The sequence below is a fragment of the Ctenopharyngodon idella genome, chromosome 7, assembly GCF_019924925.1.
Source record: "Ctenopharyngodon idella isolate HZGC_01 chromosome 7, HZGC01, whole genome shotgun sequence".
In the NCBI taxonomy this organism is placed as follows: domain Eukaryota; kingdom Metazoa; phylum Chordata; class Actinopteri; order Cypriniformes; family Xenocyprididae; genus Ctenopharyngodon; species Ctenopharyngodon idella.
In genome coordinates, this window is record NC_067226.1 from 38530330 (window position 1) to 38654159 (window position 123830).

A 123830-nucleotide genomic window follows, 5' to 3' on the forward strand; every position below is an offset into this window, starting at 1 on the left:
GCTCTATACTGGATCCTATCTAATCTTCTTAGCAATGTTTCTGATGCTGAACCATAGATCATGCATCCATAATCAATTATAGATCTTATCAAGGCTTGATATATTGTTAACACTGATTCTCTTTCAGCTCCCCATTCTTTTCCAGCTATTGCCCTCATCACATTTAAAATCCTCCTGCATTTTTTATCCATTTCCTTAACATGTTTCTTCCAGGTATATCTCCCATCTAACCACATTCCAAGACTTAAAAATCCTTACTTGTTCTAGTGATTTTCCATACAATAATAGTTCAATATCTTTAGAAACTTTGTTTTTCTTACTGAATAACATAAAACATGACTTACTGGTTGACATTTTAAAACTCCATTCTATACTCCATTTTTCCACCTTTTTAATAGCTATTTGCATAATTGAAATAACTTGAGGTACATTTCAACCTCTCTTCCAAATAGCCCCATCATCAGCAAATAAAGCACATCCCACACCATATCCTAAATTGTCAAAAATATCATTAATCATAATGTTAAAAAGAATTGGGCTTATAACACTCCCTTGCAGAATACCATTTTCTGCTTTAAAAACTGATGACTGACATGCTCCTACTTGTACTACAAATGTTCGTTAAAATAAAAACTGAGATAACCAATTATACATTTTACCATCTATTCCTATCCTTGATGCTTTAATTAACAACCCTTCTCGCCATACTGTGTCATACACTTTTTCTATATCAAAATATACTACTGCCATAATTTCTTTCATTTCAATTGCCTTCTCTATTTCATTACTGACCTTAATTAATGCATCCATTGTTGATCTTTTACCTCTGAATCCACACTGATATTTACATAATTGTGATCTATATTTTTACTCCCCCACAGCCAATTATGAGCATTAAAATCACCACACCATAATTCCTTATTTCTTTTTTCATTTTTTTCAAACAAATTTATGGAAATCTTCTTACATGGATATAAAAGTTATAAATTACAATTGATTCTTCTCTTAAATACACTTCAACCACGACACATTCAATATCCTTAATCTCATTTAATTCTCTATATATAGTTCCTTCTTTTATAAATGTTACTACCCCTCCCCCTTGTTTCCCCACTTTATCCTTCCGAATAGACGTATACCCTGGTAATACAAACTGCAAATTTGGCTTGAGCCATGACTCTTGTACACAAATAACATTTGGCTTATATTCTAAATCTAATATTTTTTTTTTTAATTTTTGAATGACCGATTGACCATTGAATTACACTTATCACCATTAAGCTACTCAGATATCTGGGAAGCTTCTACTGTTACTGATCGAGTAAGAATCTCATGTATCGTGTTTGCTGAGATCCCAGAGATTCCAAGAAATTTTGATATAGCTTCTAGAATTGTTTTGATCTTGGCTGATCTACTTGGCAACATAGTGGTGACATTAATTACCTTTACAATAAAGGCTAGAAAGTTCTCTTTTGTCATTATTAGTGCATTCTCTTTAGTAGCACACTGATGTTTACATTCCATCTCCTTTGTTTTCCTATTTCTATATTCCTTGAATCTTGTTTTTGTCCCTTTACCTCTTCTCTCCTGTCTTCTTTACTTCCACAAATCTTCACTACTTCAGCATAAGTGACATTGTGCTCAGCCTTATATTTTTGGACTTCTCTTGCTTTAATTTGTACCTCACATCCTCCATATGCAGCACTATGAGGACCACCACAGTTACAGCATTTTAGTCCATTCACCTCTGTACATTTGTCAAATTCGTGTTCTCCTCCACATTTTACACATCTAATTTTTCCCCTACACACTGCAGCCACATGTCCAATTCGCTGACATTTAAAACATCTTAATGGCATTTTTAATCGTATCTTGTATAGTTACCACCATATCCCCACTATCTTCCTGGTCCTTAGAAGATTTCTTGCGTTTTGAATTTTTCTTTCTTGAGTATACCTCCGTAAATTCTGCCCTGTCCTCCATTATTGATTCTTCATCCATGACTGCACAACAGCAAACTTTTGTTCTCTGCTCTGCCTGTCAGAACTTTTCCATTTTTTTCCTCGTGTCTAGTGGCGGTGTGTTGCCGTGCTGTGTGTGGTCGACAAACAACATGTGTCTTAATGGCTGTAATAGAATGATGATTAGTTATGTCTGCAGGTACGACGTAACAGGATGACGTATATAGAGGGGGACAATGTTTGGAGTGATATGTGTGTGTGGCGCTGCTGTTAAACAGTTGTTAAAATAAGTTCACTAAAGATTCAGTAAAAAGTTCAAAGAACACAATCAGGGCTGGACATTGCATTCTTCTAAACCATACAAGAGTTTATTACATGGCGTCAGAGTGCCGATCGTCGGGATGGCAAAGTTTAACCCACCAGAAAGCTTTTGCTTCGAGAGACCAGCAGAATGGACCGACTGGAAAAAGCGGTTTACACGTTACAGAACAGCGACAAAACTGGATAAAGAGGACGGCAGTGTACAAGTAAGCACCCTTATCTATGTCTTGGGGGGCGAAGCGGAGAATATTTTCAGTTCATTCACTTTCGACGTGGAGAGGAGAGAGATGACAAGAACTACAAACTGGTCCTCAAAAAGTTTGATTCGTACTTCATACCAAAGCGTAACGTAATTCTCGAAAGAGCATGCTTCTATCAGCGCGTTCAACGTCCAGGGGAGAGAGCGGATTGAGTCTTTCATCCGCTCCCTTTAAGAACTGTCCGAGCACTGCGAGTTCGGGTCCGCCCGTGAGGAACACATTAGAGACCAAATCGTGGTGGGAATCCAAGACAAGGAACTGTCACGCAAGTTACAGCTCATCCCAAACCTCACGCTCGAAATGACGGTGCAAGAAACCCGCCAGTCGGAGGAGGTGAAAGCTCAAGTTAGCATGCAAGGAGAGGCTGCATGTGCTATTCAAGAGGTAGCACACAAACAACACACACAATGGAGGCAACACGCTCCAGGGCCAAAGTTCAAACACCGTTCCAGAGACAACGAAAGAGAGAAAATATGCGGCAGATGTGGAAAGGAAATGCACAAAAAATCAGACTGTCCAGCACTGAAATCCACATGCAACAGATTTAGGAAATCAGGACACTGGGAAAAGATGTGCAAGAGCAAATTGGTGAGTGAAGTAAGAGACTGTGAACAGTATGATTATCACTTTCTAAGCTCAGTCATTAGCACAACTTCACATAATGAATGGACTGTGCAACTAGAGATTGGTAGCACACCGGTTAGCTTTAAAATTAACACCGGTGCAGATGTGTGCATTATGACTGAAGCAGCGTTTAAAATGCTCAAGCCTGAGAAAAGACTGCTCACTGCTAAGACTGTACTTAATAGCCCAGGTGGACGTCCGAACTGCATTGGCCAGTTTACAGCACACATAGAATTCAAAAATAACCAGTACTCATTCAAAGTGTTTGTTATCAGAGGAGAGACCACTAACAACCTACTTAGCCGATCAGTTGCTGAGCAGATGGGACTGGTGAAAAGAATTCAAGAGGTGCGCAGTGCTGTAATGGAGATTGGCTTACTTAAAACACAGCCAGTGAAGATTTCTTTACAAGAGAATGCACAGCCCTATGCAGTGTATGCCGCACGCAGGATCCCAATTCCCCTCATGAAGCCGGTGGAGGAACTTCATAGGATGGAAGCTGAGGGCGTTATAGAGAAAGTAACAGAGCCCACAGAATGGTGTGCACCGATAGTGCCAGCTCCCAAAAAGTCCGGGCATGTGCGCATATGTGTCGACCTCAGGAAGCTAAACAAATCTGTGAGGAGAGAAAGGTTTGTCTTACCCACCGCAGAGGAAATTACAGCAAAGCTGAATGGCACAACAGTGTTTTCCACACTCGACGCAGCTGCAGGGTTCTGGCTAATACCGCTGGATAAAGTCAGTCAAAAATTAACAACCTTCATCACTCCTTTCACCAGGTACTGTTTTAAATGCCTACCTTTTGGAATTTTCAGCACTCCTGAAATTGTCCAAATGACAATGATGGAAACTCTGGAAGGCCTAGAAGGGGTGGACGTCTATATGGATGATATTATCGTCCATGGAAAGGACATGGCGGAGCATGACCAGAGACTACAGTCGGTGATGGAATGACTACAATCAGCAGGCCTGAGGTTGAACACAGCAAAGTGTAGGATGAGGCAAGAGAACCTACACTTCCTGGGCCATGAAATCAGCGCGGACAGAGTTTGGCCGGACCCGGCCAAAGTATCGGCTATTAACAAACTGCCTCCTCCTGACAACACCCATGGGTTAAAAAGAGTTCTCGGGATGGTTAATTACCTGGGAAAGTACATCCCTAATTTAGCAGATGTGGGAAAGCCACTCTATGATCTGCTGAAAGTCAAATCGACATGGACATGGGGTCCAGCCTAACAAGCAGCTTATCAGGAGATAAAAAGGTTCCTTGTGTCCTCACCCACATTGGCATTTTATAATGCAAGAAAACCAACCATGGTGTCGGCAGACGCAAGCAGCTATGGAATTGGTGGCGTACTGATGCAGCAACGTGACAAGGACTGGAGACCAGTGGCTTATTGCTCCAGACGACTGAGCGAAGCTGAAATCAGGTACGCTCAAATAGAAAAAGAGTGTTTGGCCGCTGTCTGGTCATGCGAACAATTTGAAAAGTACTTGTATGGTCTAAGTGAGTTCAAGCTGATCAGTGACCGCAAACCATTGGTACCACTAATAAACGCCAAAGACCTGGATGTGGTTCCGCTTCGTAGCCAAAGGCTGCTGATGAGATTGATGCGATTCAACCCCACTGCAGAATACGCACCCGGGAAAACTCTCATAGTAGCTGATGCTCTGTCCCGGAGCCCCTCAGACGATGTACAGGACTGTAACGACACCCACTCAGACGTGGAGTGCTATGTGGCGTCCATTATTGACAGCATGCCAGCGTCAAAGCAAAAGATGGCCATCATCAGGTCTAGCACTGTCGAAGATGAAAGCCTGCAAAGGGTAATCACATACATTCAGTCTGGCTGGCCTGAACACATAGTCAGGGTTCACCCAGTGGCCAGAGACTTTTTCCCCATGAGAAATGAACTGTCAATTCAAGAAGGGATTGTCACCAGGGGCAACAGAATGGTTATACCCAAAAAACTTGAGGGCTGAGATCATAGATCGCATACACGACGGGCACCATGGTCTGAGCAAATGTGTTATATGTGTTACAGATCCACTCCGTGCAGCAGTACAGGTGCCAGTCCAGCAGAACTCTTGATGGGTCGCAAGATTTGAATGACCTTACCCACCCTTGACAGAAATCTGTTACCCAAATGGCCGAACACAAAAGTCATCAGAGAAAATGATGCAGCCAAGAAAAGGTAACAAGCTCATTACTACAACCAGCGTCATGGTGTGAAAAACCTACCGCTTCTGTACCCAGGTGATCAGGTCCTTACCAAACTGGACACTCAAAAATCCTGGTTAACAAAGGCAACTGTGATGAAGGGGAATGTCAAACCACAGTCATATCTGCTGGAGACAGAGCAGGGGGGTATGTTACGCCACAACAGATGCCACCTCCAAGAAGTGCCAGTGGGGAAATCACCAATGACAACATCTCTAAATACCCCACAGCACGATACTGCACTACCAACAACACAGAGTGCTGATAAATCACTGGACAAAAGACAAGAAGCTCCAGAACAAAATGAAACAAAACCAAAGTCTTCTGATGGACTGATACAAACCAGGTCTGGCAGGATTAGCAGACCACCACAAATCCTGGACCTATAAATGGTAAAGGAAAGATAAGAGACAGAAATGCATAGTAGGGTTACTTTGAGAAACGTTAAGAGATCGTGAATGTAGTTTACAGCACTGCAAGAGTTCTGGTAACAAAATGTAATTATTCTTAGTTAGAATGGGTTTATTCGTGGTTGTGTATGTTCTACATATGGAAGGGAAATGTTGTGCTTTACATGCATGCGAGTTACATGCATATTTGAAGCAACACAGTTGTTACAATATTCAAACGAATTTGTAAAAGGGGGAGATGTAATAGAATGATGATTAGTTATGTCTGCAGGTACGACGTAACAGGATGACGTATATAGAGGGGGACAATGTTTGAAGTGATATGTGTGTGTGGCGCTGCTTTTAAACAGTTGTTAAAATGAGTTCACTAAAGATTCAGTAAAAAGTTCAAAGAACACAATCAGGGCTGGACATTGCTAATACATCCCATTTTTTACCTTTTCAGGCATTTTCAGGCTGTTATCACTAAAATAGCGCACGGCTATCAGCCAATAAAATTCGAGAACCAGAAAGAACTGTTGTATAAATAAATGAATATATATATATATATATATATATATATCAGGGGCGTTTCCCTGGGAGGCATCGCGCTATGATTGAATGTAATTGGTTATGATTGGATATGATTGGTTTGTGCGATAAATCCCGCCTCTTGTTGACGTGCACGTTCCGCGCGTCAGTTTTAATGAACAAATGATGCCGTCAATGGGAAGACTAATTGAAAAGTAAGTAAACAGATCACCCAGTTAGAAATCACCGCTTTATGTCATGTCAAAATCAAACTTGAAATGGACTGAAAGCATGATGACTGTGTTTTTTTTTTTTTTTTTTTTGTTTTAAGTGCAATCAGCTTGGTGAAATTAAAAATACAATTCGTGTCTGTGACAGACGGTGTTTACGGAGCATGACTGATGATCCAAAATAGCCTAAGTTGACAATTAAAAAGAAAAACATCAATACACAAATAAAATATATTGTTTAAATTATTATTGCCTTTAGTTATTATTTTGGAATGAATGTAGAAATGCTTAAAACACTAACTTGATGAGATTGACTTGGTTTTGATAAACAGAACATTTATTACAATACATTGTTAGCCTAATGTGAAATTACAAAATAGAATAGTATTTTGGTTTCTTTTTTTCTTTTATGATGTAATGTAAAGTAATGTTCATTTAACAAGGAAGATGTATCAACGTTAAGAGTAATGCACATGAATTTACATTGATTCATAAATAAATTAAAAATGTGCCTCCATATATATATATATATGTAACATACAGTAAAGTTTAGTTTAACTTCACTTACCTTTCTTGGCAACACTTTACAATAAGGTTTCATTTGTTAACATTTTTAGTTAATGATAAACAATACTTCTAAGGCATTTATTATTTTTAGTTGGCTAATTTCTGACTAATACATTTTTAAAATTAAAAGTTGTATCTGTTAACGTTAGTTAATGCACTTGAACAAACAATAAACAATTGTATTTTCATTAACTAACTTTAACAAAGATTAATAAATGCTGTAAAACTTACATTGCTCATAGTTAGTTCATGTTAGTTAATATATTAACTAATATTAATTTTGTAGAGTGTTTAAACATTATGATTTAAGTAAAGCTTATTCTTGCTTATAACTGAAACCACAGTCAGAGCTCAGATATGACAGCTGAGATCAAACCACCAGTTAAACCAACAACCAGAAACCAGCAGTAGAATAAAAGAAAGGGAGAGCAAGGAACAGCCAGAACGTGAGAAGAAATCAAGCAAGACAGGAAACGCTCTTATGCCATGAGCACAGCGCAATATAAATCATGAATGTACCTAGGTAAGAGATGGCTGTTGTTTTTTCGCTTGAAGTCATTACATATAAACTAATATTTAATACAGTCTAGAATGCATGAATGTTTTCAGCCTGATGATTCTGAGTTGTTGTATTAGCATTATGAGCTTTGTGACTTCTGGAAGTTGCTCAGCATTTATTTAGCATAGATATTTTTCACTTATTTATATACTTACATTTTTTCAGCTGGATGTCGGAATATTATCCATTTCACTGGAAGTGGGAAGCTCACAGACTGGAGTATATTGTCAGATCGTCCATCTTCATCATCAGTAGTGCATGTGCATGTCTTCCAGCTCTTGTTTGGTCTATCAGCGAACTAATTCATCACAGAAAGAATGGACACCGTATTTCAGCCTTCATCATCCTCCTCCTCCTCACTGACTTTGTAGAGCTTTTCTTGAGTCCCTACATACTGATAAAATACCTCTTAGGTGAGAGCACGTATAGAAGTTGGACATGTAGGGTTTTGTTTTCTTTATGGTTTTTGTCAAGAAACTATGGTCTCCTCTTAAACCAGCTGGTGGCGCTAGAGGGAATTCTCTCAGTGAGATTTCCACTGTATACTGCTTCTGTTTTCTCTTCACCTTATTTCATAATTTTCTACATACTCATGTTTCTCTGTATCAGTTTTGTTGACATTTTGATCATGCAGGAATATAATTTCTTTATTGTTCTTTCTATGTTCATTGTGTTATTGATCACATGGATAATATCCTGTGGAGCTTCATGTTCTGCTGATCGTCACTCTCGCACAACCAGGAAACCAGATCATCATATTTTGTTTTTTTTCATTTTCAATCTGCTGGTGATTTATCTGCCCTTAAATCTTTTCAATTTATTTTTATACTCTACTCCATATTTAGTAAAGCTTCTTTCAGTTTGGCGTATTCCTTGGTTCTTAGCGCATGTGAGATTGATTTCAGACCCTCTCCTGTGTGTGCTGGTCTGCAGGCAGAATCTCAGCATTCAGACATCACAAACACCTGAAGGGACTAGTTTAGTCTGAGGAGTTCTGATAAGATGGGCTGTTTGTAATGATATTTTGACTATAAAATTAGATATGTTGAAATTACTGCTGTCAATCAATTAAACAAATTAACTAATTAATCACACATTTTTCTGTAATTAATTGTGATTAATCACACCAACATTAACTTCTACAATTTTATTAAAATCTCCAAATGAATGCAGTCAAAGACATTGACATATTAATTATGTTTAAAATATTTGTAATATATAAGTACTATGATTGAAGGCCAGTTTGACCAATACAGGTACTGACGCCTCTATTAAATGGATTTTTATTTTTCAATTTCTGGAGGTGAAATTGGTCATTATAGCCATTCAACATTTAAGTAAAATCGAAAGCCATATTATTTTATCATTTAATAATTTTAGGCCTATCAGATTTTTATGTTTGTCATTTATTAACAATTACAGAACATTCAAAATATTATAACAACTTTTAATTTAACCCTTTCATGTATGAATTATTAATTCACAAAGTAATAATTTTAATGTTTGTTTTTACTTTTAAACAAGTGAAAAATCATGCCAATAACTTTATTTTATTTATTTTGATGGAGTTACATATCTGTCCACTGTAGTGGACACCATGCACCAACGGTATAAAAAGTGATTCAATAGAACTAATGCTTGGTCTGAAAAAAAAAAAAAAAAAAAAAAAACACATTTTAAAACATGCATGTTTTTAAAACATTTACTAAGAGCAAGAAGACTTCAGATAAAAGCCTCTAAGTCGTCTCACATTTTTCTTTGAAATTAAAATTTTAGGTTTCTATTATAAGTACCAGTACTTCTGAATGGGATGAGGCTGGGATTTAGCAGGTTTGAAGTGAAAGTATTTGATGAACGTATAGTATGTGAGGAGAGCATTCACTCAGTATCGTCATCTCATTTTTGACAGATGTGGCTTTTAGAGGCTTTTGCATCAGCACTCTTGGAATATTAAATAACAACAATAGAGAGGACATTTGAAAAACATAACATTCTATGTCTCAAAACTCATTTTATTACTTTAAAAATGGCCAGTTTTTATTTAAAACTATTAAAGCCAGTATCATACGTGAGCACAAATGCATACACACACACCCTCAAATGTAATCATACACATATCCTTGTCCTCGTGTATGCCAACATTGTTATGTCACCTAATAAATAAATATAGACTGCAGGCCTAAGCATTGAAATAAATTATAAAATCTGAAGAATATTTAATATTGCAGTTTAATAAAACTATTCAAGTGTAAATTTTATCATAAATTTTAACTAAAACATACAAATAAGGAGAAACCCGTATATAGGCTCAATAGGCATTATATACCCTTTGGTGCATGACATCCACTGGAGTGGACAGATGTACTTTCTGTCACAGAAAAAATGTACAAGACTTTTTCAAATGAAGTCATTGGAATATTTCCATTACGTTGGAAGAGCTGATACTTGTCTTGTGACTTCCAGGGATCGTGGATGGCGGGCAGACGAGGAGCAGACCAGACACTGAGACACTCACGGGAGACGAGGAGAACGCTGGAGACAGGTGAGTAGTCTTCAAAGGAGTCCTAAAGATAAGCATAGCAGGTGAGTATGCATTAACGAGACCGGACAGTGACTGTGTGTGCTGCTGTGTCTTTTGTAGTGCTGCTGGTAATGATGCTGATGCGTGGCAGGTGTGGGTGATTAGTATTCTGGTGAGGGAGTGCGCTGTGATTGGGTGACTGTGGAGCCTGGTGTGACGGTCTTGCCTGGGTGGTCTTACTGCTGAGCTGCACAATGGAGAACACGTAGAAATAAGGAAACTGCACGGAGAATTAAAATCACTTCCACAGCATGTCTCATTATCTCTGCTGTTTATTTAAAACAGTTCTTTCTTTTTTTAGTCTTTTCAAATCAATTAGATCTTTATGCGTTGTGATCGTATAGTGTTAACAATTTTTCAATTTGACAACTTCAATAGATATTTCAATGAATTGATCACAAATAAATGAAAAACTGAACATTTCAATTCAATTAAGTTCAATTCAAAGGGTAAACATCCCCACCTAGCGGTGAACATATACAATTCCATTTGAACAATTAATTAATACATTAAACATGAAAACAACACATCTTACAACATACCTGCACAATGGAGAACACGTAGAAATAAGGAAACTGCACGGAGAATTAAAATCACTTCTACATAAAACAAAGACAATGCACAAATTAATTACGACTAGGCCTCGTAATACAAACTAAAAATAACAACATAAAACACCTCATTCGACGCCAAACACATATCAACAGTTCTACAAGAAGTTCATTGCAGGATAAATCAGCAATAAAGCAGTTAGTTATGTGTTTTTAATCATTTTAACTTATAATTCTCCGGCTGCTGAAAATGTGCGACTTACCCACAGCATGTCTCATTATCTCTGCTGTGGGCGGTCCCTATTTCACGTGCTATATGCCATCACGCAGCAGACAGATGGCGCTGTCCCCATTTATGCATCAATTTAACACTTTTACACACCGTTACATGCACCCCCCTTAAATTATGCTAAACTGGGGAAGCGCCTATACAATAGAAAACTTAACACAAGAACTAGAAAAGGGAGAGAGAGAGGAAAAAAAACAAAAAAACAAAGATGACAGTGTGAATGTCCTTGACACATTTCAGCATAAATGTCAATTACAAAATTCCTCCATAGGAAGTATGCAAGAATGGACCGGTACCAAAATCCAGACTTGACACAGACTTAAAGAGATGCCCTAAACACCTCTCTTTACATACACAATTCAAGGATGAAAATGACTTCTTAAAAGACAATCTCGACTCAAAATGTCAAAAGCCAACTTATAAGTTAACCATGAAAAAGGCTTTTCACCACATCAAGAAGAGAAATCACTGAAGGTGATGAATCATGCACAATCTGACTATTCATCTCACAGATCAATCTTTGTGGAGGTTTAATGGTCCTACCAGCCCTAGTACTAATTGTGTCTGTATGAATGAGTTTTGGTTGATTGCAAATTACAGGGTCAACTGTATCCGGAACAGGGTTATTGACTACATGTGAAAGTGGAAAAACTGGCAGGGTCAAGGAGTGCTGAGAGGAACTCTGATCTAACTCATCATCAAGAGGTAGTCCTTCATCCAACAAATGCGGGACATCACTTCCCTGTTCAGTGCATACAGGGCTACTATGGGTCTCAGAGTCAGCTTTTGAATTGGAATTGTGTACATCCAAAGAACACTGAATTTCAGACAAATTAACTGAATCATTGACACTATCAGTGCAGCTGTGCTGATCAGACTGCATAACCCAGTGAGCTGTTCTCTTATCACTCTCGGGATGATCAGGCAAGTCCATAGTCGAATCACTTGAATGGGACTTGGATGGTAAATCGACTCCATCTTTGTACAGAAAGTTAACAGGGAGTAAGAGATTCCTGTGCACAGTCTTTTCTCTGCCTGTTTCAGTGTCTCTTATCCGATAGACATTAATGGGTGATCTCACTGACATCACTTCGTAAAGGCTGGACTCCCACTTGTCTGCAATTTTCCGTTTGCCACGCTCACCACGGTTTGCCAGAAGGACTCTGTCACCAACGGTCAAAGGTGATCCTTTCACTTTACGATTGTAGATCCTTGCATGCCGAGCTTGCTCAGTAGAACTGTGCTTCTGTGCAATTTTCGCAGCTTCGCCGAGATCACATTTGAGCCTGGATACGAAATCTGAATATTTCACAACAGCATCATCCTTGAGAACATGTTGAAACATCACATCGATTGGAAGACGTGGAACTCTCCCGAACATAAGATAGAAAGGCGCAAAGCCTGTGGTCTCGTGAACGGTGCAGTTATAACAGAATGTCAGCATCTGCAAAGACTGTGGCCACTTGGCTTTGGACTGAGGAGGTAAGGCTCTTATCATGTTCCCTAAGGTTCTGTTAAAGCGTTCTGTGATCCCGTTTCCCATCGGGTGATAAGGAGTGGTGTGCGATTTCTTGACACCTGACATATTCAACAACTCCTTCATTAATTTGCTCTCAAAACTTGGACCTTGGTCCGAATGCACTCGCCGAGGGAATCCGTAAACACAGAAGAGACCATTCCATAGATGATGAGCAACCTGTTTTGCAGACTGGTTCTTGCAGGGAAAAGCGTAGGCTAATTTAGTGAAATGGTCTGTAGCTACCAAAACATCCACACTCTTGTCACCCCGCTCTGCTGTCCAGAAATCGATACAGATGAGTTCCATTGGCTCAGAGGTACGTATGTTCTCAAGAGGAGCACAAACTTTCGGTTCAGGAGTCTTTCCTACAATACATCGCATGCAGTTCCTTACATAATTTGCTATGTCAATGTCCATGCCTATCCAGAAGAACCGTTGTCTGGCCAATGAAAGAGTCCTGGAGCGCCCTTGATGACCAGCTGCATCATGCAGACCATGAAGCACTTGTTGTTTCAGAGCATCTGGGACAATGAATTGATGCAACTTTTTGTTCATTTGATTGTCTCTTTTGACTTTGAAAAGCATGCCGTCTCTGATGGTAAGTTTATTCCAATGCTTCAGAAGCTTTAACACAGAACGAGGCTCACTAGCACGTTCACGCTTGTCAGGACGTCGATGTCTCTGAACATAAAAGAGTGCTCTACTCACAGCGGTGTCCTGTTCTTGTGCAGCTGAAAGTGTGCTCACATTGAGTGCGGCAGTCTGGTCCACATCAAGGAAGTGTGGAATGGAATCCACACCCATGAATTGTCCTACACCACCAGAACAATGCGCGTCCAATACAGCAGCAACATCCTGTGAACTCAAAGCACCTGCTGTTGTCTGACATTGACTGCCAACTCCAGTCGATCCAGGAGAATTGTCAGCAGGACTCAATACTTGACAGTTCGTGGTAAGTCGAAAAGAATCCTGGACGACTTGATCTACAACTCCATCAACCTGACTGAGCAAAGACTGGTAAGGTTCAGTTACGATCCGATGGCTTACACTGGACTGGACAAAAGGTTCCCTGCTCAACGCGTCTGCGACTATGTTCTTAGAACCAGGAACATATTTCAAATCAAAGCTGAAGGAAGCTAGCTTAGCAACCCAGCGTTGCTCGCAAGCATCGAGTCTTGGCTTGGTGAGTATGTAGGTAAGGGGATTATTATCCGTCCAAGCTATAAAATGACGCCCCTTCAACCAATAATGGAACTTGTCACATATCGCCCACTTAAGTGCGAGGAATTCTAGCCTGTGAGCTGGGTAATTCATCTGAGAACGTGATAACGTCTTGCTAGCAAATGCAACTGGCCTGGCCAAAGTGCCACCCTCTGGGATCTGGGAAAGAACAGCACCCAATCCATCAAATGAGGCATCTACAGCTAGTATGAAGTCACATTCGAAGTTTGGGTGAGCCAGTGTCACACTTGAAAGAAGATCCTCTTTCAAAGTTTCAAATGCTTCCTGACATTTGTCCGTCCAGTCTGTTGGTGAGAGTTTTACGCACACAGCTTTCGAGTTAAGCTTCCTCCTCCTGCCTCTAGAGCGTTTTGTGTCAGTTTTGGAGATAAGCTCGAACAAAGGCTTGGCTTTGGCAGAACATCTCTCTATAAAATGTTGATAGTATAGTACCATACCTAAGAATGATCTGATTTTTCTATGGCATGGAGTGATTCCATCAGAGTCCATCAAGTCAACTGCTTTAACATCCGTAATGGCCTTTATTTTCCCAGGGTCTGTTTTAACACCATCTTCGCAAATTACATGGCCAAGAAACTTGACTGACTTTCTTAAGAAATGGCATTTTTTAGGGGAAAGCTTGAGATTGTGGGCCTTGAGTCTTGAGAACACCATCTCCAGCCTTTCAAGTGCAACCTGTTCGTTGGGAGCAAAGACCATGAGATCATCAAGGTAGCACAATAAACTGGTGAAATTCTTGTCACCAAAGATTGACATCATCATACGCATGAATGTAGCTGGGCTATTGCAGAGGCCCTGCGGCATCCTGTTATATTCATGTAATCCAAAAGGAGATGAAAAAGCGGTGTATTTCCTATCGTCTTTGTGCAAAGGAACATTATAGAAACCTGAGGTAAGGTCCATAGTCGAGAAGAAAGCATTCCCCCCAAGAGCAGCTAAGGCGTCTGACTGGTGTGGTAGAGGATGGGCGTCTTTTACTGTTCTGGCGTTCAACCATCGAAAGTCTGTACAGATCCTCAGATCACCATTCTTTTTCCACACCAGGACAAGAGGAGAAGCATACTCACTATTTGATTTTCTGATAATACCCTTCTCTTCCATTTCATCCAATGCTACTCTCAGTTTCTCATAATGGCCTGGAGGTACACGACGGTAGGGGAGACGAAAGGGTTTGTCATCCACTAAGCGGATCCGATGTACAAAATCTTTGGCTTCACCACAATCCATCTTGTTCCTTGAAAATATGGACTCATATTTCTTGATGAGATGGAGTAATTTCATTTTCCAAGAGGAAGACACTTCACACGCCGTCAGATCTAGGTCTCTCAATCCCAAGTCATTCAAGGTTCGCACCATCTCATCCTCAGATTCCTGGGGACCATACTCATGTTGAAAGTGTTGAACTTGAGACTTAATGTACTCACTTTCTGGGAGATCTTCTACAGCAACGCATGGAGAAACGTCTGCGATCTTTGCATTTCTTCTCAATGTCAACACACTGTTAGTGGGATTTATAACTTTCACAGGTATCCAACCATCGCCCCATAAAGGTGTAATGACTCGGCCTACCATGATCTGCTTAGGGCCGCATTTGGATTGGGTAGGTTCCACAAGCACTGTACTACCCACAGACATTGCAGTGTCGACAGGAAGCTTGCCCCATACAAGATGTTCACTCTGCGGTTGAAGCATCACACTGTGCTTGAGCTTAACAGTACCTACTTTCTCAGGTACATGATCGCCTCTCCATCTCTGTGTGTTGGATAGTAAGGAAATGAACTCCAAACTCTCACTTTCTCCATTACCACTTGGTAGTGAGACCAATTTCCAATAGTCATCTGTGTTCTTTAGGAGAGTCAGCAGGCTTTTGATGGCGTTACTGCCCAAGATCATCTCATCTGCCTGGCCTGGAACGATCAGCACTGGTATTATCATTTTACATCCATAAACACAGACAGACAGATCATACATTGCTGTTGGTGTGACTCGATGACCACCGCATCCAATAATCACAACATCATCAGCTGGACACTTTGGCAACTTAGAAAGGCTCTCCAACAATCTTGCTTCAGCTGCCTCACTGAGAGTGCAGGCCATTGAACCGCTGTCAAGTAATGCAGTGAAAGATGGGCCATTTTCTACAGATACAGTAGTGTAAAATAATGAATTAGCTCTGGGGACTCTTTGTATTCCTTGAAAGACAGCAGTTTTATCAGGTGAGACACTGGGTTTGTACTGCTCATATACGGACTCATAATCTTGTGTGTCAAAGATGGGAGGGTTATCGATCTGGTCTGTACTGACCTCCCTTACGCACAGACCTATTAGTTTTCCTGTGTGGGCTGAGGCGGTCGTTGTTTACTCCTAGGGCAGAAACGTCTGGAGTGACCTGGAGACTGACACTGAAAACACAGTCTGTGCTCACGACAATGTGTTAAGGCAGAGTGAGCAGCATCATTGCAAATAGCACACGGCAAAGCATCCAAACCTTCAATCCTAGGGAGTCTGTTAAAAGGCTGGTATCTAGGATGAGACTGAAGTCGGTTAGTATTGGTCAGCAGGACTTTCTCAAGCATGTCAATGACCTTTTCAAGAGCAGAGAAATCTGTGCTTTTTTGTTGTTGTTCGCACACCGTGGGAGCGGGCACCGGAACTGTGTTAACATCGATCTTGTTGACTGAAACTCTTTCACTTTGGATGTGATGCACTGTACTTGTGGCTTTGAAAGATAAATCAGATTGGTAGTCATTAAGTACAGCCTGTACTTCATGTGCTGACCACTTGTCAATCGGTTTGGATCTGAAGGTTAAGGCTAAGTCTTTACTCGGGCAGTGTCTGATAAACATGTGCACTATTTCCACACTGGGCTTGTCAAGTGTTTTACCTTGCTCTCGCAGACATTCTGAAGCGACATCTGCTGCCTTGTTGAGTCTCAGCCAGTAGTCGTATGGATTCTCATCCTCCTCCGGCAAGGTGGTGTAAAAATCAGCAAGAGGAACAGGTGAGTAGTGATTACAGCTGAAATGTTTACGCAGCAGGCTGTAGACAGAATTTGGACAGACAGTAGTGGTGGAGTCACAGTTCCTGATCCAGAATTTGACTACATCTTTTGCTTTACCACGCAGGTGTACAAGGACTTCTTCCACATGTTCATCGGCACTCATGTTGCTCTTTTTGACAAATGTCCTCATCAGATCTTCCCATTCTTCAATTTCAATTGTGTCAGAACCATCCCCTCTGAATGAAGGTGGATCCTTGACTTTTCTGTGCTGAATTACTTGGTTTTGTGACAAATTTGCCATGCTTGAAGAGCTAGTAGCCTTATTATCATCAGGGTGTTGTCTATTTGGGGTGTCAGTGTCCAAGCTATAAGGACTAAGATGAGATATAATGTTGTCTGCTAACTGCTGACCAATCTGATGGACAATTGAACTCATTTGCCCTAACATATCATGTACACCATGTTCAACATTAGGTGTTGAAGTGATCACTTCGCTAGGCTTATGATTGACATTTGACTGCATGTCTGCTGCATCACACTCTGCGCACGCAGTGCACACCCTTCTGGTAATGCCAGGTCTACTATCACTATTGCCAGTATTGGGACTGTCCATTGAAAAGGGAATTGGTACACCTAAAACCCCTCTGCCTCTGCCCACTGGACTAGGAGTGAATTGGTCAGGCAAATATCTATTGCTGTTACTCATTACGGGCATTAAAATGTGCTACAAGTGTACATACACAAACTCAATATTAATGATCAGAGTGAAAAGTCCAATAAACTGAAAAAGGATAAAGCAAGGAGTCCCTTATAGAAAGGCTGTGAACCGATGATGAGCTGTTCAACCAATGATGGATCCTTCCAGAATGCAGCAACACAGCGATCTTTAACAACTTGCTTGTAGACGTGACCCAAAGCAACACAGCGGCATCACAACTTCACGGCACCAATGTGACGGTCTTGCCTGGGTGGTCTTACTGCTGAGCTGCACAATGGAGAACACGTAGAAATAAGGAAACTGCACGGAGAATTAAAATCACTTCCACAGCATGTCTCATTATCTCTGCTGTTTATTTAAAACAGTTCTTTCTTTTTTTAGTCTTTTCAAATCAATTAGATCTTTATGCGTTGTGATCGTATAGTGTTAACAATTTTTCAATTTGACAACTTCAATAGATATTTCAATGAATTGATCACAAATAAATGAAAAACTGAACATTTCAATTCAATTAAGTTCAATTCAAAGGGTAAACATCCCCACCTAGCGGTGAACATATACAATTCCATTTGAACAATTAATTAATACATTAAACATGAAAACAACACATCTTACAACATACCTGCACAATGGAGAACACGTAGAAATAAGGAAACTGCACGGAGAATTAAAATCACTTCTACATAAAACAAAGACAATGCACAAATTAATTACGACTAGGCCTCGTAATACAAACTAAAAATAACAACATAAAACACCTCATTCGACGCCAAACACATATCAACAGTTCTACAAGAAGTTCATTGCAGGATAAATCAGCAATAAAGCAGTTAGTTATGTGTTTTTAATCATTTTAACTTATAATTCTCCGGCTGCTGAAAATGTGCGACTTACCCACAGCATGTCTCATTATCTCTGCTGTGGGCGGTCCCTATTTCACGTGCTATATGCCATCACGCAGCAGACAGATGGCGCTGTCCCCATTTATGCATCAATTTAACACTTTTACACACCGTTACACTGGCGTGTCTGTAACAATAGCCTTGTGAAAAGTTAAGCTGGCTGAAAGAGCAATACTGGCAATTAGCACAAAACTCTATGGTATGGAAGCCCTAAACGGCCATGGATTATTATTTTTTTCTATCTTGTTTTGTCGTGATCACGACTTAATTTTCTCGTGATCTCGAGATAACAAAAGTTGTTTTGTCGTGATCACGACTTATTTTCTCGTGATCTCGTGATAACAAAAGTTGTTTTCTCGATATAAAAGTTCTTTTTACAGTGATTGATTCTGAAACACACTGTACCCGGATTCTACTGTTGCTATAGTAACGAACACAACTTTCACGCGCATCTGATCGACGGATAAATCATGCGCTCTTATATCTTGTGGATATTTCAGCAAAATGTTTACTTCACTTAATAATAAAGTTTACAATAAATAAATACATATAGGCTAATCAATCACTGTTCAATAAATGTACGCTAAACATTTTATTTGTGTAATTAACATGTTTAATGATCAACAGAGCATTCAAGTACCTTCAGAAAGATGCCAGATTATTCTATAATTCTATAAATTATTCGATTAAACTCACTTTTTCCTCATTCGTTTGAAATAAAATTATATTACATAATGTGTTTGTTATTTTTATTCGTCATGTAGGATAGGCTGTGATATCATGAAACTGTCTTCCTCCAGTTTCCATTAAAAAGAGGTGCAATACTCCAGATTTCCAAAAAAACAAAACTTTAATCCAGTTGATATAGGCTAAAACAATCTTGGGATGCTGTTTGAGAAGAGTGTTTATGTATGTGTGTTGTTTCCAACAAAGAAATGTAGAAAATACACACTATCACTGAATTAAATGACATAGGCTATAAATCATATTTCTTATCAATATACACTGAGTGAGTGAAACGAATACTGAAACTGCGATGATTAAAATGGCGTCTTAAAGATACACAATAAGGTGCAAACAGAATACTATACAGTGACATCAAAATTAGTTTTAATAAGCAATAAGTTTAGTAGGCCTATCACACCGAACTACGGTCGTGAAACTGTGGTGAGTCATGCACTAGTCAGAACGATAACAGATACACTTTCAAGCAAAATAATCATATTCAACCATTTAACAGTTAAGTTAATTACTTAACGCACACAATACTGCACAAAATAAAGCGATCACGAAGACTCTCTCTGTCCGAAACTCGTACAGTCTGGGCCAATATGAACTAATACAGTAAAGTGGAAATTTACCGCACATCATCAGTTATATTTGGTAATATACTGACACCTGTTGGCACATTTGTGTAATTTACAGCAGAGATTAAGTCGTGATCACGAGAAAACAACTTTTGTTATCTCGAGATCACGAGAAAATTAAGTCGTGATCACGACAAAACAAGATAGAAAAAAATAATAATCCATGGCCGTTTAGGGCTTCCGTACTATGGCTATGTAATTGCTAAGTAAATTAATTAGGCCACGTATTAGAAGTATGGTTTAGTAGAATATTCAGTGTTATGAAAACTACATAGAATAAACGCCTATAGGGTATTTATGAGAATTTATGGGCTACATAAATTTAACCTCAATAAAGGTCAGCCTGGAATGAATGCAAATGCCTATAATAAACCTCTGGGATTTTGGAGCACCAACTTGTAACAGTAGGTCAACATAACTATTGCGTTCTTTAATTGATTCCCTGTCTTATTCTGCCCTCTAGTGGCTAATATCGAAAGAGAACATGCTGCTAACCCTGCCCAATAAATACTTTTAATGTTATTAAACACTCGTTAGGCAGGTTATTTCCACTTTTAGAACATTATTTTCATTAGTATTGAAAGTAAATGCCTTTCTGATATGTGATGGTAAAATAGAGAAGAGCGAACTCGGCAAAAGGCGGATTCCAAACCACGGCGATTGCAGTAAAAGCTGGAATTGCGAGCCAGCAAGAAATAACAAGATATTATGTAGTAATAACGACTTAATATCTCGAAATAACGACTTAATATCTCGAAATAACTACTTAATATCTTGAAATAACGAGATATTATGTAGTAATAACGACTTGAAATAACGACTTAATATATGAAATAACGAGATATGTCGTAATAACGACTTATTATGTTGAAAAAATGACTTAATATCTTGAAATAACGACTTAATATGTCGAAATAACGAGATAAGTTTTCGTTTTTTTTTTTCCCTCCCCACCAAGTTTTTTTTTTTTTTTTTTTTTTTTTTTCACCATGTAGTTCAGGGCTTCCGTACTGAACATAAATTAGACTGTTTCATTGACAAAGTGACTTTTTTTTTTTTAATGTATATCGACAAATTTTAATGTAGCCTACCCATTTTTTGCACTATTTTCTTGTCTTGAGAAAACTGAAAAAAAGCAGCCTTTGAGGTGCGATTGCGTCACCGCGGCGCGAGGAGGGCTGACGTGTTTGAAAGCGACTTCAAATGCACCCTCTCCGTTTCCCCATTCATTGCGCGCTGGTGACGACAGGAGTTGTGTGTGAATTCACATATAAATGTAAGTTATCCCCCAGTTTAACCAATATGTAATATCTAAATCAAACTGCAATATCCATGATGTCCAAAATGTCAGTTTTTCATAAATTCAATATTTGTCTCTGAGATGGAGTTGAAAAAAACCCTAAAGTACTGTACTTTAAATTTAGACTTAAATACAGAGTATATGTATAAATGTGAAAATATATTTTCATAGTTAACGTTACATTTAACATAAAAGATAAACAAGGTTAACTAATAGTTGCTATCAATATAAAAGTGACATTACACAGTTTACCATACATATTTTACCTGGTCCAGACGGGTCTGGTGTCCCGTCGTCACCGGCATTGAAGCATGTCAAAATCCAATAGAAAGTCATAAAACTTTTCTGCATCCATTTCCCTTTTTAAAATCCTCTCACACAGCTGCTAGGCCATGTAACGATGCTCGGCTCATTGTTGCCAAGTCTGAAATTGGGCTACTTTTACACTTGTGCCGTGATTACGCTACTTTTGGGATGGTTTTGTTGCGCAGACCTGGCAACCCTGCACCTCAGTTAGCTTCCTTCACTTCAAAGGCCCCACCCTTTTCATGCACTTCGAAGTGCGCAGCCTCTGAATCACTATATGACTTTCTTCCTTCTGATGAATACGATCGGAGATATTTTAATATCCTGACGCATCCGAGCTTTATAATGGCAGTGAACAGGGGTCACGAGTATTAGCTGAAGAAAGTGCTTCCACATTCATATACTGCCTTCCGTATTCAACGTACGAAGAAAGTGTAAAACTCTTGCAGTTCAAAAGCTTCCCTAATTAACGCCTTCCCTAATTAACTCATGGAAACTTGAGGTCTGGCGGAAGCTAGATATTTTACTTCATAACTTGTTAAAATATGGGTATTGTTTTTACACAAACGCATCTCTTCGCTTCAGAAGGCCTTTATTAACCCCCCGGAGCCGTGTGGAGTATGTTTATGATGGATGGAAGCACTTTCTTCAGCTCATACTCATGACCCCTGTTCACTGCATTATAAAGCTTGGATGCGTCAGGATATTTATTAATATAACTCCGACTGTGTTCATCAGAAAGAAGAAACACCTAGGATGGCTTGAGGGTGAGCAAAGCTTGGGATAATTTTCATTTGAAAGTGAACTAATCCTTTAACAGCCGCTGCTTAATAGTCCCATTAAAATTAATGTCAAAAATATCAACGGAAACATAGTTATTTCTAACCTAATTAAGGTGTGAAAACAAATTAAGGTAAATTTGAATGTTCCAGATATATATCTGGATACTCCTATTTGTAATAATCATGCTTTTCTTCCGGGGTTGCATGACAAGCTCTTTTTTCAGTGGAAACATGGGTATTGTAACAATTCAGGATCTTTAGGGAAGGTACTTTTTGTTCTTTTGAACAGCTAAAACAATATTATGCTCGTTTCGGCACATTTTTTACGTTATTTGCAAGTTAGAGACTTTGTTAGAAAGCATATTCCAGACTTTTAAGTTTTGAATTTGAATCCCACTTTGGAGAGAATTGTCATAGTACACCCTGGTATGAATGGTAATGTATCAAACTTTTACAAATTATTGCTAGAAAAAGTGCACAACAACACTCAGAAAATAAAACATGATTGGGAAAAGGAAATGGGTTTTGATATTCATGAAAACATGTGGGATGAGTGCTTGAGAAATGTACATATATGTTCTGTAAATGCTAGACATAACTTGATTCAGTTCAAGATAATTCATAAGCTTCATTATTCTAAATCAAAACTTCATAAAATGTATCCCATGATACCACTCTGTACGCCTACCACTCTCCACTCTGTAATAAGTGTAAAATGACAGAAGGCACCCTGTTTCATTCTTTAAAGTCATGTAGTAAAATTCAGCTTTTTTGGAAACATATTTAAATTTCTTTCGGAAGTATATTCTATCAATTTGGAGCCTGAGCCTTGTATTGGACTTTTAGGAGCAGAGAATGCTTTTTGTAGCAGTTATCAAACACAGGCCATTTCACTCTGTATGATGCTCGCAAAAAGGCTTATTTTACAGATGTGGAAAGCCAATTCTGCCCCTACTTTTGAGATGTGGGCTAGGGAACTGGGAAATATGTTGCATTTGGAGGAACTGAGATTTATATTAAAAGATAAACTACCCATTTTCATTAAGATTTGGAAGCCAATAAGGCTGTTCCTACAGGTGGACTGAATATATTGGTAAATATCTCCTTTAATCAAACTGTCTGATTATACATTATTTTAATTTCTGTTGTTGCCATTCACCAGGATAAAAGATTGTGTATTTTCGCTCTGTTGCTCATGTACAAAAGGTTTTTGTTTGTAAAGCATGTGAAGTAACCTTCTACAATTATTGCAATGTGTGTATGGGGGGTGGGGGTGTTCTAATTTCAAGCTGTAAATATTTAGCTCAAGTAGTGTCACAGACACGCCAGGCTCTACACTATCACAGACACAGCACACGTCATCACCAGAGTTTTAATCACTCACACCTGCAGCCCATCAGCACTCTCATCACCAGCAGAAAAGGCTCACGCTCTCACTCAGTCACTGTCCGGTCTCGTTTGCACATGGTTCTCACCACTTTGCTTACCTTAAGGACTCCTCCGAAGATACTTACCCGTCTCCAGTGTGTTCCCTCATCTCCTTGTGTTCTCCTTGTCAACCGTGAGTTCATCAGTGTCTGCTCAAGCTCCAAGTCTGTCATCTGTCTGCCATTCCTGCAAAACAAGACAAGTATCAGTTCCTCATGTACATCTGCCAACGTATCAACCTGCATTCACTTACCTGCACTCTGTTTACTCTTCTGGTTGTTCAATAAACATCATTACCATTATTCCTGTGTCGCTGTCCCCTTCTGTACTTGTAACAAGTACCATGTACAGTGGTACTGCTTAAAAAGTTTGATGAGTTATTTATCCTGTACACTAACTCTTTAGCTGGCATTGTGTGTGTGTGTGTGTGTGTGTGTGTGTTGTCTTCAAGAAAATTAAAATAAAGAGGGGAAAAAAAATCCTTTAACAGTGATGGGAATGTCTGTGTGTGTTCACCTAGAACACTCTATCAACCAAATTGTCACACACACCATGTCAACCACATACTCTAGCAAAACCCCAGCAACTGCATGCCAAGAGCCAAGCAACCATCCAGAATCTCCTAACAACACTTTAGCAAACACCCAGAACATCTATCTATTCTGGCCTAACTGACCAAACTATATAAAACAAGACTTTAAATTGGCTTTATGACAAGCCAGCATAAATTTGTCTTTTAAACTAGTTGTTTTTCTTGATTGCTAACACACAATTCCTAACACCATTCAACATTTTCTCACAACTATAAACACAGTCTCGAAACTATACATCAACTTGACAAACCTCAAATTTCTAGGTCAAAATAAAATGTTCTAGTCAAAAATGTATTCTCTTCTGACAAAATCAAATGCACCACAATACAATAGCCTTTACTGCCATTTACAGTACAGTAAAAAAAAAAAAAAGAAAAAAGAAAAAAAGTAAATTCAGCATCCTCTGCACATTTGGCCAAATTTCATTACAGTATACAGTACTATAACAGTATATTGGTCTTCTGACACAAGACTATATCCCTAGGCAGTCATTTCTTAGTTCTGCAAAAATACAGTACACATAAAAAATGGCTACAAAGAAAGTTGACAATCACAAGTTTGAGGGTTTTACAACATGTGCTCCAGTTTACTGTAGAATAGTGAAATTTCCCTCATCTAAAGTACTGGTACTGTGTACAGTAATTATACTGTATGTGTAAGTTTAAAACACTCGTAAATGATTCTTTAAGCTCTCTCTCAGATTTTGACTGGTGTGTCATCAGTTTTGCTATCTAAGGTTGTCATTTTAAACGTTTTGAGAAATGTGTCTTTGTTTTGAGAAATGAACGAATGGTTTGGGAAACTGGGCCAACTGAATCACTAAACGTGTTAGCAATTGAGAAAAACTAAAATACGTTTAGATTCGTACCTAACTCTGCTATTAGTTTCTGTGATCGGGATCTTCTTATTGATTTCATGTTATTGTTTCGTCACATTGCAAAAAGACCTTTATCCATGATGAAAGTGGAGCGGGCGGTCGGAGAATCAGCTCGCCAAAAAATTACGAAATTAATCTCAGACATATTCGGATGGGACTACATTTCACAGAGGATTTCTGAGTTAGCCAAGAAGCAGTAATTTTCCGTTTCATGAACAAATGGAAAAACAATTCGTAAGTGAACTTGGTTGCGCTGTGTTTTGACTCACAAAGAACCGGTTCATAAGAGTCATTTGTTAATGAAGCTGACTACACTGGGCGCGCTGCGTGCGCGTGCAACCGTCATGCAGTGTATTGAAAGACGTGTTTTCTTGCCATTATTTTGTGTTACGCTGTGTTTTTTTAGGTCACACTGAAGCGCCGCTGCAGTACTTGAAACACTGCTTACATTTATATTTTATTCTGTGATAATTCTGGGGTGGCAAAGCTTTTTCTTAGGGTGCCAGTTGCCACACCGTGCCACCCCGGTAGATCCGCCCCTGCCCTGAATTGGGACACAGCTATTGTGTTTCCCCTGTGACCTAGCTTCCCAGTGTGTCTGATTAGTTATCTCATTCACCTGTTCTGTTAATTATCTTGTTAGTTCCCTGATCATTAATACCCTGTGTTCTCCCTCATTCTCTGTCTGTTCCCGTCAATGTTAGGATGTGTTAGTGTGAGTTATCTCTCTGTTCTCATTAAATTCTAGTATTCCTATTCTCCTTCATCTGCGTGCTGTTTCCACTAAGCGTCATGTGACACCATTACTACCACATTTCTTTTACCTTTCATACTGCTTAGAAACTTTTGTACTCTTTCTAAACTATATCCACATTCCTTCCTTACCTCGTTTCCCACAAGTTCTGGAAAATCTGCCTCTCCACAATCAGAAACTGACAAATCATCAGCAGAAGAATCGTCAGATAAATCATCTATGTTACCATCATCCTTTTCTTTCACCACCTCTTGACTTTTTCTATAGGTGCCTTAGACTTTAAAGCTTTTTCACTCATTTTAACTTTCTTTTTTTACCACTGAACTTTAAACGTGCCATTTGCATCACTCAACATAATTCCTTCCTCTTCCATATCAATTTCCAACTTTTTGTTTGCCTCTCCGCTTTGTGATTTCCGCTTTTTTGCGCCTCATCTCACTCTTCTGCATCACCTTGCAAAGGGACCGCTTGCTCAGGAAATGAATGCCCATTTCATAGATTTGGTTGTTGCGAAAATTACATAATCAAACCCTTCAACCCTGAACTTTAACTCAATGTTCAACTCCTCTGCATCATTTTTTAAAATCATATGAAGCTGTCTCCGAAAAGGAGACAGCATGTTTTAAAAGAGGAGACCTACTCCCTAGTGGTATATTTTTAATTGTCGAGAAAATCTGTCCATGTCTTTGCAATTCTCGTTCTATCTCATCGCTTATGAATGGAGGCGCTTTAGAAATAACAACTTTCCTCGCGGGATTAACAAGCGGAAAAACTTGGAAATACTCATCCTTAATCACTACCCCTCGTTCAACGATTAAATCAACTTTCTCGACTGTTTTTAAAAAGATCACTACCGCACTGTTCATTCTCTACAAAAAAAAAAAAAAAATCCACTTTGATAGAAAAAAAAGACGGAAAGAAAGTAGTATCACTCACCACACACTTAACATGCACCTCACCCACTCACCACGCTCAGGCATGTGCAGAGAGAGAGAGAGAAATAAAGAATATGGCATATGAATCTAAAGACAGCTAATGTGTCAGTGTCATTCAGGTAAGACCTCATGAATCCAATTTTTTTTAATTTATTTATATATATATATATATATATATATATATATTTTTAGATTGTTTGCTTTCAGCTGACTAATAGAGACATTTTCATAACAACAGGGCTCCATGTACTGTGTTAATATAAAGGAATTTGTGTTTTACCCGTATTTTGAATTGCGCATTATAATGTGTTATAAATTTAACTTATAATATCATGGCAGAAAATTGCCAGTACTTTTCAACAGATTTTTTCTTACAGTGACAAGTAATATATGTACAACTATTCAGTCACAGTAAATCCGTTCTCTTTGGTCAATTATACATATTTATAAGAACTATTAAAAGAATAATACAGTATGACCCTAATGTAAACCAGAGTGAAAAAGAAGTACACTGTAGCATACCATTAAGTACTTCTTTTATTATTATTATGAAAATTGTATACTTTAAAAATAATGCACTCATGCTCCAAAATATTTCCCTACATACAAGTGCGAATACAAGTGTGAACTGAACATAATGATTATAGACACTTAATTGCAATTAGTGAAAGTGTGCTATAGTTTAAATTTTATATTGAATACAATTACCTGAAATTTGGATTTTTTTTTTTTTTTTTTGCATGTACTGACAAACATGGTAAACTAAAGCATACTGTGTCATTTCTATTAAAACCTGAATGTCATGTATTTAAATACATTTGTGATTGTACATTTAGTACATTTAAAATATATTAAATTTAAATGTAATATTGAATATCACTACAGATACACTAAAAATAGCACACTAAAAATATAATCGAATACTTTACATGTGATTTAGTATATTAGTCAACACATCACAATAAGTGTACTTTAAAGCATGAAAAAAGACATAAAACAATGATTTAAAATACTTTAAAGTAATGTTTAATTTGACATTACAAAGTGTACTTTATGAAGTGTGTTTAGAAACATCTGCAATTACAGCTTTTTTAAAAATGTATACCTTCAAGATCTTAAGTAAGCTAGTGCACATTCTTTTCAGTTAAAGGCACTTATTTTTCACAGTAGGATACATATAAAATACGCTTTCTTGATTGACGGAACAGGCAAAATGATGTGGAAAGATTTTTTAAATTTGGCTACTGTAACCATGTTACTTAATCTTTAATAAATTATAATACAATATAGAGTATTAATACATTTGTGTCCAAGTTTCTTCACTTTATTATTTCACAACTGTTTAAAGCAAACTTTTTGATCCAAATCCTCTGTGAAATGCAGGTTTTAGCATATACAAATGAACATCTTAAGGTGAAGCGTATATGCCAGATTATAAAATTATTACTTTTTATATTACAAATTACTTTTAAATCATAAAATTGTGCAGGAAGAAGTCCTGGTTTTCTGGGCCCCTCTGAGGGTGCTGAAGTCGAAGCAAGATATTCCACATCAGGAGGACTGTACATCAATCATTAGTTTGAAAAACAAACTCTTCAGAGTTTTTCAAAGAAAAAGCTATAAAGTTTTCCTCTAGCACTCGACTGCATTCTATGAACAATGTTAACATAATGTGATTAATCACTTCATTGTTAATGATGATTTAAATAGACCATATTGGAAATACATTTTATATAAACACAGCAAACTAAATCAGCTCTTTAATCTATTTTGTCTTTCAGCAGCTCAAAGTGACCATAGAGGACAAAAACAAAAACGGTGATCGTGACATCTCAAGCACAGCAACTAAAATTACTAACTGATGTTTTGTGAAGATCTGCATATAAATCAAATGGATTTTTATTCAGATTATAATTCTTCATATCCAGACATCAGACTAATTATCTTTCTCATTGCTAGTGTTTGTGTGGGTCTGCCAGCTCTGGTTTGGGCCTGTCTTCATATGCGCCGCCACAGAGGCCGAATTTCAACCTTTATCATTATCCTCCTCTTCAGTGACCTGATAGAACTGATCCTAAATCTATTTACAGTGTCATGGCTACTCATAAAAATATACTTGTACGGTAACATGGTTTTCCAGTCTTGGTCAGCATTAAGTTTATATGGTTTTCACCTGCATCAGCTGGTGGCTCTAGAGGGGGTTTTGACACTGAAATATCCACTGTGTTCTGCTCATATTTTCTCACTGCCCTGTTACATCATAATCTTCATGCTTGTGCTTGTGTTTTCCTTACCGAGTGCATTCATTTTTTTCATGCATCCATTTGGAAATCTACCCAATATGATATTCAGTCTTGGCACAAGTTTGGCACCACTGAGTTTATTGGCTGTAACATGTACACTCACCTGTAAAGCTCCTCCAACTCCTGTCAGAAAAAACACACATTCAGTGTTCATTGTTAGCATGGTTACTTTTGTTATGCTGTACTTACCATTCATGTTGATCATCTGTTTAGATTTATTCACTATAGTCCACAAAATGTGGTATGTGATGTCTGTCTGCTTGATGAGTTTGAGAGTGATTTCAGACCCAATCCTGTGTGTTCTGGTCTGCAGAAATCTCAAGGATGTTCACGACAAACGCACACAGAATGCTGATGAGACGTCAGTCTGAACTTGATGGCTGCCATGAGTTTTATCAGTCCTTGGGTCTGAATTTGCTCATTCAATCACTGTGCTTTATTTTAGAGCTACATTCCAAAAAAAAAGAAAAAAAAAAAGAAAGAAAAGAAATTAAAATTATCTATGATTTAAAGAAAAATATTTAATTAAATAATTATTAATAATTCAAAATAATTAAGTCTATGATTACTAAGAGTGAAAGTGTGCTATTGCTGTGCCACAAACAGCATGAAATTGACTTTCTAGCTCTGTACTGATTGTTTATTATTCTGATTTGTTTGTTCAGCTGTAACAGTTCCAGTAAACTGTTACCTGTCTTCTTTACTTTGTGTAAGTTGTAATTTTACTCCCTGCCATTAGAGGGCACTAGGGGGTCATTATCAGGGAGACTTCTCTAGGCTAGAGAGTAAAAGGAAGGAGGAAGTTTGAGTAGTGCTGTGTTTGAAATCGCCCCCTATACCCTCATTCACTATTCCCTACATTACTCCACTAATATAGTCCATTTGAAGGAGTGAATGAAACGAGTGAGTGAATTTGGACACTGAGTGCACCGGAAGGGCTGCCGATCTTGCATAGTTTGTGCTTGCTATTTAATAATCATTTGAAATGTAGCAAACTGGCAGCTCCAGTAGTAATGAATATTTATGTTAAACTCTGCCATGAAAACTAGCATGTACAAACGAAATGATGATCAATTAAAAAGGAAATTATACCTGGATGATATTATACTGGACCAGCGCGATTTGGAAAATAAATGGATGATTGATTCAGCTGCGGGCGCCATCTCCTGGCGAGATGCGGGAATTCATTCAGCACGCGACTCTCACAGTGCATTATGGGTATTCTCTAGCCGTTGAGCGTGCATCGGTTCTACACTTGTTATTGCAGTGCATTGTGGGATTGAATGAGTGCACTCAACATCATCCACTATGGTTTCAGACACCACTACAAATGGCTGTCCCCTCAAATAGTGCCCTATTTAAGGGTATAGGGGCCAATTTCGGACACAGCCTAAGATATACCTGTTAGCTGGGAGTGTTTGCTCTCTCCATGCTTTCATCTTAGAAACCCTGGTTGAGGAACATTTATGTTCTACATGTCAATGTGAGTTTATTGGTTTCTTTATCTTCATTAGAGCTTTTAGTGGAAAATGTATTTTGTTTGCTGAACCTCATGTTGTATTGCTTGTTTTTGCTTTGTCCAGAGGGTTTTTTGTATCTACTTGATTTTGAGGACATCTCATCTGGTTCAAGATTTTGATTTGTGTTTCTCCTCAATTTGGGATTATATCTGCGCTCCTTTACAAACTTTGGATTAACCTGTGATGGGTGAATTACAATCTCATGCTTTTAATATCCTAACATCTACAATGAAGTGAAGTACAAAAGGACATTTGTGGTACTCAGGACTTTAATGTTGGGTGGACATTTATAAGTACTTGCTTCCAATGGTGAAAAGGTTGATAATTCTGCTTTATGTATTTTTGTCAAGACATTTGTGGTGTTCCAAAATTGAATATTTTGCTGACAAGGAAATACAATGTGGTATTAAGTGGTGATTGATCCCTCCTCATTTATTTATGTGACTCCTGATTTAATTGTTACATAATTTGGCACTCGAACAGGGACTTTGATCACCACTTTAACAACTTTGAATCATATGTTTTGTTTCTTCAATATGTCTATGTATAAGCATCAGTTTTTCACCCAGTGTGGTTTACCCGAGTGCTTGGTTACAATTTGTGAAAAGGTATGAAAGGGTTGTGACCAATAACTGCCTCATCTCTTAGTTTAAGACTTGGCTGAGGCTCCTGCACGAGACAACTCTGAGTCTATTCTCAAAATGGACCTAGTCTATACTTCTGAACCTTTTATAACCCGATGTGAGCCAGTTCAGGAACTGATAAGCTCATTTAGTAGCCTGTATTTAGAGTCAGAAGGCTGTTCCAGAAGAGGACAATGACTCAAGTGGTCTACCACCTCCACCACCACCGGAAGAGGATGAGGAAAGTCTGATTAGTCTTACCATTGTGACAAAGGTGAGACAACTGGAGCACAGACCGGACAAGATGGAGAAAGAGAGTGTAGAACGTGTCTGGGGAGTCGAAACGTACATTTAGAATTCTCTTCAACAGTATGACCATCATTTGATTGCTGTAGAGGGGCAGATGCCAGACTTGACAAAGCTAATGTCCAGTCAATCATCCTTAGACAATGAAAGTTTGAAGAAGTTGGAGGAAAAACTTGTTGCTTTTATAGAAGAAAAGAATAACCAGCTAAAGAAAACCCTAGAAAACCAACTACAAGGTAAAGCTGTGATGGATTGCATGAAAAGACGGGACAGCCATCTCAGGTTTATATTTTGTCTTACGCCTGGAGCTACCTCTACACCAACTATCGCGTCAACACCAGATGTACAGGTGTAACTTCTATGCTACACCAGCTGCCTTATAAAATGGCCGTTAAAATAGAATTCCCTAAGTTTGGGAGCACAGCAGATGAAGACCCAATAGCTTATTTGGAGAATTGTGACTCCTTTTGATGATTTGGTGCGCACAGGAGCTTTGGTAGAGTGGGGTATTGCTGAGGAAAGGGCCTTCTGGAAGCAACGTCAGGCTGAACAGTCCTCCAGAAGAGGTAATGTCAAGCTACTAACCTTGACTATAACTTTGCGTAACCATTCTTGTGAAGCCATTACGGATACAGGCAGTTCATACTCTTTAATCCAGGAGTCATTGTGGAGGAGATGGAAGGATGAGACTGAGTCTTGGTAGTCCAGTCGGGGACAGACATTTGCCCTTACCAACGGCCATGTCCAGAGGGCATTTAGGTGAAGTTACTTGGGAGTGTGCTCTACAAGGATGCACAAACCCATTGCAACTATTCATCATGAGAGATGCGGACCTAGCTTTTCCGCTCATCTTAGGCCTTGAGTTCCTTGTGACATGTAGAGTCACACTGGATTTTGATACCTCCGCATATTCATTGCCTGGGCAAAAGGAAATATTACACCCTTTTTCTTGTTATGACCAATCACCCTCAGTTAACATACACTGTGCCCCGCCAATAGTGCAAGTATCCGATGACTCCATAGTTGCCATCAAAGAGTTGGTGGATCTTGCTGATGCCTCTCGGGCAGAGAAGAGGGGTTGCTGTTAAATTGGCCGACTGTCTGTACTGATGCACTGGGTCAAACCTCTATCATTAAGCACCAGATCATAACTAATGACCCCATCCCCGTACGGAAAAGAGCTTATCCTGTTCCAGTTAATAAGCAAAACTTAATTGATGGGGAAGTTAAGGCCATGCTGAGTAAAGGTATAATACAGCCATCTACATCCCTATGGGCAGCTCCAGTAGTGCTAGTACCCAAGAAGGATGGAGGTATGCGTTTCGGTGTGGATTATCGAGTCTTGAATGCCAAAACCTCACTGGATGGCTTTCCCATGCCTCAGATACAAGATATTTTGGAGTCTGTCTACGGAGCAACAGTATTTAGTACCCTAGACCTCAAGACGGGATACTGGCAAGTGTTGATGGATGAAAATAGCATCCAAAAAACTGCTTTTGTTACAAAGTACAACCAATATGAATTTGTTCGTCTAGCTTTTGGGTTGAAAAATGCTGGTGCAACGTTCCAAAGGCTGATGAAGAAAGTTCTACAGGACCTTATAGGCAAATGTTGCTTTGTGTACATAGACGACATTGTTGTATACTCCAGAGACATCCAGCAACATTTTCAAGATCTGAAGAAGGTGTTTGCTTCGCTGGAATCAGCTGGCCTAACCCTTAACCTCAGGAAATGTAAATTGGTAAGGAAATCACTGACTTTTCTGGGACACGTCATTTCAGCAGAAGGTGTCAAGACAGAAGATTCCAAAGTGGATGCTGTCAAGAATTTTCCTATGCCAAAAAATATTAAAGAAGTTGAGCGTTTCCTAGGTCTTGCAGGGTGGTATCATCACTTTATTCCGCATTTTTCAGACCGTGCTGCTCCACTTCATGCCCTTAAGAGGAAGGGTGTACCCTGGAACTGGATTGAGGAGTGCCAACATTCTTTAGAAGATCTGAAGAATGCCCTGCAAAAGGCCCCAATTCTCATGCCTCCAGACTCAAGTAAAACATTCAAAGTGCAGACTGATGCGAGTGACTTTGGACTTGGGGCTGTACTGACTCAGGAGTCGGAAAAGGGAGAACATGTCATTGCCTATGCATCCCGGCTGCTTCAAGGAGTCAAAAATCATATGCAATTTCAGAGAAGGAATGCCTCGCTGTGGTCTGGGTGGTTGAGAAGTGGCGACAATACCTAGAAGGGAAACCCTTTGAAATCCTTACTGATCATGCCGCACTCACTTGGGTATTCAACCATCCTCGCCTGAGACTTACCAGGTGGGCTATCCGACTTCAGGGGTTTGACTTTACTGTGAGGTACCGAAAAGGGAGATGTAACGTCGTACCTGATTCACTGTCCCGTGCAATGCCTGAGGGAGAGCTACTGGGAAGTGTTTCAGTATGTCAAGCAAAGGATGTGAATGGAGACTTACCGATTAACTGGGAAGAACTTGGTCGAAGCCAGAAAAGTGACCCATCATTGCATCCTCTGTGGGATGAAGCCAAGCTTAACCCTATCGACCCCCAACGTATCCACTATGTTGTACAGAATAGCTTTCTGTTCAGATGTGTTCCTGAAAGTCAAAAGGGCCATACTCTGCAAGTCATCATCCCAAAGGACAATGACAATCCTTTGAGCGGGCATCTTGGGCACATGAAAACATTGCGTAGATTACTCAACGTGGTATACTGGCCAGAAATCCAGCAAGATGTATGGGATCACTGCAAACAGTGCCAAGTCTGTCAGCAATACAAGCCACGTATATCCAAACTTTCTGGAACCCTTCAATCTACTCCTGTAAAAGAGCCTGGATATATGGTAGGCATTGGTCTTATGGGACCATTTCCGAGAAGCGTGAAGTTGAATGAGTATTTACTGGTTACTGTGGATTACTGTAGCAAGTGGGTCGAGGTGTTTCCCTTGCGGTCAGCTAAGACACCTTTGATAACTAACATCCTTATCAAGGAGATCTTTACCCGATGGGGAGTACCTACTTATTTGGTGTCAGACCAAGGACCACAATTTACCTCACAACTTTTGAACGCTACCTGCAGACAGTGGGGTGCCATTCAAAAACTTACCACTGCATACCACCCGCAAACTAACCTGACTGAAAGGGTGAACAGAACTCTTAAGGTCATGATCGCATCGTATGTTAAGGACAATCACCGGAAATTGGGAACAGTGGATCCATGAGTTCAGGTTTGCAATTAATTCATCTTGGCAGGAGAGTACCAACTATACCCCCGCAGAAATCGCTCTAGGGCGCAAGTTGAAAGGATCCCTCGAACTACTCCAATATCGTTCGCCTGATCCTGACCAATCTGCATATGAAGTTATTGAACGTCAGCAATCACTTTTGGAAAGAATAAAAGAGAATGTCACAAGAGCACAGACCAGGCAACAGAGATATTACAACATGAAGAGGCAGCAAGTAACCTTCCAGGAAGGAGAACTTGTCTTGGTTCGAGCTCACCCATTGTCTCGTGCAGGGGACGCATTTATGGCCAAGCTAGCACCTAAGTGGCAAGGGCCTGCCAAAGTTTTGAAACAGTTGAATAACGTAAACTACAGAGTTGAGATGTTAACCGAACCGAAGCAAGTTGAGATCTACAATGTAGAAAATCTAGTAAACAGTAAACTGTTACCTGTCTTTTTTACTTTGTGTAAGTTGTAATTTTTTACTCCCTGCCATTAGAGGGCACTGGGGGTCATTATCAGGGAGATTTCTCTAGGCTAGAGAGTAAAAGGAAGGAGGAAGTTTGAGTAAGTGTCAGAAAAAATCTCCAGGTCCTGCAGATTCTTCAGTTTTCCAGCATTTTTTGCATATTTGAACCCTTTCCAGCAGTGACTGAATGATTTTCACACTGAAGACAACTGAGGGACTCAAACACAACTTTTAAAAAAGGGCTTATGGACTATATGTAAACATCTTTTATGTAAAATATCTTACTCAGGACAGTACTAAATAAAAAATAACATGCATTTTGTATGATCTCTCTTATTTTGTTAAAATTTTGCACATTTTCACAGATTCTGCAAGTGGTTCACTTTTTCTATATACATATTATATATATATATATATATATATATATATATATATATATGTGTGTGTATATTGTTACAGTACAGAAGGGTCGCAGACAGGAATTAGCAAACAGGTAGTTTATTGACACCAATGGAGTGCAGAGTGGTGATACTGTCCTATTGATGGTTGCAGTTGTGGAGAGCTTGAGTGACGCTGGAGAATCTTGACACGGAGAACGGAGAACACTCACACACTGACGGAGAAACACGCGAGGAGAACAGGAGACACTGGAGACAGGTAAGTAGATCGTTTGGAGTCCTTAAGGTAAGCATACAGGTAAGTGTAGATGCAAACGAGACCAGACCTAGAGTGAAGAGTGTGAGTGTTCTTCATACTGTGGGTGATGAGGTGCTCATGAGGTGCAGGTGCCGGTGATCAGTATTCTGGTGACAGTGTGCGTTGTGATTGGCTGACGGTGGAGCCTGGCGTGTCTGTGACATATATATATATATATATATATATATGCATATGTATGTGTGTATATATATATATATGTATATGTATGTGTATATATATATATATATATATATATATTTGTCACAGAAAAAGAATATGTGAATAAATCAATTTTGACAAAAATGTCATATAGAACTTTATAATTCAAGGGGACGAGTTGGTCACGTGATCGCAACATGGCAGCCAACCATCCATATAGTACAATAAAATAGCTAACAAAATGCAGCTGTCACAGGTGGCTGCTAACAATGAAGCTCACGACAAGAATAGTACAAGGAAACAGACTTTATTCCAAAAATACATGAGAAAACTCAGGGAAACAAATATCACAACCACTTAACATTGACCACACTGAACAATGAACTCAGGAAACACGGGGCTTGAATAACAAGAAGAACTAATGAGATAAATAACAGAACAGGTGAACAGATCAGTATGAGGGAACAAACTAGGAAACCAGATCCAGTTTATGTGTGACTTATAAATGTAAAGATCATTACAACAGCATGAATGTGGATGTGAGATTTACTTTAATAGGATCACAAAGTACACTGACAGACAGAGAATATACACTGTAAAAGTGTATATGTGAAGGATAAATATAAGGGATAAAGGGATAAAAATAATAAAACTTTTAGTGCCACTTGCAGAGTGGTCACATCCGTAACAGCCCACCCAGCACCAGATATCATTAGGACATTGTTTTTTAGGCTAAATCAAGTCAGCCCGTCATGGCCTTCTTTTAGCCCAAAAATAGACGTTGAAAATTGGGCTTTGTTAGGTACGTCTGATTTGGTCCAAATTTAGCCCAAATATAGATGTTGAAAATTGAGATTTGTTTAGTCCGTCTGATTTTGTCCAAATTTAGCCCAAAATAGACGTTGAAAGTTGGGCTTTGTTTGGTCTGTCCGGTTTGGTTCAAATTTAGCCCAAGACGTGTGTCTGTTTCGGACCACATAGCCCTAATGTGAACATAATTAAAGTCTATTGTAGCAATAGCAAGTGATGAAGTAGATTGTAGAAATAGTTTCAAGTTACATGTCACAGCACAACCTGCACATCCCAGATAAATTATTTGTTAGTAAGCACCTACTGTAACGTTTAGCCAATGAAGGAAGATGAGGAACAGGATGCGATAGAAATAGCGTTTACTGGTGATACACATAAGAACAGCTTACATCCAACAGGAGAACATAACTCGTTTCACCAACAATGACTGACCATGAACAGACAACAGGCAGGAACTTAAATACACAGATGATGACTACTACACGGAAACAGCTGACAAGACTTAACTAATTAGAAACCATGGTGAATAATGAGAACTAATACAGACAAGACAGAACTGGGGCACGATCAAGCTCAAAACGGTGCACAACGTTTTGCTATGACATGTTTCATGGAACAACGGTGTGCAATGGGGTTTGAGATACGTTTTCTCTTGTTTGGTGGGTGTGTCAAAAATGTCAGCCCAATCAGCAGAAAAATCGTTTACAAATGTCTCCGCTGCAGCTTGGTATACGCAAGGGCAGTGACTGTAACATTGAGCATATTTTGCAGTATTAAACACGTATTTATACCGATTTCATCAGGCTCTGAAAATTCTTCAAAAAGAACACAAAGTATGGCCTTCTCAGCTGTCAAAGTTGCAACTCTGTCATCAGAACAGGGTGTTCAACGCACCACCGTTTCCATTTAAAAAATGTTTTGCAACGTTTTGTTGGGGCTGAACGCAGCCCAGATCTACACGTGACATAACACCCCCCTCGGAAAGGCACGTCTTCGCGCCGTGTCAGAAACAGTTCATGATGATGAAAGATGGCGGAGGCTTTGGTGGAGGGCGTAGAGTTGGTGCCGCAGGCACCATGGTGACACTGACAGTGGGAGGATCCAGGGCGGAGTACATATTGAGTACAAAATTAGTGCACAAAAATAGAGCACTTTAAGTACATTATAGAAATGTACTTTTTTTTCACCTGAGGGTGCTGATGCATTAGGCTAAATCGATTAAGTAGTGTCTGCTGCCTGGTGAAACCACAGTTGGTGGTAATTGGTGGTAAAGATTGTCCACTAGCAGCAGTCTCTAACCGCTCACTCTCCTCTATATTGCAGTCCCCATCCTCTTCTAGGTAACAATACACAAATAGCATTTACTTATTGGCAAGTAAAGTGAGTTAAATATGTATTGTATTGTGCTGAAATCTAGTGATGCATTATAATGCAAGTGCAAATGTTTTTAGGTCCTGATATCAAAGAATGCTCTGCTTTGATTGATTTACTATGTGAGTGAAAGTGTTTCAGGTTTTACTAATATAAAAATGTTCAGGGCCAAAACCTGGTAACACTTTACAATAAACATGAACAGGGGTGTTTGGGCTTTCTTTTGAGTCCATATGTTTAATTATATAAATAAAATAAAAGAACTACAAATATTTTTTTCTTTTTTTTCTTTGGTTTTTGTACCAGTGGTGTAAAGGAATAAGGATGGCACTCTTGGTGTATGTTCATACATATTTTAGTTAAAGTTGTCATGAATTGAGAAATCAACTTTCCCTTGAGCGTTTGATATATAAGAGGTCATCGTACTATAAGAATATCCTGTAAGTTTCAGAACTGAAAACGTCCTTGTTAGTAAGGTGACCAGATTTCTGAAATGGAAACGGGGGACATTTCCTATTTGTGTGGACAAAATATCACTGAAATCTCATTTGTAATTATCTATTAATTAAAAAAATGTGGACAATACATTTTTGGATTTTTAAAAAAAATGGTATTATTGTTGTGGGTTCCCTATATTACTATTAACATTAATAATTATTATGATTTAGTTTGATTATTAGGATTTTTGGTCTGGTTTTAATACAATTCGCCATACCCGCAACAACAACAACAACAACAAAATCACACAATGAAAACAGTTATTACTTATATACATTTGCAGTATATTACTTTAACATGAATAGTTAGTATGTTACTACCTTGAAAGCGATAATGATGTATCATCTTTTTTGATGATAATTGTGCTCTGCCCGCGTCCAGGTTATGTTCTTCATGAAGTAGCGAGTCGCGACCAAGTAGAGTCGGCATAGCTTGCAGTGTCATCTGTTGGTGAAAATAATCACTACACGATTGCTACTATAACCATCATGGTGCATGTTGGTCAGGCATTTTTGCAATGTATTTACGGGTTGTTTTGAATGAACTGTAAAACAGGGACATTTCTGGGGACAGCTCCAGTCGGTGACAGTACACCAAAAACTGGGAGTGTCACCTTACTTGTTAGTCCAATAAAAGCTTTTATTGACACCAGGCCCAGTCCTGGATTGTGCCTATCTAGGCCACCTCCGCAGAAGAAATCAAGGCCTACTTCATCATTGCAATGTTACATTGCAACTGGTGTGTTAGTAAGATGACAAGGAGAGAAGAGCGATACAAGACTAAAAATAACACTACCTTTCAAAGGATCCATAATGCTAGGAATATGATTATTTATTTTCAACAACATGAATTTCTCAGTTGAGGATTGTATTTCGTACATTTCACTCTGGATTCTTTGGTAAATCAATTGCATTTCGGAGCAGGCTTTGCAAACATACTTTTACAATATGGACTCGACAGTAATGCAACAACATGTAAGTAACTGTGTTAATTCTAATGCCTGATCTAATATATAATGATTCATGTACAGATGTTCTTTGTGTCAGTTTATCAAACAAGTGACTAAACGGTCAACTTCACGTTGTTTCTCTTAGGATGAAAATAATCTGTTATTTAAATGGTGATTAAATAATGTTTATAACCATGTTAATAGTTTAAATTATGACAATAATTGTTTAAATTGAATTTAAAGTCAAAATATGTCTTATTCCTTCTTATGGAGCCTGACTGATTTAGTTTACCACTAAATGTAAAATGAATGCATGAACTATCAAACATGTACTAACATTAGTGGCAACACTTTACAATATGGTTTATTAGTTAACATTAGTTCATGCACTTCTACAGCATTTATTAATCTATGTTAATGTTAATTTCAACATTTACATTATTAAAATCAAGAGTTGTATTTGTTAACATTAGTTAATGCACTGTGAACTAACATGAACAAACAATGAAGTGCCGTATTTTTATTAACAAAGAAAACCTCAATACAAGTAACAGTTGTTATGCAAATGCTTTATAACACTTATAGTTTTTTTAGCTTGACATTAGACGGAAAGCCTAGTTGTCTAACTCTGTGCTACATGTCTTTCGTTTATGTTCACATTAAAGGAGCACTCAGTAGTATTTCAAATAAGTCAGGCCGATACCAGCAACAAACGTCTAACCAATCAGCATTAGGGGGCATATGACGGTCGAGGATAGAGAACTAGCAAGAGGGAGATTTGAAAATAAGAAAAAAATATAGCTGCGAGAAGCAATCATCGGGGTTCAAGCACTTTAAGGCCTCTAATAGGTGCTCAAAATTCATTGGCCGATGGCGGCCATGTTTTTTGAGATACACCAATGTCCTCATGGACTATCATGCCCCCTTGGACCAAGACACTGCATGCCAAATTTCAAGTCGATCGGACTAACAGTTGCATATTACAATGATTGCTGAAGGATCATGTAACACTGAAGACTGGAGTAATGATGCTGAAAATTCAGCTTTGCATCACAGAAATAAATGATATTTTAAAGTATATTTCACAATATTATTGTATTTTATTGTATTTCACAAAATTCTGTATTTATTATGAAATAAATGCAGCCTTAATAAGCATAAGAGACTTCATTCAAAAACATTAAAAATAGTAATGTTTCCAAACTTTTGACCGGTAGTGTAGGGCTGAGGGCACTACATGTAAACACAATCATAAATTGCAATATAATAAAAAAATTATTTGTGTAATTTTAAAATAAAAATATGACTATTGCCATAGTAAAAACTAATTAAACATCTCTTTGAGTTGTACTGTGTACAGTCCTAGCTTCATTTTGCAGGTTCAGCTTGTTAAGGTGATCTGTGCTTTTTCTGCAAGAAAGAGAAGATTCTTTCTCTCCTCTCCTTGCATCTCAAGACTGAAAATCTCTCGACTCCATTTACTTTACATCACAACAGGGTCATAAATAAGGCAAGATGGCAGTCCTTACACACTTAATTAGTTTATATTTCCCCAACGCGAAGTTTTAAAATCCCTTCATTAAAACAACACACGTTTAGCAAGACTGTCCAAATTAGTCCAATTAAGCGATGACGAGTATCAGTGTTGCTACCTAGCTAATTGCAGATACCTAATTTTACAGAGAGAAAAGTCACGAAACATCTGTGGTTGAATATTATGTCAGAATTAAACGAGAAAGAAGGGATTCTTTAATGAATTCATCTCATTATAATGGTCGGTTGATGGCGCTAAACACACATGATCATTGTCTTAAAAGTGCTTGGACAGGAGAGTTAAAGATAATAAAATTAATACAATACATACAAAAATGCATACAATAATGTACACTTATTGATGTGTTTATTGTTGATGTGAGTTTTTTTTTATTATGTATGGTTAGTTTAATGATCATGAACACGGTTAACCATGGAAAATCAAATCTATATTTATTGCATTATAAGCTACCATCAATACTAAAGCTGGCACGGAGATATGTAATTACAAACTAAAGTCACTATGGCTGCGTCCGAAATCGCATACTCCCCTACTATACTGTTATCCTTTCAGCCAGAGCAACAGAGGGAGCTCATGAGAAGAACCGGAGTGTGTGAATCTGTGAAAGATATGCATATGCATTTGTCCGGTATCAACAAAGGCACAGGGAAGAGACAGATAAAACATTAAACCAAATAAATACACGATTATAATCATATAAGAATTGTATACGTTCCTCAAGCAGTCTCTGGTATTTTCCATAAATGTGTGTATTTATTAACGCCAGAGGTTGTAATGAAGGGTCGGCAGAGCGGGGATCCATTTGCAGCTTTTATTAAGAATAGTATATACACAGGTAAGGGCAGAGGCAGAGACGTAAACGGGGACAGGCAATGGTCGAGGCAGGCGGCAAACAAACACAGTCCAGTAAGCAGGCAAGGATCAGGGCAGGCAGCAGAGAATCACAACGAATAAACAGTCCAACAGAAACAGAGTAAACAGTCCACAAGAAAACGCTCAGAGTTGATCACCGGGGCAAATCAAGACTTCGCCAAGGGTGTGTGTGTGTGTGTGTGTGTGTGTGTCTTAAATAGTCCAGGTAATGATCTGCAGGTGTGTGTGGCAATTGGTGATTGGTGCATGTGATTGGAAGGGAGGATTATGGGAAGTGGAGTCCAGGAGCTGACAGGAACAGACAGTGATCGTGACAGAGGTGTACAGTACTTGAGTAAATGTAATTAGTTACTGTACTTAAGTATCTTTTTGGCTACTTTGTAGTTGTACTGAGTATCAAAGATATTGGCAACTTTTACTCACTACTTGACTACATTTTTGAGCAAGTAAATGTACTTTTTACTCCACTACATTTGTGATGAGTAATGCAATTACAAATTACATTTTTCATGGCAGCTAACTTTTTCTGCAGCAGTTTGTTTCTGATATAAAGAAGCGATATCGCCATCTAAGGGCATTGAAGGTACTATATCTTGTGCATTTTGCCTTTACTCGCCCAAAACTTGTCAACAAGGCTACTTTACATGAATGTGAGTGCATTAGCAGGTAGTTGCTGATCGCAGATGTTTTATTTATTAGATGAGGAAATGACTGCAACTGGTGATGAGGCTCAAACCAGCACATACAGTAGACTTTGGCTATTTAATTTTACTTAACATTGTTTTATTTATCCGCTATATTGACAAGACCGTTTTGAAGGATATTGGTGTTGGATATTGGTTGTTGTGTCGACCTTGATTTAATGCAACATTGAGGTGTTCAATTTTATTTTAATTTTAGAAAATAAACTTGATTTCTCATCCTACAAATCAATTGTTTCTTATTTTCACTGGCATGTCTCTCAGGACTAGTGCATCTCTAAGCCTGCATTCGGCATGAGTAAAATACTTAAGTACTGTTAAAATCAGATACTTTAAGACTTTTACTCAAGTCGTATTGGACTTGGTTACTTGTAACTTGTAGTGGAGTCATTTTCGATGTAAGGTATCAGTACTTTTACTCAAGTATGGTTTTCAGGTACTCTTTACACCTCTGATTATCGCAACGGTTAACATAGCCTTTAGCATCGCATATATGACAGTGAAAACGCGAAAATATCACATCATAAGGCTTTGGTGCTAGCATCAGTGACAGGTGAAGAACAGACAGCGGGTTGTTCATGTATTGCATGGGCAGTATGCTCTTGTAGTCATGCAGCAGCACTTTCGTGGAAGGTCAGTAAAGTAAAGGACAATTAAGGGCACGAAAACTGTTGTATAGTGATATTAACTAATAAATGTACTAGACTGAAATGTTGTCCCTGAGCGCCGTAACGACATCTCTCAAAAAGGTTTGCAGCTTTACAAAGTAAACAATGATCCAAAAAACACGTAGCCTCTTTGCTAATTAGCACACAAAGTACCATTAGTATGCTACTTCCGCCACCTCACCGGAAGTTGTACCCACATTCTTTTTTACAGTCTGTCTCATAGAAAACAGTCATATATGACACATTAATGATGACTTTTGCATATATTGTATAATAATAAGATTCAAAATGTGTACATCCTACCTACAGTAATTGCATGCTAGCATTTGGCCAAAACATGCAAGCTAGCCTATTATGTAAAGTGTTAGGAGCAAGCTAGCTATTGAAAACCTAACTGCACCAACCACGTAGGTAATTTATTCAGATTAAAGAGATAGACATTGACTCTACCAATGTATCTGATTCTATGCATCAAAATAATACATAATATTGAACTATTCATTGCGTCACGGTGATAGCTAGCAGTGTGCATCTGGTGGTCTGGTAGTGGGGTAGATTGTAACAAAGGCACACCATGTATTTGACATCAACTTATAAGGGCTGCGATATTCTTGCAAACTTTTGAATTAATCATTTTATAGTAAACAAATGTGGGTACTTTATATAAAAAATTGAGTACTCTTGGCCAAAAATTTTGTGAGTTGCAGATGCTGAAGCAAAAAGTCTTACAACCATACCCAGTCTCAACAATAAGAGATTCACTGTGCAGAGTAGACAGCTTTGTTGATTATAATATGATTACTTTAATCATATTTACTTTATGTAATTACTTTGTGAGATTGTGATGAACTGAGATGAATGACTGCCTTTAAGTGATTATAGGTGTCTTTGTGCACTTTATAGGCTGTATAATCCATTCAGAATTTGAATAAATGTTTTGGGTAACACTTTATTTTGATAGTCCATCTGTTGACACTCTACTAGTTATCAGTACTCATATAGTAGCATGTCAACAGTGCATCAGTTGACATTCAACAACATTGTTTCAACAGACAAGTAACATACATTCAACTAACTGCCTGTAGATTATAAGGCACATTTTAATTTCTAATCTATAGATTTTACAAAAAGTGCATGCTGTCAGTATTTATTTCGCAACAGGTTGTTAACTAGTAGTCAGCTGACTTTCTGTAGATTGTGTTACCATCCTCTAAGTTGTCTACCAACTACTCAAAATCAATCTGTCAGTTGAAAGTCTACAGTCATGTCAACGTATGATCAAGAGCATATTATATCATCCTTACTTAAGGGTCTCAAATGCATCAAATTAATAATTACTAGTTTATTATCTGTTGATAGTCAGCTAAACATTGGTTGTGCATCTGTTGCTTGTCAACTAGTCTAAAGTTTACGTTCAGAAGATCATTAGTAGACATTCTTAACTAAGCATTTGTAGATATATTTTAGGACTATCCAATTAAAGTGAAAAACAGTTGATAACAGTTGAAAGTCTATAAGCTATCAACAGAAAACATACAGCCATCCATTAATTATATGCAAGATATTTACCGTTTAAAATGAGAAGTTAATACCAGACTATGAACTACAATAGAACCAACACTACAGACAGGATATTAGAGAAAGTTGTTTTATTAACAATATATTTATACAAACCCATTGTTCACTAGGGCATCAGATCTGAACAGTCTAATTATGTTGTATCAAACTTTACTTGAATTAACATTACATAAAACAAAAAAAAACAACAAAATAAAATAAACATGCTGCACTGGCAGCACTACAAATAATCAAACAAGTCTCTACCATGTCATCGTAGGGGCAAAGCAACTTGAACTTTAAATTATGAAAAACAAAACGTATCTACTTACAATCTACTCAAACTTAGCTAACATCCTGTTTCCTACATTCAGTCTTTCTTTGCAGAAAAGGGGATGAGCTGTTTGTTATTTTTCATTTCAATGATCTTTTCTGCCAGTTCACCAGCTATTTTTTTTGACAAAGTTGTGCTAGTTCGATCCTCAATTGGATGGAACTGAAATAAATACTTTTAATGTTGCGATCCTATTGGACTTATGATAGCAACCTGAATTGTAACAAAGCACTGTTGGCCAGAGGAGAACTGGCCCCCCGACTAAGCCTGGTTTCTCCCAAGGTTTTTTTCTCCATTTTAACACCAATTTGCCACTTGTCTGCCACCTGATGTCACCTGATGGAGTTTGGGTTCCTTGCCGCTGTCGCCTCTGGCTTGCTTAGTTGGGGACATTTGACTTGACATTTGATATTCAACAGTGCTTTGATCTGCCTGCATTGACACTATTCTTTAAGAGCTGCTGTGCAGCCAAACAATGTACCAGTTATCAATGTAAAGCTGCTTTGACACAATCTACATTGTAAAAAGCGCTATATAAATAAAGGTGACTTGACTTGACTTGACTAGTTTCAAAAGTGTGTATTTACCCTTGAACTGGTCTAGGACACTTTTGTCTGCTATGTAAATCTCTGCAATTGCTGCCGTGTCTTTCACAGCATTTCTTGAAACGTGAGCCTTCTTGAAGGCTGCGGTCATCCTGAAGCCTTTTTGCACAAGTTTGAGGACACGCAGATCTTTTCACCACATCTGAAATTGAGGCAACTGAAAAGAAAACAATTTGAATAAATCACCAATGAGTTCTATGTTGTGTCTTGTGTGGTGTCTTAGTTGCAGGGTTAGCCACAGTGTTTCCCAAAAATGTTCTCTTCAAAAGGAAAGTTACAACTTAGATTAAGGTGTGTGTCTTTGATTTACAACATCTGTTGTACTTTATAGTGTGAGGGCAGTCTGCTAATTAAGGCAAGACTATTTGCTTATTATTGGTTTAAAAATGAGGTAAAAACTAGCCAGCATATTCTTTATATTTAATGATTAATTACAGCTTCACCTCATCCAGCCATAATAAGTAAGTGCATACACAGTCTGTCTTTATTTACTTCATTCAAAACATATGAAAACAAATGTTCAACATCAAGAAAAACAAACAGAACAGTTAAGCTTTTGACATGTTTATTTCATGTCATTCAAAAGAGAGATGATAAGAGTGATGTTGCGGGATAGTGTGCACAATGCCTCAAATGCAGTTAAAAAGCCACTAACCCAGATAGCACACGTAAGTCTGTAAGATGTCTGTTAATGATCTCTTGATCTGGAAAGCATCTGCTGTCTACATGTACGTGTGCTATCAGGTAAGATACAAATGATAACCTAAACACCTAGGCTAATACCTAAATAAGTACAGCATGTCTTAAGAGCCTACTATACCTCGCTCTCCTTTTCTGCCTGACCTCTTCATTTTTTTGTTTTCCTTCTTTCTTTTTTTACTTCTCTTCTTGCCATTTTTCTTCTTATACTTCTTTTTCTTCTTTTCCTCAACCGAAGAGTCAGAGGTAGAGCTGGAGCTGGAGTCATCAGAGCTTGAATCAGTGCTAGTATCAGTGCTGGAGTCCAGCATCATGGCCTGTGGCTCCTCATCTCCAGTGGCCATTATCTCCATGTTCCCATCTGTCAAATGATAAAACAAACACAAATAATGTTTAGAGCGTAACTTACCTCGAACTGGGAATCGAAAATCAAGTCCAATTCCAGAATCGGATACTTAAGGTCAGGAGTCAGGTAGTTGTAAAATTCAAGTTCAATTCCATCTATTCCTGGGTGTGCAACATTTTTTATTTTATTTTTTTTAGGTGGCGAAAGTGGCTGTTAAAAATTTATTTGTCTTTGAATCATTCATTCAAGAGATTCATTCAAAAACACTGATTCATCCAATAATAAAACAAGTAAATCTTGAGTGAGTCATTGAATCATTCCATTTATAAATTCCATGGGATTTTGTTTAGTTGTCTAATATTTTTCTTTAGAATTGTGAGAGAACTACAACCTTCATTAAAAAAAAAAAAAAAGTCTCAATTTATCCAGAATTATGCAGCTCTATTTTGCACACAAACAGCTCTTAAATGAGTCCAGTTTTTATGTAGCTGGCTGATATTCAATGATACCCAACACTAAACACCCTCAGCTCTGCACTTATACCCACTGCATAACATTATAGATTGTTTATTATTGTTGATTATTAATGTGGTGGAGATTACATTGTGTCTAAAGAGACATTGCAGAATTACAAATAATGTGTACAAAGTATCTTAGGTTTGATATATACAAAAAGAAAAAAATACAGTAGTGTTCTATTTTCAAGCTGCATTGTGTAGAACTTTACTATAACTATTATAATATTGAAGGCAACCCTTTTTTGTTTCAATTAAACATTATGGACAAAAATCAGCGCCATGTAGTTTTACATTTAATTATTTTCACATAAACGTGTTTATTTTTTATACATACCTTGTTCTTGTGCAGACTTCTCTTCAAGTTGCTTCTTGAGTAAGCCATTTTCCTCCTCCAGCTCATCCACCCGAGACTGGAGCATCTCAGCCTTCTTCTTCCAGAGAATATGTTGTTTAACAGGCTTGAGACTGTCCATCTTAGCAGCTGCAAAACATGACATGAAAAAATTGTAATACATCAGAAGACCCTCAAGCACAGAGTCAAAAGTCAACAGCTAACGTTATACCTTTTGTCTAGCGTGTTTAGACCAACAAATTAGAGAAAAAATAAGGAATACATTAATCAGTGAGTTGAATCACTTTCAATTCTGTCGGACGCATACTCCCGTGACGCATCGTCTGGCGCGAATTTGTGTTCATTCGCGTCTTTTAATTGACTTTGTATATATTATTGCGTCACGCTAAATATCAGCCTCATGTAAACTACTTTAACATTTATAAACACAACTTACCACTTTTGTTTGTGGAATCTTCTACTTCGCCCTCGGTATTTCCCCTCCGTGCCTTTGCCCGGGTAAAATGCATGGTACCCAGCGCACTGCTCCCATTGCCAGATGGGGGGCGGTGTACTGAATGCTCTGGATCAAACATGTTATGTTGATGCTGAAAAGAAAATTGATAACGATTTTGGTTTACATGCAAGTAATAACAACCAATTTCAAAAAGAAATAAGAACAATGTTTCTCAATGGAGTTAACTCTTACCATCTGGACAACCAAATTTTCAGGGAGTGCGACTTATCCAATCCGATTGTTGAAGTGCTCGATCACGTGACAACTCTGCCAACACTCAACCGTGGTAGGTGTATCTGATAACATATTTAGCCAATGAAATGAAAGTGCGCCAGTTTTTAATTTTTGGGTTGTCTTGGTCGTTAAAATGACAAACAGTTAGCCTACTAGCTCGATCTGGCGGCTTTATGAATTCACTGGAAAGAAAACTTTTGACAAAGGTTTATGCTAGAGAAACTAAAAAATCATGTTTAAAATTGATAAAATGGTTGCAAATGATTGGCTTGCTGAAACGCAAAATTAAATGCAAGAACTGTGGGCATAAAATGAACATGGTTGCCTCCCAGACCAAGGATTATGTCATCTGGTAAGAATAAATTCTTGTAAACTATGGTTCCATATTTTGTTTTGCAATAGACACAACCTTGTAGATATGATTTTCTCCTTATTATTACAAGAATGCATTTTGATCCAGTTGTTTGAAGGAGCGGCTGGAAGTAGTAAAAACAGATATTTCAAAATAAGAGTGTCTGTGTATTTCGTGTTTGTTTATAATTAGAAGCCCAACATTAAGTATTTTTTTTCCATTTTTTCCCTAATAACCATTGCTATGTTGGTATTTTTCTATGATTACCATTGCTATTTTGCATTAAAGTATATCAAATATGTGGTATTTAATTCGGTGTAATTCGGTTCTTATAGTTTCTCTCTGGGCTGCCCGTCACAACAATGTGTGTGTGTGTGTGTGTGTGTGTGTGTGTGTGTGTGTGTGTTGAAAAAACATGTTAAAACATTTCTGTGTTTATCATACAATTTCATGTTTTAAAAAATCCCAGGGAGTGTCGACGTAAAAGATGTGGACGGTTGAAAAGAAGTGTTAGGTCAAAGTCACTCTTCTCACAATCACACTGCAGTCTATTCACATGGATGAAGTACATACATAGGTAAGCAATGCAAGTTTATTACATAAGTACAATATTTTGCATTTTACACTATGTGTGTAGTGCTTGAGTGCATAGAACACAATTGCACTACAGCACACGTTATCATAGTTTATGTTGGCATGGATTAAAAAATATATTGTGGTCAATAGCATAGCATATTCTATTGCAAAAGCCTGTCCTGTAATATGTCACCATGTTTTGATATTTTGCTTGTTATAATAAACATATAAATATATTTTGACCATAATTTTAAGTATGTCAATTTCTTTTTCAAAGATTTTGGCTTCTCACAGAAGATTATGATGGTGACTTTGATGTGACACCGTGTTGCAATGAGCATCAATTCTAGTTACTGTACTATACTGTACTTTTTAGTTAGCTATGGTTGAATTTCAGCAGTAATGTCAAGAGTCAAAAAACTAGTGTCCAAAATAAAATATACAAATTATGCTTTGTTTATTATTAATATGCTTTGCTATTATGATTTCTTTATGTGAAAATATACTGTTCTTATTTAATGGTCATCATTTTTGTTAATGTTGATCCTTTGTAGATTCGCACAGGGTTTACATCTACGGCAAGTAGACATGCTTCAAGATGGCATTGCAAAGAGCACAGTAACACTTTCTATGATGTCAAAGAAACTCAGAAGAATTTGTGTAAAAAGCCTGGAAAAGCACAGAAAGAAAAAGAGGCAAAAAGTTGGTGGAGTTAATGTCATAGTTCACATTGATGAGAGCAAGTTCTGCCATAAACGCAAGGTAATGTAATCTAAATGCAATGCACTTGATGAAATGTGTTACATATTGTAGAACCAGAAAGAGCTGACATCAATATGTGCATCATAGTTTAGGATAGATATAAGTAGTGAGGGTGGACATCACTTTCCCCAAAGCTGTCAATCAGTTAATACAAATTTGGTTTACTTTTTCTTATTTTCTTATATCGTAAGCATATTTATCGTATTATATGGAATTTTAAAAAGTTTTGGATGGAAAAAGTATTATCATGTAATTACTCCTAACTAGTAATATACTTTTACATGGTCAAGAGATTATTTTGATTATTTTCTAACACTGTTCATACTTTTTTTTGTAGTATGCAAGAGGACGCTTTGGTAACACCTGGAAGAGAAAGAGAACATGGGTTTTTGGTATACTTGAAATCAAAGCTGCAAGCAGACGTCCAATTCTTCGCCTTGTGAAAAAAAGAAACAAGGAAACCCTTGTTCCAATCATCAAAAAACATGTAAAAAGAGAAAGTCTTGTAGTGAGTGATGAGTGGAGAGCATACACCAGCCTTTCTCAGGAGGGCTACAAGCATGTGAGAGTCAACCACAGCCAGAATTATGTAGATCCTCAAACAGGACTACACACTCAAAACATTGAGAGAGCGTGGCAGACATATAAGAGGGAAATTTGGCGTATGCGGGGGAATCGGTCTGAGAAGGCCTTAAAAAAACAGCTCTGCTTCATTGAGTGGACTTACTGGTTAGCCAGAAGACATAAACATGGTGTACTTGGAAGACTTCTCAAGGACATAAGGAATGTAAGTAACCACAGATCAGTTTAAGACCCCCTTACTATCATGAAAGGCAGAATTAATTAATTTTTATTTTCATATTTTACATATTTTTTGTTATTTTATTTTATTATTTTTATTATTTATTTTATTTTGCTTTGGTGTTGTTGGCCTAGGGACAATAAATTTGAATTGAAGTTTTTTTTTTTTTTTTTTTTCCTACAGTTCATCCAATAACACTGCATAGTAAAGACTTTCATTAATTGTAGTGGTGGCAGTGCAGTGCAGCATGTTAGTTAGTTTGTTTGTTTTTTCATTTCATTTTTGCTACACATAATCACAGTTCAGATCTGATAGCCTTATGATAAGCCTCTCCTTCTTTTTGTATGTGAAATCAAACCTATGAGATTTTGTACACACTATTTGTAGTTCTGCAATGTCTCTTTAGACACAATGTAATCTTCACCACATTAATAATTAATAATTAACAAAAATAAACATTCTATAAAGTTATGCAGTGGATAAAAGTGCAGAGCTGAGGGTGAAGTTACGCTCTAAACATTATTTGTGTTTGTTTTATCATTTGACAGATGGGAACATGGAGATAATGACCACTGGAGATGAGGAGCCACAGGCCATGATGCTGGACTCCAGCACTGATACTAGCACTGATGACTGAAAAATATTGTAAAATAACAAACAGCTCATCCCCTTTTCTGCAAAGAAAGACTGAATGTAGGAAACAGGATGTTAGCTAAGTTTGAGTAGATTGTAAGTAGATACGTTTTGTTTTTCATAATTTAAAGTTCAAGTTGCTTTGCCCCTACGATGACATGGTAGAGACTTGTTTGATTATTTGTAGTGCTGCCAGTACAGCATGTTTATTTTATTTTGTTGTTTTTTTTTGTTTTATGTAATGTTAATTCAAGTAAAGTTTGATACAACATAATTAGACTGTTCAGATCTGATACCCTAGTGAACAATGGGTTTGTATAAATATATTGTTAATAAAACAACTTTCTCTAATATCCTGTCTGTAGTGTTGGTTCTATTGTAGTTCATAGTCTGGTATTAACTTCTCATTTTAAACGGTAAATATCTTGCATATAATTAATGGATGGCTGTATGTTTTCTGTTGATAGCTTATAGACTTTCAACTGTTATCAACTGTTTTTCACTTTAATTGGATAGTCCTAAAATATATCTACAAATGCTTAGTTAAGAATGTCTACTAATGATCTTCTGAACGTAAACTTTAGACTAGTTGACAAGCAACAGATGCACAACCAATGTTTAGTTGACTATCAACAGATAATAAACTAGTGATCTTGATAAAAATGAAATGTTTAAATAATTATTAATTTGATGCACTTGAGACCCTTAAGTAAGGATGATATAATATGCTCTTGATCATACGTTGACATGACTGTAGACTTTCAACTGACAGATTGATTTTAAGTAGTTAGTAGACAACTTAGAGGATGGTAACACAATCTACAGAAAGTCAGCTGACTACTAGTTAACAACCTGTTGCGAAATAAATACTGACAGTCAGCATGCACTTTTTGTAAAATCTATAGATTAGAAATTAAAATGCGCCTTATAATCTACAGGCAGTTAGTTGAATGTATGTTACTTGTCTGTTGAAACAATGTTGTTGAATGTCAACTGATGCACTGTTGACATGCTACTATATGAGTACTGATAACTAGTAGAGTGTCAACAGATGGACTATCAAAATAAAGTGTTACCATGTTTTGTTTTTCATGCTGTTATAGGGACCAACAGGCGTGTACATACTGCAAAGTTTCGGAAGGACATCCACATATAAATGCAGGATTCACATTGCAGTGATTGACATAGTAATAACCATAGCAATCGACGGGACATAATTGTTTTAAAAATAGATGTGCATATATATAATATGCAAGCTGTGGCGGTCAGCTTTGGGGGGGGCAAAATTCATTTTTAGGATGGCAGCTGCCACCCTTGCGAGATGGCGATTTTGTACAAAATTGTACAATGTGAATCGAAAATGTACGATTTTTAGAAATAATAAGTATGCATGAAGGTCTACTCATAAACACGGAAACGTATGAATTCATACAAATTCGCCACCAATTTGCCAAAAATAAATAAATAAATAAATAAAATTGTGTTGGAAAAACGCAAGCCAATTGACCATGTTTCAGTTTTTGATGCCTTGAGAGTGAGAATGGGTTGTTCCTCCACTGGTTTCTGGTTGTTAGTTTTATCTGGTGATTTGTGCTTCGTGTGGTTGCATTTCTCATCTGACTGTGGTTTCATTAATAGGCCTTTTTTTTTTTTTTTTTTTTAAACAAGAATCGGAAAATACATCAGTTAACTAATGGTAAATATAGTTCAGTTACAGCTAAAGGCGACTTTTCTTTAGATCTTATGTTTAAATGTACTGTGGTTTGTTAAACAGATCCTGCCATTTACAGAAATATGCTCAATCAATCATTTATCTGCTCGCATCACATTATAATGAGGAATTATTTAAAACAACATTTTTAATCCCAGTACAGATGCAATTTTTTTTTTTAACCAAGAAAAATTAAACAAATAATTCTAAGAGTCCCATTGAATCTTGTATTAAACTCACAACATTGTACAGCGAATACCAATTATAAAACAAAGGGCTGGTGTTGTGCTGAATTCTGTAACCCCTCAAATTATGTGACCTTATACATTGTCACAGATAAATAGAAAAAGATACACAGGTAGTGTTGAGCAGGAACTTTATTAATAATTTGCGGATGATAATGAAAGCAGACAATCAGGTGAGTGAGTAATTTGATTTCAGATTGCAGACAGTCACACTTAGCTCACAGATCTTTTTTCTCTTGCAGGGAATGAAGCAGCACACAGACGAGTTGGGGAAACCTTGGTCCAGAGAAGTGTTCTCACATGGAGACCGATAAGGCTGGACAACAGGTGAATGTGGATGGTATGTAAGGGAGGTAACAGGTGACAGGTGCAACTGGTTAGAACTCGGGTGATTGTGAATGGATGGGTGGAGCCAAAGGACCTGGTGCTGCAGACATGTTGGTGGAATCCGTGACATACGTAAGGTAGGCACCGTAGTGACAGTAGGATTTGGGTTATTGTTGGGATTAGGGTTAAGGTGGCACCTGCTATGGTCACATAATCTGACTGGTCACAGAATTCGAATTCACCAGATTCACAAAACTTTCTTAACTGTTATTTTCTTTTTATGATTAAAGTTAAGAATATTTTTAAATCCCAGAATACAAACTGAACCCAACTTTTCTTAATGACTTTTTTTGGGGGGTTGTTTCAAATTGAATTGGACTTTCAAAAATAAATAAATAGTGTCAACAGCAAAGTTAGTGAAATGTACTTTAAAATTAAACATTTAATTTATCCAACGTGTATATGTGGGAGGAAATATCATATATTGTGAAATGTCATAGCACATGATAACAGTTCCTAGTCTCTGTTTTTATTTGATCTCCATCATATCAGGCCATGGGTTCTCAACCTGTGGCCCTGTTATGGAAGTACATGAACTTATCCATGATTAAGTTCACACATGATGTTGGAATTACAAATGTCAATTTCTTGGATACTTGTATATCAGTTGTTGACAAGTCAAGTCAGTCAAGTCACCTTTATTTATATAGCGCTTTTTACAATGTAGATTGTGTCAAAGCAGCTTTACATTGATAACTGGTACATTGTTTGGCTGCACAGCAGCTCTTAAAGAATAGTGTCAATGCAGGCAGATCAAAGCACTGTTGAATATCAAATGTCAAGTCAAGTGTCCCCAACTAAGCAAGCCAGAGGCGACAGCGGCAAGGAACCCAAACTCCATCAGGTGACATCAGGTGGCAGACAAGTGGCAAATTGGTGTTAAAATGGAGAAAAAAACCTTGGGAGAAACCAGGCTTAGTCGGGGGGCCAGTTCTCCTCTGGCCAACAGTGCTTTGTTACAATTCAGGTTGCTATCATAAGTCCAATAGGATCGCAACATTAAAAGTATTTATTTCAGTTCCATCCAATTGAGGATCGTATTCATCACGCCGGTATGGACGGTTGTTAAGGAACTGTGTCGTGGCTGTCGTGTCGATGAGGCCCTCACAGTGGATGATCTAGTTGACTCAATCTCTGCTGATACGTCAGGGCTGCGTTGTGGTCGTGTCAAGGTGCAGGTCCTTGGTCTCACCTGGATACGGCCCGGATCCGGCTGACTACGGTGAACCTCGGGATAAACAGAAAGACTAATATTAGCGTAGATGCCATTCTTCTTCTGATGTAACGAGTACATCAGGTGTTATAGGAAGTGTTCCCGGTTCCGGCTGACCTAATTTATGCAGCCTAATAATCCTTTAACGGATTTGAAAATATAAATTGGTAATGTATTATGTGTATGCCAGGTTAAAGAGATGCGTTTTTAGTCTAGATTTAAACTGACAGAGTGTGTCTGCTTCCCGAACAATGCTAGGAAGATTGTTCCAGAGTTTAGGTGCCAAATAGGAGAAGGATCTACCACCTGCAGTTGATTTTGATATTCTAGGTATTATCAGCTGGCCTGAATTCTGAGATCGCAATAGACATGAAGGACTATAATGAATTAGGAGCTCGCTCAGGTACTGGGGAGCTAAACCATTTAGTGCTTTGTAAGTAATTAGCAAGATTTTAAAATCTATACGATGTTTAACAGGAAGCCAATGCAGTGTTGACAGAACTGGGCTAATATGGTCATACTTCCTGGTTCTAGTAAGAACTCTAGCTGCTGCATTTTGTACGAGCTGTAGTTTATTTATCAGGCGAGCAGAACAACCACCCAGTAGAGCGTTACAGTAATCTAGCCTTGAGGTCATGAACGCATGAACTAACTGTTCTGCATTTTTCATTGAGAGCATATGTCGTAGTTTAGATATATTTTTAAGATGGAAGAATGCGGTTTTACAGATGCTAGTAACATGGCCTTCAAATGAAAGATTGGTATCAAAGAGCACACCCAGGTTCCTAACTGACGATGAAGACTTAACAGAGCAGCCATCAAGTGTTAGACAATATTCTAGGTTATTACGTGAAGAAGTTTTTGGTCCAAAAATTAGAATCTCTGTTTTTTCTGAATTTAGTAGTAGGAAATTACTGGTCATCCAATTTTTTATATCAGCTATGCATTCCGTTAATTTTGTGAATTGGTAAGTTTCGTCAGGGCGCGAAGAAATATAGAGCTGAGTATCATCAGCGTAACAGTGAAAACTAACGCCATGCTTCCTAATGATATCTCCCAAGGGTAGCATGTACAGAGTGAACAGTAACGGTCCTAGTACTGAGCCTTGTGGTACTCCATATTGAACTTGTGATCGATATGACATGTCTTCGTTTACTACTACAAACTGATAACGGTCAGATAAGTATGATTTGAACCATGACAATGCAATTCCACTAATGCCAACATAATTTTCGAGTCTATTTAAAAGAATATTGTGATCAATAGTGTCAAATGCTGCACTAAGATCCAGTAACACTAATAGAGAGATACAACCACGATCTGATGATAAGAGCAAATCATTAGTAACTCTAATGAGAGCAGTCTCAGTACTATGGTACGGTCTAAATCCTGACTGGAAATCCTCACAGATACCATTTCTTTCTAAAAAGGAACATAGCTGTGATGATACTGCCTTTTCTAGTATTTTTGACAGAAAAGTGAGATTTGAGATCGGCCTGTAATTGACTAATTCTCTAGGATCAAGTTGTGGTTTTTTAATAAGAGGTTTAATAATAGCCAGCTTAAAAGTTTTTGGTACGTATCCTAATGATAAAGATGAATTGACGATATTGAGAAGAGGGTCTATGACCTCTGGAAGCATTTCTTTCAATAGCTTAGTCGGTATAGGGTCTAACATACATGTTGTTGATTTTGATGATTTAACAAGTTTAGACAATTCTTCCTCTCCTAAAGCAGTAAATGAATTGAATTTTTCCTCAGGGACACTACAATGCACAATCTGACACGATACTGTAGTAGACGGTTGCATGGTTATTATTTTTTCTCTAATATTATCAATCTTGCAAGTAAAGAAGTTCATAAAGTCATTACTGCTGTGCTCTTTGGAAACATCAGAAGTTGAAGCTTTATTTCTTGTTAATTTAGCCACTGTATCAAATAAATACCTAGGGTTGTGTTTATTTTCTTCTAAGAGTTTTGAAAAATAGGCAGATCTAGCAGATTTTAAGGCCTTTCTGTACTCAATCATTCTCTCTCTCCACGAAATACGAAATACTTCTAGTTTTGATTTCTTCCAGCTGCGCTCCATTTTTCTGGCTGCTAACTTTAGGGCCCGAGTGTGGTCATTGTACCATGGCATTGGATTAATTTCCTTAATCTTTTTTAAACGCAAAGGAGCAACTGAGTCTAATGTGCTGGAAAAGACAGAGGCAATAGTTTCTGTTGCAACATCGAGGTCTTCTAAGCTGTCTGGTATGCTAAGGCGATGAAAAAGATCAGGAAGATTATTTATAAAGCAATCTTTAGTGGTAGAAGTGATGGTTCTACCATATTTATGGCATGGAGGCAGTTTAGCCGCCTTGACTAAATGTAGTATACACGAGACTAGATAATGATCTGAGATGTCGTCACTCTGCTGCAGAATTTCAACAGCATCAATATCGATTCCATGTGACAATATTAGATCTAAAGTATGATTACGACAATGAGTGGGTCCTGACACATGTTGTCTAACACCAATAGAGTTTAGAATATCTGCAAATGCCAATCCTAATGCGTCTTTTTTATTATCTACATGAATATTAAAATCACCAACAACAAGGACTTTATCTGCAGCTAGTACTAACTCTGATAGAAAGTCAGCAAATTCTTTGATAAAGTCTGTATGGTGCCCTGGTGGCCTGTATACAGTAGCCAGCACAAATGTCAACTTACATAATGTTACGTAAAGTACCATAGTTTCGAAGGAATTATATTTGAAAGACTTCTGACTAATACTGTAAATATTACTATAGATTACAGCAACACCTCCCCCTTTGCCTTTCTGACGGGCATTGTGTCGATAATCATAACCTTGAGGACTAGACTCATTTAAAGTAATGTAATCGTCCGGTTTTAGCCAAGTTTCTGTCAAACACAGCACATCTAGATTATTATCTTTGATAATATCATTAACAATAAGTGATTTTGAAGAAAGGGATCTAATATTTAACAACCCGAGTTTTATCATTTGTTTAGCATTATTATCTCTATTTTTTATTTGTTGAACATCAATTAAATTTTTACCATTAAATGGGTTTGGAAGTTTTTTGTTTGACAAACAAATCGTCTCTTCTCTTTATAGAAAAGATACAGCTAAGAACAGTCTCCTTCATGCTACTAGTGCCCATCCAACTCCTTTAAAACATGGGTTACCCTATAGTCAATTTTTAAGACTCCATCGTGTCTAGGAAGGAGAATTTTGATGTTAAAGCCCAGAATCTATATACAGATTTTAAATCATGTGGATATCCCAATAAGTGGCTTGATACTGCACTTGAGAAAGTGCGTAGTTTACAGGAATGGGAAGAAAGTAACTTGATCACAGATAAAAGTAAGAAAAGTTATTAATGTGTTCTTAAATCTACATTCAGCCCATTGAGTAATGATATTAGGAGGATTATTAAGAGTCACTGGCACATCATTTAAAGTGATCCTCAGTTATTGAATGTATTTAATGATCCACCACTCTTTGTTTCTTCTAGGAGTTCTAGTCTGAGAGATAAGCTTGTTCATGCAGACACTCATGTCTCTTCTCCGACCACCCTAGTTGATGACCAGGGTAATTTTCCATGCTACAGGTGTACTTCTTGAACAAAATATGTCAAATGTCAATCATCCTCGTACACAAAAAAATATACAAGATCAAGCAATTGATAACTTGCAAGAGTACATATGTGATTTATATTATCATTTGTTCATATTCTCTGTTATATGTTGGTAAAACCACACGTGCAATGATTGAACATACAAGTGCAATTCATAGACGGGATGATACGTCTCCTATTTATCATCACTTCAATCTTGCTAAACATTCTTTGTCTGACATGAAGTTCCTGGGCATCGAGAGGATCTTACTTCATAGAAGAGGCGGAGATAGAGACAGGAAATTTTTGCAAAGGGAGGCCTTTTGGATTTTTTAACTTAAATCTTTATTTCCTGATGGCATGAATGAAGAACTTGAACTTTCTTGTTTTCTGTAATTGTTTTCTGCAACATTATTATTTTCATTATTTTGAATGTATATTTTGCAGTTTGTGCCATGTTTTTTTACTTTTTAGACTCTCTTCAGTGACACTTGTGATAATTGATTGATATTGGTGTTAATTGATGATTGTGACAATTGGATTCAGCTGATGGCTTTGAATTGCTTGTTTTTCTAGAAAGAGGGTGATTGTTTGTTGCATATTGAGCACTGAGGATAGAAATCTGCTGAAACGTCTGCTCATGCTCTTCTGTTTTTAACTCACTTGCACTTTGCACTTTATTGCACCATGCAATTTATAAAATAAATTTTGTATTTTCTAGACCTCTTCAGTGTTTTTGGATTCAGTGTGCGGTCAGCCATTTTTTTCTGTTTTGCTCTAGTATATCTTTTTTGGTTCTACGCACCTGAAGGAAAAGGAAGTTTTTTTCAACTGAGAGTGCAACAATTTTCTCTGATATGTACAGTCTATGATCACATTTAAATTACAACTTTGAGTTTTACCATTCCCTTTTGTTTTTAAATGAATTTAAAAAAAAATATTAAAGGGTTGGTTCGACCAAAAATGAAAATTCTGTCATTAATTACTCACCCTCATGTCATTCCAAACCCGTAAGACCTTTGTTCATCTTCGGAACACAAATTAAAGGTGCTATATGTAAGATTTTTACTTTAATAAAGCATAAAAATACCACCCTAGCAACCACCCAGAATACCTTATCAACCGCATAGCAACACCTTAGGAACCACCCTGAGTACCCTAGCAACTGCATAGCAACACCCTAGCAACCACCCAGAATACCTGTCAATTGCGTCATACCCGCGTAACCCTCAGTTTCTGGTTTTATTTTGTAGAAACCATGGAAACACCATAGACACTTTAAGGGAACAACTGTTCGATTACATTTATAGACAGAAAACTAATTGTTGTTATATAGCTCAACACATTTAGTCTTATTGTTTAAATCTAATTTTCTTGACTTTTTGCGATTACCATGCTTTACCATGCCTCAGAGAAAAACACTATTTTGTCAAGTGGCTAACATAGCATAATCAGATGCAGCTTTATTTTTAGTAACAGTAATACAGAATTTTCTCCATTATACAGTACGTTTTAAAATTGATTGCATGCCATTTATCAACACAAGGCATCCAGCATTTAATATGATATTCTAAAATCGATACTTATATATCTTATATACTACTTAGATATCTTAGATACTTAGATATCTTACTGCAGTGTGCAACAAGTGTCTCACAGCAGCCGCCGAGCGAATGCACAGAGTAACGTTATAACATCATTTTCAACACACTCAAATGTATCTTATAAGATAAACAGGGCTGTGTTACCTCACACTCATGACCGGAAAAGCGGAAGCAGCGCTGGCGACTGTAACATAATAAAAGTCCCACTGCTTGTGAGGCGTGTGTTGCGCATCCAGCGGCCTCGTTCAGCTCCCACAACACTCAGGCCTGCTCTGCTTCATACTACAGTAACATTAATAATCGCATCCATGAACATGATTTCTTACTGAGTCCTATCATGATTATTTCCACTGGCTGTGATATGAAGACCACATGTCTCAAGATTCCGTGCTCAAGCTTGGCGTCATTAAGCTACGCCTTTGTTTTGAATAGGCCTCTAGCGACTTCTAGCGGACAGAAAATATTACACTGTAAATGATTTTCGTTGTTTTCACAGTATTATACTGTGTTCTCAACAGTTCCTTACTGTAGAATCTGAGTACAGCGTATTACTGTAGATTTTGTCGTTTTCACAGCTTGTTACTGTATTCTTAACAGTTTCCAACAGTATAAGCTGTGTACAGTATGTTACTGTAGATTTTCAATGCATTCTGGGAAAATATTAGCCTACTGTATATCTAAATACACTAGGCTACTAAATGGCCGCGAAAAACAACCACACACCTCCTCACGCATGACAGACTCATCATGAAGATGAAAGCCCACAAGAGTATGGCAGGTTAACTTTTCTTTTTTTTCCTTTTTGTTTTATTCTGATGTTATTTGCAAGATATAAAGCTACGTTTTAGTTAATACATTTCCATAAAAATACGTGAGCAAGCGTTCATTTTCTGGCATTTTCCTCCTGCAGCGTGCTGAAGATGAAAGTCCGAGGACAGAGTAGGCCTACGTGAAATTGGTGGGTGGGTATACTTTAAAACACATGTAATTGTCTTATTTGTTTTATACAAATGTTTGCAAAGTATAAATACGTTTGAGTTAATAAATATATGTATGAACATCGGAGCGGGTGAGCATTTCCCATTTAAGCTGCACTAACTAGAATCTTCCTCCCGCAGCGGCACTGGCAGACCGGCTGGACCATCGCAAGACAGGCGGAAAAAGTCGTTGTGAAGACAAAAAGCCTACTACGTGAAATTGGTAGGTCAGCTTTAAAACGCATGTAATCCCCTGTTTTGTTTTGTACCAATATTGTTTGCAAGGTATAAATATGTTTGAGTTTATAAATGTCCGTAAGAACATCGAAGCGGGTGCTCATTTCCCTGTTAAGCCGCACTAAGTAACTCTTTCCTTCCACAGCGGCGCCGGCGCTGGCAGACCGGCTGAACCAACGTGAGACAGGCGGGAAAAGTCGTTGTGAAGACGAAAAGCATACGTGAAATTGGTAGGTCAACTTTAAAACACATGTAATCGTTTTTTTTTTTTTGTACCAATGTTGTTTGCAACTTCAAGGTATGAATAAGTTTGGTGCTAGCGCTCATTTCCCAGTTAAGCCGTGCTGACAGCATTTTCTTCCTGCAGCGGCGCTGGCAGACGGGCTGAATCGTGAGACAGGCGGGAAGAGTCATCGCAATAAAGAAGACCCTTTTCTTTATAGCATGTGGTTTTAAGATTTAAGATGATATGTATTCGCTGGTTATTGTTGTAATTACTACTACTAATTAAGTACTTTAACTCTTCAAACTTTTATTTTTATATTTCCAACATTTATTTTCCACTGGCACAATGTGTTAATGTGATTTTAGTGGTATGACTTTAATTGTATTTTGTTAATTGATGAAATTAATATGCTGGTAGATCTGTATTGAAGTTCAGAAATGTAAAAGATGAAACCTAAATAAAGTTGATGTGAAGCAATAACTTGTGTTATTGAATATATAACAGTTAAATTAAAATAAATAATAATAAAAAAAAATAACTAAAAATAACTACAGCAGTTTTAAGCATACTTAATACTTAATGCTGTATTTTATTTTACAGTATGATTACAACTACTGTAGTTATTTTTACGGTAATTTTACTGTGGTATGAAATACAGCAACTACTGGATAATTGTTGCCAGTAAGTTACTGTTAATTTGACAATAAACATTTTACAGTGTATATATTGCAACTTTAAGCTTATTAAGTTGGCTTGAAAAAGCCAACTTACTGATACGCTACTTAAGCTTATTATAATTGCAGATATTTAGGAAACATGCTAAGTTCACCTACTTGTTTCTCAGAAAAACAATGCTACAGCCAGATATTCTACTTTGAAATGTGCATTCTGTGTCGGAATGTCTGTCTTTGTTTTGGTCTGTGTGAAACCGCGTGCTGCCAGTTTATCCAATAGTATTTCGACATCACAGGTTGCCAGTTGGCGGAAAACACCACGTATTGCAGCCATGGAAACCAGCAAACAAACTGGGTGAGAGAATCACAGATTCTACCCGACCTAAAAGGCCTCTGCATCCATCTAAAAATCTCTATGAACGACAGCATATTAAAACACAGATAAATCAACTCATCAATTTACAGTGTGTAAGTCTCCTCGGCTTTCATTGTCAATTGCGCTCCCTCTTGTTGCGTGTCCTCAAGCTGGCAAGGAGGGGGCGGGGCAAACAGTATTTTGAATTTGGACTGCAGTACCTATTTCGACCACTGGGTGTCATTCCTACATACCGCACCTTTAAGATTTTGATGAAATCCAAGAGCTCTCTGACTCCTCAATAGACAGCAATTTTACCACCACTTTCAAGTTCCAGAAAGGTACTAAAGAGTACACTACACTGCAATGGTTCAACCTTAATTTTATGAAGCGACGAGAATCCTTTTTTTTATTATATTAATATTTTAATATTATATTAATAGGCAGCGGCTATTTGCACTAAGTGCAAATAGCAATATATTCTATTTACACTAGGTGAAAATAGTGATAGATTCTATTTACACCATGTAAAAGTAGGCTATCAGTTCTTTTCAATAATAGTAATTAGATGCTATCTATAGCCTACTTTATATTGGCAAATACCATTTGCACGTCAGCATTTTTGTACATTAACAGGATGCAATAATATCATAAAGTGTAAATGATTTTATTTATTAAAATTATTAAATGGGTGCTGCCTTATTGGAAGAATAAAAACCCTCCCCACCTTCCCCAAACCCTACCAAATAAAGACTTTTAATATTATTAAACACTCATTCGCAGTTTATTTCTGCTTTTAGAACATTATTCTCATTTTTGTTGTGTGGATCACGTTAAAAACCAGGTTTATGAGTCTTATGCACTACTGCTGTGCCACTGAAGACATTAAGTTCTGTGCCTCTTTTTTAAAACTTGAGTGGCTAAACCAAACATTGGGGGGCAGAGCTAGTGCAAATAGCGTTTGCCAACAAGGTACGCTATTTGCACTTAAATAGACACTCCGATATTAATATTTTATATTAAATTGCAATTTATGATTGTGTGTTTACATGTAGTGCCCCCAGCCCTATTAATGTATGTAACATCAGTGTTCAACAGCTCATACTAAGCAGTGCTTTATATACATGATATGCCTCCACTGAAATTATTTGAGTCTCATGTGTTGTAAGTGTAGTGTTTAAACATTGACAGACATATTTATCTCTTTAATTGTATAATTTTAAGTGGATGAAATTACTTTGTGCAGCTTTAAGGTTGACTGTTATCCTGAGTTATACTGAAAAAAACACAGAGGCCCCATATAGACCACAAACATGAGAGCTGCATATGAGGAACCACCATGTGCTATCCTATGTAAGGTAGTGGTTTTATAGACTTATGCTAAATAAATAAATATGGTTAAATATACACACACTCACAAAACAAACACAGCTCTGTCAGGACCACTATCATCAAAGATGATTGACAATTAGCACTCTCTGTGCATCCCTGCAGCCTGGATGAAAGCAGGGAGAGCAGCAATAACCTCCTAGGGTAAACAGAACAGAACCAGCATAAATATATGTATGTATTGGAGATATCATTAATGTTCAATAATTTAATGTTCAACATAATTCAATAATTATTCTGTTTCAAAGGGAAATCAGAAGGCCAAGTCCTGACTGGACGAGAGGAGGAGGGTACTTACCTCCTGAGCAACACGGCAAGCTGCTTGATAATACTGAAGACTAATATGGATGCTGTGATAGGCCTTGTATTCCTATAGATAGATGTGGATCAGCTGAGAGTCAACTGATGCGAGAAAAAAAAAAAAATTGGAAGACATTCATAGTGTATATTGTCACGAATGTGGCTCCCTCGGCTCTTCCTCCGGCCCGCCGGAGGGAGCCATCACCGGAATACTGATCAGTTCTCATTCGGACTACGTTTCCAATGGGCCCTCATTCCTAGGACTGATTGCACACACACCTGCACCGCATCACAATCACACTATTTAAGACACACACACACACACACACACACATATATACATATACACATACACACACACACACACACACACACACACATACATACACACACACACACACACACACACACACATACATACATACATACATACATACATACATACATATACACACATATGTCTGAGCGTTTTTCTGTGGACTGTTTACCTGTTATCGTTTGGACTGTTTATTCCCTGTGACCCTTTGCTGCCTGCCCTGATCTCTGATTGTTTCCTGGACTGTGATTGTTTTGCTGCCTGTCTTGATCCTAGCCTGCACCCTGATTCTGTTTGTCTGCCACCTGCCTCGACCATTGCCTGTCCCTGTTTATGCCTCTGCCTTTGCCCTGTCTGCTCTGTAAGTTCTTTTAATAAAATAGCTGCAAACGGATCCACATTCTGTCGACCCATCATTACATGTATAAACATTTTTTCAATAATATATATATATATATATAATATATATTTTATACACATATATATATATATGTATATATATATATATGTATATATATATATATATATATATATATATAAAGGGTCATTTACAAAGGGTCACAGGGAATAAACAGTCCAAACGATAACAGGTAAACAGTCCACAGAAAAACACTCAGACATATGTGTGTATATGTATGTATGTATGTGTGTATGTGTGTGTGTATATATATATATATATATATATATATATATATATTTGTCTTTCTGTTGATTGAATAAAGTCTATGCTTCATATAGAGAGATATAATAATATTAGCCTATAGATCATGTTTTTACAGCAAAACTCATCAGTCCCACTTTTTTCATTCTTGAAGTAAACATTTTGCCTGTGTGGTGATTAAATACACTGTTATGAACTGCCACCTTGAACTTGAGAATGCATTGTGTCTGTGTGGCATGGCGCTTCTCGTCCATTGTGCATTATAACCAGGGTTGGGAAGGTTACTTTTAAACTTTATTTCACTACAGATTACAAAATACATGCTTTAAAAAGTAATTTGTAACATATTTCATTAGATTACACAAGTTTTGTAACTTAATCTAAATACATTAGAATACTTTGGAACACTAATAAGGTATGTAACACAAAGGGACCACCAAACATATTACTTGGTTTTCCTCTGCATATTATTTTTAACATCAACAGTTTTCCACAGTATTTCTTGGTGAAAAATGCAGACAACCTTTTAAAAAAAACTACTGATGCAACACGATGCATTAAGAGCTAGGGTAGGCTGTGTTTTTGAATTGCATGAACAGGGTAAATTGTAATTATTTTGTCTTCTGGAAAACATCGAAATATTACCTTACGAAGGACAGTACTAAATGAAAAATATGATCCTTAAACAAAATATTAAACAAAATGTACACATCATAATCATCCTGTTCAAAGTGTACACCTCCTGCTCTTAATGCATTGTTTCCTTATTGAGCATCACTAAATGTTTTCATCTTTTATAATAGTTGCGTATGAGTCACTCAGATGGATCTCAAAATCATACAGCCACTGCTGTAAAGGGTTCATATATGCAGAAGATGCTGGAAAACCAGAAATGTGCAGGACCTGGAGGATTTTTCTGAAGAACAGTGGGCAGTTTAAATGTTCAGGACAAACTATCACAAAACATGAAATCAGTTGTGGATCATTCAGGTAATGTCAGACAGTTAAATGCGGGTAGATTTCAGCTGTGGCGGGTAAGATATCCACTCCCACTAGCCACTTTGGCGGGTTGAATATAATTTCAGCCTACAGCCAAATGAAAGGTAGCCAGGCTCGTCGTATCTCAAAATTACAATTCAATCACAATTCTTTATCGATTAACTTTCTGTTAGTGAAGGCGCTATAGGCGGAATCGCGCTGAATGACACACAACAGAAGCGCTCTCTCGCGAGCGCTCTCTATCTCTCTCTGTCGCGCGCGCGATCAGATCTCCTTGCGCCTGAATAGTCAAATACACGCACACACAGATGTCAAAATGCCCATCGTGTGGAGTATCTCGCGTGAATACAGTCGGTTAAGGCTTAAGTGGACGTTAACAGGTGGGTAAAAACTGGATATGTGTCAGTATATTACGTACATGCATTCAGCAGCCCCCAAATAAATACCTGTCTGTCATTAATGTTAATCAAACAACAAAAGATGTTAAATAAATGTATAGCTAGCCTACATGTTAAATAAACCTATCTATCTATAAAAAGATTTTTAAAAATTTACTATTTTTATTTTGCTTCTTTGTTCTTTTTGTATAGCCTAACAAAAATAACTGTACATACCAGCTGATATAATGTAGTCTTGATTTGGGTGGTCAATCTGCATTTGTAAATTTGAAAGGGTTTTAAATCTTGTAAATCAAGTAAAATGAGTCAAAATCAAGTAATTTAAGCATGCCAAAGTCAACTTTAATCATATAAAATGTAATTTCCCAACAGCAATATTGTAGCCAAATGCTGAGTGGCTAGTAACTTTGGGAAACCACTAGCCACAGTGGCTGGTGAGCAACAAAGTTAATGTCAAGCCCTGGATTCAAGAGTATGTAAATTTTTGAATAGGGCAATTTTTATTAATTGTGGAGTGTATGTAAACAATGTGAAATAGCTTATTATGTGAAATAGCTTATTCAGGACAGTACTAAAACATAACAAGCAATTTTTCATGATCCCTCTTATTTTGTTAAAATTATTAACATTTTGCATGTTCTGCAAAATGACCAGAACTGTAGCTATAATGCTTCTGCAGTGTCAGAGTCAGAAAATCACCAATTGCTGTTTACATTAATTGCCCGATACTTTTCAGATGTAACTAATTGGAATTACCACCCATTTAAAATATAACTCTAATGAAATACAGTTACTCATATTTTGTATTTTAAATACATGACTAAGTTACATGTAATTATTTACTCCCCAACCCTGATTATAACACTCCAAGAACATTCAGTCAAGTAACTTAAGTAACAAGCTTGATGTTTTATAAGTAATGATCTTTTACACACAATAAAACTACAATTTGCAAAAATAAACATTTATAGAGACAGAGACAGTTTACATTTACTTCACTTACCTTTTTTAATACTTTTAAACATTGTGATTTAAGTAAAGATTATTCATTGCTCACTACTGAAACCACAGTCAGAGCTCAGATCAGAGCTGAGAGCTGAGATCAAACCACCAGATAAACCAACAACCAGAAACCAACCAAGTGTGTGTGTGTGTGTGTGTGTGTGTGTGTTTGTACAGCCCTGTGCCCCATGAGAACATTTCCATTCTTGGTTGATTTCTTCTCTCGTTCTGTCTGTGTTTTTGCTCTTCCTTTTTTTCTTTTTTTTTTCTTTTTTTTTTCTACGGCTGGTTTCACTATATATATATATATATATATATATATATATATATATATATATATATAACCTATATCCAATTATAATATAATATAATACGGTATGTGTGTGTGTGTGTATATATGTATATATATATATATATATATACACACAGGTGCATCTATATATATATATATATATATATATATATATATACACACACACACACAGGTTATCTCAGTAAATTAGAATGTCGTGGAAAAGTTCATTTATTTCAGTAATTCAACTCAAATTGTGGAACTCATGTATTAAATAAATTCAATGCACACAGACTGAAGTACTTTAAGTTTTTGGTTCTTTTGATTGTGATGATTTTGGCTCACATTTAACAAAAACCCACCAATTCACTATCTCAACAAATTAGAATACTTCATAAGACCAATAAAAAAAAAAAATTAAAAAAAAAAAACATTTTTAGTGAATTGTTGTCCTTCTGGAAAGTATGTTCATTTACTGTATGTACTCAATACTTGGTAGTGGCTCCTTTTGCTGTGGCACTGCTAAGGTGGTATGGAAGCCCAGGCTTCTTTGACAGTGGCCTTCAGCTCATCTGCATTTTTTGATCTCTTGTTTTTCATTTTCCTCTTGACAATACCCCATAGATTCTCTATGGGTTTCAGGTCTGGTGAGTTTGCTGGCCAGTCAAGCACACCAAAACCATGGTCATTTAACCAACTTTTGGTGCTTTTGGCAGTGTGGGTAGGTGCCAAATCCTGCTGGAAAATGAAATCAGCATCTTTAAAAAGCTGGTCAGCAGAAGGAAGCATGAAGTGCTCTACAATTTCTTGGTAAACGGGTGCAGTGACTTTGGTTTTCAAAAAACACAGTGGACCAACACCAGCAGATGACATTGCACCCCAAATCATCACAGACTGTGGAAACTTAACACTGGACTTCAAGCAACTTGGGCTATGAGCTTCTCCACCCATCCTCCAGACTCTAGGACCTTGGTTTCCAAATGAAATACAAAACTTACTCTCATCTGAAAAGAGGACTTTGGACCACTGGGCAACAGTCCAGTTCTTCTTCTCCTTAGCCCAGGTAAGATGCCTCTGACGTTGTCTGTGGTTCAGGAGTGGCTTAACAAAAGGAATACAACAACTGTAGCCAAATTCCTTGACACGTCTGTGCGTGGTGGCTCTTGATGCCTTGACCCCAGCCTCAGTCCATTCCTTGTGAAATTTACCCAAATTCTTGAATCGATTTTGCTTGACAAGCCTCTCAAGTTCTCTCAGTTGGTTGTGCATCTTTTCCTTCCACTCAACTTTCTGTTAACATGCTTTGATACAGCACTCTGTGAACAGCCAGCTTCTTTGGCAATGAATGTTTGTGGCTTACCCTCCTTGTGAAGGGTGTCAATGATTGTCTTCTGGACAACTGTCAGATCAGCAGTCTTCCCCATGATTGTGTAGCCTAGTGAACCAATCTGAGAGACAATTTTGAAGTATCAGGAAACCTTTGCAGGTGTTTTGAGTTGATTAGCTGATTGGCATGTCACCATATTCTAATTTGTTGAGATAGTGATTTGGTGGTTCCCTTTCGAGGGAACTTGCGCTGCGTCCGATAGGATCGTTTTGGGAATGCCCTCAGCGTGATAGCGTCTGATGCTCGTCTGTCAACTAGTCCAATGGCGAGAGTGAACGTCACGGGTGGGTGACATCACGACCAGGAAAGGATAAATACACATCCAGCGAGACCAGCTTCAGCTTTTCTGCCTCAGCAAAGCGCTCTATGTGAAACTGTCCTTGTCTATTTATTGTTGTCTGTCACGATATAGCACAGCTCAATATATAACAGTTATGGTGAACACACAGGCATTTAAACCGTGTACTCCTCCCTGCCCTCGTTTCCTTATAGGTGGGGATACACACGATTTGTGCGTGATGTGTTTGGGAGCGGAGCATGCTTTTTCAGCCTTCGAGGGGGCTGAATGCAAGCATTGCAAAAAGCTTCCTCTGAGGACGCTCCGCTCCCGCCTCGCACTTTTCGAGGAAGAGGCTCGAGAGGCTGGTTCCCTTAGTAGATTTTCTGGTAGAGTGGGAATCTCTTCAAAATATCTCACGTTGGTTTCTGAAGATAATAGGGAAAGGCTACAAAATCCAGTTTTGGTGCCGTCCACCTCTATCCAAAGGAGTGCTGCAGAAATCAGTGCTTCCACAGCAGGCTCTGGTGTTGGAGCAAGAAATAAAAACCTTATTAGCAAAAGAGGCTATAGAGAGGGTTCCGGTTGCTGACAGGGAGTCGGGGTTCTACAGCCGGTATTTCTTGGTTCCAAAAAAGGATGGGGGGTTGCGCCCTATTTTAGATCTACGTCATCTGAATTGAGCAGTACAAAAGCTAAAATTCAAGATGTTGACGATAAGTCAAATCGTGACTCAAATCAAATCCGAGGATTGGTTTGTCACAATAGATCTCAAGGACGCATACTTCCATATCTCCATCCTTCCACAGCACAGGAAGTTCCTAAGGTTCGCTTTCGGGGGTGAAGCGTACCAGTTTCGGATTCTTCCGTTTGGCCTAGCTTTCTCACCCCGCACATTCAACGAAATGCGTAGATGCAGCACTGGCCCCGCTCAGGCTGCAGGGCATACGCATCCTGAATTATATCGACGACTGGTTGATTTTAGCACAGTCAGAGGAGATGGCATTTCGGCATCAAGATGTTGTTCTCGCACATATTCAGAAACTGGGGTTGAGGCTGAATGCCAAGAAAAGCATGCTTACTCCACGACAGAGGACCACTTTTCTTGGTGTGGTTTGGGATTCAGTGGCAATGCGAGCATGTCTCTCTCCAGTTCGCATTACTGCTATTCTATCAGCCTTAAAAGAAATTAAGCTAGGCCAGTCACGCACTGTAAAACAGTTTCAGAGACTGTTGGGTCTGATGGCAGCAGCGTCCAACGTGATACCTTTTGGCCTGCTGTACATGAGACCCTTACAGTGGTGGCTCAGGACCAAAGGGTTTTCCCCGAGGGGCAACCCACTTCGTATGATCAAGATCACGCAGCGCTGTCTCCACACCTTGATCATATGGAAGAAAAATTGGTTCCTGTCCCAGGGCCCTGTGTTGTCGTGTCACTCTGACGACGGACGCTTCTCTCACAGGCTGGGGAGCGGTAATGGAAGGCCGCTCAGCTTAGGGTTTGTGGACGAGTCATCAGCTCTCGTGGCACATAAATTGCCTGGAGATGATGGCGGTCTTCAACGCGCTGAAGTTCTTCCTTCCAGACCTGAGGGGCCATCATGTGCTAGTCAGGACAGACAACACATCGGTGGTCTCGTATATAAATTGACAGGGGGGTCTGCGGTCGCACCCATTATACAAACTGGCGCAACAGACCCTCCTGTGGTCTCTGGGGAAGATGCTCTCCTTGAGAGCTATCTACATTCCAGGGACTCAGAATATTGGAGCAGACATCCTGTCAAGGCAGGGGCTGAGGCCAGGGGAATGGAGACTTCATCCAGAGGTAGTGAAGCTCATATGGGAGATACGACACACTGTCCACTTTGGTTCTCCCTCACACAGTCTACTGCCCGATAGGTTCAGTACTTGAGTTCCTACAGTGCCGCTTCTCATCTGGGTTAACCCCATCTACACTTAAAGTATATGTTTCAACTATATCTGCTTACCATGCCCATGTGGATGGTACTACTGTCGGGAAGAACCCGTTAGTTATTCGTTTCCTCTGTGGCACCCAGAGGCTGAGGCCTGCGATGCACACGAGGGTCCCTGCTTGGGATTTGGCTATTGTGTTAGAAGGCCTATCTACAGCTCCGTTTGAGCCACTTGAGTCTCAGTTAAGTTCCTGACACTTAAGACTGTCTTCCTTCTCGCCATATCATTTCTTAAGAGAGTAGGAGACCTTCAGGCCCTTTCAGTGTCCCCAACCTGTCTTGAGTTTGCTCCGGGGATGGTCAAAGCCTTCCTCTAGCCCAAAGCTGGGTATATCCCTAAGGTTTTGACTAAGGTTCCAAGGCCTATTGTGTTGCAAGCCTTTTGTCCTCCTCCATTTGTTACCCCAGATCAGGAGAAACTGAATCTGTTGTGTCCTACATATGTCCACAGAGCTGCCCTGTGGAGGAAAGCAGACCAGTTATTTGTGTGCTTTGGACCACATAACAGGGGTCGTCCTGCATCTAAACACACTCTAAGCAAGTGGATAGTTGAGGCTATTTCGCTCGCCTACGAGGTCTCTGGCCAGCAGTGTCTATTAGCTGTCAGAGCGCATTCGACTAGGAGTATGGCGGCCTCCAAGGCCTTAATTTCGGGGGTTTCCCTCAAAAAAATGCGGCCGGTTAGTCCTCGCCTCTCACATTTGTGAGGTATTATGACCTTGACCTGGACGTGGCTCCAGGATCATCGGTGTTGCTGTCTTAAGTGTGCCACAGTTTCACACAGACAGGTATTTGTGATTATGGTGTTTTTTGGTATATCGTTCCCAAAGCGATCCTATTGGACACAGCGCAAGTTCCCTCGAAAGGGAACGTCTCAGGTTACGTATGTAACCATAGTTCCCTGAGAAAGGGAACGAGACGCTGCGTCGCGTTGCCATACTCCCTGCATCCCTGTGATCGATTTGCTTTGGCAATTTGAGCTGAAGCCGGTCTCGCGGGATGTGTATTTATCCTTTCCTGGTCGTGACGTCACCCGCCCATGACGTTCACTCTCGCCATTGGACTAGTTGACAGACGTGCATCAGACGCTATCATGCTGAGGGCGCTCCCAAAGCAATCCTATCGGACACAGCGTCTCGTTCCCTTTCTCAGGGAAATATGGTTACATACGTAACCTGACACTGTTTTTGTTAAATGTGAGCCAAAATCATCACAATTAAAAGAACCAAAGACTTAAAGTACTTCAGTCTGTGTGCATTGAATTTATTTAATACACGAGTTCCACAATTTGAGTTGAATTACTGAAATAAATGAACTTTTCTACTACATTCTAATTTATTGAGATGCATCTTAATATCTTACAATATATAACTGTCTCATAAAAATACAGCAATTTTCCATAATTAAAACTGTTTGTAACTAATTTTACATTAGATCTTCTGTATTTTCTTAAGCTTTTTAATGTTAAATGGAAATTTACTTGTGTAAAAACAATGAAATTACTCATAAATAAGGTGGAATACTGCTGTAATACAAATAATCAGCCTCAAAAGTGCAAGAGTTTTTTTATTATTTTGTTTCCAACTAGTTTAAAACTAGTAATAGTCTTAAAATATTATTGCAGCAGTATACTTAATGTAACAATATAACAATTTGTTATACAAATGAAAAACTTAAACTGTTAAAAAATATTTAAACATTCTGCCTTAAAAACCTGACCACTTGTCAAAAGATGAATTACAAAGAGTCATAAAAATAAATAAATAAATAAATAAATAAAAATAAACCAAGCAAGCAAGAGTAAGCGATTTCAAAGTCATGTGAACCATTGAAATTTTGAAACATTTCGAAACACTTACGACGTAACGAAGCCTCGTTTACTGTAATCACATGACTTTGGCAGTTTGATACATGCTCCGAACCACTGATTCGAAACAAAAGATTTGTAAAGCTTTGAAGCTTTATGAAGCAGTGTTTTGAAATCGCTTATCACTAGATATTGTTGAATAAAGTCATTATTTTGTTTTTTTGGCACACAAAAAGTATTCTCGTCGCTTCATAACATTAAGGTTGAACCACTGTAGTCACATGAACTGTTTTAAAAATGTCTTTAGTACCTTTCTGGGTATTTGAATGTGTTAATTATCTTGCTGTCAATGGAGGCCTCACCTAGCCATCAGATTTTATCAAAAATATCTTAATTTGTGTTCCGAAGATGAAAGAAGGTCTTATGGGTGTGAAACGACATGAGAGTGAGTAATTAATGACAGAATTTTAATTTTTGGGTGAACTAACCCTTTAAGCCTATTCTCAAGAGGATTTTTGAGAAGTTTTATACATATGACCCCTGGGGTCGTATTCACAAAGAATTTTAATCTTACCACTAGGAGTCCTACTAAGAGTTAGCTAGGAGTTGTAGCTTAAAGGGGTGGTTCATTGTGATTTCACTTTTTTTTTTACTTTAGTTAGTGTGTAATGTTGCTGCTTGAGCATAAACAGTGTCTGCAAAGTTACAGCGCTGAAAGTTCAATGCAAACAGAGATATTGTCTTTTAAAATTATGGCAGTTTAATGCCTACAAAAATGAATGACCGGTTTGGACTACAACAAGCTTCTTCCCGGGTTGGTGACATCATAAACCCTGCAATTAACATAAACACTGCCCCCAGGAACACGCAAACAAAGTGGGCGAGGCCATGTCGCGTGCATACAAGTCTTCGGGACGCTGGACTTCGGGAACAATGTTTAAAATTTATGTTTAATACGGTTCCTGACAATTATAATGCTAATTTAGCTGTCTGTGCTGCACATTTTACGGAAGACAGCTTCCAGAATCTACACGAGTTCAAGGCTGGATTTGCACAAAGGCTATTAATGAAAGATGGAGCAGTTCCCACTTTAAAAGCAGAAGCTTCTGTTTATGGGCCTCAACCTGTAAGTATGTTTTATTTTTTTTTATAAAGTTATATAGTTTCTGGGACGTAAACAACAACCAACGTGGCTTGGCTTCGCTAGCCAGTTAGCTAAATTCTATTTCATACTTCTATTTCATACTATTTTCATACTCTATTTCATACCAGCGAACTTCTCTTGGTGTTTGATGGCGTTTCTATTATCAGTGTACAGCGTTGTTTCATTACGGCTTTTATGTTGTGTTTACCCACCTGCTCCTTCATGCTATAAATTAAACAATATCTTTACAAAAATGCTACTACTCAGTCATGTACTCAGCTACAGTAAAGCTTTAATCAGAACACTATGGGGCAGCAGTAACATTTACAAATGACAGTATATCTAAACACTTTGACAAGTACAAAAGAAAATACTTAACATTCATAAACGTCCATTAAAAGCCGTGCTTGTAGAGGTTCTGTTTGACGCTCTTCATCATTACTGCTATCTGGGTCTGATTCGGGCTCAAATTGATACGGCAATATTGACGGCATTACATTTCCACTGAAGCAAAGACTGGACTTTGACCAAAGCACATGCGACGTTTGCCCGTAATGGTAAGGGCCGTGGCGTTTCCGATCAACGTGAATCGTGACAACGTATTCCGGACAGCGCAGTAGCCCCTCACTGCAGAACACTCGAGATCCAGGAGGCGGAGTCGGGTAGGTTAAGGTATATGTAAATGGGAGGAGTTGGATCTAGATCCCGCCCCCTGGATCTTGTGTTCTGCAGTGAGAACCATCTCGGACAGCGAATCACAATACACAGGGCCAGCTAACCAAACTCAGTCCATTGCGTATTTCTGAGGGAGGGGCAAGTCTTGTCCTACACGGATGTACGTTTGGTGCTGCTCATTCTGTTCCATGGTTCGCTGGTCTCTGTTGTGGTTTTTGTTATGTTTATTTTGTTAAACTCTTTGTGTTTGGATCCAGCTCTCCCTCGTTTTTGAGTTAACCAAGGGTTCTGAGAACATTTCTTGTTTGGTGGGAAGGCAGGCCTGTTCATAGAAGCTGAACATGACCTTTAGTTTAAATTGTGAAAGAGTGCGAGGTAAAATGTAAGTTGTTAACTGTTTTATGATAGAAATGTTAAACGACCATCAGTAATATCCAGTAATGTCCAGTAATGCAAGCTTTTTTTTTTTTTTTTTTTTTTGTCAAATTTCACCATTTTGAATTGAAAGTATACACTGTGATTTCCGTGATTCATGTAATTCATAACTAAATGTGAGACAAGAAACTGAGCCCTTTTTGACATATTAAGCATATGATTAAGAGTGATTGTGTGCATATTTTAAAATAAAAACATTATTTGTGAAGAAACATTTGACAAAAAATTCCAGTGCAAGATCAATGCAAGTTATCTGCATGATATATTCTGAAACACCTGACGTAAAAATAATAAAATTCATGAATGATAAAATTCATCCCACAGAAAGAATGTCAGGATCTCTGTAGATTTAGTTTCTGATCTATTACTGATATAAAAAAATGACATCCGCGAGTTCATCTCTCCAAATGATGCTGTTGCAGTTTTAAAGTTGTGTAATTCTAATCTTGTCTGATTTAACTCATATCTTAGATTTTGTGTATAAAGTATAATATTTGTAGTGTTTATAGCCCTGTATAAAGTTTGTAGTTATTGTAGATATATTATATTAGTTTTTTTTGTTTGTTTGTTTGTTTTGTTTTTGTTTGTTTTTTTTAGCTTAATCAACTTCACAGATAATAGCAAAAAGTTTTTGAAGACTAATATTACCTACCTTAATGTCACCTTGGTGGGAAACATTCATTCATTAAAATTGTAAGACAAAAATAAATAAATAAATAAATATTGTTTTAATTTTATGAATTTAATTTTATTCACAGCAAAAATGGGTCTCCCCATTGTTCAAGACATGGTTACAGCCTTACAATGGTATACTGTTTGCAAACATTTCAATGCCAACCAAGATGCTGGGATCAGTGTTGAGATGAGCTGCAGCCTCTAACAGAACTAAAGTTTCCAATATTTGGAGCTCCTACATATTTTGTGAGGCACTGCATGTGTTCAACAGCACGTCTCCTGTGGAAGAGTAAGTACTCAGGTCCTCTGCTCTATAAAGAGAATCAGGACTGCAAACACACAAACAAACATGTAAGAGCTGACACATAACACATTTTTACTGGTATAAACCCAGAGATAATGTAATTATATTTTATGTAGAAATGTAGGCAAGTGGGGAGACTTTCCAGTGCAGAAATAATAGGTTCGATAAATGTTAGAAATAGTGACCTCCTGAGATAAAGGTTGGTGATGCAGCCCTTAAAGGTGCCATTACCCAGGAATGAGCTAGAGGAATACTGTCCAGATGAAGATTTTATCTTTGTCGGTCCAACAACTTCTTTGTCAATACGAAGTTCAATGCTAAAACAAAGGCGAACATTATAAAAAGAGAAGGCTTATTGACAATTTAAGAGACTTACATTTCCTAGTATTTGCATGTACACAGGAACCATTCATTTGGATATTGTCACACTTCGATCCCACCCCCTGGATCTTGTGTTCTGCAGTGAGGACCATCTCGGACAGCGAATCACAATACACAGGGCCAGCTAACCAAACTCAATCCATTGCATATTTCTGAGGGAGGGGCTTCATAGAACCAGGAACTCAACAGAACCTTTTTAGGAGAAGGAAATCAGCGGTGTAGAATAAAGGTAAAATATATGAAAAATGTGCCGTTTTTTTAAAAACGAAGCATGAAGACATGTTAAACTGTGCCCCATAAACACAATCAAGCCTAGAAAAAAAACAGTGAACCACCCCTTTAAAACTTATTCACAAAATTCTTAAGAGCAAGTTGTACTAAGTAACTCATAACATAAAAGTAAAGGCCTGTTCTCACCAAGAACGATAACTATAACGATGATGATAAATATCTAAAAATTGTTTTTAATATAAAAGAATAGCAGAGTCCACACCACAACTATGACAAGGAAACGATATAGCTAGAATCACTTTCAGAACGATTTTTGCAACTGATGAATGATAAAAACATCAGAATCAGAATCTATTCCGCTTTCAAGAGCGTAAGCATGTTAAGTGGCACACAACAAACTTTCAGCACGTGCTTGGAATAAACAGAACATTATCGTTCGTTGGTGTGGATGCTAATATAGTTATCATTATGGTTATATTTATAGTTATAGTTCTTGGTGTGTACAGTAGAGGTCTGCAACCTGGGTTCAGGTTAAGGTTTCATGAATTTCGGGTTTAGGCCGGGTTCGGGTTTGTGACTTTTGTAACTGAGAAAAACTATATAGGCTGTTAATATAAGTCTTGTGTGCCGTTTTCTGTGTTGTGCTCGAAAGAGTGGGCGAGAGTGGGAGCACTTTTATAATTCACATATTAACTGTTTTGCGCATGTGATCCTGCTCTCGCACACTCTTTCGGCAAATGACACTCAAACCAGAGATTGTATATTGTAGGGAGATGAGAGGGTCTGTATCTCTTACCATTGAAGAAAGCGTAACGGCTAACGGCTTAATCACGTGCTCACCTCTCATCCTATCGTGTAATGGCAGTGACATCAGTCGCAACATTCCCTAGTCTGCCTTCTCTTAAAAAAATACATTTTTATCAAGCTAAAATCTACATATAGTTCCCAACAAAAGTATTGTTTAGTGTAAAACATGCTGAAGATTAGCAAATAGGCTGTCGATTAATTAAATGATTAGCTGTTTCCCCACAAAAGCTGTTTATTCAGCATAGTGAAGCCTCTCATCCATTGACATCCATTCAAAAAACAGCATCTGGTCTTCTTCCCTGCATACCGCCAGAGGAGGAGCATTAGCATTAGCCATTACGCTTTTTTGGCTAAAGGTTGCAGGCTTGCCTTCCAGTGGTTTTGCTCAAACCTCTGACTATGAGTGCGATAAGGCAAACAATTACTGAAGGAAAACTTATTACAGTGCCAAATGATGCAGGGAAAGCAGCACAACGAATTCTACCGAATAACAGGTGAGCCAGGGGATAGCACAATTATACACAAGCCTCTAAAATTACAACGCAATAATGTGTGTGTGTGAAGTGAACGACTACTGAGAGAGCAGCCACAAATCAAAGAACCGCACTGCCGTCTCTGTCTCAGAAATCAGAGCTTTGTCAAGAGTAGGCCTACTGTAAAATACTACATCATTTGACATGTATATTTAAATGTTTTCACATTGTATGATGTCATAGACGAATATGTGTAAACCCTATGAATGAAATTAGCCAAGCGCGTTCGTAAATCAAATAGCAGCGTTTCTCGGTAACACTTTAGAATAATGGTCCATCATTAATAAGTAACTATGCAGGAAGTAATGCAGGACAAATCAGTAGTACTGCTTTAACACTTCAGCTACTACTATTAACTAATATAGAAACAAGCTTAACTAATCAGTAAGTAATTTAAAATTTAGGACTAAGATAGTTCCTTATTAGCTAATCAGTAATTACAGAATGAGATTGGCATCATTAAGAACTAATAGGTAACTATGACAAATTATAAAGAATTACTAATTAATTAATAATCACAACATTAAAGTGTATGAGATGTGAGCAATTATATTTTTTTACTCTTTAACGTGTTCATGAAATGCATCATTAATTACTCAGCTGTTACCTAGTCACTATGCAGAAACTACTAGTGATCTGGAACATTATTTTAAAGTGAAAAACATCTTTTTCCACTTTCAATGGATTTCGGGTTCGGGTTGGGTTCGGGTTAAACTTTAACAGTACCGTTCGGGTTCGGGTCGGGTCAGGTCAAACGATCTCGGGTAGGGGTCGGGTTCAGGCTTTAGTTTAAAGCCCGTGCAGACCTCTAGTGTACAGGCCTCAAGGCGGTGTTGACCACGTTGCTATGGATAATGTCACTTTTTATGAGCACACAGTGGTTGGTAGAGAAGCGTAGCAGGCAGGCAACAGAAGGAGAAATATATAAAGATAGAAATATGTAGCTGAGAAAAAAAAAGTCACGGCATTTGTTTCCAGGCAGACTGTTAAAGAACGCAACACACGCGTCTCCCAGACATCCTGCAGAATTCAACCAATCAGATGACGACTTCGATACTCCTGAAGTGTTTCCAGGGCTGCGTCCAGCCCCGACAAACGTTGCAAAATGTTTTTTAAACGGAAACGGTGGTGCATTGAACACCCTGTTCTGATGACGCAAGAGTTGCAACTATGACAGCTGAGAAGGCCATTCTTTGTGTTCTTTTTGAAGAATTTTCAGAGCCTGATGAAATCGGTACAAATACGTGTTTAATACTGCAAAATATGCTCAATATTAGCCTACAGTCACTGCCCTTGCTGTCCAGAATAAAAGAGAACATCCCAATTGAGTGAAGGGATTTGTGGTTCCTAATTATTGTGATCCAACATTTGCCTCACATTTCAGGCTGAAAAGACAAACATTTCAGATGAAGGATAATCCACTTCTTACCTCCGAGACTGTTTTATGATCTATATGACCTTATTATTTTTATTGTGAGTATTAGGCTTATCATTATTGATGTGCTATGATATTGTAATATTTACCAATATAATCAGAGGAGAATAGAAAAGTTTATGAAAGTGTCACTCCAAAATACAATAGCAAAATATATAAATATGTCTAGTACTTTTATGTTACATTCATACCCAGTGTGCGAGCTGTCTCTTTAATACCGCATGGTTTATATACATGTTGTTGCTGATTGGGCTGACATTTTTGACACACCCACCAAACAAGGGAAAACGTATCTCAAACCCTGTTGCACACTGTTGCACACCATTTCCAGGAAACATGTTGTTCAACCCGGAAACCGTAGCAAAATATTGCGCACCGGTTTGAGCTTGAACGTGCCCCAGATAAGTGTGCCATATGCATCAGACGTTCAGCCAACGGTCCGTGGGCATGACGTCTGAGGCTGAGACTAGTACTACATTAAACTATAATGCTGAATATAATGTATAATAATGCAATGGGGGAATATTTGTGGGTCCTGATAATGCTAAATGTCTTATGTTACCAGTAAAAATTAAGCCTACATTATTTTAAATATGTCTTATCTTAAGAATCATGAATATTTTTATTCTGGTGCCATTGTCCTGTGCATTGGGTTACCAGCAACAAGTCCAAGCCTATTCATGTCCACCCCCAATGTAATACCAAATTTAGCATTTTAATCAACAGTACATTTTTTCCTTTAACTATATGTCTTGGAGTATTGCAATATCATATCGTGAGTTCAGTATTATGATATGTATCGAATCGTGACATGAGGGTATTGTTACACCCCTAATTATGGTTAAACTGTCATAGTTAAAGATATGCGATCAGATTAATTTTATTGATAAAAGAATCTCTCCAAGAAGAACACAATAACCAGTGGCATTATGCCACAAACTTGCATAAGTTTTAAACCTTTAACATTCACCAGCACTTTCAACAAAATCCGTCCCAGCACAACATTGTGTAAGGTATAATTGACAACAGGCTATTGAATTATTAGAAAATAATGCACACCCGAGGTGGTAATGTTGCCACAATGCAAAGTGGAGTGGCCATTACACCTCGGGTGTGCATTATTTTCTAATAGTTCAGTGACCCGGAGCTGATTCCAAAACGTCATTTCAGAACTAGTAACGGAGGCTTGAGCCATTGATAGCAGACTAATACAGTTATTAACACAATTAAGAGAGAGAGAGAGAGAGAGAGAGAGAGAGAGAATAAGCATATGTAAATTAGTCAACCTTAGTCTGTGCCAGTGTTGCCATTTTAGGGATTTTGTCAATAGATTTAGTGACTTCCCTGCCCCTTTTGAGACTTTTTTCAAAAGTTTAGGGACAAATCTAGCAACTTCTTGGACAAACCTTATCTATATTCTTATTTTGCCCACTGATCTATATTCATATTTATATAGATCAGTGAATTTGCCATTATGATGTCATCTAGTGACATTTAGCTACCGGTTTTAGCTACTTTCAATTGAAATAAGTTGGCAACACTGATCTGTGCATCTCTCAACAGTGTTTGACAGCAGTGTCTCTACTACAGTTTTTCTCAATTGCTTAAACACATTCCTTGAAACTATGCCTCATATTCTCAAAACAGTAAACACAAATCCATAACGTCTCACCCAATTCCCCAAACATCCTATTTTCAGGTCAAAATGAAGCTTTACACTCAAAACCATTCACTCCTGCTGAAAAACCAAACTTTGCCCTCAGACATCACACACAAGCCGTCAAAAACACACACACTACAACATAGTCTTACACACTGGTGAGATAAATTCAAAACAATACTACAAAAACCAAAAACAAAACCAGTAATAAGTTGTGTCACTTGTGGTTCTCCCCCTCACGGAACTTTTCACATGATGAACACACGCATACATTTGTACATTTTTTTATTCCTTAATGTACTGTACAGTACAATACACCAAACAACAAAAAATATTCTGCCCCAGCATCACATCTTTGGTCTGGGACAGGCCAGAGAATCTCGTCAACTTCACAGGCTGTACTGGCCATATCCAGGCAGCGGGGGGGAAATCCTCTTGCATGCCTGATCCACCCCTGACACGCATCAACTGAAATGTCTAGTCAGGCTTCTTCCATTCCATTGTCTCTGTGTCCTACAAAAATAGAAGTACTTATTACTGTAACTGTAACACATCCTTTTTACAAAATAGAAGCAGACAGAAACTCTATTGGTATGTAAGGCACTTTGATGCACGTGTTATAACACTCAAAAGTTACAGTAGAGTACACTGAGGTACACCTACCTGTTTTCCTCCCTGAAGGTTCTCATGATCGAGGCGATGGTGAAGCAACTTAAGTTTGGCTGAACTCATTGCCCAGCCTCCCTCATAGTCATACCATGGACAAGGACATGGTCAACTAGTGGCACGAATTTCATCTGAGACTCCTTGTCTCCTTGCACCTCATCCTTATCCTCATCCTCATCCTCGTCCTCCTCCTCTTCCCTCAACTCTTCCTCCACTCTTTACCGCTCTTGCTCATCCTCTTCCTCCTCCTCCCTGGTGTCCTCGACCTTTTCAGTCACGTCTCTCTGGATCCATTGTTCCAAAACTGAATGAACTGACTCGGGCTCTTTTATCTCTCTATTGAAGGTTCTGATTGGTGTGTGATAAATTTTGACTTTTAGTGTTTCCACGTGGGTAACTGTGTGCTAATTGAGCTCAAGCTTTGCTGACTTGAGTGAACAATATTGAATGCTAGTGCTTTCTAAATGACAACATGGTGTAGGCAATGAGAAATGAAGGGATTTGTGTGTAGAGTTTTGCAATGACAGATCAACAAATCTGATTCATGTGTCAAAAAGGGCAATAGTGTTTATAGTTTAGGGAAATGGGTGTGCTTTTTGATAAATGGCATTATGATTTTGAAATTTTAGTTCAAAAGCCTGGTTATAGTGTTTAAGCAATCGAGAAAAACTGTAATAGCGAAACAGTAAGTTTATCTACCGCACAGTTATTATCTTGCTGGTGAGAAATGTCATGTAGCTGCTAAGTTGCTGAACTATTTTACTGTTTACAGTTTTTTTTTTTTTTTTTTTTTTCCAAATTGCTTACACACTAAAAATGGTACTTCTTGAGGCCCAGTCAGTGAAACCATTCACTCATGTACCGAATATTCAGACCAAGTCTGCAAAACTACAGACTCATTAACATGCTTTACACTCAGTTTGCTATTGTAAAACAAACTTTTTGCAAAACTCTAAACACATTTCTCTACATTAGATACATCACTCAAAACTAACAGCTCTTGTGTTTCATTTGGGAAACACTGCCATTTAAATACCACAATCATTTCCCAATTATCTACACCCAATGATCATGTGTAAAAACACTTGTACATAATTAGTTCACTTAGAAATCAAATCTCAGTGTTTTGAGAAAAAAAAAAAACAATTTCCACCTTGCATTTGCATATATATACACTATATTGCCAAAAGTATTGGGACACCCCTCCAAATCATTGAATTCAGGTGTTCCAATAACTTCCATGGCCACATGTGTATTAAATCAAGCACCTAGGCATGCAGACTGCTTCTACAAACATTTGAGAAAGAATGGGTCGCTCTCAGGAGCTCAGTGAATTCAAGCGTGGTACTGTGATTGTCACACCCTCACACCACATGGACTTTCATTTTGTTTGTTTTCATTAGTCACATGTGCTCCTTTGTTCTGTTTTCCCTGCCATAATCAGTCACCATGGACACTAACCTAATCATCACAGCTGTCTGTCATTTGAGTTAATCGTCGGTGTATTTAAATTCCTGAATTTCTATAGAGGGTATGCACGTGACGTCACCGTTGACCATTATGACTGCGGTTACGTCCACTGAGTGGCAAAAGACTGAGTGGCAGCATTGGTTTAAAGCGTGAATGCCGTGAAAAACACACAAAACACATCCAAAACGGGAAAGAGCTTTGCGACTGAAATAGCTAAAAAAATAGGAATATTTTTACAGACTGCTTAAAGCTACAGAAAAAAAGAAGCAAATGGATTGGTGCAATTCACAGAATTGCAATCAAATTTTACCTCCGACGAAACTCTGGCAGTGTCAGAAGATTTGGCGCACAATCCTCCAGTGTGACTTCTCCTATGATGAACATCAACTTGTCTTTGTTTTTCAAGACAAGCCGTAATCAAAATTAACGATACAGATGTCTTTGTTTGCCACCATTTCAGTCCCGCGTGTAATGCAGCTCACAGTAACCGAACGTGTGGGTTGATGAAGTAAAACTCTGGACAAGTTTTCATGCACGCGTCCATTTTTAACGCATCTTGACTGTCGTACAGTCTGACATAAATGACAGCTGAGATCCCACAGTGTGACATGAGGATCATGTTTGTACAGTCTGACAAGCAACCATCGTAAAGGACTATTATAAATCACACAGTGTGCACCCAGCTTAAGTCACATGTTTCCTTTGTTCTATTTTCCCACCACAATCCGTCACCATGAACACTGCACTAATCACCACAGCTGTTAGTCATTTGAGTTAATCGTCTGTGTATATAAGTTCAGTTCTCTTGGTGTGTCTTTGTCTGGTCTCATTTCAATTATGGTTGTGTTGCTTGCTTCTCTGTTGGATCGTTCCTGTTTGAATTATTAAAGTTTACCTGTTTATACTTATCTTCATCTTCGTGTTTGATTACACAACCAGTGCATTACAGAAGGCCAGACCAAAATAAGATAAGTGGCGTGTTTTGTTATATCGTTTTTGTTTTTTGTGATTGTGTTTTTGGGTTACTTTCGGAACTATGGACCACTTCGCAGCAGTTAAACCGCTATGCCTTGAGCAGAAGGACCACTCCCTTGAGGAACATTTGGAGGAGCTCCTCAGCCTTGTTTCAGCTACGTCTTTCCCAGACAACTGCCTCTGCAGCTTCCTGTATGCCGGCCTCAACACCACCACCAAAGAGCAGCTGTCCGGGGAAGGCCCTCGAGGGAGCTTCACCAGATACGTAGAGTGGGTGGTGGTGTCCTGTGATTTGCCGCTCACAGTAGACCTCATCGACGCCAACAACACCAGCCCCAGTAGCTACCCAGTGCTCAGCCAACAACACCCAGAATGTGGGGACCGGCAGCCGGAGCCCACTGCAGGCAACAAGAGCGACTCCACCGCGACATACCAGCTCACCAAGAGCGACCAAGCTGAACATTGCCACAGAGCCTGAGCATCGCGTGTCTGACCAGGTGTGTGAGCCGGCAGCTTCAGCCATCGCTGAGGGAGTCCTTGTGGAGTAAGAGGGGACGGAAACGAGATCTTCGGACTTCGCTCCAGCTGCACAGTGGGCTCCTTCCTCCACGTCATCGTCGCCTCTGGTTGTCCCCATGGTGGCGCCAGTGACAAAATCACCATGGCTCCTCCCTCTTGCGACACCACCATGGGGCATAGTCTCAGCTGTGGCCTGGGTCAGCAAAAATCTTCCTCTTCTCAAGGCTCCTCCATGGCTTTCACCACCGTCAGCACCACCCTGGACTCTTGTGTTCCGCCTCCTCCTGGTCGGCTGTCCACATCCAGAACTGCCTCCTGCATCATCTGCCTGTTTCACCATCTCTTCATCCTCCTCACTTCCTCTCTACGGTGCGAGGACCCAGCTTCCGGGAGGGGGCGTTCTGTTATGGTCACGTTCAAGTTTACCTTAGTTATCATGGACTTTCAGTTTGTTTTCCTTAGTCACATGTTTCCTTTGTTCTATTTTCCCTGCCTCGATCCGTCACCATGGACACTGCACTGATCACCACAGCCGCTAGTCATTTGAGTTAATTGTCTGTGTGTATAAGTTCAGTTCTGTTGGTGTGCCTTTGTCTGAGAGGTATTGCACAAAAGTAGAATTAAGAAAGCCAGGATAACAGAAAAAGTGCGGCTTGACCTAGTTTAATCAGCACATCCTGGCTTAGTCCGTTACACGTTTGCTGAGCCAGGATGAGTACGTGCAGCTATGTCAAGCCAGGTTTAGATAGTTGGGATAAGTGCACATTCAAGGCATTCTTAAACAGAACAAAGGATCGATCACAGAATCAATGATGCAAAAATGGATAAAACCCGTGCGGCATACTTCTCACCAATTGAGCAACAACTTCTAATGGAAACATATGACATGCAATGATAAGCTTATGATAAGCAATGGAAACGATGTAACAAATTGACGGAAGCAGTGGCGTTTTGTTTGGCAAAAGACATGTTGCCATTCCAAATTGTCAAAAAAGAAGGATTCAAGCGAATGATCCATAAACTGGATCCAAGATACAACATGCCTTCAAGGAAGTACTTTTCCAAAACAGCCCTGCCAGCGATGTATGAAGAGTGCCGTGGTAGGGTACAAACAGCACTGTCTACGGTGGACTTATTACGGCGGACATGTGGAGTAGCAGAGCGACTGAGCCCTACATTAGCTTTACGGTCCACTACATAACGAGTGACTGGAGTTTTTTCCCAGATGGCCAAACGGGTGAAAACATCGCGAGTGGCTTGAAGCAGTTTCTTCAAGAATGGAATTTAGACGAAGAGAAACAGGTGTGCCTAACAACGGACAGTGGGGCCAATATAGTAAAAGCAGTCACTCTAAACATGTGGACAAGACTGTCTTGCTTTGGCCATTGTCTACACATTGCTATTGGTAAGTTTACTCTTTCTCTCTTAGTGTCAGTTAATGCATGCACACATGAGCTTAATATTTACTGTATTTATGTATTGTTTCTGCATTAGTAATGTAACTATATGCAGTATTCTGAACAGTAATTCATTACATTAGCTAATATGTATATATTATGTACATTTAATAATATTAAATGTTAATTTTTTAAATGATTTTTTGTTTTAATTTCATCTATTATTTTAATTTTAACTGAACTTTAACTTTTTACTTTTTTTGTTTGTTTGTTTTGTTTTCGTTTGTTTTTTATTGTATTTTATTCTTGTGCAAAAAAAAACATAAATAAATACATAAAAATAAACAAATAGTTTCGTTGTTGTTTTGCAGAGAGAAGCATGAGGGATACCAGGATTGACAGAGCTGTGGGAGTCTGTAAGAAGATTGTCAGTGTTTTTTCGCACAGCTGGAAAAAGCAGCGAACACTCAAAGATGCTCAAGTAGAACTTGGCCTTCTGCCACACAAACTTGTGACTGAATCGGCGACACGATGGGGATCAAGGCAGAAGATGATTCAGCGGATACTTGAGCAAGAGAAGGCCATTACACAAGTCCTGGCTGCTGACAGGTCAGCCAGGCATCTGGTGCCTACTTGGCAGGATATTGATGTCCTAGACTCGGTCAGTAAGGCACTTGGGCCTCTTCTTGATTTTACAGATGCCCTCTCTTCTGAAAACTATGTCACAGTGTCATGCTTGAAGCCTAGTCTTCACCTATTCAACAGTGAGCTGCTGCAGGGGAAATATGAAGACACAGATCTCACCAAGACAATTAAAAGTTCAATACTGGACTACATGAACACCAAATATGGTGACCTAGAGGTTCAGAAACTGATCAACATGGCAACAATTCTTGATCCACGCTTCCGCACTCAGTATTTATTTATTTATTTATTTATTTATTTGAATTAGGACAGTGCACATTAATCAACAAATCAGCAATAAGCATCAGTGTAAATATGCCGGAATTATATGGGGCAAGCCCATTCAAAACTTTAAAAATGAGACAGACATCCAAAAACATCTGATAACTATCAAGATCTAAAATATTATATTTACTTAGAATATTACAGTGATGAAAATGTATAGGCTTCCTGTCTAGAATTTTTTTTAATGTTTTCTTGAAGAGAGACTTGAGGGGTTTTAAAATGCTCTCGGTTGTATGAGACCAGGTTGTATAACAGTAAGTTATGTGAGTAAATATCATTGCATGCATATAAGCCTTTGCTGACTCAACAGTAAGAAAAGGCCTTATATGTTGGAAATTTGACAAGTTAAATTTTATAATATTTGAGATTTTTTTTTACATGTTGCTTAAATGTCAGATGTGGATTAAAGACCACACCAAGATACTTAAATTGTTCTACCACATCTAGTCTCTCTCCACTGACTAAGACAAATGGCTCTGGCACCTCTGCTGGCTGCCGTGAGAAGAACATGCAGACAGTTTTTGTAGTATTCAAATGTAAACATGAGTTTCGGAGCCAATGGGACACTGGTACCATGGCCCCAGAAAGTATTGCAGCAGCTTCTTGTTTTGTTTTTGCATGAGTATACAATACTGTATCATCAACATATAATTGCATTTTAATATTTGAACAGACATTTGGTAAGTTATTAAAATAGTGACTGAATAAAATCGGTCCTAGTATTGAGCTTTGTGGGACTCCAGCAGAACAAGTAAGATAAGATGACTGTGAATTTCCTATTTGTACAGCTTGTTTTCTGTCTGACAAATATGATTGCATCCAACAATGTGCTCTTTCAGAGAAATTAAAATAAGTCAATTTAGCAAGAAGCACATTATGATTAATGGTATCAAAGGCTCGTTTCAAGTCCAAAAAAACAGCCCCTACAAAGCCGCCCTGGTCTAACAGGCTTTTTAAATTCTCAAGAAAATAAAAAGTGGCTGTTTCTGTAGAGTGATGTTTACAAAATCCAAACTGCATTGGATGGAGAGAGGTATCACCACTGTTTAGCTGTTCAATTAACTGTGAGGCAACCCATTTTTCAGCTATTTTTGAAATTATTGGTAGAATGCTTATTGGGCGAAAATATGAGTCAAGAAGAGATTCTGGTCATCAAAGCCAGAGTAGTCAGAGAGGTGGAATCCCTTTCTGTCATGCCAAGTGATGCTGGCTCTGCTACCCCTGTAATGTCAGCTGAATCAACAAAAGAAGCTCAGAGTGCATCTAAAAGGCAAAAGAAGAGTCTTGGAAGTTTTTTTTTAAAAAAAAAACAGCTGCTGAGATGACCAGCCTTTCTGAAACAAAGAAAATTGAGGCTGAATTAAATGGGCCACTTGCAGATGGTGAAAGCAACCCCCTTACGTGGTGGAAGGTACACAAGGTGAATTTCCCTAACATCAGTCGTTTGGCAAAAAAGTACTTGTGCATCCCCGCCACAAGTACACCCTCAGAGAGGGTGTTCAGCGCTGCTGGAAATGAAGTGACATGCCAAAGGTCTCTTCTGAAACCAGCTACAGTGAATATGTTGGTCTTCTTGACCAAAAATCTTAAGGTGTGAGCCCTGTTTTCTTTTTGAAAGCTAATGAATCACACTAATATGTGTGTTAAATAACTTGCACTACCAGACATATTCATGTCAGCCTCATTTCTACATTTTGCTTACAAATTAAGAGTATATCAGTGTTTACAGTTTAATGAAACTTTTATTTAAATTTGATTTATTGATTTGTTTTTTAATTAACTTGTGTTTTGCACTATTTTGTAAACTATCTGAAGACATAGTTGGGATCGTTACTTTTTGATACAGTGTTTGCACTATTTTTACAATTTGTTCCTTGGGACAAGAGTGTTGAAAATGTAACTACCTAATTGGTGGTATGTTCCACATACACATTATATTTACATTCTAAGAGTGTGTTATTGACTGTTTCATTCTGAACTTCTTTACTTCAGCACAGTCACTGGAACACAACTTAAACAACACAATCTGCTCTTTTACAGAAGAAAATAATTTATAATAATAAATATATATATATATATATATATATATATTTGAGGCAGACTGCGACTGGACTAATGATCTTAGTGACCAGAACCTGAATCTTATCGGGATCCATGCGCATCCCCTCAGACGAGACGATAAACCCCCCAAAAGGGACAGGCTGTGCATGAAAAATGCATTTCTCTGCCTTGACAAAAAGACCATTCTCAAGCAGCCTCTGAAGCACTCGTCTGACGTGCTGAATATGCTCCTGGAGAGACGAAGAAGAAAATCAATATGTCATCCTAGTAAACATATATGAACTGATCGACCCTGTCTCTCAGAACCATCCTTCTTAGCCACGAAGAAGAATCCCGCTCCAGCAGGGAAAAAGGAAGGGTGGATGATCTTGGCTGCAAGAGAATCAGAAATATATTTCTCCATGGCCTCCCTTTCAGGAGCAGAAAGCAAATATAACCTGCCTTTAGGCGGAGACCTACCTGGCAATAAGTCTATAGCACAGTCATAAGGATGATGCGGATGAAGAGAAGCTGCTCAAGACTTACTGAACACTTCCTTCAGGTCTAGGTACTCCTCGGGCACGTAATGCAGGTCCACGGGTTCCTCCTGTGACACAGAACACGAAACAGAAACAGAAGAACAAGCAGACAACAAACAAGATGCATGACAAAACTTGCTCCAAGAGCAAACCGTGTTCTGTTGCCAGTTAATGTGAGGGTTATGACGGGAAAGCCAAGGATGTCCAAGGACCACATGAACAAGGGGTGAATCAATTAACAGAAAAGATGACACGTGCGCTGATCACAGCGTTGCAGACAATTATCCATACGAATCTCCAGCTCGATCAATCCATCCAGATTAGTGGGTAAATCTAAGGCGAAAATCTCCCTTTAGTTACGGTCAGCCAACCCATGCAGGAATTTATCCCACTGTGCCTCCTCATTCCATTTACTTTTCGCTGCCAGAGTGCGAAAATCGATAGAGTAGTCAGTAACCGAGCGGTTACCTTGCTGTAAATCCGCCAATTCCCGGGCCTCGAGCATCCTCACCAGACAGACTTAAATGCTGGAGACTGAGATTGTAACAATACACGTTCACAGTCCAATACAAACCTGGGAAAGACAATCCTGCTGATTACATGTCGAGGCATCCTGTGGATGGACAACACACACACAACTGTTCAGACAATGCACAAAGCCACATAAAATTCATAATTGACAACACAGTCCAAAAAGCGATGACTTTCGATGAAGTACGACACGAAACAAAGAAAGACTCCGTCCTACAAACAGTGATAAAGGAGTTGAGAGGAATAGTCTGGACACATTTGAAGCAGACCATGTCAGACACAGACCACGCAAAGCTGAAGGCATTTCATAAGCTTAGACATGAGCTCACAGTTAACGCATCAAAAGACATTGTCCTCAGAGGGAATAGACTTGTTTTACCTGCCTCTTTGCATCAAAAAGCCATCCATCTTGCACATGTAGGACACATGGGCATCATGAAGACTAAACAGCTGGTAAGAGAAAAGGTATGGTTCCCTGGTATCGATGCAGAAGTGGAAAAAGCAGTGCAAGGATGCCTTCCATGTCAAGCGGCCATGCTCCAGCATCATACGGAACCCCTTAAGGTGTCTGATGGTCAGAAGTCTCTGTGGATTTTACTGGTCCTTTTCCTTCTGGTGATTACTTGCTAGTAGTAGTCGACGAAGTCTACAGCAGATACTGCTGTGATTCCCAAACTGGAGAAGATATTCTACATTTTTGGCATACCCAGCATAGTCAAAACTGATAATGGCCCACCATTCAATAGTCACTGTTTCACAGATTTCACACAGGAAGATAACCCCGTACTGGGCTAAAGCGAACGGAGAAGTAGAACGGTTCATGAGAACGCTCAAAAAGACATTCATGACCACAAATGCAGAGGGTAAACCGTGGAAGCAGTGCCTGTATTGTTTCCTGCGAAATTACAGAGCAACACCACACGGAACCACCCAAAAACCAGCAGCAGAACTACTGTTCGGAAGAAAGATCAACATTACCTTCATATCCACAGGACAAGCCAAAAACTGACCTCAGCAACACTGATCACATTGCAAAGCAGTGAATGAAAAGATACACAGACCTTCGGAGCAGAGCGAAAGAACCCAGTATCAAGGCAGGTGATGTTGTACTATGCCGACAACCATCAACAGGAAAGTTGACGACTCCATATGAAACAAAACCCTACAAAGTAATCAAGGTCAAAGGGTCAATGGTGACAGCAAGTAATTCAAGAAGATGCATTATGAGAAATTCCTCATTTTTCAAAAGGCTCCCATCTCATCTCACAGCCGAGCAAAATGAAACCTCTGATGACGAAGATGACGTCAGAGGAAAAGCTCAAAATTCAGACGTGTCTCAGAACAATATCCCACAAAGCACATGGCCAATCTACTGCCAATCTAAAACAGTCTGACTTTTTGCATACCCCTCAATACTACCTGAGACCAAGTTGCAGGGCACCAAGAAATCTGATTGATGAAATGTAAAATGTCGTTTTTCAACATGCTCCCACTTATGGTCCACAAGTATGAATTTGTTTTGTTACATGTTCTTGTTTTCAGATTTAGACATGTTAAAAATGATAGCCTGAGGTAACAAGGACCGTAATCTCAGTTCTGGTTTTTCATTTCGTCTCATTATAGAGAATATGGTCTATATGTTTCATTTTGGCATGTAATTACATCTCCATTTTCGAAAAAGGGAGGGATGTAGTGTTCGCCTATAACTCTTGTTCCATGTTTTCTGGTCATCATCTGATTCTGACTTAAGCACGTAGGGGAATGAGAAAAAGAACTGTACGTCTTTAGTCATGTGTTGCAAGTAAACTGCGAGTTCGAGATCAGCTCTTCTGTGTCTGTGTAATCTTTCTTTTACCATACAAAGAAGACACTACAATAATGTGGGTATTGCAAATAATTTAATGCATGAGGCTAGAGACCTGGGGAAAAAAAAAAAATCCATACATAAATAGATTATCTGAACACAATCTAAACATAAACATTGTGTGGAGCAACATTTTCTTTATTTATCTACAAATAATCATGCTCATTTAACTTCACTGGATACGCCTGAGGAGCTGAGAGTTTTGCTGCCAGTCTATCATGTCAGGCATTACCACTACAGACCCCTCTCACTGGACAGGGTGGAGGTACACCAACATCATCCACAACTTCAGTGGCTTCAATTATGTCTCCTGTTGTCAGGCAAATGTTATGCAGAACTGCACATGCCACGATGACTGTTGGGGCAAAGGTGTGGTCCACCTCAAGAGACTTGAAAAGCAGGCACCTCCAGCATGTTTTCATCATACCAAAGACCCGCTCAATTATGGAGCGAGCCTTGGCATGGTGGTGATTGAAGCGGACCTGCACTCTCCCTTGGACTGGCTCCCGGTGCGGAGTAATGATGGCCACAGGATGGAAGATGCAGGGGTATCCTCCATCCCCCACAAGGAAGTATCCTTGTGGAGGATACAATGCCTCTTTATAGATCCTGCTGTTTCTCAGGACTCTAGTGTCGTGGACAGAACCAAGATATCCCACAAAAACATTAAGGATCCTGCCCTTCCCATCACATACTGCCTGCATCTGAATGGATGGGAAGAGTTTTCTGTTGATGTAGTCCTGGCCATTGGGTCCAGCGGGGGTCTTGATTCGGACATGACATCCATCTATAGCACCCACACACTTGGAGAAGATGGAGGTGTTGGCTAAATCAAAGCCAAGGCCAACCTCATTAAGATCTTGTGCATCTGGCAACTGTATGACCTGCTGGCGGAGGGCTATATCTTCATGGTTCCTGTGTGAACCAGCCTGCAAACAGAGGATACTGGCACATGAAAGACCTGGGCCACCACACTGTATGACAGACCGTGTGCTAGCCAGTACACAGTTATCAGTATGGTTATGTGGTGTCCCCAGCCATGTGTTTCATCTTATGGCAGCATCCTTATCAAAGCTTCCATAGAGTCCCGGCTCAGTCGAAAGTCCACCTTGAGGTCCTGCCTACCATCAAAGTATAATTTTAACACTGGTACGGTGGCATTTATTTCAGCATAAATCAGAGTAGCTGTTCTTTTAACCTGTAATTAAAAATATAATGTAAACATGTTTATTTTATGTATAAGCACATTGCACTGTTCAGTTTAAATTAAGAAAGGATACACAACAAAGAAGGCTGTGAATCTGAATTCAAATATTAACCTCACAACATATCTGCACATAGTATTTTTTATCAATACCTCAGCCAGGAGTAGTACACAATGATGTAATCGTGTTTTCCATCTACTTGAGCGACGCTGTTCATGCTGTGCAATTTGTTATAGAATGTGGTGTAATGATAGGGCACAGGATATACCTACTGTCGTTTTCATTGTAATTGTAGATGGAAATGTGTAATGCAAATTGGTTTATATACAGAATACACACCTGACACTAATGATGTGATGGAATTAACAATAATATTATTAGGCTAACAAGTAGTGTTGTAAACAATTGATCCTTGTTTATATATGCAAAAAAATATGTATGTATTGTGCATGAATTCATAGTTAAATCACCCAGACCTTTTGCAAACTTTTATTGTATTTTGCTTTAGTAAAAATGGTGTTCTTGCCACAGTTTATTATTTATAATGATCATTTTTGTTTACATGTACAAGACACAAATGTATGTCAAATTACAACAAGATGTAGTAGGACAGTTGCAGAATCATATCAAAGCACAAGAAAATGAAAGAAAATTCAACAAACTGTAATACAACAAATAAAAAGCAGTTAATAACTGGGAATAATTCATTGTTAATAACTGATAATATTTTAAAAATACAGACAAATGTGGTATTTTGTAGAGGTTGAAACTATTACAATATAAATAATTTTCTCTAATGTCCAAGAATCCCAACGTGCAAGCTGAATCCAGCGGTGTAGCGTCATCAGATTTGAAGTGACGCTAAAGGGAGTGAGGATATATCATTTTACTTTATTCAATTCCTCCGTCCTCGCTTCTTTTTCTTGCATCCTTCCCTCACATCCTGAAGGGGTGGAGCTAAGACACAAGGAAAGGAAACGAGGATGCACAAATAAGAATTGAGAAGCACCCAGAGAAAGACAAGAGCGAGAGGACTTACAGGAATGAAAAGCCAGAGAAACCGAAGAAAGAAGGCATCGAGAAGCAGTTGAGAGAGAGGAAATGAGAGAGGGGGAGACCAGGGAAAGGGGTGAACGATATCTTGCCCTTCTTGAGTTTATTGCCAAAAAATAAAATTCCTTTATAATTTCTTTATGAAAAGCATCCTCAAATCAATCACACATTTACATTTCTGTAAACAAGCATCCATACTCCAAATCGCTTATCTTTTTTGTGTATAATGTATTTATTCATATTTTTTATAGTCAACATATAATTTTTGTCAGGAGCTAGGTCTGATTTCTCTCTCTTTCTCTTGCTTTCCTGCTCGTGCACTTTTGCACAGCTGTTCGCTATCTCAATCAGCATTCGCACCCGCGCCCTCGCTTCTCTTTCCCACACCAGTTTCTCCTTTCGCTCTGATTTCCTTGTTATTTTGATCTCGTGTTCATCTCACCTCTCTGTCAGTTTATTGTTTGGCCTTTCATGCCCATTACAGATGCTTTTCTTTGTGATCTACCTCTACTTGTCTAGTTCTGTCCCGTCCTGTGAGTGTGTCTAGAGTGAGCCTTCCTGTCTGGTTTCAGCCATTCCTTTTGAGTTTCCTTCACCAGTTCTGCGCCTGCCAAAGACGGCTGAGGACTGGCAAACTGCCTTATTTGACATTTGCTGCTGTTAAATAAATCTCTGAAACCTGCTTTTGCTTTTGGGTCCTTTTCCTTTGTAACAGAATAAACTGACAGCGATGGACCCAGCGAACGAAACGACCATCCGCTCAGCAGTTGAGCTGCAGGGAGCGATGCTAGGCAGACATGCTGAGGAATTAGCTGCCGCCAAGCATGCCAGCTGACTTTTTGGAAGGCTTAAATGAGGAGCTGAAGGATGAGATTTTTGCACGAGAGTTTCCCTCGCACCTGGATGATTTGGTGGAATTAGCCCTTCGGTTAGATAAGTGTTTTGATCTGCGGCGACATGCTCGTGCTGACGTCACGGGATTCCAGGGGGTTCCCCTTTATGCCTCCCGAGTCGCCTGAACCACGCTCAGAGCCTGAGCCCATGCAGCTGGGTAGAGTTCATCTGTCCTCCGTTGAACGCCAACGCCGTATTCGGGAGAGGTTGTGCCTTTACTGTGGTGGCAATGGACATTTTGCTGCCACATGCTCAGTAAAAGAGAGAGCTCGCCAGTAGATCGTGGAGTATTGGCGAGCATAACCCCTCTATCCCCATCCTTCAAGTCTCGCACCATGATTTCGGCCATTCTATGCTGGAGGACCACTTCTGTCACCTGTTCTGGCTTAATTGATTCCGATTCTTCATGAGTTAAGAGAGACTTCTACAGCTTTCGCCCTGGACGGCCATGTACTTTCTAACATTCATCTAGTCACTGCTCCGGTGAGTCTCACCATTTATGGTAACCACCAAGAAACAATTACATTTCTTCTTCTCTGTGTCTGTTTTTAAGGAGGAATCTATTGATTTATCTGGTGTTCCTGAGGAATACCATGATCTGCGAGCGGTATTCAGTCGTTCCCGGGCCGCTTCTCTTCCTCCCCATCGCCCTTATGATTGTAGTATCGATCTTCTTCCTGGCACTTCTCCACCTCACGGGCGATTGTATTCCTTGTCCGTTCCTGAACGTGAGTCGCTTGAGAAATATCTTGACGAATCACTCATGGCTGGGACTATCGTTCCTTCCTCTTCCCCCGCCAGTGCTGGATTTTTCTTCGTGAAAAAAAAAGACGGCACCTTGCGCTCCTGCATAGATTATCATGGGCTGAATGACATCACTATTAAGAACCGGTATCCTTTACCTCTGATGTCATCAGCCTTTGAGATCTTGCAGTGGGCAAGGATTTTCACAAAGTTAGATCTTCGTAATGCGTACCATTTAGTGTGCATCAAGGAGGGGGATGAGAGGAAGATGGCGTTTAATACTCCGTTGGGCCACTTTGAATATCGGGTTTTACTGTTTGGGCTGGTAAACGCCCCAGCTGTTTTTCAAGTGCTCGTCAACGACGTGTTGAGAAATATGCTCAACATTTTCATCTTTGTGTATCTGGATGATATCCTTATTTTTTTCCCCATCTCTCCAGGTACACACCCAACACGTTTGTCGCGAATTACAGTGGTTGTTAGAGAATCGTCTCTATGTCAAAGCCGAGAAATGCACATTTCACGTCCAGTCAGTTACCTTCCTCAGTTCAGTCATGTCTGCTGAGGGCATAAGCATGGACCCCTCCAAGGTTAAGGCTGTCACTGATTGGCCGGTTCCTGATTCTCGCTCAGCGCTTCAGCGGTTTTTGGGGTTTGCAAACTTTTACCGCTGTTTCATTCGTAATTTCAGTCAGGTTGCCGTCCCTCTGACTGCTCTTGCGTCCGCTAAGTCCTGTTTTGTCTGGTCTGGGGCTGCTCTACATGCCTTTGTGCGTCTTAAGAGATTGTTTGCATCCGCTCCCGTTTTGATTTCGCCTGATCTGGAGAATCGATTTATCATTGAGGTGGACGCATCTGACATCGGAGTGGGTGCAATGCGGTGCTTTCACAGCGCTCCTCACTTGATCATAAGATTCACCCGTGCGTGTTTTATTCACATTGACTCTCGCCATCAGAACGTAACTATGACGTGGGAAACCGTGAACTCCTAGCTATTCGGCTAGGGCCTAAAGGGGTGGCGCCATTGGCTGGAGGGAGCCACCAGTCCATTTATCGTGTGAGTTCAAAAAAAAAAAGATGATCCCTTAATTTACTCACCCTCAAGCAATCCTAAGTGTATATGACTTTATTTTTTATTTTTTTCAGCCTAACACAATCAGAGTTATAACAAAAAAATATCCTGGCTCTCCCAAGCTTTATAATGGGAGTGAATGGTACCTTTGAATTTGAAGCCTAAAAAAAGCACATCCATCCATCATAAAAGTAATCCAAACGACTCAAAAATATACAACCCCCCTCCTTCCTCCCCCGCAATAAAAGAAAATGCATGCCTTTATAGAGGAAAAAATATTTATTGACACTCTGCACCTGATAAACAAATATCGTATTTAGGGGGAAAAAAAACACAACAAAGCTATAATAAAATAACATAACACATAATTGCTTTGTGCAAAAGTATAAACCTGTTAAATGTTTCACAGGTAGTCATGGTCATGGAGAGCAGTAAGACAGATGTCTGGAGCAGATACAGCAGCAGCCAGATTGTCCCGCACATGTTCTCCTGATCTTGTTCCGGGGTTCTGGGCTTCAGGGGGGGCATCATCATTATTCTCCCCAACCCAGGATATCCCACACAGATGTCAATAAATTTCCCACGGTGGTCAGTGATGGCCTGTAGCTGGATGGAGTGAAACAGTTTCCTGTTCAGATAGCACTGTGCGGTAGTTGCTGGAGGTTTAAGACGGATGTGACAGCCGTCAATTGCACCAACTTCTGAGCTGAAAGCTGGTGACCCTGCCAACTGGGCAAAACTTTCTCCTCATCACCGGTTGGGAAAGCAGTCACCCTCCTCAAAATCCTGATGATTGCAGAGCTCACTCTGTGCACAATGACATGCGCAGAGGACTTGGGGATATCAAAGGTCCGAGACGCCACCCTGAAAGAAGCTGCATGACTCACATTGCCTATGGATAAAATATTGTGAATTCAATAAATTGCCATGATGTGACATATCTGTCTGTCTGATTATTTAAGTATATTATTGTGCACATGTGTGTAAGGGGGTGCAGGAATGCAATATATAGCTACTTTTTACTTACGTTTTCTAAATATATAAAATCACCAAACGTCTCCAAAGGCGTGCTTTTCGAGCAACAGCCCGACGCCTGCTTTGTGCTGAGATATGGAGCGGCATAATAAATGAAAATGCGGTGATCAAATCAGAGCAGGTAAGTCATGTAAATGAGTAGGTAATTTCGCGAATCTAGCTTGGGCTCTTTAAAGTCACGTGACAAAGCTAACATGGTGGATTCAAGAAAAGAACATAATTTTTAACCCTTACAAAGTAAGTATTTATTCAAAATAAGTACCTACTCAAGAGAGTATGTGGTTTCGGACGCAGCCCCGATGTGCACATACCTGATTCAGGGAACCTGGGACTGCAGCTTAATGACCAGCTTCACATCGCTATCCTGACATCTGAACGTCTTAAAGAACTGTGGAGACCAACACAGACTGTTGCACTCATTGTTTTCACTACTTAATTGTGAGACCAGTCTACAGTCTGTATCCTTGGAATCCGAATCTGTTCAAATAATTCAGTTTGTTTGTTTATTATTTTGCGTAGGCCTATGCTCTTTATATGTATATATATATTTTTTTTTTGCTATTTTGTGATCTATTTTGATGGTGAATGTATTGATTATTGCTATTCAACATCTTAGAGCAGAGGTGTCAAATCCAAACTCAGCAAGGGCCATGCTGAGGGTTGTGAATAAAATCAGGGGCTGGACATATATATTTAGAGATTATTTTTTTTTTTTTTTTTCATTTATTGAAGAAATATAAGTGTATTAATAACTGTATATACAAGTGCATCTCAATAATTTTTTTTTTCTGTAATTGAATTCAAAAAGTAAAACTTAAATATATTCTAGACTCCCATGTCATCTGCTGGTGTTGGTCCACTGTTTTCTGAAGTCCACAGTCAATGCAGCCATCTACCAGGAAATTTTAGAGCACTTCATGCTTCCTTCTGCTGACAAGCTTTATGGAGATGCTGATTTCATTTTCCAGCAGGATTTGGCACCTGCCCACACTGCCAAAGTTACCAGAAGCACCAAAAGCTGGTTCGATGACCATGGTGTTACTGTGCTTGATTGGCCAGCAACTCGCCTGACCTGAACCCCATAGAGAATCTATGTAGTATTGTCAAGAGGAAGATGAGAGACACCAGACCCCATGCAGATGACCTGAAGGCCGCTATCAAAGCAACCTGGGCTTCCATTACACCTGAGCAGTGCCACAGACTGATTGCCTCCATGCCATGCCGCATTGATGCAGTAATTCATGCAAAAGGAGGCCCAACCAAGTATTGAGTGCATAGAAATGAACATACTTTTCAGAAGCCTGACATTTCTGTTTAAAATATCCTTTTTTTTATTATCGATCTTATGAAGTATTCTAATTTATTGTCAATTGGTGCGTTTTTGTTAAATGTGGGCCAAAATCACCACAATTAAAAGAACCAAAGATTTAAAGTACTTCAGTCTGTGTGCACTGATTTTATTTAATACACGAGTTCCACAATTTGAGTTGAATTACTGAAATAAATGAACTTTTCCACAACATTCTAATTTATTGAGATGCACCTGTATATACTTGAGTATATAACAAGACTAAAAGCACTGATAACAGGGACTAATCCTTTCGTTATTCAGTCTTCCAGGGCAACGCTAACAAATTTCCCCTACAAGACGGAAAATACGATGCTACATAAATAATACATGGCATTTATTAATTTTAGTTCAGGGTAATTTTTACATTGATTAATATTTTTTATTTTTTTTTTTAATCAAAATTTGTTAGTTAATGCACTGTGAACTAACATGAACAAATAATAAACAACTGTATTTTCATTAACTATCATTAAAGATTAATGAATGCTGTAAAAATTGTATTGCTCTTATACGATTTAAAGTTGTACACAGAGCTCATATTTCCAAAGTTAAACTAGCTCGAATGTTCCCTGGTAGCCTACTAGCCAATGGGCGGCGCTAGGGAGGAGCTAGCAGGTGCTTCAGCACCAGTGTTAATTTCGTTGACGAATAATTGTCGTCACAATTTTCGTCAAAGACATTTTTTCACGGACGACAACGAGACGATGACTAAAAGTGTGACTAAAATCTACTCTAATTTTCGCCAACGAATAAAAATGAGACGAAAATGAAAGAGAGGGACGATTTGGGAAGATTTCCAGTCAGGACTGCAGTCCTGTGTGGAAGATGCGCACATTTGAAGTGTAACGTGCTGATCTAACTGCGGGAAAAGCGGCGTTGTTGCGCACTCTACAGGCTACTGCAGCAGCACATCTGACTGCTGCGCAATCAATGAATAGCGCACATTTATGCCAAGCGATTGCTTATAAGCTAATGTTGATGAATTATGACAATGTTTACTACACAATGTTTATATGGTAGTATGTTTTAGACGGTTGTAAGAATGCATATTTAATCACCCTCATGAGCAGCCTGCTACAGTGCAGACTGCAGACATTTCAGAATAAGAGTCACGTGTATTTCGGGATGGTTTATAATTATTATTTTTTTCCTGGTCATTATTGTTATTTTGTTTACACAATAAACTGTATTTAATTTAATTTCTATTTAATTCATAGTAAACTACTGTATTTTCTGTCACAGGAAGGAAAGGCTAAGAACATTATTTGACATATTATTCAATATATTTTACAAGTATAAGGGTTATTGTAGTTAACTAAACCTAAAACCATAAAAAAAGTCTTCATTACTTGAAATAAACGTTAACTGAAATAAAAAATAAATATATAAAAAATGTAAACTTATTTTATTTAATCTAGTTTCTAAGCTTTAGCTTAACCTGAGGTATTAAAATAACAAACAGAAATAAAAACTTAGACATTTAAAAGCAAAAAACTAAAAGACATAAACACACACACAAAAAAATTACTAAAACTTTTAACTAAAATTACAATGAAAGCAGAAAACTAAAAATCAAATCTAATAAAAATTTTAAACGAAAACTATAATAGTACCTCAATGATAAGTGTGTCAATCCCTGAAAAGTACTGAATTTTGCTCTTTCGTGTCTTTTTGCACTTGAACGGTCAAAAACCGTCCACTTTGGAGAGCAAAGTACAGTTGGGTGAACATAAACAGTTTGGGGAATATCAGATGTACTTATATCAGTGTATAGGATCTGTGTATTGTTAGAGAAATGCATTAGGCCTACAATTTAACTAAATTAGATTTTAGTCGACTAAAATCTTATGATATTTAGTTGACTAAAACTAGACTAAAGCTAAAACAATTTCCGATGACTAAAATATGACTAAAACTAAATGTCATTTTAGTCAAAAGACTAAAACTAAATCAAAATTTGCTGTCAAAATTAACACTGTTCAGCACCCCCAAGAAAGACCATATCACCCCCACAATTTTTTTCAGCAATTATATTCAAGTTGTGTGTTATATTTAATAAATAAGTTGATAATAAAACAACAAATGAAATAAAATAAAAACATTTGACTCATTATGCATGCATGATGTGGTTTGCAGCTACTGTCGCACTTTTCGTAATGTCATAGCATTTTATTTTAAAGTGGAGCGGTTCCGAATTGTGCCAAGAGCTGCCCCCGACAAAAAGATTTTTCTAGTAGTCGTTCATTTAGGCCATTAGTCGCACGTTTAAATCAATTAATATCATAATAGCCTATTGCCATCCTTTAATAATCTATCTATATAGCTATAGGCGTGATATCACATTCCGCACTCAAGCTCGCGCATAAATCTTGCTGCAAAGCACCTGCAAAAGTACTAATGATTATGAATGTGTTGGGGGGAAAGAACACATTTTAAACTATTTAAAACTTATTTAAACTATAATGCTTTCTGAGTCAGTGTCGGCTGCAAAGATGGAGTTGCCGATGCTGACCAAAAAAAAAAAAACCGCCCCCGCCAGGTGGTATAAAGCTGCTTTTGTGGATAGTTCATGTTCTCACTGTGGGAACATGACTATTGCAGTGTTGAGATCGAGTCTCTCGTTCCTTGGTTCTTAGGGAGCGGGGGTCCCCTCTCTACCTCACTGCAACCGGTGGTGCTGCCGATCGAGCGTGCTGGTCCCTCTACGGAGCGGCCATCCATTTCCTTCGGCGCACCCGCGAATGACCGCATGTCGATCGCGGCATCAGAAGGTGAGCAAGAGTCCTCAGGAGGTGAAGACTCGGCTGGAATCCTCCACCGTGTCCCGGTCCTTCTCGGCTCGACGATTGGTACCTCGGGGCAGCCCGCGCTGGTCCCCAGCGCCCCGCCCCAATGCCTTTCTTCCCGGAGATGCATGATGAGGCGACCAGGTTGGCGGACACCCTATAGCGTTCGTGCGAGACCTGGCCCCTCGTCCGCCTTCACCACCCTGGATGGCGGAGAGGCTAGGGGATACACGTGGATTCCCCCGGTCGAGCGATCTGTTGCGATGCAGTTGTGTCCAACGGCCGCCGGCTGGCGCGGTGAGCTGCATCTCCCATCCCGGGCCTGTAAATTCTCGTCAGGACTGACGGAGAAAGCTTACAGAGCCTGTGGACAGGTTGCCTCCGCCTTGCATGCCATGGCCCTTTTGCAAGTCTATCAAGCAAAAGCGCTGATGGAAATGCCCCAGGGAGGTCTTGACCAGCAGCTGCTTGGGGAGCTGCGTGCCGCCACGGACCTCGTCCTCCGGGCAACTAAGGTGACGTTCTGTTGGTCAAGCGATGGCCACGCTTGTGGTCCAGCAGCACCACTTATGGCTGACCCTGGCTGATATGAGGGATACCGTCAAGTATCGGTTCCTGGACTCCCCTGTATCACAGGTTGGCCTTTTCGGCGACGCAGTAGAGAGCTTCGCCCAGCAGTTCTCTGCCGCCCAGAAGCAGGCTGAGGCCATTAAACATGTCCTGCCCCGGCGGTCCGCTGCTGCCTCCACCCCGCCCTGCCGGCCGCACAGCCTCAGCCCGCTCATTGCCGAGGGCGCCCGCCTGTGTCGTCCTCCACCCATGCTAAGTTGGCGAAGCAGCAGCCTACACCCGCCAAAAAGCAGGGAGCCGGTCGCGGACACGGTGCCCAGCCCGCTCAGGCCAAGCCAGGTGGCAAGAGGTCGAGGAAGACGCGACCCTGAGACAGGCGACCTGTCTCAGGGACTCCATCGTCTCTCTCTGCCTTTGGTCCCTCTGGCTCTGTGTCTGGAAGCCTGGATAGCGCTCCCCAGCCCGTCCCGCTGGCTCATTCGCACTATCAGACTCGGCTATGCGATTCAGTTCGCCCGGCGTCCCCCGGTCTTCAGGGGTGTCCACTACACTCAGGTGTCACTGGAGAATGCACCTGTTCTCCGGGTGGAGATTGCTGTCCTCCTGGTGAAGGATGCAATCGAGCCGGTCCCTCCAGCCGATATGAAGTCAGGGTTCTACAGCCCCTACTTCATTGTACCGAAGAAGGGCGGTGGGCTATGGCCAATCCTGGATCTGCGTGTCCTGAACCGGTCCCTTCACAGACTGCCGTTCAAGATGCTTACGCAGAAATGCATTTTCGAATGCATCCATCCCCGGGATTGGTTTGCAGCGAGCGAACCTGAAGGACGCGTAATTTCATGTCTCGATTCTGCCTCGTCACAGACCCTTTCTATGGTTTGCGTTCGAGAGTCGGCATATCAGTACAACGTCCTACCCTTTGGGCTCGCCCTGTTGCCCTGCGTCTTCACAAAGGTTGCGGAGGCGGCCATTGTTCTGCTCAAGGAACAGGGCGTTCGCATTCTCAACTACCTCGACGACTGGCTCATCCTGGCCAGCTCGCAAGAGCAGTTGTGCGAACACAGGGACATAGTGTTAGCTCATCTCAGCCGGTCGGGCAGAGGATCTCTTATCTCGGTATGGAACTGGATTCAGTCGCCCGGACAGCGCACCTCACCGAGGTGCGCGTCCAGTCAGTGTTGAACTGCCTGAGTACGCTCAAGCGCAGGACAGCGGCCCCACTGAAACTCTTTCAGAGGCTCCTGGGGCATATGGCATCCGCAGCCGCAGTCACGCTGCTCGGATTGCTTCATATGAGGCCGCTTCAACATTGGCTCCGCGGCTGGGTCCTGAGATGGGCGTGGCAGCGCGGTACGTTCCGTGTCCCCGTGACACCGAACTGCCGTTGCACCCTCACCAAGTGGTCGGACCCTTCGTTCCTGCGGGCTGGAGTTCCCCTCGAACAAGTGTCCAGGCATGCTGTGGTCCACACAGATGCCTCTGCCACGGGGTGGGTGCTAGCAGTACGTCTTGCACTGGGCCGCTTCCAGGAGCTGTTGACAGACAAGCACTACTGGTCCACTCGGACAGCACTGCGGCCGTTGCGTACATCAACCATCAGGGTGGTCTAAGCTCCTGCCGTATGTCGCAACTCGCCCGCCATCTCTTGTTATGGAGTCAGAAGCATCTGAGGTCGCTTCGTGCCATTCATGTCCCAGGCGTGCTCAACCGTGCAGCCGAGGAGCTCTCACGGCAGCCTCCGCTTCCGGGCAAATGGAGACTCCATCCCCAGGTGGTCCAGCTGATCTGGCAGCGCTTCGGCGAGGCACAGATAGATCTGTTCACCTCCCCGGAGACTGCCCACTGCCAGTAGTTCTATTCTGACCGGCAGTACGCTCGGCACAGATGCCCTGGCACTCAGCTGGCCCCGGGGCCTACGCAAGTATGCGTTTCCCCCAGTGAGCCTTCTCGCACAGCTCCTGTGCAAAGTCAGGGAGGACGAGGAGCAGGTCTTGTTAGTGGCTCCATACTGGCCCACTCGGACCTGGTTCTCGGACCTCACGCTCCTCGCGACAGCACCTCCCTGGCCCATTCCTCTGAGGAAGGACCTCCTGACTCAGAGACGGGGCACTCTCTGGCACCCGCGTCCCGAACTGTGGAAACTCCATGTGTGGTCCCTGGACGGGACGTGGAGGTTCTGAGTGATCTCCCGCAAGCGGTTGCAGACACTATCACTTCCACTAGAGCTCCTTCTACGAGGAACCTCTATGCGTTGAAGTGGAACCTGTTCGTCGAATGGTGCTCCTCTCACCGAGAGGACCCCCGATCATGTTCGGTCAGATCCGTGCTTTCCTTTCTGCAAGAGGGCCTGGAGCGAAGGCTGTCTCCCTCCACCCTCAAGGTGTATGTTGCCGCTATCGCCGCACAACACTATGTAGTTGATAGTAAATCGCTAGGGAAGCACGATCTGATCGTCAGGTTCCTGAGGGGGGCGAGGAGACTGAATCCTCCCCGGCCTCCCTCTGTACCCTAGGTTGTCTCCTCAGCGAAAAACAGAGTGCGATGGCATCTGCTCCCCTATTTATACCACCTGGCGGGGGCGATGTGCATTATGCAAATATCGCACGCCAACTCCAATGGCCTGTTGTAGTTCATTCGAAGCTGATAGGGCTCTCTAGTGATATCCCAATTCGTCGGTCACTACTGACGTACGTCTCCGTTCCCTCCTTCAGGGAACGAGGGTTACATACGTAACCGAGACGATTCCACACTCCTCCGCATTAACGCTAATTTACTTTTTGGACCATATAAAGATGCGTTTAAAGACTTGTCCTCTCTATTTGAGAAATCTTTGTCCTGTCTCTGACATTTTAAGACATATAAGCAACTGTGGGGATGTCCGAAACAGCAGCTTGGCACATTTGGCCCTCGTTCACAGAGAGCGAAGGCTGGTTTGAGACTTTAAATAGAAAGTAAAAATATCCCAGTGCCTTTTGTTGTCATATTGCCATTGACTGAAATTCCGAAATGCTTGTTCAGTGAACATCTGCCTATTAAAAAAAAAATAATAATATTTGGGAACTGACTGATCTATGTGCTTGTTTAATTTCATAAAATATTTTTTTTTTTATTGAAATTGTGCTGAGTCAAATAATAATATAATAAAATGTTAAAATATCAAGTGGGTGAGTTTTCCCTCATATTTATTTTATTATTCATATAAAAAATAAAACTATTTTGCGCATATTTACAAGTAATTGCCCAGCTCCCCGTCAATGATCTAGCACATAGTAAAGCATATTCTTGCTTATTACTGAAACCACAGTCAGAGCTCAGATATGAGAGCTGAGATCAAACCACCATATAAACCAACAACCAGAAACCAGCAGTAGAAAAAACGAAGGAAAAGCAAGAAACAGGCAGAACATGAGAAGAAATCAACCAAGATTACAAATGTTCTTATGCAATGAGCTCAACCCTGTAGAAATATCATGAATATATATAGGTAAGACATGGTTGTTGTTGTTGTTTTCATTTGAAGTCATTAAATATGATCTGACATTTATTACAATCTAGAATGCATGAATGTTTTCAGCCTGATGATTCTGAGTTGTTGTATGTTTAGCTGGCACTATAAACTTTGTGACTTCTGGAAGTTGCTCAGCATTTATTCAGCACAGATATTATTTTTTTCACTTATTTATACACTGACGTACTTTCAGCTGGATATCGCTGGATATGAATCATTATCCATTTTACTGGAAGCAAGAAGCTGACCAACTGGAGATAAGGGTCAGATTTTCCATCTTCACCATTATTTGTGAATGTGCAGGTCTTCCAGCTCTTGTTTGGTTTGTCAGCGATCTAATTCATCACAGAAAGAATGGACACCATATTTCAGCCTTCATCTTCTTCCTCCTCCTCACTGACTTTATTGAGCTTTTCTTGTGTCCCTACGTACTGATAAAATGTCTCTTAAATACGATGTCCTTGTATACAGATTGGACACAAATGGTTTTTCATTCTTTATGGTCTTCGTCAAGAATCTATGGTCTCCTCTTAAACCAGCTGGTGGCTCTAGAGGGAATACTCTCTGTGAGATTTCCACTGTATACTGCTTGTATTTTCTCTTTACTTTCTACATAGTTGTGTTTGTCTGTATCATTATTGGTTGGATTTTTTTATATGTATTATATATATTGATTGTTCTTTTCGTGTTGGTTTTGTCAGTAATCACATGGATAATATCTTGTAGCGCTTTGTGTTCTGCTGATCGTCACTGTCACACATCCAGGAAACCAGATCATCATATTTTGGTTGTTTTCATATTCACTCTGCTAGTGCTTTATCTACCCTTAATTTTATCCAGTTTCTTCATTTTATACTATACTCTATTTTATCAAAAGCTTCTTCCTGTTTGGTATATTCCTGTGTTCTTAGTGAGTGTGAGATTGATTTCAGACCCGCTCCTGTGTGTGCTGGTCTGCAGGCAGAAACTCAGTATTCAGACATCACAAAAACCTGAAGGGTCTAGTTTAGTCTGAGGTCTGATAAGATGGGCTGTTTGTGATGGCATGATAATTTGACTAATTTGAAATCTATGTTGAAACTAGTGCTGTCAATCAAATAAACAATTTAATAAATTACACATTTTCTTCTGTAATTAATTGTGAGTAATCACACCAACATTACATTTTAGTTTCATTAGAATCTCCAAATTAAGGCAACTAAACACATTAAGTATGTTTTAAATATTTGTAGTACATACAGTAAGTACTGTGACTGAAGGCCAGTTTGACCAATACTGATGCCTCTATTAAGTGGATTTTTATCTTTCAGTTTCTAGAGGTGAAATTGGTAATTATAGCCATTTAACATTTACGTAAATTGAACAAAGTTCATTTTTTAATCATGTTAATAGGCCGAAAATTATTAGATTTTTATGTTTAACATTTATTAACAATTGAAGAACATTCAAAATATTATAAGTAAACCGCATTTCTAGAAAATTTTGTAAAATGCAATACAATCTCTTGAACCTTTATCTAACGGACAAAAGTACAAAGAAAAGATTTCCATTTTCACTGACCAACTTAATTGTATTTTGGTAATATATACAAATTTTGATTTTGATGAGTCCAACACACTCCAAAAAATTTGGGACAAAGGCATGTTTAGCACTGTGTCTGTGACGAGTCAGAAGAGTATTGATCCATCTGCAGTTTATTAGACAAATAGCAGTACAGCAGAGAACAAATCCAGTAAACAGGCAGTTAGTCAGGGCAGGCAGCAAGGAACAGAAACGATAGACAGGCAATGGGTCGAGGCAGGCAGCAAGCAAAGCACAAACAATAAACAGGCAAGGGGTCAGGGCAGGCAGCAAAAATCAGAATCCAAATAAACAGTCCAAGTCAGTACACAGGCAAGTAGAAAAGGTTGTAATGCTCAGAAATGACAACGGGGGCTAATCAAGACTTCGCACAGAAGTGCAAGAGAGTGTCTTTTATGTGAGAGTGAGTGGATGTGTGATTGGCGGCAGGTGCAATGTAATCAGTCCCAGGTATTAGGGTTGATGGGAAATTGAGTCCAAAAGAAGTTAATACTCGGTGCGAGAGATCTGGTGCGGGAGACTCGTTTGTAACAGTGTCATCTCACCTTTGCTTTTAATTACACATTTTAATTGTTTGGGAATCGAAATTGAAAGTGGATCAGACTTACAAATTCTTCTTATTTCCTAATTTAAGATGAAAGTTAAGAATATTTTGTATTTCCAAAAACATTTCTTAAGAATGTTATTTTCTTTTTTCTTAAGATAAAGACAACTTAAAACAAATTTGAAATTGTGAAAAGAATATTAACTAACTTCCTATAAAGTTAGAATAACTTCCAGCACCCAAATCAATTCCTAAATGACAGCGATACGGCTATGCTATAAACTTTTGACAAGTACAATCACAGCGATTCAAATCTGCGTTTGTGCTGCTGCTGACCCAGAGAAAGCAGTTGTCAAGTATAGGTATGAAACACTTTTACAAACAGCCTTTTTTAAATGATCACAGAAGTACTGGGATAAACATTTATATTTGGGATAAATTGACGGTTAAAAATGTATTTGTCATTGAATCATTCATTCAACAATTCGTTTAAAATGCTGAGTCATCCAGTAAGGAAAGAAGTTATGTCTTTGAGTGAGTCACTGAATAATTTATTACTTAAAACTGATTTTTTTAATAATTAAAATTCCAGCATCGAAATTATAATTTGAAGTTCCCTTTCAGTCGGTCACGTTCGATGTACGTCAGTAGTGACCGACGAATTGGGATATTGCCAGAGAGCCCTATCAGCTTTGAGTGAAACTAAACAAGCTAATGGAATTGGCGTGCGATATTTGCATAATGCACACCGCCCCCCGCCAGGTGGGTATAAATAGGGAAGCGGATGCAATCGTACTCTGTCTTTCGCTTCGGAGCCAACCTGTTGTGTTCCTGCTATTTGACTGAGAGTGACTTCTCAAGCCTTTGAAGAGCCTTTGTTTCGTCGTGCTGGTGTTAAGGCACCCTACAGCGAAGCCGTGAGCCTTCACAGAGCAAGCTTTCACAAGCTATTATACAGCTCTCAACTGCTGTTTTCACAGCATTGTTTTCTGCCCCGTTGGTTTGCGATTTGGGCCAGTTCCTCTGTGCGTGTGACTGCCAGGCAATGAGTGTGTACCTGCAGTCACATCGTGGCTGTTCCCTGTGTGCTTCAGCACTAAAGAACAAGATCTGAATTTCCCCCTTCTAAAAGAGCTTCACAGACGAACACTGTGTCTTTTTCAAGATGTTTTTGTCTGTGCGTTACTGGATGCGGTCGTTCCCTGGTCCCCACTGATGGTCACAATCGCTGTGTCACATGCCTGGGCATTCAGCATGCTGAGGCAGCTTTTGTGGATAGCTCATGTTCTCACTGCGGGAACATGACTATCTCAGTGTTGAGGTCTAGACTCTCGTTCCTTGGTTCTCAGGGAGCGGGGGTCCCCTCCCCTATGCCCCATTCGGCCGTTTTCTCTGGCTCCGGTCAGGGGAGCAGCGTGTTGGTGTGTAGGAAGGGTGACCTGAGGATCACGGTTAGGGCTTCCCCGCCGAGCTCCACTCCGCTCTTGACTGTCCCGCTGGCTCATTCGTACCGTCAGACTCGGCTATGCGATTCAGTTCGCCCGGCACCCCCCAATGTTCAGGGGTGTCCACTACACTCGTGTGTCCCTGGACAATGCACCTGTTCTCTGGGCGGAGATTGCTGTCCTCCTGGCGAAGGATGCAATCGAGCCAGTCCCTCCAGCCGATATGATGTCGGGGTTTTACAGCCCCTACTTCATTGTACCCAAGAAAGGCGGTGGGTTACGGACAATCCTGGATCTGCATGTCCTGAATCGGTCCCTTCACAGGCTGCCGTTTAAGATGCTTACGCAGAAACGCATTTTCGAATGCATCCGTCCCCAGGATTGGTTCACAGCAATCGACTTGAAGGACGCGTACTTTCATTTCTCGATTCTGCCTCGACACAGACCCTTCCTACGGTTTGCGTTCGAGGGTCGGGCATATCAGTACAAAGTCCTACCCTTTGGGCTGGCCCTGTCGCCCCGCGTCTTTACCAAGGTTGCGGAGGCGGCCATTGTTCCGCTCAAGGAACAGGGCGTTCGCATTCTCAACAACCTCGACGACTGGCTCATTCTGGCCAGCTCGCGAGAGCAGTTGTGTGAGCACAGGGACATAGTGTTAGCTCACCTCAGGCAGTTGGGTCTTTGGGTCAACTGGGACAAGAGCAAACTTGCCCCCAGGCAGAGGATCTCTTATCTCATTATGGAACTGGACTTGGTCGCCCGGACAGCGTGCCTCACCGAGGAGCGCGTCCAGTCAGTGTTGAACTGCCTGAGTTCGCTCAAGCGCACGACAGCGGCCCCACTGAAACTTTTTCAGAGGCTCCTGGGGCATATGGCATCCGCAGCAGCAGTCACGCCGTTCGGATTGCTTCATATGAGGCCGCTTCAGCACTGGCTTCACGGCCGGGTCCCGAGATGGGCGTGGTAACGCGGTACGTTCCGTGTCCCCGTGACACCGAACTGCCATCATACGCTCACTCAGTGGTTGGACCCTTCGTTCCTGCAGGCAGGAGTTTCCCCTCGAACAAGAGTCCACCGGGTGGAGAGCCACGTACAACGGGCATGCAGTGTCGGGTCTGTGGATGGGGCCCCAACTGCATTAGCATAACAATTGCCTCGAGTTGCTAGCAGTACGTCTTGCACTGGGCCATTTCAAGGAGTTGTTGTCAGACAAGCACATACTGGTCCACTCAGACAGCACTGCGACCGTTGCATACATCAACCATCAGGGTGGTCTACGCTCCCGTCGCATGTCGCAACTCTTGCTATGGAATCAGAAGCATCTGAGGTCGCTTCGTGCCATTCATGTCCCAGGCGTGCTCAGCCGTGCAGCCGACGAGCTCTCACGGCAGCCTCCACTTCCGGGCGAATGGAGACTCCATCCCCAGGTGGTCCAACTGATCTGGCAGCGTTTTGGGGCCGCACAGATAGATCTATTTGCCTCTCCGGACACAGCCTATTGCCAGTTGTTTTAATGAATTCTGTAATTCTGCGTTCACACCGAACGTGAATCGCGCGTCAGACGCATCTAGTTGGACGCTTGTACATTTTGAAGTCAAACGCTTCAGACGCGCGTCAAATTCGCTCTATTCGTGCATCTAAACAAAGTGTGTTCAGATGCGAATTCGCGTCATGGGAGGGGCTTCCATCTCTTTCTGCACAGATCCTCTGAATAAACACATCATCTCGTCAGTTGGAAACTAGTAGCGGCAATTTAGCTCGGTTATGCCGGCCGGCTTTTGCTAGTATCAATGGCTAAAATCATGCAAAGCATTTTACAACTTACCAGATTGTCTGTGTAAGAAACTCCGCATCGGCCCAAAAACGGAATCCGACGGCCTGGGCGAAGGTTAACGCGTGTATGTCTTTTCAGCGCCTCTGTGAAGTTCACTTAATTTCACTCGTTTAATCTGACTCCAATTTTAAATGTTTATTACTCCTAGGTTGTGTTCCCAATCAGAAATTAATCATTTGTCATGTATTAATTTAGATTTTTGATTATTCTGGGTATCTCATATTTTCAATTATTCGTTCATTACGGACCCATATCACTTAGAAAAGTCACTTCGGCCGGTGAGTGCCTTTCACGATCACAAACTCACCAGTTCTGATCTTAGTCAGAGGGTGCAGAGTTTAGTGCATTTGAGTCAAACTGCCACATGCTCGTTCATACAAAAACAGTTTTCTTAGTCACGATACTGCAACTTGCTAAGCCAGTTGATAGACAAAAATCAAAAAGTCCCATGATGTGCTCACATGCTCCTTTCATGGGCCTTTAGTTTGAATCTATCCTGACGCAGATTTGCGGAAATATGGACTCCAATAATCTACTGGTCATAATTACTTCAGAAGAATCCAGAGTAAATCAAATATAACATTTTATTTGTCAAGTAAAAATGTATCATGCCAATTAGATTACAGTTAGACAATTAGAAGCCAATTCAGAAATAATAAATGCATAACATCAATTACTCAAAGAAATGCATGTACACACAGTGATGTGTGAATGTCTTCAGACATTCACCCATCTCTGCACGGGGGCTTCTGGCTACAGATGATCCCCCATGACTGCTTTGCACTTTACCTTATATACAGACCAGAAAAAAAGGGTTGTAAATATTTATTACACCAACACCTGTTTTGGGGGGAGAAAGGAGGACAGAATTCTCCTTAGTTTTCAATCTTCTTCATAATACCAGTGACTGCTGTGAAATTGAGACCATTTTACCAATCGCACCGAGACATTTAAAATGATACCAAACATGAAAGGAATAAACAATAGATACACCAGATACATTATACTTCTTGGATAACTTTCAGTGACTTGTGTCAGGGGGAAAGGAAGGAGGGTGTGTGTGTGTGTGTGTGTGTGTGTGTGTGTGTGTGTTGGGGGGGGCTGTTGCATCCTGTAGATGTGTTTTATTGCTTTATTGCAGGGTGCTTGATCTCAGTTTTAGTCTTAGCAGGAAAATCAAGTCTTACATCTGATTTCCTCGCTTATCCTCTTCCAGGCAAGGTCCTTTTTATTCCTGTCTCGATAAAAATATGATGACATATCATAGAGCTCAAGGTGGCCACACACAGCGACTATTAATTTGTCCTCCATCTTTGTTCTGGTCTCCACCGCTGATCACGTCACAAACCAAAGTTAAGATTTTCAACTCGGGCGTCTAGGGCGTCAGACGCGTGAACGCTCAATTCGCGCGTCAACGGCCGATTCGGCTGATGCACGTTTACATTGACTTAACATGTAAATCAGACGCCCCAGACGTGTTCGGTGTGAACGCAGCATAACCCTTTTCTATTGTGAGCAGTACCCATTGAGAAATATTTGGAAGAAGTTTCCATTCTACCAGAAATTCTACTAAGGGAACCAGTCTCTCGAGACTGGCCTCTGGTGTTTTTTGAGCATTCAACTCGGCACCCTGAAGCGGCGAACCGGCAGGGAACAACCAAATCAAATGTCGACCGGCCCTCCTCAGAAGGTTGATGGAGACCGCTGCGCCCTGAAGCACACAAGGTGGCAGGGTTGGCAGAACGGCCCCCTGAGGGCACCGAGGAGGGGCGGATACCATGTAGTGTGATAAAGGACCCTCTTCGGAGGGGGCTGCCCTCGGAAGTCCCACGCCACTGGCGTCAGGACCTCTTTGAAGCCTTCTTGGCGATAATGACAGTCCTCTGATCTGTCTTACCCCACGAAGACTTCGGCTGTGTCGCCTGTCCCTGTCCCCAAGCTTTCTGTGGGGGAGCACGGGTGGCAACACTTTCTTTTTTCTTTTTTTTGGATGAACGGTCAGACCAGTGCCCTGAAACGGTGAACCGGCAGAGAACATCTGAACTGACCGCTCTACAACCCTCCTCTTCTCGGAGGATCGCTGGAAACCGCTGCGCCCTGAAGCACACGAGGTGGCAGGGTTGGCAGACTGGCCTCCTCTTTTAGATTCCTCAGAATTTAATGTATTCAATATTTCATTTAATTCTCAAATTAAATGCACCCAGAAACAAACAGTCAAGAATGGCTGAATGACAGGTTGAATATATTAGAATACAAAAAGAGTTATAGCTCGTAATAGTTTGCAAGGGATTATAGGGAAAAGAGAGAAACTCCCGTCTGCTCAGTTCCCTCCAAATATATATAAATACATATATATATATATATATATAAATTACGGGCACATAATCTACGCGTAGCCTCGGCAAATGCGAGATCCGAGCCATATATTCTTTATTGCAGACCTAATCCACGCGTTGCCTCGGCAAACGCGAGATCCAAGCTTTGCATTAGACTTTTATTCCCTCGAGAATAAAGCCAACAGGAGTGGAGCTAAAAACTCCCGCTAGTGCATGCTTTTTTCTTTACACTTCAGGACATTTTTATAAATGAACACTGTCAGCCCCATGTGAGCTGACGTGCATGCTCCACTCCCAGCAAACAACACATAAATCGTGTGTATCCCCACTAACTTTGCAGTGTAGCACAGGGAGGAACACGATTCAAACTGCTGTTCGTTATATCTTCAATATTTGTAAGTTTACAAAATCAGAAAAGATATTTGATTTAATTTCTCAAAATTAAATGGAGCAAATAAACAATCAGACAAGTATATCACGGTCTGAATATTTGAAATAAACACAAAATAATCATGGCTTTCAAACACAACTGGTTTGTTTTTTATGTTAGAATAATAGACGTGTGATTTGAAAACACGATATGTGTGTGAGGTGGCGAGTCCTCAGATCGATATCACAATATCCACCTCCTCAGAGCTGGGCATGTGAAGTACCGGTGCCTCAACCCGGGGGGAAGAAACCGCAGAGTGTGCTTCCACCTGGGAAACAGCACTGAACCTGGCAGGTAAGAGCAGAGAAAGGGTGGCGCCCGTCTCTAACCCCTCTGCCAGATTCATCTGCGAACCCCATGATCTGAGCTGCCGCTCTGCCTTGGCAGAAGCGGGACCCGACCACGAGGAATGCGAGCTGCGGCGCCCTCCTCAAAGAGCGCCCGGCGGGAGCAGAGAGGTTTTATATTAACACAATGCTCGCAAGCAACCCCCTCAAGGGCTGCCTGGGCATGCACCGCTCCCATACAAACAACACAGAGCTTGTGTGTATCCCCACCCGTGAAGTAATGAGGGTAGGGAGAAGCACACGGTCTGAACTGCTGTTTGCTCGTCATTATAGTTTCACAAGTTCACACTTACAAATAATCAGATAGTAAATAGTATGAGTAATAGAATGCGTATTTGGCGTGCTGTCCGAGGAGAGGGATCCGAGCTCGGTATTTTGGCCCGAACCCAGAGTACTCCCCCCGTATTCTGGTTAGGAAAGTAACCAGGCAAGTGTGAGGAGACGGGGTGGTGGAGGAATGCTGTAAAACTGTCGAGGAATATGGGTGAGTCAACTGTGTCTATATATACGCTTTCACTCATGCTGATTTCTTCAGCATGAGTGAAAGCATATATAAGCATATATGATTTCTCCACTGCTGCAGCAGTGGAGAAATTAGCCAGAATAACTGAGCTCCTGCGGGAGCTGAGGGAACATCACTGCTGAGGCAGTGGAGATATTAGCCAGAATAACCGAGCTCCTGCGGGAGCCGGGGGAACATCACCGCTGCTGCAGTGGAGATATTAGCCAGAATAACCGAGCTCCTGCGGCTGAGCTTGCTCCGCTAGTAGAGGCATCCTTACGTTAGGAGGGAAGGCATTCACCAAGAGGGGCTGGCATTGTTGGATGGGGTGCGGCGCCGGTGAAAGCTGCGGTGTGTGGCTAAGTGGAGGGAGGAGGAAAGTGGGGAATCTGAGGCACGGCCCAGGCTTGCTGCTGCTGTGGCCTAATGCTTGTTTCTAGCGCATGAATTGAAGATACAAGAGTGAGGAGATGCAAGATGAAAGAGTGGCCTTGTGGAATTACTCGCGTCATGAAGTTTAAGTAGCTGAGCAAAGATAGTAATTCCTGTTTAGAACAGTTTGGACTGTTTAGGAAGGTGGAAGCGAACATAAATATCCTATTGATTCCTTATGCCGTGAGGCCTGGAAATTAACTGTATTCGAGTTATTCAATGGAATTCAATGGACCTGGCTGGACCGGGGCAATTGGAAACCTGAGCTCAGCGAAACTGTGCAGGGCCGAGAGATAGATTATTAAACTTTGTACATATTTTCTCTGAAGCAGACTGAAATCCTTTAAACCTGCATATATTCACCTCTGACACAATGGTTTAGTACTGTAAATGACAGTACTGTTTGTACTGTCATTGTTTGATGTTGAATGATCATCAAACAGCATAGTACAATATGATTTAGATGATCATTTGTTCTTTTAACTGTTGCTGGTTTGAGTCACAAGCACCTTAATTTAGTAAAGATCAAAATAGACTCATTTGTAAAAGACAGAGCTTTGCATAATAAAAATGTGCACCTTGAATTTATTAAATTGTGTTCAACAATCACTAAAATTTTTTACCATGAACACGCTGCTTGTATAATATTGTTTATTTATATTTATTTATGTTGGTTTCTTTTCTATCCAGACCTGGAAATTACTCAAATTCCATACTTTTCCAAACTGCATAGGAACCATCAACGTAATAGTTTATTCATTGGTTATCTGTCTAGATTTATGCTCGTTATAAAACAGATATAGATGAAAAGGGAATGGTAAGATGCATCAAAATAACGATTTGTAAAGAAATTTGTCCTACCAGTCTCTGCGTCTCTTTACCAATAGTGAAGCTGTGGCTGAAGTTACTTCAAAACAGAAATACATATTATGACTTAAGTTTCTAAGTGGTTTTGTTGATAAATCGCAGGACAGCGATGACAATAAGTTCCAAGTTTCAATGATTCTGTCTGCGACCGTGCGTGCAATCTGAACATCATATACGAGCATACAACAGCTCTTTGTGTGTTTAAAGCGGCACGTTAATTTAGAACAGCAAACTTTTACAGAAACAGTTTAAAACGTGAATTCGCCCGTTCAACATTGATACAGATGGCATAACTGTGGAAATTAATTCAGGGGCAGAAAACGAGAAGGATTTTAACTGTGTTTTTGCAGGGTTGAGCCGATGGGGTGGAGAGTGTGAGTTGGCTGGGACTGAATCTGCGCTGCGGCGTGGCTCTGGCTTGCTGAAGGCCTGCTGCGGCGACCTGATGCTGGAGGAAGGCCCGTTCCTTCACGGGAAGAGGCGGTATTGCCCGAGACTCGAGCTTGGTGCTCGACTGCCTTGTTGTCCATTTCTTTATGGCAGGAATGATAGAATGGGCAGGACTAGGAAAATACACGGAAGGAGATTGCGGATGTTTCGACCGCAGTGACGAGAGTAGGCCTCGGCGTCTTGGCATGCGGGGACCCGTTTGTTTGGGCTGACGCCCCTCGAGATAGATCGGCGGCGGTGTTAGGCAGTGTAATTGCTCCTAGTAAGGCCAGAGGATTGTGGCAAAGATTCCTTGAGGACGAAAGATTCTTCATCAGACACAAAGAGATTAATTTCGGACATGGTGGAAACTTAGGGCAGGTCAGATGCTGTAAAACTGTCAAGGAATATGGGTGAGTCGACTGTGTTTATATATATGCTTTCACTCATGCTGATTGGGTAGATATGTTGATTACTGATTGCAAACAGCTGGCTGAAATGACGTGATTAGTCAGATTATTTGAACGTTGCTCCTCCCGAATTTTGTTAATAAAACATCATGTCTTTTATATACAAATATATATGGGGAGGAACTCTAAAGAAGAGCGCTTTTGGAGACTGTCTGACAGTAGACGTAAAAATAGCAGGGGTGCCCACCAAATGCCTGCTGGACACAGGTTCAGAGGTCACCAGCATCTCAGAGTCTCACTTTAAACAGCATTTCGGAGGGCAAGAGAAACAACTGTCGTCTGCTAACTGGGTGTGCCTCACTGCTGCAAACGGGCTAGACATTCCTGTTCTTGGATGTCTACAGGCAGATATAGAGTGCATGGGAAGTCTGCTTCCAGGGAAGTGTGTTTTCGTGCTCACAGAATCCAACCCCGATGCGCAGGAGATGAAAGGATTGGATGGAATTGTGGGAATGAATGTCCTTAGTGAATTGAAAAACCTTGTACTGTCTGGAAAGGAGTTGAGCGAGGGAAGTAAAGTCAGCCGTGGCACAGATGCTAATGTAAGGAGAGTGATGGCAAGAGTGAAGAAAGATGAGGGACTCTTGGGCCCAGAAGGAAGGATAGGATTTGTTAAGGTGTCTGGGAAGCAAGTTGTGACAATCCCGCCCTTAAGTGAGAAGATTGTGGAAGGCCACTGCAGTATACCTCAGCAAGTGAAGTGTCAAGTACTGGTGGAGTGCACAGATTCTGTTACCCTTCCAAAAGGACTGTTAGTAGCCAATGTGCTTGCGAGCCCAGAAAAAGGAAGAGTCCCGGTGCGAGTGTTAAATATCTGTCAGGAAACTATCAGGTTGATGCCAAGATCCAGGATTGCAGTTGTGTCGAAGCCTCAGAAAGTAGTCCCAAAGCAAATGGTGGAATTTGAAGAGGATGAGGGCAAGTTACGCGTTAAGTGACATATGCAGTGCAGTGTTAAGATGGAGAATCAGCCCGAGCAAATGTCAATTCCAGTGCAAGTGAACCAGGATGGACTGTCTGAGGTGCAACGTGAGGAGTTAAATGCCCTGCTTACACGTTACAGTGATGTTTTCTCCAAAAGCGACACAGAATTTGGATATACAACGACAGTGGCGCATTGCATTCCTACAGGAGATGCACAGCCAATAAAGCAACGCCACCGACGAGTCCCACCTCACGTTTTCCAAGAGTTCAAGAGACATGTGCAGGATCTTGTCAGTCAAGGTGTACTGAAGGAGAGTCGCAGTCCGTGGGCCTCACCTGCAGTCATTGTGATAAAAACGGACGGAGGCTTCGTTTCTGCTGTGACTACAGGAGACTCAATCAAGTCACGTTCAAGGATGCCTACCCCCTTCCCCATGTGGAGGAATCCTTGGATGCTTTGGGGAATGCACAGTTGTTTTCCACCTTGGATCTCACAGCAGGTTACTTCCAAGTGGCGGTAAATGAATCAGATCGGGAGAAGACTGCTGTCACAACACCATTCGGGTTGTATGAGTGGACGCAGATGCCGTTTGGTTTATGCAACGCTCCAGCCACCTTTCAGCGATTGATGGGTGTGGCGTTAGGTGATCTGGCCTTGATCAATCTCGACGATATTATTGTTTTCTCTGTGGACCGTTATCAGTTTGTAGTAGTAAACGAAGACATGTCATATCGATCACAAGTTCAATATGGAGTACCACAGGGCTCAGTACTAGGACCGTTGCTGTTCACTCTGTACATGCTACCCTTGGGAGATATCATTAGGAAGCATGGCGTTAGTTTTCACTGTTACGCTGATGATACTCAGCTTTATATTTCTTCGCGCCCTGACGAAACTTACCAATTCACAAAATTAACGGAATGCATAGCTGATATAAAAAATTGGATGACCAGTAATTTCCTACTACTAAATTCAGAAAAAACAGAGATTCTAATTTTTGGACCAAAAACTTCTTCACGTAATAACCTAGAATATTGTCTAACACTTGATGGCTGCTCTGTTAAGTCTTCGTCGTCAGTTAGGAACCTGGGTGTGCTCTTTGATACCAATCTTTCATTTGAAGGCCATGTTACTAGCATCTGTAAAACCGCATTCTTCCATCTTAAAAATATATCTAAACTACGACATATGCTCTCAATGAAAAATGCAGAACAGTTAGTTCATGCGTTCATGACCTCAAGGCTAGATTACTGTAATGCTCTACTGGGTGGTTGTTCTGCTCGCCTGATAAATAAACTACAGCTCGTACAAAATGCAGCAGCTAGAGTTCTTACTAGAACCAGGAAGTATGACCATATTAGCCCAGTTCTGTCAACACTGCATTGGCTTCCTGTTAAACATCGTATAGATTTTAAAATCTTGCTAATTACTTACAAAGCACTAAATGGTTTAGCTCCCCAGTACCTGAGCGAGCTCCTAATTCATTATAATCCTTCACGTCTATTGCGATCTCAGAATTCAGGCCAGCTGATAATACCTAGAATATCAAAATCAACTGCAGGTGGTAGATCCTTCTCCTATTTGGCACCTAAACTCTGGAACAATCTTCCTAGCATTGTTTGGGAAGCAGACACACTCTGTCAGTTTAAATCTAGACTAAAAACGCATCTCTTTAACCTGGCATACACATAACACATTACCAATTTATATTTTCAAATCCGTTAAAGGATTATTAGGCTGCATAAATTAGGTCAGCCGGAACCGGGAACACTTCCTATAACACCTGATGTACTCGTTACATCAGAAGAAGAATGGCATCTACGCTAATATTAGTCTTTCTGTTTATCTCGAGGTTCACCGTAGTCAATCGGATCTGGGCCGTATCCAGGTGAGACCAAGGACCTGCACCTTGACATGACCACAACGCAGCCCTGACGTATCAGCAGAGATTGAGTCAACTAGATCATCCACTGTGAGGGCCTCATCGACACGACAGCCACAACACAGTTCCTCAACAACCGTCCATACCGGCGTGATCCTCAATACGATCCTCAATTGGATGAAACTGAAATAAATACTTTTAATGTTGCGATCCTATTGGACTTATGATAGCAACCTGAATTGTAACAAAGCACTGTTGGCCAGAGGAGAACTGGCACCCCGACTAAGCCTGGTTTCTCCCAAGGTTTTTTTCTCCATTTTAACACCAATTTGCCACTTGTCTGCCACCTAATGTCACCTGATGGAGTTTGGGTTCCTTGCCGCTGTCGCCTTTGGCTTGCTTAGTTGGGGACACTTGACATTTGACTTGACATTTGATATTCAACAGTGCTTTGATCTGCCTGCATTGACACTATTCTTTAAGAGCTGCTGTGCAGCCAAACAATGTACCAGTTATCAATGTAAAGCTGCTTTGACACAATCTACATTGTAAAAAGTGCTATATAAATAAAGGTGACTTGACTTGACTTGACTTGACTTTGCAAAATTTCAGGTTATTACCGACCACAACCCTCTCCGCTACTTGGAAACAACCAACCTTGGGGCAGTAGAGCAGCGTTGGGCTGCACAGTTAGCGGAGTTCAACTTTGAGGTTTGTTACAAGCCCGGCAGACAGAACACCAATGCTGATGTTCTTTCTAGGGTTCCCTGGGGTATGGAACCCGAGGCGGATGATACAGGAAAAGACTTCATTCGGTTGACCTCATTCGGTTGACCTCTTCTTCTTTACCTGTGGCCAGGTAAAGAAGAAGAGGATGACAAGTCCACGGTCAGAGTTGCCAAACAAACAGCCATAAAGAGGGGTGTTGATGGTTATAACTGGTCATCCATCAAAGAACAACAGAGGAAGGATCCTTGTATAGCACCTGTGTACAATGCTGTACTTGAGAACAGGAGGTTAGTGACACGCAGTTTCCGGGGCATGGAAACTCAGCAAAAGAAGTTAGCGAGACAGCTGGATCATCTGAAACTAAGGCATCAAGTGCTATTCCGAGTGATTATGGATCCAAGAGATGGAGAGAAGATTTGGCAGTTGGTTGTGCCAGAGTCTCTACGGGAGAAAAGTGTATGAGGGAGTGGACGAGGATGGAGGACATTTCGGAAGCAGGAGTACGTTAGAGCAGATGCAACGGAGTTATTATTGGCCCTCAATGGCCAATGATGTGCAGACATGGGTAACCCAGTGTCGGAGGTGTACTTTAGCTAAGGATGTGTTCCCCAAGATTCGTGCTCCTATGACTTGCACCAACGTAACGGCACCTCTAGAAGTTCTTGCCATGGATTACACTGTGCTTGAGAGATCAGCAGGGGGCTATGAGAATGTTTTAGTGCTTACGGACATGTTTACAAGATTTACTGTGGCAGTCCCGACTAAAAATCAGACAGCACTTACTACCGCCAAAGCTCTTGTATGACACTGGTTTGTCTGCTATGGATGTCCTGCCCGGCTGCACTCGGATCAAGGGAGGTGTTTTGAAGCAAGTGTAATCAAGGAGCTCTGTAAGCTGTATGGAATCAGCAAGAGTCGCACCAGTCCTTATAATCTGCAAGGGAATGCGCAGTGCGAAAGGTTCAATCGCACGATGCACGACATGCTGCGGACATTACCTGCGGAAAAGAAGAAGGATTGGAAGACCTACCTGCCTGAACTAGTGATGGCTTGCAATAGCCACGTTCATTCATCGACGGGTTACTCCCCATTTTACTTAATGTTTGGGCGAGACGCAAGGCTGCCCATGGACGTCTTAGGAGGGAGGGATCTGACTGACGATGAAGCGGATGATTTGGATGAGTGGGTGAAGAATCACCATGAAAGACTGAGGACTGCAGTGGAAGCTGCAAAAGCAACTGCGCAAGAAGCTTCCAGGAGAAGGAAGAGAGTGTATGATCGCAAGGCTGCAGGAGCGCTCATTAGACCTGGTGACAGAGTATTGTTGCGTAACCACAAGTTTAGAGGACGAAACAAAATCCAAGATAAGTGGGAGTCCGTACCGTATTTGGTAGTGCAACAGAATCACGCAGGTTTACCAGTGTTTACTGTATGTCCTGAGCAGGGAGGTCCCACAAAGGTGGTTCACAGGGATCAGTTGAGACACTGTACCTTCCCTTCACCTACCAAGCAGATTACACGAACAGAAAGAGAAAAAGAATTGTCAGACACAGATGTTGACCCACATGACATTGCCTACATTCCATATACCACACACTTGCCAAACACAGACTTACCTGGGGAGGTTGAGGGTGGAGTGGTTTGTAATGAGGGTAGTATTGCTGAGAGTGAGGGAGCAGAAACAGGACAAGATGGGGAATCTGAAGATTCTGACGTTTCAGAAGCTGACACTAGTGGG

General features: G+C 39.9%; 3 long non-coding RNA genes across 3 annotated transcripts; 1 reads left to right on the forward strand and 2 right to left on the reverse strand.

Moving 5' to 3' along the window:
• Positions 1–45183: 45183 nt before the first annotated feature.
• LOC127516037 (uncharacterized) lies at positions 45184–121675 on the reverse strand. Its single transcript, XR_007930919.1, has 2 exons — positions 121598–121675; positions 45184–45653 (listed from the first exon to the last, which is right to left on the reverse strand). It is a non-coding gene; the product is annotated as an uncharacterized LOC127516037 (long non-coding RNA).
• LOC127516035 (uncharacterized) lies at positions 46659–48659 on the reverse strand. The gene is made up of 3 exons (XR_007930917.1): positions 48397–48659; positions 47943–48089; positions 46659–47105 (listed from the first exon to the last, which is right to left on the reverse strand). It is a non-coding gene; the product is annotated as an uncharacterized LOC127516035 (long non-coding RNA).
• Positions 48863–52432, forward strand: LOC127516036 (uncharacterized). Its single transcript, XR_007930918.1, has 4 exons — positions 48863–49042; positions 49512–49619; positions 50173–50380; positions 50718–52432. It is a non-coding gene; the product is annotated as an uncharacterized LOC127516036 (long non-coding RNA).
• Positions 121676–123830: the final 2155 nt, after the last annotated feature.